General features: G+C 38.0%; 3 protein-coding genes, 1 long non-coding RNA gene and 1 pseudogene across 17 annotated transcripts; 3 read left to right on the forward strand and 2 right to left on the reverse strand.

The window, feature by feature from the left end:
• The first annotated feature begins 4,006 nt into the window (after positions 1-4,006).
• On the forward strand, positions 4,007-28,846 carry ZNF382 (zinc finger protein 382). Of its 5 annotated transcripts, none has more exons than XM_046681218.1 (5): positions 4,007-6,346; positions 8,581-8,654; positions 11,157-11,283; positions 11,556-11,651; positions 26,675-28,813. In XM_046681218.1, the coding sequence occupies exons 2-5, from the start codon at positions 8,646-8,648 to the stop codon at positions 28,093-28,095; spliced, it is 1,653 nt and encodes a 550-aa protein (XP_046537174.1). In that variant the 5' UTR covers positions 4,007-6,346; positions 8,581-8,645; the 3' UTR covers positions 28,096-28,813. The 5 variants fall into 5 exon arrangements, with proteins under 5 accessions (XP_046537174.1, XP_046537175.1, XP_046537173.1 ...); XM_046681219.1 differs by having other exon boundaries at positions 6,342-6,433; positions 11,199-11,283; positions 26,675-28,814; XM_046681217.1 differs by having other exon boundaries at positions 6,342-6,433.
• Positions 28,847-49,460: 20,614 nt separating this feature from the next.
• On the reverse strand, positions 49,461-73,411 carry ZNF461 (zinc finger protein 461). Of its 3 annotated transcripts, XM_046681224.1 has the most exons (6): positions 71,842-73,411; positions 70,201-70,292; positions 62,393-62,434; positions 61,112-61,238; positions 60,214-60,309; positions 49,461-51,131 (listed from the first exon to the last, which is right to left on the reverse strand). In XM_046681224.1, exons 4-6 carry the CDS (start codon positions 61,227-61,229, stop codon positions 49,741-49,743), a joined length of 1,605 nt encoding a protein of 534 aa, XP_046537180.1. In that variant the 5' UTR covers positions 61,230-61,238; positions 62,393-62,434; positions 70,201-70,292; positions 71,842-73,411; the 3' UTR covers positions 49,461-49,740. The 3 variants fall into 3 exon arrangements, with proteins under 3 accessions (XP_046537180.1, XP_046537177.1, XP_046537179.1); XM_046681221.1 differs by lacking the exon at positions 62,393-62,434; XM_046681223.1 differs by lacking the exons at positions 62,393-62,434; positions 70,201-70,292.
• Positions 73,412-73,510: 99 nt separating this feature from the next.
• Positions 73,511-79,078, forward strand: LOC124249808 (uncharacterized; annotated as a pseudogene).
• A 4,181-nt stretch (positions 79,079-83,259) lies between these two features.
• Positions 83,260-87,346, reverse strand: LOC124249870 (uncharacterized). Its single transcript, XR_006891478.1, has 2 exons — positions 87,211-87,346; positions 83,260-86,104 (listed from the first exon to the last, which is right to left on the reverse strand). It is a non-coding gene; the product is annotated as an uncharacterized LOC124249870 (long non-coding RNA).
• On the forward strand, positions 87,347-110,439 carry ZNF567 (zinc finger protein 567). 8 transcript variants are annotated; one of them, XM_046681126.1, is made up of 7 exons: positions 87,347-87,468; positions 88,530-88,849; positions 90,484-90,557; positions 98,166-98,218; positions 103,890-104,016; positions 104,287-104,373; positions 108,067-110,439. In XM_046681126.1, exons 2-7 carry the CDS (start codon positions 88,743-88,745, stop codon positions 109,785-109,787), a joined length of 2,169 nt encoding a protein of 722 aa, XP_046537082.1. In that variant the 5' UTR covers positions 87,347-87,468; positions 88,530-88,742; the 3' UTR covers positions 109,788-110,439. The 8 variants fall into 8 exon arrangements, with proteins under 8 accessions (XP_046537082.1, XP_046537085.1, XP_046537083.1 ...); XM_046681127.1 differs by lacking the exon at positions 87,347-87,468 and adding an exon at positions 87,492-87,844; XM_046681128.1 differs by lacking the exon at positions 87,347-87,468 and adding an exon at positions 87,492-87,793.
• The last annotated feature ends 19,926 nt before the right edge of the window (positions 110,440-130,365 follow it).

The raw sequence follows: 130,365 nt of genomic DNA on the forward strand, positions 1-130,365 counted from the left end.
ATGTTATAAAGCTTTCTTTAATTTTCTCCTGCTATTTTGTCTCATATGAATTTAATTCGTTCTCCGGCCAGACGAACCCACATTTGGGAAGAGGAAAAGTCTTCCTCCCTACAACAGTATATAACTACTTGTACACCCCAGTTCTTTGGTACCCTTCAGGCTATAGTCCTAAAACCTGGCTCATGATAAACTCACGCCAATTTTGATTTATAGATTGATTATGGATTATTTGCATCAACATTATGTACAGTTGTAAATAAGAACAAGCTCTGTGGTTAAAGTTCCAGTATGTCAATTTTAGCTCTGAAAGTGTCTTAGTAAGTATTATATCTGCACTGCCTAGATTTCCTTAGCAATAAAAGGAGAAAAACAATAGTTTTTCAAAGAACTGTTGTCAGGATTAAGTGAAAAAACAACAAAATATTATCTATTTTTTATTGATGATGAAGAGACTATTTCATGTCCTGTAATCCATTACTATTAAAGGAAATTCTCTTCTGTTCTTACCATTTTTTCTGAGAGTGAAATTTGAGCTTCTTAGATCTGCTCTTCCTTGTAATGCTAATATATTACAGAGCACAGCTTGTGAATGTTAATTAGTCTTTACTAACAACATTACCCACAAAGAGTTTCAGAAAGAAAACGAGGACAGCAGCTGTGCAGAGCGAGGGACACCGTTCTGCTTCATAAAACTAGTTCAGAGAATCAGACCCATTTAGGTAAGAAAATGAAAATATTAACAAAATTCAATCTTGCTTCCTGTCTAACTCATTTATGCATATTTATAACTACTAACATCGAATTCTATTATCTCAAATTATAAACCCACATTGTCAGCATGACTTGTATAATGGAATCTCCTAAGATACCTGGTCTTGAGATATTAGTGCTGTCTTGTTAAAGTTATCTAAATCTGTAAAAAAAAAAAAAAAAAAGAAAGAAAAACAAAAAATTAAATACTTAATTGTGAGTAGCCTTACTTGATAATTTGTTCTCCCGGAATTATGCATAAATTGATATCTACAATTCCAAAAGGTGTGAATACTCAGAAGGTTTGTCAAATCAGTTGGGCAGCATTGTCACTTCCTTCTTATCCCTACTGATAAAATTAATTCATATGTCAGGACCCACAAAATGGAGGCCACCCCAGTGGACCAGCCCAGTCACAAATCTAAACCTAAACCAACCTACACTTAGGGGAGATGCCTCACTGTCAAGGAAAGCTCACATACACCAATCCCAATCCTCCAACTCAGCTTTAGCTAGCTTATCTTACCCCAGAAAATAGGACCTGCTATCTTATAAGGAAATCCCCAACCTCCTAGAGAACCATGCCCTGTTCTAGAGCTGCCTCTTCTAACATTCTATAAAACTGTCTCTTGCCCAAAATCCCTCTGGAAGAATGATCCACTGTTTGTGAGGCCTGCACTCCCCCCATGCACAGATTGCTTTCCCTTGAATAAAGGACATCAAAATTGTTTTAGTTTTGTCATTTGACACTACATACATGGAAGTACAACAAAACAACAAATGATTGGGTTGGACTCCTTTTTCTAACTAAGAGTTAGGTCTTTTCTCATTTAAATGACCAATTTGTGTCAATTTTTCTGAAAAAACAAAATCACATAAACATAAGCACAGGGAAAAACTTATAAGAACGTACACCAAAATGTTCATAATGATTATTTCTGTATGCTAAAACTGAGAACTTTAACTTTCTATTTCATAAGTTCAACTTAGATTACTAATTTTTTTCCAACAAGATTGTGTTAATTCCATCATCAGGAATATACAACAATACCTGTTCCTATTTAAAGCTTTCTTCTAAAAAGAGCTGGAGGGAGGGCTATCTCCTACTTATTATGAAAACTGAGCAAACAGGCTGGCAAAATGACAGGTGACGGCACTGAAACCAGCATGAATGAAACAAATAAACCTACCAAGTCTTGTATCTTCTTTTACCTGTGTTTCATCAATATAACAAGACACTTTCCATGTTAAGATTCTCCTGTGAATAAGCACAACTCAATTAAGTGACACTTTCAGACTAAACAGTTTTTGGTCCATAGAAAAGGCTTAGCAAATGTGGCTTTATCATTGCCTTTTTCCACTGAATGACCAGTTAATGTATCATATTGGATATAATCCTTGAAAAATTGCTAAGAAATGCCTATAATAAAGTGATTTATAATTTAGCAACTTCTTGAGTACTTTTGTTCAATAACATGAATATTGTGCAGCATTGCATTTTATATTTTTTATGTTAGAATATCTTCATTATCTATATAATGTTAATCACCTAGATGTAATGTGATTAACATTTACATAATACAGGAAATTACACTTGCAGATGTAAGCTATTGATGATTCTAGGTCAGTGGTTCAGACCTGTTTGGGTCATGTATACCTTTCATAGTCTCATAAAATTATAGAGTTTTTCCCCAGGAAAAATATGCGTTCATAAAATAAACATACAATAATTTGGTTTACAATTTCAAGGCAAATATTTTAATGTGAAGTGCCGGAGTCCAGCTCCAGCAGAGGGAGAGACCGAGTCGGCGCTATATACAAGAAGGAGACCTGAGGCTTGAGTCGGTGCAATCAAGTCTGACTTTACTGTGCACAAGTGTCGTTTTTATATTTTTCAGGATTAGTACAGAAATAGCTCTACAAATATTCTCAGAGAGATAAGGAAGTACAAAGCAAGTCTGTCTTTACTGGTTTATACAGTGTTTTTATATCTTTTTTAGCAGGGGATAAATATAGCAGTTACAGATGTTCTTGCAGAGTAAACCACAAAGCATTCATTGATTAAGTGTATACTTACAGGGAACAGAGTTAACTTTTAGGGAGGCAGAGGTTAACTATCTTTTCCTGCACAAAAGCGACTTCAGCAATTAAGAAAAGACTTCTATAATAGTTTGCCAAACACATGCAGGGGAATAATATATTTTTCAATAACTAACATATGGAGGAAAATTCTACTTAACTACAGAGGAAGAAGTATATCTATGCTTATCAGGGAAACTGGAGGAAGAGCAAAACATCAACCAGAAGGAGGCAGCTGCTTTGATCCAAATACTCTCTTCAGTACGAACCCCTCATTAGGGAGAAAAGTTCTTCCACTATCTATGTGCGTCAGGGGGAGCTTGCCCCTTGCGATATTCTGAAGGCTCATGCGGTGGTCACAGTCTCTTACTATATTTAATTCTCTTGGGAGGTAGTGCCTCCCAAGCAGCCACCCAAAGGAGTGAAAACTGGAGGTTAAGAAAGGACAAGGAATGAAGGGCAATTAGAAGCAGCACAGGTTTCAGAACTATGTGAGGGGCCGGCCGGTTATTCTTCACCAAGGGGCGACCCTGCACCCCTCGGCATTAATCGGCTGGACCCTGTCAAGCAGCCGATCAAATGATGTAGCCACGGCTCCCGGCAGTGAAGGATTCCTGTTCTAGACCATCTGAGCATGCGGCTCATTTTCTTCTTTACCAATGCTCATTACAATTAACTTCATAGTTTCACTGCTCCTTATCTATCAATGTGGAATGACTTAGAATTATCTACATAATAACAGGTTTTTAGGCACATTATTGTCAGCCACTCTTCTAGTGCTCTGTTAATATTAACTCTCCCAATCCTCATAGCAACTCTTTGAAATTGGTACTATTATTTGTATTTTACAAACAATAAACTATGGAACAGAAACATTGAATATATTGCCCAAACTCACAAATACTAAGCAGCAAAACCAAAATTTTAATTCAGATACTCTAGATTGGGGGTCAGCAAACTTTTCTGTAAAGGACCAGATAGTAAATATGTTAGGCTTTGTGGGCCAAAAGGCAAAATCAAGGATATTATATAGGTGCTTATCTAACATCCATGCCAATCTTCCTCTATGTTTTACTATGTGGGCTGCCAGCACAGCACGGCCGCTAACAGAGCAGTGTAGGTCTGTGCCCAGAACTGAACCTGGGCTGCCAAAGCGAAGCATGCTGAACTTAACCACTAGGCCACAGGGGCTGGCCCCACAAATTTTTTTATTGACAAAATTCAAAACTTTATTTATGGGCACTGAAATGTGAATTTCATATAATTTTCAAGTTATGAATTATTGTTCTCCTTTTGATATGTTGTCAATTATTGAAAAAATGTTAAAAACCAGTCTTAGTTCATGGGCCATACGAAAAATAGGCTACAAACTGGATTTGGCCTGCAGGGTCACAGTTTGCTGATCCCTGCCAACACTCAGAGACCATTATACCCTACTGTCTCTCAGTCGACACAATTATATGACTTGAAAAAAAACTGATGCTGCCAAATCTTATACAAGAATTCGTTGGTACCACATAAATCTCCCAATGGATTCTCTGGGGAAAAAATCCTGCCTTTCTTGACAGAGATCTCTCTGCATATACCCCCAATAATATTCTTACTCCTAAAAGCCTTCAAACAGAACTGTTACTTACTGAAATCAATCAAATCATCTCCTCCCTTGCCATTTTTCTGCTTACCTCTCTGAAGAATATCTAATGTATCTAATGTGTAATTCTACCAAAGCATTGGTCTCTGAACTAATCACAGTAAAAAGGACGATTATTTCTGCATCAGGAGACAAAAAGAGCACAAGGGGGAGGTGTTGCAAGTGGTCACAGGAAAATGAACTGTAGGAAGGGCATCTGATGAGGAACTGGGAAAGAAGGGGATCCATCCTCAGAGTACCCTCATGAACTGGGAAGAGAAGGCCTAGAGACCAGGTAAATGGTTAAGTCACTATTTGGCAGGGCATTTCAGATGAAGTTGTTCTCTATCCTGAAAAACAACAATGCATTTCATAAAGACAAAGTTCAAAATGACCTCTAGCTTAGCTTTGAGATGTGCAACTGCAATGCTTTTCTCCTCTCATGGCCCTTTTTTTGGAATAAAGCAAAACTTGGAAGGAAAAGGGAATTATGACATAGCAGGCCTTTCTTGGAGCCCAGACAGGGTAAATAAGAAGACATTCTTCATCACTAGCAAGCCTCCAGCATCCATATTAAACAGACCCAGATGAAGGGTGAGGAAGACTGGAATACTGTTGACTCTTCCCTGTATCATACAGAAAAGTTAGGTTCACTGAAGCCTGGGACTGGAATCTGTTTCTATGTTCACAGCAGTTTCCTGTCGACAGAGCTATGGAAATGCTGTGCATCTGCAATATGCAGCTTGCCCCCAAAGAGCTTCCAAAAGGAATCTTTGGGGGAAGGAATCCTACTCTTTGTCCCTCAATATCACGTCTTCCAAGGACCCTGCCCTGGGGGCAATTCCAGCCCTAAAATCACCATTAACAAACACAAGCTTGTGCTTTTTAAATTGGGACCTTCATTCTAGGTCCCAAATACTCAACTTCCCTTTGACAGCCATTTTGTGCAGCTAACATTTCTGTGCAGCCTGGTTATAAGGTGAAATGACAGAGGCAGTGAAAAAAAACCCACTGCAACAAATTGCAAGAAACCATGGAATTTAGGATTAGCTCCACAACAGGATCCACTTAATGTACTGCATGCCCACTGCGTATTAAGCACTAGGCTGGACAACGGATGCAGGGCAACAGAGGCCACGCTCTAGAACAGGAGGCCTCTGTGGTTAACAAGAGACTCAGAGTCTTTGATAGGCAGAGATCGAGTCACACAGGGATCTTGTCCACAGATTCCTCAGCCCCAGAACTGCAAAGATGAAGCCCCACTCTCCTAAAAGTAAAAAAAGCTACATTACGCCAATTTTGATCAGTCCCCAGTCGTCACAACAGCGCTGTCACAGGATCACACGGTCACACTATGACGCGCTCTACAGTCACAGTAGACCACGGGCATCCAAAGGCCCCGCCCCCACTCATGGTCCCAGGACCCTAATCGGGACCAGTCAGGGCCTCCCCACCACATAAACACACACACATACTCTCTCATCAGCATATTCCACACTGACGCCGTCATCCAATCGCACCTACACCCGCGATCACCTTCCTCAGCAGAGGCTGAGACTCCTGCCTCCACTTGCCCATCGGCACCTGGGAAACTCCGCCCGACCTGCGGTGAGCTAGCTCTTCCCGCACCCAGACCTGGGTCCCTTCAACTCGCCACACGGAAAACGATGACCGCAGGGCTAGCGGAAAACGAAGCAGAGGTCGAAGGTCCTTAACTCTCCCAGGGCTTGCGAGAAGCCTAGTCGCAGCCGCAGAAGCGGGGACGCTGACACAAACATAAAGCGCCGGCAGCCGGGACGGCGCCGCTCCTGGCCGGCCGCCCCGCAGACTCCTGGGAGCTCGGGCCTCGCGGGAGTGCGCAGGCGCAGACGACCGACCGTGGCCGGGGTGAGGCTGGCGGCTCCTCCGGGCTCGGAGGAGGAGGAGGGACCTGGGAGCTCCGGCCCGGGAAGGCGGGCTAGGGAAGGGGACCCGGTGAGGAGGCCAGGGAGGAACCCGGGAGTCCCAGCCGGGCCTGGTAATTCTGAGGAGGGGACCGGAACCGGGCCCGTGGTAACCAGACGCTCAGATGTGTGCGAGTGGGTCCTCGGGCGTGGTCCGTGGGCGTGACCCTGAGGGTGACAATCGAGTGTGACCTGGAGCGAGCTCCGCGAGGGGGGATTTTGTTTGTTTTGACCCCGGGGAGGCTGCATCGCACTGGAGCGGGGCCTCACACAGTGGGCGCTGAGTGTGTGTGTGTGTGTGTGTGTGTGTGTGTGTGGGCGCGCGTCCGGACGGAATGGAGGCGGCCCCCGTGCCCAACCTGCTGCCTTCGGGTGCGTGCTGCTGTGGGATGTGGCGGCCGATTGTGTGTGAAAAGTGGACGGAGTCGTGTTGCTGCCTGGCTCGTGTTTCCCCTGCATGGCTCTATTTTTAGATTATATGTGAGTAGTGTTCGAGACTAGACTAGGTGACTCTGGAGAAGCGAAAGTGATTTGTGATGTGATTTTTGACCTTGTCTAGAATTCTATAATGTGCTGTCTGAGGTTGTGAATGACCTGTGGGTGCTATGGGCTGGGGCTTTTCTGAAGTAAGTTTGATTGACTGTTACTATGCATGTGTTTGTAACCTGCTGTTATTATTTGTGATGGTTTTGTGATTGGGAAAATCTGTATGACCACTGTCTGGTTAGGTGTGTAAGATTTGATTATCCGAATGGTGGTCATTAAGCCTGCTTCCAAAATTGTAACTCACTAGCAATGTAGCATTACATTCATTCATCAGATTCACTCATTAGATCTAATTCATTCATTAGATTCATTACAGGGAAACCCTGTATGCACTAAAACCAGTGTGTTGAAATGAATAGTGTTATGAGTAGCGTGCGGGGGAAAAAACCATTTTTACCCATACCTAGCACTTTCAACACTGATATATGGGTGAGGTTTCCTGCTTTTGGTTGAAATCGATGGCAGGGTCAGTAGCTTCTTCAGGCATTCTAAGATAAGAAAAAGTATTTGGGGTACTTTTAATCACAAGGCCAGTCTCATTTTAGTAATTAAAATAGTTATTTCGCTAACTTAAATACTGTAGCAGTCAGTACTTCAGACTTCATTTATCAAAATATTATCCTCTCTGCCTGGAAGCCTATAGTGTGGAGAGAGCAATTTCTTTTCTATTTCCATACCTGCACTACTAAAAAGTGTTGTTCAATAGTTAATACTTAAATTAGCTGTTAGTTAAATTAATAATAAGTAATAGTTAATTTTCAATAACTATGCTATTAAGTAGTGTGATACAGGTGAATTAATAAAGAGATGAAGTAGAGAAACTAAATAGAAAGTCCAGATATTCTCAAGTATATATAGGGATATGTAATATATGATAGAGATGGCATTTCACATCAATTGAGAAAATATGGATTATATAATATGTAGTGTTGCTAAACAGCAAAACATACAGGGAAAAAATCTTCACAAGGCAAAAATGCTTTAATAGTCATATGAGTAACTAAGAAAAATTATTTGCAACTTAAAATAGACAAAGGGTTAATGTACTAAATTTAAAAAGGAGATAATGTCAACCAATTAGGAAATAAAAACTCATAAGAAAACTAGACATACTATAAGAAGATACCATCACAGAAAAGAAATAAAAGGTGCTTATTCTCACTCGTAATAAACATGTAAATTAGAACTACAGAACATATCTGATAGGCAGAGATTAAAAATTGTCACCTGCATTCATCAGGATTTGGGGAGGTATTCTCACATACTGCTGGTAACAGTGTAAATGGGTAGAAAGTCCACGAAGCACAATTTAGAAATACATAATAAACCTATATTCCATGGGAGATGGAAGGTAGAGCTGCAGAGGGCAAAGCACAATATTCCCTATTTCCAAACTACAGCACATTCCCAGAATCCCGTCTATCTCACCAAGGGACTAGGTTTCTGGTGTTGGTGAGGGAGCAGGATTTGTCCATTTTCCCACTAATCTCCATCCTGAATGTGTGTGCGTACACAGAGTGGGCAAGTGCTGAAAGGGTGAAAATTGATGCGGGTAACTGAGCTATTCTGGGAGATCTAGGTCAAATGTGGTTTCATGTGGCTCTTTGTATCCTCCCATCTCTGCCATCTCAGGATTCTTCCCTGTTCCAAAAGAAGAGCTCAAAAGAGAAGGTTCATCTCTTGTAAATCTCAAAGCCATGCCTCAGGTGAGATGATGTTTCTTCTCTTTCTGAAATAACTTGTTTTCAGGTTCTATGAACATTTGCTCCTCTATCCTTAAATTTCTCGGATATTGAGATTTGCTTCCATGAAACTGAGAGAGGCAAGCAAGTGGCATAAGTGCAAAATTTAAAGACTACTCTCAGCGCTGTATGTCCTTAAAATTTGCAGCCTAGGTGCCTCACCTCCCTCACGCTGGTTGCACCTCTTTCCCAATTTCTCTTATTCCAACTAGATAAATTTAAGCCTTCCCCAAGTGCACCTTTAGTTGTAGCCAATGTTCACACATTGATTGGGCATATCATTCAGCATCTCCTTTCTTAGTCTTAGCACAAAAGTACTGCTGGAACAGAAATGTATTATCTTGATTTAAATGGGAATATGTTACTTGAATGAATCTATCTTGTTGAGACACTGATTTGCATTCTAAGTTGTGAGGAGTCAAGGAGCAGGCTTGGAAAAACCTTGATCATTTCCATTGACTAGGTTTTGCAGTGGTATGATGAGGGGTAGAATTGGTAGATCATGTTATTAATTTGTGGTAAGATGTCCTGTTTTGTGAGGTTTTCAGGATAGAGATTTGTTTGCAAGGTCATACAGAAAATTAAGATTTTGCATTCCTCCTCTGTGATCCTCCTATCTATTTTATCCATGTCTACCATCAATTCCTATAAACCGTGGCCTGCCAGTATTTCAATGCTCTTATAGATTTATTCTTATCTTTTTAGTTTCTTCTAGTTTTTTATACGTGGGTGCAGGAGAAGGAAATGCATATGCCAGTCCACTCTTGAAGTATTCTTTTGAATCAAAGGTGATACTTTGACCTGTTTTCATATCTTTTTTTCAGAAAATTCTTCGTCATCTAACAGTCTTTTTCATGTTGATTTTTCCCAGACGCTAATTGGTTCTTTTCTCTACACCATCTCTTTTTCTGTATGTACAATCCGGTTCACTCTAAAGGTTATATTGATCTTATTCCAGTGACTCTCAAATACCTCTCTCCATCCCAGCCTCTCTCCAGAGTGGCGGAACCACATATCCAACCTCCAGCAGCTATCGCTACCTGTGTGTTCTGTAGACACTTCAAGTACATTTCCAAGGTTTACCTCATTACCTCCTTTGGTCCAGAGTATTCTTTCTTCAGTTTCCTATTTCCATTTTCTAGTCCCAGCTCCTACCCACTTGCCTATGCAGATAACCCAAGAGCTATGCACTTCACATATTTCTGCCATTGCATCTGTAATATCTATTGAGTGTATGTATTTACATGTATGCCTTTCTCAGCCTGTAACTGCTCCTGAGCAAGGTCAAGGTTTTATTCATTTTGGTTCACAAGGCAACCAATCGCGTTCAAGGCACATAGTATGATCTTGTATATTTTTAGCATGAGATAGTAAATACAGATGAATCTGTTTTCAAAGAGAATGTTCTACTATATAAATTCACTCTACAATGAATTTATGACCAATTCTTTTGCAACTCATCATAGCAACCAGTTATCCCCTGTCTAGACCACTAATATTACCTTAATCTAGGAGACATCCCTAAGAGTGGTTACTTGTCTTTTCCACCTAACATACCTCAAGCCCTCTCTAGTCTTCAAGAGTATTGCCTCTAAAGTACAAATTTTATCACATAATATATGTGCTGACTTAACATTTCTTCATGTTCTTTATACTCCAAAAGAAACAGACCCAAAGTGGGGTATGCATTACAATGGAATGTACAAGACAGTGTATTGAAAGGGAGGAAAATACTAACAGTTTACATTCAAGAGCAGTAATCATTAACAATATGAATCGCCATTAACGCCTACTGATTTATAAATAAATACAAATACGTTGGGAGTGTGCTCAGTACATTTTTGAGACCACTGTCTATAGGAAAAAATCCAGTTATTATTTCATAAATGTGCCCATTGCCTACCTCCATATCCCTTTTTCTTCTTAGAGCTCAAAGACTCTTTCCTAACATACTGTGCCTTTTACTATTTTGCTGAATTTACTGGTTTTCCTTTCCCCATGAATTTTAAAAGCCGATGTTCTGTATTCCTACAAAACAAAATCATTCTGAGTACAAAATTTTTATGTCCTCTATGAAGCCTTGGAATACAAAATGAAATTTTTCTTCACTTTGTAGCACTTTCCCTTGGACATATTTCTGCCATTGCATCTGTAATATCTATTGAGTGTATGTATTTACATGTATGCCTTTCTCAGCCTGTAACTGCTCCTGAGCAAGGTCAAGGTTTTATTCATTTTGGTTCATAAGGCAACCAATCGCGTTCAAGGCACATAGTATGATCTTGTATATTTTTAGCATGAGATAGTAAATACAGATGAATCTGTTTTCAAAGAGAATGTTCTACTATATAAAACACAAAATAAGAAAACTAGTCTGACCACTGAACATGGTCAGAACTAGGTCTCACGTGTCTAGTTCTCACTAGTTGCAATCACTGTAGGATGAACTAGAGTATACTCTTACAGGGATCAGTGTCGTTCAAGGATGTGACTGTGGACTTCTCCCAGGAGGAGTGGCAGCAACTGGACCCTGCTCAGAAGACCCTCTACAGGGATGTCATGTTGGAAAACTATTGCCACCTCATCTCTGTGGGTAATGAAAACTCCTTTAATCTTTCAATGTTGTGCATCTCCTTTCAAGAATTTCTGAAACATATGGAACTTTGAATTTCAGGGATCAGAGGTGGTGAATCCCTTTCTGGTAATGGAAAGTATGGTTCTGTCCTTACTTGCCTTAGTGCAGGTATTAACTTTGGTAAGACGTTAATGTGTACCTCGTCTGCTGCCTTGAAGCTGTATCGTTCTCTTCCTTAAGTAGTTTTGAAACCCAAGCAGCTTAGTCCAAGTCTCATTTTTTATTATCAGGGTTTCACATGAGTAAGCCCGATATGATCCGCAAGTTGGAACAAGGAGAAGAACTATGGACAACAGAGAGAATTTTTCCAAGTCAGAGCTACCTAGGTGAGTCTGTACAGATAAAGTCAGTCCAGTGGACTCAGGTAGTTGACACCTTTGAATGTTTTTAGGGATCTATTTTTTTTTTAATTGTGGTAAAATACACATAACATAAAATTTACCGTCTTAACCATTTTTAAGCATATAGTTCAGTGGCATTAGGTACATTTACATTATTGTGCAACTATCACCACCATTCATCTCCGGAACTCTTTCATCTTGCAGAACTGAAACCCTGTACCTATAAACAATAAACTCCCAATTATCCCCTCCCAGTAGCCCCTGGCAACTACCATTCTACTTTCTGTCTCTATGAATTTGACTAATCATAGGTACCTCATATAGATGGAAGCATATGGTATTTGTCCTTTTTGTGACTGGCTTATTTCACTTAACATAATGTCCCCAGTGTTCACCCATGGTGTAGTAAGTATCAGAATTTCCTTCCTTTTTAAGGCTGAATAATATTTCTTTGTATGTATATACCACATGTTGCTTATCCATTCATCTGTCAGAGGACACTTGGGTTGCTTCCACCTTTTGGCTACTGTGAATAATGCTGTTATGAACATGGGTGTACAAATATCTATCTGAGTCATTGCTTTCAATTCCTTTGGGTATGTAGTAGGATTAGAAGTACGTAGTAGAAGTAGAATTGCTGTATCATATGGTAATTTTATGTTTAATTTTTTGAGGAACTGCCGTACTGTTTTCTATAGTGGCTGCGCCATTTTACATTCCCACCAACAGTGCACAAGGATTCCAGTTTCTCCCTATCCTCAGCAACACCTGTTATTTTCTGTGTTGTGTTTTTTATAGTAGTCATCTTATTAGGGATCTATTTGTAAAGGCCTGAGGTCTTTGAGGTGCCTATACATGTCTGACTTCCATGCCTCTAAAATCTAAATTTTAATTTTGAATATCACTCCCATGTAAGTGCTTTCCTTGTTTGCCTTAGGTTTATAGAGACACTGACTGCTATTACCCTACCACAAATCCACTCCATGCTAGGTATAATGTACATAGAGATCGTAAGTGTAAAGTTCTTTGAGTTCTGATAGAAGTATAAACCCATGTATCTCACTGCCTAATCAAGATGAAGGACACTTCCATTAACCCATTAAGTTCCATCAGGCCTCTTCCAAGTTATTGCCTGCCACTAAGACGATCAAAGTTGTGATTTCTGTTGGCATAAGTTAGTTTTGGCTATTCTAGACCTTTTTTCATGTCTACTTTCTTTTACTCAGCTAAATGTCTGAGAGATTTATACTTGTTTTTACATATATAAGTGTTTTATTTTAATTACAGAGTAGTATTCACTGTATGAATATACCAGTTTGTCTATGCATCTCCTGTTAATAGAAAAAAGATTTGAAATGTTCCAGTTTGGAGCTATTATGAATAAAGCTACTGTGAAGATTCTTGTCAAACTCTTTTTGTGGACATATGTATTTATTTCTCCTCAGTAAACACCTAGCAGGTGGTATTGCTCATTCATAAGGCAGGTATATATTTCACTTTTTTAAGAAACTATCAGTTTTTAAAAGTTACTGTACCATTTTAAATTTTTACCAGCAATGTATGAGAATTTTGATTGCCCCACATTCTCTTCTCCATTTGATGTTATCAGTATTTTCATTTTGGTCATTCTAAAGAGTGTGGTAATGTATCTTTGCAGTTTTAATTTAGGTTTATCTTATGGCTGATAATGTTGAGCACTTTTTCAAGTGCTTTTTATATCTTCTTAAGAGGTGCCTTTTCAAATATTTTACCCATTTTTCATTGAGTAGTATATTTTTTTCCTTGAGTAGTAAGAATTCTTTACATATTCTGGATAGAAGTCTTATGTTTGACATAGGTGTTGCAAATATTTCCTCTAGTGTATGGCTTGCCTAATTCGTTTTAATGGTGTCTTTCAAAGAGCACAAGTTTTTAACTTTGACGAAGTTCAGTTTATCATTTTTTTCTTTCGTAATTATTTCTTTGACCTCTCAAATATTTGCCTTCTCCTTGGTTGTAAAGATAGTTCCTTGTATTTTCTTCTAAAAATGTTATGTATATTTTGCTTTTTTTATTAGTTTTTTGGCCCATCTCATATTAAATTTTGTTTATGATGTGAGGTAAGGCTTCAGGGTCTGTTTTCTTCCATATGGATGTCAATTTGTCACATCACTTGTTGAATTGGATTAAATTGGTCTGGCAATCTTACCAAATGTTGTTTGATCATGTTAGTGTCAGTCTATTTTTAGACTGTTCTTTCCTTTGATATGTTTTAAGTTCTATTTCCAGGACCACCTGGTCTTTGATTATTGTAGCTTTCTAATAAGTCCTGAAGTCAGAGTAAATCCTCTTTCTTCTTTTTAAAAATCATTTTGGCTATTCTAGGTTATTTTCTTTTTCAAATACATTTTAGAATCAACTTCTTGATTTCTTTAAATAAGTGTGCTGGGATTTTAATTGGTGAGAACTAACTTCTTAGCAATATTTAGTCTTCTGGTCCATGACTATGTTATATTTTTCCATTTTAGTTAGCTTCTCTACTTCCTGTAAGCAGTGTTTTGTTATTTTTAGCATAGGGGTCTTATACATCTTTCATTAAGTTTATCTCTAAGCTTTTAATATTTTTGATGCTATTGTAAATAGTAGAATTTTTAAAATTTCTTTTTCCAGTTTGTTGTTAATATACATGGCCACAATTGACTTTTATATATTGGCTTTGCATACTTATACTGATGGTATTAAAATTTATTGTTGTTGCTGCTGTTCTTTGTTTGTTTGCTTTGGTATATTCTTTTAGATTTTATACATATAAAACATGCCTTCCTGAAATAAAACATTTTGCTTCTATATTTGCATACTTTATTGCTTTCATTTGTTTTTCTTTCCCTGTTGTACTGACCAGGACCTACAGTACAATGTTGAATGGAAGCGGTGAGAATGAACATTCTTAGCAGTTCACTCAGTTTGGAGGGAAGACATTTAATATTTCATCCTTAAGCCTAATATTAACTGTAGGCTTTTTGTAAGGGCTCTTTCTTAGATTCTGGAAGTTCTCTTCCTTTCCAAGTTTTCTGATGGCTTTAATTTTGAATGAGTGTTGATTATAACAAATGCTTTTTCTGCATCTTTTGAGATGGTCATATGACATTTCTTCTTTAATGTGTTACTATATGTATTACATTGATTAATTCAAATTTTAAACCAACCTTGGACTCTTGAAATGAACCCCAGTTGGACAAGATGTGTTATCCTTCTTATAGATTGCTGAAATTGGTTTACTAATAGTTTAGTAAGGTTTTACACAGTTTTACCAAGAATAGTGGTCTGTGGTTTTTCTGTAATGTCTGTGAAAATTTTTGTATGAGAATTGTGTCAGCCGTATCAAACAAATTGGGGGTGTTTCTTCTTCATCTATTTTCTTATAGAATTTGTGTAAGATTGGTATTATTGCTTCCTTACACGTTTGATGAAAATGATTATTAAGTCATCTGGGCCTGCATGTTTATAATTCAAAACTTCTGATTCCAGTCCTGAGGAAGTAACAGAGTCTGGGATTATATTCCTATGGGAAACAACTAGAAAACTAGACAAAACTATTTTCAGATATCGAACAACAGCAGCACAGGCCTGGATTCCTGAGAGAAGAGAAACAAGTGAGATGAGCCCTACCTCATTCCAGGCTTTCATCTGAAGGCAACTTCCATACTGCAGTGCAGAGAGAGGAATCCAAAAAGAACCTGGCAATTTTACTGACTTGAGGGGACTGACATTAACATTCAAGGAGATTGAAGTGGCTAGAATTTGTAGGACACACTTCTCAAAAAGAGGGAGCTATGCAGAGAAAGAGTTCCCCAAATCTGGAAAATCTTCTCCTTGAGTCTTTGGCTAAATATAAGTCTGCATGTGTGTAGGTAAAACCCCATGAGACTTACAACTAGAATATACAACTAAGTATTGCGGGGCTTTGGGGAGAAGAAGGAAAAAAAACCAAAACCATGAGACTAGACAAGGACATGTTCTAAGGAAAATACAATTACCATGGTATTGTAAGATGAAAAATTCTCATAGCCTACTCCACCAGGAATCTCTTTATTTCCCTCCAGCCAGAGTGAAAAGAACTTGTTAATACATAGGACATTAGATAGACACCCGGGAAAGGACACACCTAATAAACGGGGCTAGATTAGCCATAGATTAAAGACTTAGCAAGATTTGTCATAAAAGAGCTTAAGCAAAATCATCAAAAGGATTAAACTGATCAAAAATAACTCTTGTGTGTTTGTCAGATCCTCCAGGATGGAGATGTTGAGATTGAGTTAGGAGTATAATAGATTTCTTAGAGGTGATATCTATGAAATATAAAAGAAGAAGAAAGTAATATCAGACATAGAAAGCCATCAGACCATGATACAGGTGTGATACCTGTGGAAGAAAAGGGAGAAGGTAACAAGATTGGGCAGAGAGAGCCTCAGACCATTATGCAGATCTCACAGTCTCAACCAACCTAACAGGGCAGTGTGAAACAAAGACTGTCCATCAGAGGAGTACCCCATGGGCAGAAATGGCCAGCCTCTAGTGCCCTCTCAGTGTTCAGTCACTGGATGGGGACTCCCTTTGGAGACCCTGGTTTGGTTCAAAATGTGAAGAGCATCTTGATAATGCTAACAATTGGAGGCTGTCAGTAACTACACTTCTTGCACGTGGATGGCAAGTTTGGTTTTGAAGGGAGATCCTAGTGGTGCAACTCTGTAGCTGCCACATAATGCCAGAAAAAGACCAGTACTCTTTATGAAAATACAACCTTATCTTAAACTCAACAATGTTAACTTGATAATATCTGATGTCCAGTCAGAAGTTATTAAACATATGAAGAAGCAGGAAAATATGACTCATAAACAGGAAAAAATTCAGTCAGTAGGGAAAAAACTCAGTCAATAAAAACAGACCTAAAAAAGATAGATGTAGTAGACTCTGCAGACAACGATATTAAAACAACTATTGTAAGTGACCTCAATAGCTCCAAGGATGCAAAGCAAAAATGAACATAACATCTTAGCAAGATAGCAAAGATGGAAATAAGAACCAAATGAAACTTTTAAAGATGACTCTTCAATATCTGAAATGAAAAGAAGACCCAACTATGTGGTGTGTATTAAAATAACACATATTCAATGTAAAGACACAGGTGAAACATAAAAAGATGAAAAAATATATACCATACTGTCTTGTAGTTACCCCAGGTGAAGAAGAGATCAGCCCCCCTATTCAGTCAAAATTTGGTTCAGATAGCAAGACTGAAATCTGGCATGAGGCTTTCTAGGCAGAGCAGGGAAGACTCACAAGCAGGTCCTAAAATGTCTTGAGAGAGCAAGGATGGGTGTTTGGCTTTGGTGTTTATTGTGGCTAGGAGGTCAGTCAGGCGGGGGTTCTACATGTGGGCTAGGACATGAATGGTTTGAACTAACCACCAGCACAAACAGAGAGAGCATGCAAGCTTTCCAATTGGCTTTCCTAGGGGTGGGGTAAGAGGGGAAAAAAGAGGGGTGGTGGGTCTAGGAAGTTGTCAACAGTAAGACATCAAAAATGGAATTAGACTCTATTACACATACAAATGCTAAGCAGAAGAAAATGGGAGTGGTTATATATCAAAGTGTATTTCAGAACACAGAATATTACAGTGATAAAGAGGGATACTTCATCACAAGTCATCACAGTCCTAACAGAGCTTCAAACCATTGTAATATCTGTTTTGTTTTTCATTTTCCCCAGAACAAATTTTGCTTCCTTGGAAACAATATCACCTTCACTGAGAATGCATGGAATACATGAAGGAAAACTGATAGACCTGAAAGGAGCAGAATTATTATAGCTTGACATATAACACGCCTCCCTCAGCAATTGAGAGAACAAAAGAAAGAAAATCAGTAAGGCTATGGAAGGCTTAAAAACACTGTCAATCAATTGTACATAGTTAATTTGTATAGAATATTTTACATGGACCATTCACCAAGATAGACCCTGTATGTTGGGCCATAAAACAAGTATCACAAATTAAAAAGAACTGAAATCATGAGTATGGTCTCTGACCACAACAGAATTAATTTAGAAATCAAAAACAGAGATCTCTAAATTCCCCAACTATTTGGAAATTAATCACAACATTTCCAAATAACCCATGAATCAAAGAAGAAATCCTAAAGTAAATTGGAGGATATTTTGAACTGAATGATAATTAAAACAACAAATCACAATTTATGGGATGCAACTAACGCAGCATTTTAAAAAATTTTATCCCTTTAAATCAGGGTCTAAAATCAGGGATCTAAGCTGTCAACTTAAGTAATTAGAAAAAGAAAAGTAAATTAAACTCAAAAGTTGGTAAACAAAAAAATAAAGACTAAAGCTGAAACCAATCAAATACATAACAGAAGAACAGTAGAGAAAATGAGAAAAACCAAAAGCTGATTCATTAAAGTAATCACTAAAATTAATAAACCATAGTTATATGTTCTAATCAAGAAATAGAGAAGACACAAATCCCCAATATCAAAAATTAAAGAGATGACATCACTACAGATCCTACAGATATTAAAAGGATAATTAGGGAATATACAAACAATTTTATGCCAATAATAGAGTAGAACACTTCTCAACTCATTTTATAAGATCAGCATTATGTACAACCAAAGGCACTATAAGGATAGAAAACTACACATCACATACCTCATGAAACTAGATATGAACATCCTTAACAAAATATTATAAAACTGAATCTAGCAATATTTGAAAAGGATAATACCTCATAACCAAAAAGAGTTTACCCCAGGAAGGCAAAGTTGATTTGGTATTCAAAAATCAATCTATGTAGGGGCCGGCCCGGTGGCGCAGCGGTTAAGTTCGCACGTTCGGCTTCTCGGCGGCCCGGGGTTCGCTGGTTCGGATCCCGGGTGCGGACATGGCACTGCTTGGCAGCCATGCTGTGGTAGGCGTCCCACGTATAAACTAGAGGAAGATGGGCACGGATGTTAGCTCAGAGCCAGGCTTCCTCAGCAAAAAGAGGAGGACTGGCAGTAGTTAGCTGAGGGCTAATCTTCCTCCAAAAAAAAAAAAAATCAATCTATGTAATTCACCATTTAAAGGTGAAAAGGGATCTAAAATCAAGGATCTAAGCTGCTACTTAACTAGGAAAAAAAAAGAAAAACCACATAATCATCTCAGTAGACAGAGGAAAATAAATTCAATTTTTATTTGTTACAAACCTTAGAACAGATTAGCAATCAAAGGGAATTCCTCAGCTTCGTAAAGGATATCTTTGAAAAACAGCTACTATTACATTCAATGATGCAAGGCTGAATACTTTTCCTCTAAGATCAAAAACAAAGAAAGGATGCTCACTCTCACCACTTCTATTAAACATTGTGCTGGACACAAGTCAATACAATAAGGTGAGAAAAAGACGTTAAAAAGCTACCAATTAGGAAGAGAACTGTGTTTATTTGTATGTGGCATGATTGTGTACATAGTAAACCCTAAGGAATCTAAAAGAAAAGTGAATTTAGCAACGTCACAGGGTTCTTGTTTTAGATCAAATTTGGGAAAATTTTGGCCAGTATTTCTACAACTAATTTTTCTGTTCTATTCTCAATTATATTTTAAATCATTTCATCCTATCTTCTGGTTCACTGAGGATTTTATTTTTTTTCTTTTAGTTTGGGTAATTTCTGTTAACCAGACTTCCAGACTTTAGCTTGCTGTTAAATCCATATAATGAATTTCATGTTTCAGATACTGGGGTTTTTTGATTTTGCATTTCCTGATCTCTCCTGAATACTCCGTCTCTTCCACCATATTTCTATCTTTTCTTGTAGCTTTGTAAACATATTCATCATAGTTATTTTAAATTCCTTATCTTCTAATTTCAACACAGGACCTGAATCAGTCTGTTTCTGTTGACTGCTTTTCATCTTTTTTATTGGTCACATTTTCCTGTTTCTTCTCATGAAAACCTTGTGGATAACTTGTGCAGATGCTGGATCCTTTTTCTTCCTCTGAAGATTGCTGAGCTTTAATCTAGTAGGCAGTTAACTTACTGGAGGCTCATGTTGATTCCTTTGTCAGATTGCTTTAAGCTTTTTAGGTTATTTCTATTTCAGTTTCAGTTTTACCTTTGTTTTTATGGTGTTGCTTTGAGTCCTGGGATGCAGCCTTTACTCGGAATACATGGCTGTTCTAGGGTTTCAATAGAAAGACCAAAGTTTTAACCAGGTTCCTCTAACTTGGTACAGGACTAGAATTAAAAACTATGTTTTTCCAGAGCTAAGTAACTGCTGAAATTTTTGCTCACTTCTCTCAGAGCTCCAGCTTTCTTTTCCCTTTGTTCTCACTGCAGCCTTGCCCTGCGGAAAGGCAGTTAACCAAGATTTTGAGGAGGGGTTTATGCTAACTTTGGGGCTGTCCTTCTATGACTTCATTCTCGGATATTGTCCTAAATTTATAGCCACTCTGGCAGTCCTGAACTCCAATCTCTGATTCTTCTGCACAGGATGACTCCTGCTTTCTCCTTGAGATCTAACCGCTGTGTGCTGTTTAAATTACCAGGACACACGTTAAAAAACCTGGAAAAATATAGATCTTATGCAGTGTGGTTTCTTTTTTTCAAAGGTTGTATCCACTCCAGTTTCTGCCTGCTTTAGTGCCTTCAAACAAGTTAGTTTTTTCCACTTAGTCCATAGTTTATCATTGTTATCAGCTGGAAGGTTGTTTTGATACAGACTTCTTTGCCGTTAGCAGAATCTGGATGTCTAGATTAGCATTTCTTAAACTTTTTAGTCTTAGGACTTGTTTATACTCTTAACACTATTAAGGATGAAAAGAACTGTGTGTGTGTGTTACCAGACCAAAGTGAGTCCACTCCTTGGTGAGTTAAAATCAAAACCTACACCAGTAGTAGTTGTCACACAAAACATAATTTTATTTGCAGCATGCAGCAAACAAAAGGAGACCATAGGGAATAAATTCACAAAGCTATGGCTCCCCAATGGGGAAGTGGGTATGTTTATTTGGGGTGGGGAATGAATATTGAAAAGGGAAAGTTTCATGATTGCGTGTAGAGGTGGGTTTGGTTTGAAAACATGCCTTTACGTACATTGCGTGATCTAAAAATGGCTGCTTTGATCCTCCCAGAAGAGGAGAAGATAGGATGTTAATGAGGTCAGCTTACTTTAGTACAGCTCTCTGCCTGTTTGTGCAGGTGTCACTCTTGCAGTTGTGGTCTGGACTGGTCTCGTCCGGTTCAGAGCAGTTTGTGTCCAGGGCAGTTGGCTTTAGATCTTCTTGCTGGAACATAGCTGAAATTGACAACCTTGAGACCCTAAGCAGTTAGAGAAAGGAACTTCTGCACCCTTTCAACAAGGCAAGAAAAATAGGTCAGACAAGAGAAGAAAAAAGTAGGTTAGAGTCCATGGCTGGTGACATAAGTACCCTGTTAAAAATTAAAACAAGATTTTAAAATATTCACTTATTAATTCATTTTAAAACAATGTGAAAATAATAAACTCATTACCTATTGACATAAAAATGATATTTTTACAAAAAATAACTATTTTCCAAAAGAAAAAATAGTGAGAAAGTGGCATTGTTACATGATTGAAATTTATTTAATGTCTTGCTTAATAGAATTCAGCTGATTTTCACATCTGATTCTACCTTCAGTTTGTTGCAATATGTTGTTTTAATTGAAATATATGAAGAAAATCTTCATGCATATGTGTATTTTGAAAGAGAAATATTTTAAAATCCATTTTAGATTGTCATGGACATTGTTCATTAATACTACACCCAAACTTAACAATTCGTAGTTCCTAAACAGTTAGTTGCAATATAGAATCTGAAACCATAACAATGAACTTTTGTACATTGTTACATAAAATCCAGTGGTCTATTTAAATAGATATTTTACCCATACATTTTTTTGGTAATATCATGTGTTGGTCATTTGGAAAGTAACAGTTTGCTAAGGTATATAGATCTTCCAAATTTTGACACATTTCCATATACAATATAAAAAAAATCCACATTTGTTAATATCACTGGCAGTCTCATCAGAGAATTCTTTAAGTTTTGGGAAACTGACAGGTTCACAGTAGCAAATATAAGCTTTCCAACATAATGACCTTAACTTGAAAGCTTAAATTTTATCATCAGTAACAAATATTGCCAGACATTTTCTTTGAATTGACAGGCTCACATTGTTCATGAAAATGTCTACCAGATAGCATGTCTGAATAATAGCTGTACTTTCAAGTAAAAATGCTGTTCCACAAAAGGTAGATATTTGGTCCTCACCTCAAATAATTACACCAGCACTTTTCTTCACAAAATACATTATACTCTAGTGTAACAGAAGTGCTTTATGTGTACTTCTTTAATCATCACACAGAGTATTGAAAACATGTGTGCTCAAGGGTGGAGCTCTAACAAAATTAACGGGTTTTTTTCCCTGCTCTATCAAGAACATTCTTAAGTGAAATTTATTTTCCTGAGAGTATTCGGCAGTTGGAAATGCAGTGATTACTATTATAGATTAGTGCCAGTGCTTTGACTTGTTGATAATATGCCAGCATTTTACCCACTGTGTTAATTATATTTTTTACTCTCTATATTTTATAATGTGTCGACATCTTTGGGGGCCCTTGCTGGCTAGGGAGAGACTGCCCCTCCCAGAGCTAGCTAATTCCTAGAGACAGTAAACAACTTGTTGGTGAGCACACCTTTCATATACAAACAAGCCAATCCCAAGACCATACCCTCAACCATCTCCTTTATCTAACTCGCACACGCCAAGCCAATATGTCCCCTTCCCTGAGTCACCCAGGGCCAGGTACCAGACAACTGGAAACCACCCCTGAAACCCATAGGCTGCCAACACTATTCAAACTAGCCAATCTTACCGTTTCCTCTGCCCTTTCCCTGAAAGCAAGCCCCAGTAAAGGCTCTGGCCTAGGCTTTCTCCTCACTCCGAAATTTCTGCCTCCTGTTTTTCATCTCTTTCTTTAAGATTTCAGTCCTCAATCTTTCTTCTTTTGTTATAGCCTCCAATTTATGGGCATTTTAAAAAATTTCAGATGTACATCATTCTATTTTGATTTCTGTATAGATTGCATCATGTTCACCACCCAAAGACTAATTACCATCCATCACCACACACATGTCCCTAATCACCCTTTTTGCCCTCCTCTCTCCTCCCTTCCCCTCTGGTAACCACTAATCCAATCTCTGTCTCTATGTGTTTGTTTGTTGTTTTTACCTTCTCTTTATGAGTGAGATCTGTAGGTATTCTTAAAGCCATCCAAAAAATAAAAGGGAAATCATTGTCTAATTGCTATGTTCCTGTTAGTTCTCATTTTCTTTCTTTCCCTGTGCAATGCCTTATACTTGCTCCCTGCACTCAGTCTCATATCCCATTCTCTGAGACTTGCCATCAGATTTCAAAATCCATACGCCTTGGACCAAAGTGATCATTTCAGTATTGCCATTTCTTTCCAATAAATCTCTATGTTTCATATCATAGTGCTCAGATTCCTGCTATCTACCTGCCTTGATTTAGGTCAAAAACACAAACTCCTCCTCATCCTGTTTCCCTGAGTGCCTTTTCACATCTTGGTTGCTTTTCTTCCCTTTTGCCTGGGAAAATAAATATTTGTTGAATAAATGGATTTTATTTCAGTAGGCTGTCCTCAATGCCCTTAAAAAACCTTTCTTCATTCTCAGTCCTTGTCTTTATAAAAGTCCTGTAAGCTATAATAATCTGATCCATTCTCAAGTTGTGATTTTCTTGTTATATTTCAAATAGACACTTTCAGCCCATTTCTCACTTGAACTCTAGTGGTTTATTTTAATCTGCCTACAGCAATACAACAATCAGTTGTCTCAGCCTTTTGGTTATTGATATATCAGAAATAACAGTCATTATCTTTTCTTTATCCTTACTTGTTTCTATATCCTTTTGTTCCCATAATCAGCCCCTTGTAGTATCAGATTGATTCCATCATCTGTTATACTTTTGTAATGATTTCTCCACAATTTGTGTTATTTTGTTTCACTCTGCGAAAATCTTTACATGCTCTCATATTCTCATTTGCCACTGACATCTTCCAAAATGAAAGCCATGTTATTTCAGGTGTGGACTGCTGTAATTACTATTTGGATTTGCTGTGATTTTTCACTAGTTCTTTTAGTTTATATTGTCAATATGCTAAAAAGATATCACTTATTATATGAAATTAAATCCCTTCTTTTTCAAGGGCTGACAGAATAATATCCCATCTGGTCATTCCAAATGTATCTCTCTCTGTGACTGAGAATTCTTGCTAATCTCTGTTTGTTCTAGTCTCCCAAATGTACTCCATACAATTGATTTTATTCCTTACAACTAGACCTTTCATTAAATACAGTGGCTATATGCCCATAAGGATACTTGGAAAGTTAGCCAACTACAAAGTTAGATGGTACAGTGGTACACACAAGACCACCCTCATTTCTGATGCCAACTGTAAGTTCAGGGGTCCCAAGACTACTGTTGGGATCAGTAATTTACCAGAAGGACTCACAGAACTTACTGAAAGCTGTATTACTCACAGCTTTAGAGAGGAAGAATACAGGTCAAAATCAAGCCAAGCATGAAGGGCAGAGTCCAGGAAACTACCAAACACAGAGCTTCTAGTAGTCCTCTCTCTGTGGAGTCATGGATAGCACTACTTTGCTGGCATGACAATATGTACAGAATATTGACAACCAGGGAGGCTTCACTTGAGCCTAGTGTCCAGAGTTTATAATGGGGCTCTATCACATAAACATGATTGGCTGCCCATGTGGCTGATCTCAGTTTCCAGCCCTGTAAGCCGGGGGGGTGGGGGGTGGGGGGGAAGTATCGAGCTGATACTGTATAGCCCCCACACTAAATCACATTGTTACTTTCTGGCTGCCCAAAGGCTCCCAGGCAAACAAAGACACTGTCAGGCATGACATTCCAAAGACTTAGAGCTTATCTCCCAGAAGCCAAAAGCAAATGTCAGACTTTAGTGGGCAAGGTTGTATTCTTTACCACACAATACTACATATCCTTTAGTTACAAGATCAAGTTTCACTTCCTCCATGAAATGTTCCTTAACTACTCCAGACCACATAAATTCCTTTTTTTCTGCATTCACTTTCTACTTATTGTCTATAACATGCAAACAGACATATCCTCTGATGTGAGCTAATAATTTGATACCTAATTCAACATTGTTTTATCTGAGACTTCTTTCCCTATCTGATTAGCAATTCCTCCAAAATAAGTTCCTCTCTTTTACTTTTCCTAATTGTAGCTTGTAAGAGTCTAGATATTCAATAGTTACCTGACTGTGGTACCATGAAAGCTAAACATCTTTCACATCCAGTCAGAAATCATGTAATGGTAAATTCTTTTTAGATATACATGCCAAAATCACATCCCTTCACCTCAGATAACAGTGTGTTAATGTATACTCAGAAGGTTTCAAAAAAGATAATCAATACAGTATTGACTTCTAAGAGCATAAGTTTTAGTTGAGAAGGCAATATTTTCAAATTGAACATTTTGCATAGAATATTCATATTAAAATAGCAGGTTATTGAAAGATTTCTTGAAATGAATGGTCCAGACTTCTAATTTCAGACAAATTAGACATTGAAGTGTAGAAAGAATATGTAAAGGCTTTTGGATAAATTGGAGCATGTTCCTGAAGATGGTTGAGATTCTCAGGAAGGCAGTGTAACTCCAATTACCAATACAGATTAGTTTCACATGTTCTAGAACTGCACATAAGTGTAATTGTATAATATGTACTCTTTTGCATAAAGCCTCCCTCTGAAAAATGTTTGCAATTCATCCCTTTTGTCATTGTATATCAGTACGTTTTTTCCTTTTTATTGATGAGTGGTGTTCCATTGTATAAATACATGACCCAATATTACCTGCTTACCTTTTGACAGATAATTGGGCCATTTCCAGTTTAGGGCTACTGTAAATAAGATGCAAGTCAAGAGTAAGATGAATTCATCTTTAAAATTGCCCCACCAGATATGGGGTGGTAGTAAGGTAACAATAGTAAGATATAGCCAAGAATTTATAGGAAAAATAATAGTTAAATTCAATCATTACTATACACATACATTGAAGAATCCAGTCCTTCACAGCTTTGATAGGGAATCGCAGAGTTAAGTTACCTTACTACATTCAGAGGAAGACTTGAACCCATCCTTCCCTAAAACTGAAAAGAGAATTTAGTTATTGACCTTCTCTGGAAGAATAAATTGATGGTAGCAGCACTCAGAATACAATAGTGATTATATTCATGTTGTAAGTATGCTTTGTCCTCTGGTTTATTTTACAATTCTGAATGGAAATGTTTTCCTAATTCTTCCCTTTCAAGAGAAAATAAATCATAGTTATGTGGAGAGTGAGGGCCTACATTATAGACCAGTGTTTCTGTCAACACTAGGAAATGAGGGCTTGAGAAAGTTCATTTGCCATGGATGGGCTAAATGCAAATGAGGAAGAAACAAATGGAAGCATTTTATAACATTTATTTAGGCATGAGGGAATAAACATTTAGGCTTTCATCTCTACCTGAACAGTTTTCCTTGCTTACTATTTAGTACCCTTGATAGGCTTATTCCATTATTTCTGAATCTACCCATTCCAAAAACAATCCTACTTTCATCATCCTTTGCTTACTTCTCCTTGTGTTTATCACACCTCTCGATGTAGCTTATATTTACAACATGCCAAAGATATGAGTGTTGTTTGCTTATGCCAATTTTTCTTCATTTTAACAGTGTAGCAGGATTTGTGTTTATGTTCTGTGCATTTTCCCTACCGAGAGGTAATTTATTTTGGCTTTTATATAGATGACAATAGTGAGACAGACAGTCCCACCATGGGTGGTTTGTAAATCCATAACATATTTGTGAAGATTTACAGTGTTGTTAATTGTATTCTTTTCTAGAAGAAGATGGGAAAGCTGAAGATGTTTTAGTGAAGTTCAGAGAATACCAAGACAGGCATTCTAGATCAGTTTTCATCAACCACAAAAGACTAATAAAGGAAAGAAGTAATATTTTTGGGAAAACACTTACTGTAGGCAAGAACCATATTATTTCCAAAACAACACTACGTGAATACAAACCTGATGGAAAGGTTTTGAAAAATATTTCAGAATTAGTCTATAGAAATATAAGCCCTGTAAGAGAGAAGTTTGGTGACAGTAATGGATGGGAGAAGTCACTCCTCAATGCTAAGCATGAGAAAATTCATACTGCAGTGAATATCTATAAACAAACAGAAAGAAGTCTGAGTAGTAAACAAGAGCTTATTCAGCATCAGAAGCTTCAAACTCCAGAGCAGTCATTTGAACATAATGACTATGAAAAATCCTTCTTTATGAAAGGAATGTTATTTACACATACTAGAGCTCACAGAGGAGAAAAACCCTTTGAATACAATAAAGATGGAATAGCCTTCATTGAAAAGTCAAACCTCAGTGTCCATCCACAAAATCTTATGGAGAAGAAGCCCCATGCATATAGCAAATATGGGAAATTCCTCTGCAGGAAGTCAATTTTTATTATGCATCAGAAATCTCAAACAGAAGAGAAACCATTTCAGTGTCCTTACTGTGGGAATAGCTTTAGAAGGAAGTCATATCTCATTGAACATCAGCGAATTCACACAGGTGAAAAACCTTATGTTTGCAATCAATGTGGAAAAGCCTTCCGTCAAAAGACAGCCCTCACTCTTCATGAGAAAACACATATAGAAGGGAAACCCTACATTTGTATGGATTGTGGGAAGTCCTTCCGCCAGAAGGCAACCCTTACTAGACATCACAAAACACATACAGGGGAGAAAGCCTATGAATGTACTCAGTGTGGAAGTGCTTTTAGAAAGAAGTCATACCTCATTGATCATCAGAGAACTCACACAGGAGAGAAACCATATCAATGTAATGAATGTGGGAAGGCATTTATCCAGAAGACAACCCTCACCGTACATCAGAGAACTCACACAGGAGAGAAACCCTATATTTGTAATGAATGTGGGAAGTCCTTCTGCCAAAAGACAACCCTCACTCTCCATCAAAGAATTCATACAGGGGAAAAACCTTATATTTGTAATGAATGTGGGAAGTCCTTCCGCCAGAAGGCAATCCTCACTGTTCATCAGAGAATACATACAGGAGAAAAATCCAATGGATGTTCTCAGTGTGGGAAAGCCTTTAGTAGGAAATCAAACCTCATTCGCCATCAGAAAACTCACACAGGAGAGAAACCATATGAATGCAAAAACTGTGGGAAGTTCTTCAGTTGTAAGTCAAACCTCATTGTCCATCAGAAAATTCACAAGGTAGAAACCATGGGAATTCAGTAAAGGATGTGACTTTTTTTGTAAAAACTTTTAAAGTCATAGTAAACCCTGTACATGATGTTGCTTGCAAGTCTAATAGTATTCAACAGTTTAAGGTACTATACCACATATTTACCTACTGTTTGCTAGCCTATAAAACACACACGAAAATTTACTAGACAAATGAAATGACAAGAGTCATTGAAAATACAAGCTCCAATTTTTTATTAGATTCAGCAGACATAAACTTCCTCTGTCAAGTTGCTACAAACATTTAAAATTGCTTATTTTCATTTTCAATGCCTACCTTCTTGTGAACCAGTAATAAACAGTTGGCTGACTGGCATTAGTCCAGGGACCACACTGTGAGAAGTGCTTTAAAAGAAAGGAGGTGTGAACTGTATTTCTTATTGCAAATATGGAATAAAAATTAGTTGTTACCTCCTCAAAGTTAACCACAGGTCTGACTTCTAACATTATAAATTAGTTTTTGCATATTATAAACCTTTATATAAATTGGATTATACATCAGATATTCTTTCATATATGGCTTGTTTCATTCATAATTATGTCTCCAAAACTCATCATTAGTGCATGTGGTGGAAGTTAATTTATTTTCATTCTGTATAGAATTCCGTTATATGATTATATCACAATTTATCCAATTTACTATTAATGGACTTTTTCATTGTTTACAGCTTAGGGTCATAATAAATAATGCTTCTGTGAACATATTTGTTTTTTGATGTACATATGTTCATTTCTCTTGTGTATATACTTTCTGGAATTGCTGGTTCTGGGGTATATGTGTGTTCAGTCAGTTTAGGTAGATACTGCCAAACAACTCAGAACTTTCACAGCATGAGATAATTCACTCTGAAGGGAAACAACTGAATATTATCAATATGGTGATGGTTCAAACCAGAGAATTCATGATAGAGGGAAATTCTATGCATGTGAAAACTGGGAATCCAAATACAATGCATGTACAAAGGCTTTTAGCCACAGCCCAAATCTTAATATAATACCAGACAAATGTAATAATTATGAGATTGCCTCTAGCTGCAGTAATGCCTTGTTTGAAATCAAAAAGTCATAGTAGAGAAAGGGAGGCATCCAGCATCTTCCTTCCTCAACATTAGAGAATTCTAACTAGAGAAAAACCCTATGAGTATAATAAAGGGGGCAGGAGATAACATTTACCCATGGCCTATATCTTACTGGTCATATAAAAATGATGAATATGGAAAAGCTTATAGCCATAGCTCAAATCTTACACAACACAAGGGAATTAACATTGGATGGGAACTCTTCAAATGAAATAACTGTAAGGATGACTTTAGCCATAACTCACTCCTTATGCAACATCAAAAAATTCATACTAAAGGAAGATTAAAAAGGGAACAGATGAGGCTTGGAACTCTAACTGTGGGGAAAGCTGCTTCCATGAAAGGAGTCCAGTCATACTGAGATCATAATGCTAGAAAGTCTGTGTGTAGGCATCCTGGTCAATAGCCCTAGCTAAGCTCCCAGCCATCATCTGTATCCCAGTATCATCTGCTAATATATGAATGAGCCATCTTGGACATCCAGTCAAGTCTTCAGATGACTGTAGCTGACTGACATCCAACTGGAACCACATCAGAGACCCCAAGCAGGAACTCAGCTGAGGCCTTCTCAAATTCCTGACCCCCAAAATGGTTACATTTTTAAAGTTAAATTTGATTGATTAAAAGAAAGGGAAAATAATGTTAGTATCTATTTATATTATAAAAATAAAGGTATGAACATTTGGATTCCAGAGTTGAGCAAAAGTGTGGTGACTACTAGGTGATTTTTGCATGAACAAAAACTGGCCCTGAAATACAGCTGAAGATTTGGCTGTATTTTTGGTTTACAATTACATACCTTAATAACTGCTCAATGAGTGTTCCATATACATCTATTCTTTCTCATTTTCTGGCTCTAAATTATACTGATCAACTTGGTTAGCTTACCTATGCAAATGTATACTTCACAATTTTGCAAAAATGAAAGTAGCCCCAAAGACCTGCTGTAGATAATGCAGAGGGAAGCAAGTCTGTCCTTGAAAGATCCCATGCACAGTCATTTCTATGAGGTTCCATGAACTGAGGTGCAGACAGAAATCAAGATACAGAATCCAATGAAGAAAAGTACAACCATGTCCTTGTAGGAGGTACTTTTGAATCCTTTGAAGAAAGTCTAAGTGAATTTTTTCTTCCTAACAGCTGTCCATGTAGAAGCTGCTTCTCACGAAAATTAGGTCCAAAAGTTTGTATTTTGGTATGAAAGAGGATTGGGCTATATTCCAGACTCCTGTATGAAGATTTCTTTTGAAGAAGTTGGGAATGTTTCTTTTCATTAGTTTTTATGGATCTTTATTTTATGGATTGATAAATATATGAAATGAGGACTTTTATCTCATTGATCTATTGGTCAATGACATTTGGGCAGCTCTGAAGAGTGAACATGGTTTTGGAATCCAAGTCCATTTATTCCTAAATATATACAAGAGTATAGGAATTGTGTTCCTATGCAATTTTTATTTTGTATATGAATATGCAAATTCATATTTTTTTAGACCTAACTGCAAGGTCATAAACAAAAGGGAGTTAAAAAGTGCAAAGATTTCATCAGTTCAAAAGGACTCACAAGACTCCACAGAGCATATTCTTGTAATGCTTTTATTTGAAAGCAAAGACTGTGGCTCACTGAGAAAAAGAAAGGGTAGGTAAGCATTGGGGGGTCTGAGAATCATCCAGATGCAAGCTCCTGTCCTTACTGACACACAGACTGCACTCTGTCTCCAAACTAAACCACTGAAATCTGTGTGAATCTTGGCTTTGGGAGAGCTCAAGGCAGAAGTTCCCTGCAAGGACCTTTATGCCACTCCATTCACTGGTGGCATAGTCCATCTCTGCTATCTTATCATTTATGTGAGTAAACAGATTGGCTCTTGGGGTCTCCAGGGAAGTTTTGGATTTTAAACAGCACCTGATAGATCCCCCTGCCCTTATCTCAATCATGAGTCAATGCCAGATATCCAAGCATCATGGAGATAATGTTAGAGCTTTTCCATTCCAATTGTAACCCAACTCCATCCTACAAACTTGGTTCCTACATCTCCTATGAACTTTCTGATAATGTGTGTATGTAAACAAGCATGATGCCTCACTTCCTAGCTCCCCAGTATCAGATTGTACACAGTAAATCTCAAAACTGAAACTTTCTTGCCAGGTAATGCTTGACTCTCTTCACTCAATTTGTGGTCCAGCAGTAGAGCCAGCTTGCCATGCTCTGCCTCATAAACAATATGCAACAGCAAAAAACACAGGCATCAACCTTGGTCTCTAGCATTCACCTGGGATATTCTACGATTTGAGATGTTCATCACTTTATAATCTAGGGCTTTTAAAAACCCTAAATGTAGTGTCATACCAAGCACTGATGAGGATGTGGAACAACTGGAACTCTCATACATTGCTAATGGGAATGCAAAATGGTAAAGCCACTCTGGAAAACAATTTGACAGTTTCTTAAAAAGTTAAACATACACTTCCCATATGACCCAGCAATCCCAATTCTAGACATTTCTCCTAGAGAAATGAAAACTTATGTTCACACAGAAAAACTATATATGGGTGTCTATAGTATCATTATTTATAACCACTAAAAACTGGAAACAACCCAAATGTTCTTCAGTGGATGAATGGATACACCATGGTACATCCACACAATGGAATAATCAACAGTAAAAATAATGAACTATTTATACATACAACAATATGGATGAACCTCAAATACATTATGCTAAGGGAAAGAAACCAGTGTCAAAAAGTCACATACTGTATGATACCACTTATATGACATTCTGGAAAAGGGAAAAATAAAGGACAGAGAACAAATCAGTTACCCCAGGGGTTAGGGGTAGAGGAAGTGTCTGAATAGAAAGGGGATGCATGAGGGAATTCTTTGAGGTGTTGAAATTGTTTTGTATACTGTTTGTGGTCATAAATACAAAAATCTATGCATGTGTAAAAAGATCATAGAACTGGACACACAAAAAAGTGAATTGGAGTAGTGACATCAGCAAGAATAGGAGGGATAGGAGTTTGCAGCACTCATCCTTTCATAAAAACATCAATTTAAATAACCATCTACACATGAAAATTTCTACACATGTAAATTACCTTTACAAGAGCTACTAAATCCAAGCGAGAGGTCACAGCACTTGGGTGGAGCTCAGAAATAAAAGTCACATTGAAGAGGATAAAAAGGACAATTTCACACTGCCTGCATCACCCCTTCCCCAAGCCCATGCAGTGAACCATGGAGAGACATACACTGTGTGAAGGAAGGAGAGTGAAGTAAGTACCCAACTTTGCTATGGACCCCAGTACCAGGCTCCCCCAGTGAACCAAGGCTCCAGGCCTGCCCCAGTGCCAGGCCAGCCCCTGGGACCCAGGCTCAAGGTCCACCACTGTGACTCAGGATCCAGGCCTGCCCCTGTGGACCTAAACACCTGGCTTCAGGCTGGCCACCACCAACACAGGCTTCAGGCCCACCCCAGCACCATGCCGGCCTCTGAAAACCCAGGTACTAGGCTGGCACCCATGGACCCAGGCTCTAAGCCTGCTCCAGAGCCAGGCCAGCCTCCACAACCCCAGGCTCCAGGCCCACTCCTGAAGAACTAGGCTCCAGGCCTACCTTCACGGGTCTAGGCACCAGTCTTGCCCCAATGGACCTCAGCACCAGGCTGGCCTCCATGGACTCGTGACCAGGTCCATCCTCATGGACCCAGACAAGGCCAATCCAGCACCAAGGCTGGCTCCTGCAGACTCAGGTTTAAGCCCTGCCTCTTCAGCCCCAGGCACAAGGCCCCACCCACCTGCTGATCCAGGCACCAGGTCAGCCTGCCTGAGGGCTCCAGGAGCAAGCCCACTTCTGGACCCCACCAGCTGATCTGCCCAGAATCCCTGGACAGGCTAACTTGTGAAGGGCTTTCACTACTGAAGAAGAGGTTCCTCTTCCTCAAATGTTCAGATACCAACACAAGGCCAAAAGGATCATAAATAATCAGGAAAACATGACACCACCAGAGGAACAAAATGAACACCAGTAACGAACTCAAAAGAAATAGAGATCTGCAAACTGCCTAAGAATTCAAAATAATCGTCTTAAAGAAAGTCAGTGAGCTACAAGAAAACACAGATAACTAAACAAAGTCATGAAACCATACATGAACAAAATGAAATAGAATGAAGAGCTAGAAAACCATAAAAAAGAACCAAACAGAAATTCTGGAGCTGAAAAACACTATGACTAAATTGAAAATTTCCATACAGTGCTTCAATAGGAGACTTGATCAAGCAGAAGAAAGAATCACTGAACTGTAAAACTTGTCATTCATTTGAAATTAGTCAGAGGACGAAATGATAAAGAGTGAAGAAAGCCTACAGGAATTATGTGGCAGCATGAAGGGTATCAATATATGCATTGTGGGAGTCCCAAAAGAAGCAGAGAAAGAAAAAGGGGCAGAAAGATTATTTAAAGAAATAATGACAGAAAATTCCCTAATCTGAAGAGAGAAGTGAACATCAACATTCATGCAGCCCAAATAACCCAAAATAGATAAAACATAAGGAGATCTTCACTGAAGCACATTATAATCAGGTTTTCAAAGGCCAAAGACAGAGAATTTTGAAAGCAGCAATGGAAAAGCGACTTGTCAGGGGCTGGCCCCATGGCCTAGTGGTTAATTTTGGTGTGCTCTGCTTTGGCGGCCCAAGTTCAGTTCCCAAGAGTGAACTTACACCACTCATTGCCAGCCATGCTGTGGCAGCAGTCCACATACAAAATAGAGGAAGATTGGCACAGATGTTAGCTCAAGGTGAGTCTTCCTCAAGCAAAGAGAGGAAGATTGGCAACAGATGTTAGCTTAGGGCAAATCTTACTCAGCAACAACAAGAAAAAGTGACTCATCACATACAAGGAAACCACCATAAGACAGTCAGTGGATTTTTCAGCAGAAACCTTGCAGGCCAGGAGAAAGTGGCATGATATATTCAAAGTACTGAAAGAAAAAAATGCTAACTAAGAATACCACACACGGCAAAGCTGTCCTTCAGAAATGAAGGAGAGAAAGGACATTCCCATACAAACATAAGCTGAGGGAGTTCATCACGACTGGATCACCTTACAAGAAATACTAAAGGGAGTTCTTCAAGTTGAAATGAAAGGATGCTAAGTAACAACATGAAAATATATGAAAGTATAAAACTCAATGGTAAAAGTAAATATGTAGTCAAATTCAAAATACTCTAATACTGTAATATGGTGATGTGTTAATAACTCTAGTATAAAAGTCAAAGGACAAAAGTATTAAAAATAACTATAACTACAATAATGTGTTAATAGATACACCATATATAAAAGATGTAAATTGTGGCATCAATAGCAAAAATGTGAGTGAAGGAGAAGTTAAAGTGTAGAGATTTTGAATGTAGTCAAACGTTAGGTGTTGTCAGCTTAAAATAAACTTATATCTATAAGGTGTTTTATGTAAGCCTCACAGAACCACAAAGCAAAAGCCTACAGTAGATACACAAAAGATAAAGAGAAAGGAATAAAAGCATACCGCTTAAAACTCACTGGTAAAGGCGTTGCCAAATTCAGAATACTCACATACTGTAATGGTGGTAAATCACTTTTAACTCCAGTATAAAAGATAAAGGACAAAAGTATTAAAAATAACTACAATAACTTGTAGTTATTGATACACAATATAAATAGATGTAAACTGTGATGTCAATAACATAAAAGTGGGAAGGAGAATTAAAGTGTAGAATTTTTGTATACAGTTGAAATTTAGTTCTTCTTAACTTAAAATACACAATTATGTATATGTTTTATATAAGCCTTATGGTAACTACAAAGAAAAAATCTGCAGTAGATACACAAAAGATAAAGAGAAACAGATCAATGCATATCAGTAAAAAAAAAAAATCAAATCACAAAGGAAGACAGTCAGAGAGGAAGAAAGGAACAAAGGGACCACAAAGAGGTCAGAAAATTTAAAAAATGGCAATAGAAAGACCTTACCTATCACTAATTACTTTAAATGTAAGTGGAATAAATTTTCAATCAAAATTGTAGAGCAGCCAAAGGGGTTGAAAAATAAAGCCCAACTATATGATACCTATAAGAGACTGACGTTAGGGACATATATAGGCTGAAATTGAAAGAATGGAAAAAGATATTCCATGCAAATGGTAATTAAAAGAGAGCTGGAGTGGCTATACTTAGATAAGAAAAAATAGACTTTCAGTGGAAATCTGTCACAAGAGACCAAAAGGTCACTATATAATGATAAAGTGGCCAATTTATGAAGAGGATGTAACAATTGTAAATGTATACACAGCCAACATCAGAGCACCTACATGTATATAAGGCAAATATTAACAAAACTGAAGGGAGAAATAGAAGAAATGAAGAAGAAATGAAGAAATAGAGAAATGAAGAGAGCAATGCAATAATAGTAGGGAAATCAGTACCCCACCTTCAACAATAGATAGCTCATCCAGACAGAAAATCAATAAGAGAAGGGTGGACTTGAAGAACACTACAGACCAAATGGACCTAATAGACTTATACAGAACATTCCGTCAAACAGCAGCAGAATACACACTCTTCTCAAGCACACATGGGACAGTCTCCAAGATAGATCATATATTAGGCCACAAAACAAGTCTTAACACATTTAAATGATTGAAATAATATCAAGTATCTTTTTTGACCACAGTCATATGAAACTAGAAGTCAATAACAGGAGGAAAACTGGAAAATTCACAAATATGTGGAAATTAACACACCCCTGAACAACCAATAGATCAAAGAAGAAATCAAAAGGGAAATAAAAAAGTGTCTTAAGACAAATGAAAATGGAAATACAACATACCAACACTTATGGTATGCAGCAAAAGCAGTTCTTTGAGGGAAGTTTATAGTGATGAACACCTTCATTAAGAAAAAAGAAAGATCTCAAACAACCTAACTTTACATCCCAGAAAACTAGAAAAAGAAGAACAAAGTAGGCCCAAAGTTAGCAGAAGGAAGGAAATGATAAACATTAGAGCAGATATAAATGAAATCAAAACTAGAAAGACAATAGAAAAGATAAATAAAACTAAGGATTGGTCTTTTGAAAGGATAAAAAAATTGAAAAACCTGTAGCTAAACTAAAAAAAGGAAAGAAGACTGAAAAATCATAAATGAAAGATGAGACATTACAACTGATACCACAGATACTCAAAGGACCATAAGAGACTAGCATGCATAATTATATGCCAACAAATTGAATAACAGAGTAAATAGATACATTTCTAGAAACACAGAACCTACCAAACTTAATCATGAAGAAATAGAACATTTGTACAGACCAATAACAAGTAAGGAGATTGAATGAGTAATGAAAAATCTCTCAACAAAGAAAATCCCAGAACCAAATGGTTTCACTGGTGAATTATAACAAAGATTTAATACAAATCCTTCTCAAACTCTTCCAACATATTGAAGAGAAGGAAACACTTCCAAACTCATTTTACAAAGCCAGAATTACCCTCATACCAAAACCAGACAAAGACTACAAGAAATTTACAGGCCAATATTCCTGATGAACATATATGCAAAAATCTTCAACAAAATACTAGCAAAGCACATTCAACAGATCATTAAAAGAATCATACACCATGATCAAGTGGAATTTATCCCTGAGATGCAAGGATGGTTCAATATATGCAAATCAATAAACATGATACATCACATTAATAGAATGAGATAAAAATCAAATGATGATGTCAAAAGATGCAAAAAATCATCTGGGAATAAAACAAAAAAACATGCTTTGGTTAAAAAGACTCTCAATAAATTGGTTCTACAGTGAATGTGCCTCAACATAATAAAGTCTATATATGACTAGCCCACAGCTAATGTACTCAATGGTGAAAAGCTGGAACTTTTTCCTCTAAGATCAGGAACAAAAAACAAGGATGCCCACTCTCACCATGTCTATTCAGTATAGTACTAGAAGTCCTAGCCAGAGCAATTAGGTAAGAAAAAGAGAATAAAGGCATCCAAATTGGAAAGGAAGAAGTAAAATTGTCTCTGCTGATGACATAATCTTATATAGAGAGAAACCCTAAAGACTCCACCAAAAAACTTGTTAGAACTAGTAAACAGTAAAGTTACTGGATATATAACCCAACATACAAAAATCAATTCATGTCTATGCACTAACAACAAATTATTCAAAAAAGAAATGAAGAAAACATTCCCATTTACAATAGCATCAAAAAGAGCAAAATACTTAGGAATAAATTTAACCAAGGAAGTGCAAGATCTTTACACTGATAACTATAACAGATTAATGAAAGAAATTGAAGAGGATACAAATAAATGGAAGGATATCCTGTGTTCATGGATTGGAAGAAATAATATTGTTAAAATGACCATACTGCCCAAAGCAATCTACAAATTCAATGCAATCCCTATTAAAATTCCAATGGCATATTTCATAGAAACAGAAAAAATAACCCTAAAATTCTTATGGAACCATCAAAGACCCTGAACAGCCAAATGAATCTTGAGAAAGAACAAAGCTGGAGGCATCACACTACCTGAGTTCAAAATATGCTCCAAAGCTGTAGTAATCAAAACAGTATGGTACTGGCATAAAAACGGACACATAGACCAATGTAACAGAATTGGAAGACCAGAAATAAGCCCACACATGTGGTCATATAGTCTTTGAAAAGTACACGAAAAATACACAATGGGGAAAGGATAGTCTCCTCAATAAATGGTGTTGGGAAAATTGGATATCTCCATGCAAAGGAATGAAATTTGACCCTTATTTCACACCGTATTAAAAAATCAACTGAAAATGGATTAAAGGTTTAAACGTAAGACCAGAAACTATAAAACTACCAGAAGAAAACATAGGGAAAAAGCTTCTTGACATTGATATGGGTGATGATATTTTGGATATGACACTAAAACTGCAGGGAACAAAAGTAGATAAATGAGATTGCATCAAACTAAAAAGCTTCTGCACAGCACAGGAAACCATCAACAGAGTGAAGAGTAAATCCACAGAAAAGGATAAAATATTTGCAGGCCATGCATCTGATAAGGGATTAATATCCAAAATATATGAGTAACTCATTCAACTCAATGGCAAGAAAACAACCCAATGAAAAAATGGGCAAAGGACTAGAATAGACATTTCTCAAAGAAGATATACAAATGGCCAGCAGGTGTATGAAAAAAAATGCTCAACATCAGTAATCATCAAGGAAATGCAAATCAAAACCATATTGAGTATCACCTCACTCCTGTTAGAATGGCTATGATCAAAAAGACAAGAGACAACAGGTGTTGGTGAGGGTGTGGCGATAAAGGGACATTTATACAGTGTTGGTGGGAATGTAACTGATACAGCCATTATGGAAAATGGTATGGAGTTTCCTGAAAAAGTTAAAAATAGAACTACCATAGGATCCACCAATTCCAGTTCTGGGTATATATCCAAAGGAAATGAAATCAGCATCTCAGATATCTGCACCCCCATATTCACTGTGGCATTATTCACAATAGCCAAGATGTGGAATCAACCTAAGTGTCTGTCAGCGGATGAATGGATAAAGAAAATGTGGTATATAAATACACTATGGAACATTATTCAGCCTTAAAAATAATGAAAGAAATCCTGTCATTTGCATTGGATGAACCTTGAGGACATTATGCTAAGTGAAACAAGCCCAGGCACAGAAAGAGAAATAATGCTTGATCTCCCTTATGTGTGGAATCTGAAAAAAATCGAACTCATAGACGCAGAGAGTAGAATAGTGGTTCTCAGGGGCTGGGGGAAATGGTGAGTTGTTGCTGTAAGCATACAAACTTTAAGTTTTGTAGAATGAGTAAATTCTGGAGATCTAATGTAAAGCATGGTGACTATAGTTAATAATACTGTTCTGTAAACCTGAAATTTGCTGAGTAGATCTTAAGTGTTCTCACCACGAAAAAAAAAAGGTAATTTTGAGGTTAGGATATGTTAATTGGCTTGATTGTAGTAATCATTTCACAATGTATATGTACACCAAAACATCACATTGTATACTTTAAACATATACAATTTTTGTCAATTATACCTCAATAAAGATAGAAAAATAGTGAATTGTACTCTTTGTAAATTTTAAAAAATAAATAAAAACTCTAGATCTGTTCTCCAACTCCGTCAGCAGCAGGACCTCCTGGTTAGTGAGGGGAAAAAAAAAGTCTTTAGACTAACTTGTGAATTTTATGTCCACTGGTCTGCAGACAAGCACACAGTGGCCTTGCCCACCTGGACTCATAAATACTTGCTCCCCGGGTCAACTCATCCACAACACAAGGGACACACTGTAGTTGGCCCATCCAGATGTGTAACCCCCATCCAGATGATCAGCTCTGACTGGAGTGGCAGGATTCATGTCTGGTGGGGCGGGAGGGGGTGTTGGAGAGCGCACCCATGGAATATGTAATACACGCTATGTGTTCTATGGGGCTTTGTTCAACAGGGCTAACAATGGATGACCAACCAGCCAATGCATATACATCAGTGCACACACAATGATTGGGAATGACGGTAAGTAGGGTCGATCCTGCTTCTACTCCTTGGTTCTCGGGGGTTATCTTCTTATTTGGAACACAGTATATATATATATATATATATATATATATATATTTGGAACCATATAAAAGTCTCTATATGTGTATTCAGCATCCTGGAGGATGGTACTCCATCCTTGCAGAATATGTCCTTTGAGCCTTCAGGTTGGCTGTACCTTTGGAAGGCCATTCCAGTGCTTTATCGGGAAGCTTCTAGATGGTACAGTATGCTATATGACCAGCTCTTACCATTGTTATGTAAGATACTTGATGAAAGTAAGGGAGATCATCCTAGATAACCTGGGTGGGCCTGATTCAATCAGTTGAAAGTCCTTAAGAGCAGAGCTGAGGGTTCCATGAAGAAGGCATTCCACCTATGGATAGCAGCTTCAGCTCATGCTCAGGAATTCCACCCTGCCTTCCTGATGGTCTGCCTTACAAATTCCAGACATCTAGCAAGCCCCTACAATCATTTAAGTCAATTCATTAAAATAACTTTCTTAGTATATATATCACACTTGTTATGTTTCGCTGGTTGAACACTGACTGATTCAGATTTTGATACCAGAAATGTTCTAGAGAAAGAAAATCTTAAGGATGACTTTTCTAAATTGGTTTTGGGTTTTCTGGAATTGATTTTCTAAATCTGATTAGATTGAAACATATTAATGATTCTATTTCTAGTGGTAAAGATTCTATTTCCATGGTAGCCCATGGAATTAAGTAGCTATAAATATAAGCAAAATATTGCCATTGGATATTCCAAACCAAATACCTACAGAAGATGAGGTCTGAGTGACCATGTGTTTGCTACCTTAGAACATTTTAGTGAAACTAAGGAGTATAATGGGATTGGCTGTTGTGATAGGCTGAAATAATGGCCCCCCAAAACATCTATTTCCTACATTTGGAAGCTGTGACTGTTACCCTGTATGACAAGGAGGACTTTGCTGATACGATTAAATTAAGGCTCTTGAGACAAGGAGATTATCCTGTATTATCTTTATGGGCAATAAATGCAATAAGTATCCTTATCGTAGTAAGGTGGAGGGAGATTCTACTCCAGAAGAAAGAAGGTGATGTTACAACCTCAAGCAGAGAGAGAGATTTGAAGATGCTCTGCTGTTGGCTTTTATGGTGGAGGAAGGGGCAATGAGTCAAGAAGTGCAACTAATGCAGCTCTCCAAAACTAGAAAAGACAAGAAAACAGATCTCCCCTCAAGCCTGTTTAGGGAGCAAGACCCTACTGACCTGCTTTGGTTTTAGCTCAATGAAACTGATTTTGGACTTCTGGCATCCAGAACTGTAAGAGAATGAATTTGTGTTGTTTTAAACCACCGAATCTGTGGCAATTTGTTAGAGCAGCCATAGGAAATGACTGCAGCTGGTTGCTTTTAACTGTGCTGGAGAATGTGGGGAAAGAAAAAGATGAGTTCCCAGTTCAATCTCCGCATAAATGACCTAAAAGCTTCTATATCTTCGCTGGAAGAAAACCTTCTCTCTTGTAGCCTCAGGGCCAAGATTTCTGAAAACAAACCCAGATCCTTATCCAGCCAGTGGCTGAATTATTCTGCAAATTGAATTCCTAAACTTGCAGGATACCTTCTCTTAAAGCGAGAGCATTGATTGGAAAGGGTTGGGATCCTGAAAATCGGAGTGGGAATACATGGGCAAATTCCAACGAAGCTGGGGACATTTAACCCTTAAATTCTTTTGAGTCTTCTTTGCCAGTAGAAGCAACCTGACCACCCCTGCCTGAGGTTAGCTTTCTTTTGCCTAAAGAACATGTAATGACTTTCCCAGAGCTAGTTGCCTTGCAAGGCACTCCTGATTCTCCTCAAGACCTACTCCTTCCACCCCTCTTTGCTTTAGACCTAGAACCAGACTCAAGTCCCAGCAAGCCCAGAAGTTAGGTACAAAGTGCGACCCAAAAGGAGTTGTGCTATACACTAAGAGAACTGCATGATTTTTCTAATTTGTGCAAACATAAATCTGTGGTATATGTTTGGAAATGGATCTTAAGGTGTGGGATTATGATGGAAGGAATATAAAGTTGGATCAGGCAGACTTTATTGATATGGGGCCACTAAGCAGAGATTCTGGACTCAGTGTTTTGGCTTAAGGAGTTAGAAAAGGCTCTAATTGGTTGGTTCGTTTGTTGGTTGGCTAAAACGTGAACCAAAAGGTGGCCTACACTAAATGAAGTTGAAAGACTAGAACTGCCTTGGTATATTGTAGAGTAAGGTATCCAAAGGCATAGGGAGATTGGAGGATTAGATAGATTTATCCTGTAAGACCTATTAACCTACCCCAGAGTCCAGAGGACAAACTTTTCACTACAATTGTGGGGAGGAGCCTCAGCATACCCAAGAACTCTGTCTTTTCTCTGTAGGTCCGAAATTACAGCGGGAACTGTTACCATTGAACTGGAATCTCAAAATACTATTGGGATAATGGGATCTTGGGGTAGCAGGGGCAAGCTGGTGGCACTTCATCAGAAAAGACAAGGTGTCTGGTTACCTAATGGACAGCAGAGCCAAAGCAGTAAACAAAATAGCATAACTCACAGAGACCTATGGTGTTGGCTAATCATGGTATACCTAGAGAAGACGTAGATGATCAGATTACTAAATTCTTCATTGATCTATATAAGTGGGAGAGTTCTAGGTTGAGTGAACAGAAGTCTAACTTGAATTACCAAAACAGTGACTCATGACCCCTCAATCAATTCCAAGACCTGAGCCAGTTTACAGACCCAGAGCCCCTTGAATAAAGGGGGAGGCACAGGTCCCCTTGAGAAAAAACACCCCCACTCTGCCAAAAATTTATATTGTTAATCTTTCTCCCATCCTTCCTCAAAGGGAAGTATGGCCATTTACCAAGGTGACTGCATTGGAGAAGGAGAAATATTCGGACTCATCAGGAATTACTGGACATTAAGTTGAACTAACACAAATTCTTGGAAACCCAAAATGTCACTGTGGTCCACAGTTAGAGTAGGGGTTTATGGAGGTCAGGTGATCAATGGAGGTTTAGCTCAGATCTGTCTCACAGTGAGCCCATTGCTTCCCCAACCCATCCTGTGGTTATTTTCCCAGTTGCAAATGTATAATTGGAGTAAACATCTCAGCAACTGGCAGAACCCCCCATATTAGTTCTCTGACCTATGAGGTGAGGGTTTTTATGGTAGGGAAGTCAACTGGAAGCCTTTGTAAGGCAGTGCTGCCTCTCCCCACAAAAATAGTAAAACAAAAGCAATACTACAGTCCTAGAGGGATTGCAGGGATTTGTCCCACCATAAAGGACTTGAAAGATGTAGGGGTGATAGTGATTTCCAACATATCTCATTCAAGTTGCCTGTTTGGCTTGTGCAGGAAACAGATGGATCTTGAAGAATGACAACAGAGTGTCATAAATTTAATCAGTTGGTGACCTTAATTGCAGCTGTTGTTCCAGATGTGGTTTTGTTGCTTGAGCAAATTAACACATCCTCTGGTATCTGGTATACAGCTATTCACCTGGAAAATGCTTTTCTTTCTTGATATCTGGTAGTAAAGACCACCAGAAGTAGTGTGCTTTCAGGCCAGTAACACACCTAAGTCAGGGACTTAGAGGGAACACAATTGGACAATTTGTGATAAGGAGGTCTGAGGAAGTGGAATGTGGATAGACCTCTCTGAATGGGCAAACAATGTGAAGATATTGGTGTCCCATGTGTATGCTCACCAAAGGGTGACCTCAGCAGAGGAGGTTCTTAATAATCAAGTGTATAGGATGACCAATTCTATGGGTATCAGTCAGCTTCTTTCTTCAGCCAGTCCTGTCATTGCCCAATGAGCTCATAAACAAAGTGGCCATGGTAGCAGTGATGGAGGTTATGCATGGGCTCAGCCATATGGACTTCTACTCACCAAGACTGACCTGGTTACAGCTACTGCTGAGTGCCCAGTCTGCCAGTAGCAGAGACCAATACTGAGTTCCCAATGTGGCATCATTCCCTGGGGTGAAATGGCTTTGTTTCCCCTGCATGTGGTGCTTCTGCCCAAACTACTATCTGTGGAATGCCTTATGCCTCATTGTGGTATTCCAGATAACATTTGCTTCTGATTGTAAGACTCTTTTCATAGGAAATGAATTGTGACAATGAGCCCATGCTCATGCTATTCATGTGATCTTACCGTGTTCTCCATCCTGAAGCAGTTGTCTTGATAGAATGTTAGAATGGCCTTTTGAAGCCTCAGTTACAGTGTCAGTGAGGTGGCAATACCTTGTAGGTTTGGGGCAGTGTCTTCCAGGATGCTGTATATGCTCTAAATCAGCATCCAATATATGGTGCTAATTCTTCCAGAGTCTAGAAATCAAGGGGTGGAAATGGGAGTGCTTCCATTCATTACCCCTAGTGATCCGTTAGCAAAATTCTTCCTTTTCACTCCTGCAACTTTAGGCTCTGCTGGACTAGAGGGCTTAGTTCCAAAAAAGGAATGCTTACACCAAAAGACACAACAATGATTCCATTAAAGTGGAAGTTGACACTGCCACCTGGCCACTTTGGCCTTCTCATGATTCTGAATTGACAAGCCAAGAAGAGGGTTACTGTACTGAATGAGTGATTGGCCCTGATTACCAAGAGGAAATTGGGTTGCTACTACACAATGGACATAAGGAAGATTATCTGTGAAATACAGGAGATCCCTTAGGGTGTCTCAGTCCTACCATGTCCTGTGATTAATGTTAATGGAAAACTACAACCTAGTTCAGGTAAGACTGCTAATGGCTCAGATGTGTCAGGACTATTTGAGTCATCCCGCCAGACAAGCACTACAACCAGCTAAAGTGTTTGCTAAGGGCAAAGTGGATATGAAATGTGCAGTGGAAGAAGGTAGTTATAAATACCAGCAATGATCACATGGCCAGTTGTAGGAATGTGGACAGTAATAGTATGAGTAATTCTTCCTTATTTGGTTATGAACATTTGTAGATATATAACCAAATATTATTTCCTTTCCTCTCTTATCCCCTATTGTCTAACTTTAGATGTATTAATAATAGTTAACTTCATATCACAGTGTTTGAATTACAGAATACAAAGGAAGAGTGAACCTCACCCAAAGACTCTATATCCTTTCCTGGGGAAAGAGCATATTTTCCGTTGTACGCGGGTTAATGTTTCATGTCAGGTGGAAGTATGACTTTGTTATTGTCTTTATTTGAAGAGTAAGTGTGATTTAAGGAACTGTGTGTGGGTGCCAAGTTGATAAGGGGTGACCTGTTATGGTCAGTTTTATGCATCAACTTGGCTGGACTACAGTTACTTAATCAAACACTAGGTGTTGCTGTGAAGATATTTTGTAGATGCAACCAAAATCCATATCAGTTAACTTTAAGTAAGGGAGATTAGCCTAGTTAATCTGGATGGGCCTGATTTAATCAGTTGAAAGGTCTTAAGAGTGGAGCTGAGGTTTCCCTGAAGAAGAAAAAATTCTGCCTGTAGATGGCAGTTTCAGCTCATGCCCGAGAATTCTAGCCTGCCCTTCCTGATTTCAGATTATCTGGACAGTCCACAATCACGTAAGTGATTCACTTCAGTGAATCTTTATATGTATTACTGTTTCTGTCCTCTGGTTAAACACTGACTGATGTAACAATCTTCAGCCTTTCCCCTTCCAGGCCTCTGACTAGACCAGTTACCCCAGGAGTATGATTATTCTTCTGTTCAACAACTTCTCCTTCCACATGAAGTGGATGACCAAATGCAATGCCTGAAGTCCCACCCATTAAGAAAAATGTCCCTTGCCAGTGCCTTTCAAAGCCAGCCCTGTGCGAAGCTGCTGTGTAACGCTGCTGCTTTCCATTTCAGTTTGCACCCACATAGAGAGCCAACAAACTGTAAGCCAAGCTCCGCCTTTTTCTCTCTCTCTCAGCTGGTTATATGGGGCTACCATATGTCCCTATGAGTGATCTGAGAGAGGGACACTGGTGGAATTGTGATGGGTGACAAGCTCATGTAGATTGTGTGTGCCCTCTAGTACTTCTGTGTTCAATCCTGAGTGTATTATTCTCATTTTTTTTGAACATTGAAGTGAGATATCTGACGTTATCACTTTGTGGTTCTGACAGGACCTAGTTCACAATAAGCAACCGAGGATGCACGGTGACTTGATTTCACATGGCCGAGGATTCTATCTCCACAGGACCCAGCAGCATGCCAGGAGCTTATTTTCAAAAGGTGTGTAATTATCTGCTCTAGATGACATGTCCTTGCTCATTCTGTATTGGTTTCTCTGATTGGGGCTTGCCATGAGCTCCACACTCTATCGTTTTCCATCCGTCATATCTTCGACAGTATACAGAATTTCAGATCATATAGCTCAAGTGGCAGGGGTACTTCACCTCAGCCAGGACCTGCCTCACAGCCCTTTTCTGCACTAGGCTCTACTCAAACCTGGCAGCATTCTTTGTCACTCAGTATATGGGTATTCTAAGGTGTTGAATGTGTGGCTTTCAGATCACAAAGAAGTCTACCTGTGTACTTTCTTCTTAATACTAGAGGATTCATAATACAGCAATTTGTCTTTTGCTTTACTGAAGTGGCAAGTCTTTGAATCTTTGTAGGTTTTTCTTATCCTCTGGGGAACATCCTTTCCCCATGCTCTCTCATCAGATTAATGTCATTGATGTAATTAATTACTGTGATGGTCTGCAGGGTGTTTAGATGGTCCAGATCTCCTCATGCTATATTTTGACAGAGGTAGTAAAATCATGAACACATGTTTTGTCTCTCCTTTGCAAACTCTTTCTGATTCTCTTTCCTCACTGAGATAGAAAATAATCGTCATTAAAATCAATGACTGTATACTATATACTGGGATCCATATTAATCTACTATAGTAAAAATACCACTTCCAGAGGCTACTACTAATTGGTAGAGCTTGCAGTAGTCTACAGCCGTCCTCCAGTTACATTCACAGACTGGTGTATGAAACAGGCATATGATAGTGAGATATAATAGTGACCGCCAACTGTACGTCCTTTTGATCTTTAGGGTGGCACTATCTCTCCCATTTCCCTGGGACGTGATACAGTTTTTTATCACCGTTGTAGTTTGAGGGGACAGTGGGTAATCTCAGAGATTTTGACTTGGTCTTTTTCACTATGATAGCTCTTATACTACAGGCCAAGGACACAATATGTGGACTAACTCCAACTCCAAAGGAGGTCAATACTATAAATTCAGAGACCCATAAAATGACCGTCAGATGGTCTGTGGACCCAATAGACACACTGTAAGCTAGACTTTGGCCCAGAATCCATTTATTACCTGCCCTCACATATGCCTGTTCTAACACGTGGACCATGACAATGCTTTAAGGCTCTGGGTGTCATTGTCAACTCAGACCTTCTGTTTGGTAGTTTTTAGGATGTCTGGGTATTCTCCTTTCCAATGTACAGTTGATCAAGTAAATGGTCATAGGTGCCTGTGGCAGAAAGACTAAGATGTCCCTCAATGATCCCTGACTCCTGTTATTCATGCCCTTGTGTTATCCCCTTCCCTTGAGTGTGGGCTGACTTAGCAACTTATTTCTATGCAATGGAATATTGCAAAGGTCATAGGAAGTCACTTCCCTAACTTACAAAAGATTGTGACTTTTTTCTTTCTAGAAGCTTTTTTATTAACTCGCTTTTGCTGGCTTTGGTGTAGCAAGATGCCATATTGGAGAAGCTCAAACAGCAATGAACTGAGGGCGGCCCCTGGCCAACAACCAGCATGACACTGATGTCCTCAGTCTAATAGCCTGTAAGGGAGTAAATCCTTCAAATAATCATGTGAGCTTGAAAGTGATCCTTCTCCAGTTGTGCCTTCAGGTAAATCCTGGCCCAAACCTTGATAGGCAGCCTTATGAGAGACCTTGAAGTAAGAGGACCCATCAAGGCTATGCTTAGATCCTGAACCTCAGAAGCTGTGAGATAATGACTGTATGTTGCTCTAAGCTGCTAAGTTTGTGGTAGTTACACTGCAACAGATAATACAGTGTAATAAAGCGTCTGATACCATTTTTGATGTTTGCCTGATTGTCCCCTCTTTTGGTGCAGGTGAGAAGTTCAAACCACACAAATCCCAGCCTGTGCATGGGAACCCTTACATAACCGATCCCCTAAGCACAATAAAAACCCAAGTCAGTCTCCCCTCCCTGATCTCTCATTTTGAGACCAGCGTGGACTACAGCCTTGCTCTCCCCAGAAAGTCTCATTATGTGGGTAATAAACCTTTCCATACCCTCTTGGTGGCTCAGTTTTGGCACTCAAACCAAATTTTGGGTTGGGGGTCTATCCCACATCTCTAGGGCAGCTGCAAACTGGAGCAGTGAGCATAGCATCTAGGCAATGACCATTACTACCGGGGGTTTTTCTTCTCATGCTTTGGCTTGCTAACTAGCTGTGCTGCTTTTTGACAACTGTCCATTTTTAGTTGCTGCTGGCTAGAAAGCATGCTGTTTGACCTGTGCTGCTGTGTGCTGGAGAGTTTATGCTTTGAGCTTTGCGGATTTATGGCGTAGCTGCTGAGTCCTACAATCCTGTTATAGATTTAACTGACCTAAGTCACAATTTTTGATAATTGGCATTTACAGGAATGAGACTGAGGCCCTCCTTAAGTACCCCTGGGTCATGTGTCTTGCCCAAACCTATCTCAGATTCAATCAGATGTCTCAATTCCAGCATAAGTAATTACTGATGCTAGGCTCAGGGGAATGACTTGTACCCTGAGACCATTAATTTTGTTTCAACCACACATTGGCCCCCATTCTGAAGTTCACTCAAGAGAAAGACTGATACGCTGTGCAAGATTCAGGCCCACTGGTGATTGCTTCTGTAAAGGAAGAGCAGTCACCATGTGGCATGCTAAAGTCTACACTCCAAAACCAGATGGCTCACTAAGACCCTGCAAAATACCTTTGCTGGTGCTGCTGCCTATGCCTCTGTCAGCAAAACAGATTCTGATCCTCAGGTTATAGGCAAAAAACACCCATGGAACCCTGTGGCAAAGTTCCTTATGAAAAGTGGCCCTGAAAGCTTTATCCTCACCCCTTTTAAAGGGCTGTAAGACAATATCACTCTACTAGAAAACCGTAAAATAAAACAAGAAAGACTCTGGGTTTGATTGAGGGCCACAGATTATCAACACTTAGAAAGGAGGGTGGGGAGATCAGTATCCAGAGTTGCTAAAACATGTTACCTAAGGTGTCTTTTTGCGTGTGTGTGTAAGGAAGATTGTCCCTGAGCTAACATCTATGCCAATCTGCCTCTATCTTGTATGTGGGACGCCGCCACAGGATGGCTTGGTGAGCGGTGTATAGGTCTGCACCTGGGATCTGAACCTGCAAACCCCAGGCCGCTGAAGTGGAGCACACAAACTTAACCACTACACCACCGGGCCAGCCCCCTAAAGTGTCCATTTTAAACAAAAAACTATGAGACATACAAAGAAATAGGCCCCTCCATGACTATTTACTAAGTGACAAAGGCAAATTGCCATGAAGTATGTCACTATAGGAGGTAAAACCTCTTCCACACACATGCAGTAAACCTTCATATGTGCAGGTACGTCAGAGCACGAAGAAAGGAGCAACATACACATATTGGATATCTCAGGCATTTGTGGGATGGGGAGAAATTGTTTTCATTTTATTTTTGCCACACTTCACTGGTTTCCACAAAAACAAACAATTTTATAAAATTTATTTCCAATAGTGGTCACTACAATAACTCGGAAACAACATTGAAGATAGCAATTTTTATCTTTTAATAACTTTTCCATTTTCCCACTTGAAAAAATAAATTTGACCTTCAAGGTTTACTGAAATAAATCAATACTAATGAAATTCAGTATTTTACCAAGCTTTCCCTTAAAAAAAAAAAAGAAAATGTGTAATTCCAAAAATCATTTCAGGATGCTAGACTAGCATGGGGGGAGAAGAGAGGAAACCTTACTGGCGTCTCAACAGTATGAAGTGTCTGATGTAGATTAAATTGTAAGCTATGATTAAAGGCCTTCCCACACTCATAAGGTCTCTTCCCAGAATGAATTCTCTGATGGTGTGAGAAGCTTGAATGATAGCTAAAGGCCTTCCCACATTCCTTACATTCATAGGGCTTCTCACCGGTATGAATTCTCTGATGTTGAATAAGGTGTGAATGAAGTCTAAAGGCCTTTCCACATATCATACATTCATGAGGTTTCTCACCAGTATGAATTCTCTGATGTCTTTTGAGGTGTGAGCACTGTCTAAAAGTCTTCCCACACTCCTTACACTCATAGGGTTTCTCACCAGTATGAATCCTCTGATGCAGGGTAAGCTGTAAGCCATCGCAAAAGGCCTTCCCACATTCACTACACTCATAAGGTTTTTTGCCAGAATGAATTTTCTGATGGTGAGAGAAACTTGAGTGATAGCTAAAGGTCTTTCCACATTCTCTACATTCATAGGGTTTCTCACCAGTATGAATTCTCTGATGTATGGTAAGGTGGGAGCGATGCCTAAAGGTCTTTCCACATTCTTTACATTCGTAGGGTTTCTCTCCAGTATGGAGCCGCAGATGTTCAGTAAGTTGAAAGCCACGAATAAAAGCCTTCCCACATTGCTTACATTCATAGGGTTTTTCACCAGTATGAAGTCTCTGATGTTGAGTAAGTTGTGATCGCTGCCTAAAGGCCTTCCCACATTCCTTACATTCATAGGGTTTCTCACCAGTGTGAATTCTCTGATGGAGAATAAGTTCTGAGCCATAATTAAAGGCCTTCCCACATTCTTTACATTCATAGCGTTTTCCACCATTATGAATTTTCAGATGTTTAAATTGTGAGCAATGAATAAAAGCCTTCCAGCATTCCTTACATTCACTGCACTTGTTACTATTTTGAATTCTCTGTTGTTCAGTAAGGTATGATGTATTAACAGTTTCTGCACATTCCTTACATTCAGAAAGTTTTTCTTTAGAATGAGTTCTTTTGTGATGACTAAAGAATAAATGGTAACTGAAGTTTCTTCTACATTCTGTACATTCAAAGATTTTCTGTCTATTATAAAATTCCTGAGTGAGTAAAGTATGTTGGCTAAATATGGGCACGTGTTCACGGTTGATAATAAACTGCCTGAAATAGCCCTCCTGTTGTCCCTGTTGTCTCTCAAACTGAATTTTGCATTCCCAAATATCTCTGAAAATGTACTTCTCAGGATTATGGCTTTTAAATTGTTCCATGATTGCCCACTGGGATGATTCTGTCTCATAAATTCTTTTTGGAGATAACTTCTTGGGCTTACACCTGGACACCAAGTCTGAAAGATAAGAAAGACAATTTAATTGTTGGTTTTGTGTTACAAGAGAAATAAAATATCTATGGTACAAAAGAGAGATAACTGAAAATAATTCACATAAGAAATGAAAGGTTTGGAGAGCTCTTAAATATCGTAATGCAATCGAATGAAAAAATGGTAAGGAGGACACAGAGAAATGAGAGCTCATGATAAAAGTGAGGGAGTTAGTTAACAAGTCAAGGCAATTATTCTGAAATTTTGATCTGCCTCAGAATCACCTTGGGAACTTGTTGCAAGTATGGATATTAAGGAAACATTCTAGATCAACTGAATCAGAATTGACCAGAGTCAGTTTTGGAATGAGATCAACTCACTCAGAATCTACAAGAGGCAGCCGGCCCCGTGGCCCAATGGCTAAGTTCGAGTGCTCCATTTTGGCAGCCCAGAGTTTCACCAGTTCGGATCCTGGGCACGGACATGGTACTGCTCATCAGGCCATGCTGAGGTGGCGTCCCACATGCCACAACCAGAAGGACCCACAACTAAAATATGCAACTATGTACTGAGGGGATTTGGGGAGAAAAATAAAAAGCGGGGGAAAAAAAGAAGATTGGCAACAGTTGTTAGCTCAGGTGCCAATCTTTAAAAAAACAAACATACATATGTATATATATACATGTGTGTGTGTGTGTGTGTATATATGGAATAGCCAAAACATTCCTGAAGAAAAACAAAGTCAGAGAACTTCTCTGACCTATGATAAAGAATTATCATCAAGACTTGTAAATTAAGACAGTGTGGTATTCACATAGGGCTTGACCCATGCAAAGACCAGATACAGACCCACATAGGATACACAGCAGAAGGGTGAGAAGAAAAAATAAATTATTTAATGAATGATATTAGAACAACTAGCTATAGATATGAAAAAACAATTACCTCTGATCCCTACCATACACCATAAATACATAAAGATAAACTCTAAATGGATTAAAGACTTAGAGAAGTTAAAGGAAAAACTGTAAAGCTTATGGGAAAAAATAAGGATATAAATATGAAAAACACCTCAAGGTAGAATGGATATCTTAAAGACAAAAAGGCTAACTAGAAAAGAGATAAACTAAAAGAAAAATGGGAATAAAATCTGAATAGGCATTTCACAGAAGAGGAAACACCAATGTTAAATAATCATACGCAAAAATGCTCAAACTCAGGAAGCAAAGGAATTCAAATTAAAATATAATGAAATACAATTTCATATTCATTACAGTGGTAAAAATTAAAATGTCTACGAATTTCATCTGTTGTTAAGATGAACCACCAGAATTATCACACACAGCCAGCAGTAACATAAATTAGTACCAACACTGAGGAAAAGAATTTAGTGTAATATAACGTTGAAGATGTACATGTTCTATGATGTGGCAATTCTAATTCTAGTAAATAGCCTGAAGAAAATCTTGTAGGGAGACATGTGTAAGAATAGTCATAGCACCATTGTATATATTAGCAAAATTTACAAACAATCCAAATTATAACAGCCAGAAAATTGTGGGATGGAATATTAAACAGCTGTGAAAATGAACTCAGGCATAAAACAGTATGGGAAAATTATTAGAAACCATGTGGTACGAAATAACCAAATCACAGAAGAGACATAAGCATTATCATTTTTAAAAACTCAAAAACAAGCAAAACACAATAAGATAGTGTTTAAGGGCATACACAAGTGTGGTAAACTATTAAAAAACAGAATAGTCATAACAAAATTCAAGATTATGGTTATCTCTGGAGATGTAGCAGGGGATGGGATCAAGGAGAAGCATGCAGGTAGCTTCCTGGCACTGATAACACTCAGCTCTTAACAACTCACCAGACAGATAAGATACCTCAGATTAAATGAAACATTCCATTCTCTCTGGAAAACACCATGACAAGACGCAGAAAGCTCCGTGGTACCAGCTAGTGGGCTACACGCATTCCAAGCTGATCTTAATAGCCAAGTTGCGTGTCTGCCAGAAGTCAGTTGTATTTGTTCCCCTCCTTGTTTATACCACTAGATGAAATGAGTGTGAAAACCAGCTGTTTCACTAAGCTTACTTCTTTGGAAAGACCGGATAATGGCAATTACTTAAGAAAAAGCAAAAATAAAAACTGCTACAAGAAAAAGACTGGCTTTGGGAGGAACAAAAATGAAGTGCTGTGCACTTACATTGTCTATATGATCTTCCTCTTTAGAGAAATCAAAGCAAATCAAAGCAAATATCACAGAAAATGCATATTCTAAGGTTCATTTTATTTATTATTTTACTGAGGTCATATTGGCCTATAGCATTGTGTAAATTTCAGGTGTACATTATTATATTTCAGCTTCTCTATAGACTGCGTCACGTTCACCACCAATTGTCTAGTTTTCATCCGTGACCATACATATGTGCCCCTTTACCCCTTTCTTCCTTCTGCCTCCCCCTTCCCCGCTGGTAACCAACAATCTGTTTCTCCTTATCTATGTGTTTGTTTATCTTCCACTTGTGAGTGAAATCATACAGTATTTGTTTTTCTCTGACTGATCTAAGGGTAATTTAAAAAAGATTTAAAATCTCAACCACACAGATTGTGTAGACTCACATTCCCCTGCTTCTTCCCCTAAATATAACTAAAAATCCTAGAAATTACCTACCAGACAAGAACAAAGGAACTTTAAAAGATGGAATGAAGAAGGTAGACTGGTTAGGATTCTCTGGACTTGAGGAATTACCACATGATAAGTTCCGTGGGATTTCTTTTTATCTCCCATATACCCCTATAACAGGCACTGAAGAGGCCTACACACACACACACACACACACACACACACACACACAAATCAAGATATAAGTCTGTTCTCTTCAGCCAAATGACCAGGAACATGCAAGCCCTACAGACCTAGTAGGATCCCCGGCCCCTCTGCACAACCTGGGCCCCAGCAACAGTTTCATCAGCCAGCTGCAGGAGCAGCAAGAAGTCCCAGTGCCTGATCCACCAGTAGCAGCAGCAAGAGGAAGTCTCTCGCTGTCCCAGCCCCCACTTCACAACCAGGGCATTGGCTGACAGATCAATCCACTCAGAAGGGCAGCATTAGCAGAGTCTTGCATCTCCCCACTCGCCACTCAGTGGCATAAGGAAATCCATGCCCAGTGGTGTCTATATCTGCCTCTCCCATTCTGCAGAAAGTGGCCCAGCTACAGTGGGTGTCTGTGGAAGCTTTCTGTCCTTGCAGACAACACCATCAGGGATTGAGTAGGAGCTCCAGCAGTACCAGAGGTATGAAGATCAGAATAACATTGCAAGGGCTCTGAAAACTAAGCTGCCATTAGAACTAAAACCTGCAAAAGTAGGCCAGATCTATACACTAAGCCTAACAGGGTGACCACCTGCTAAAATAGAAGATTTAAATAAAATCAAGACTCTCTGAACATGGTAACTAAAATGTCCAGACACACTGAAAATCATACCGAAAGCCAGGAAAACCAAAGTCTGAAGGAGAAAAGATAATCAACTGATACCAATACCAAGATGAATCAGATGTTGGAATTATCTGAAGGATTTTAAAGCAGTCTTCATAAAAAGGCATTGACATTCCAAATTCTCTTGAAACAAATGAAAAAACAGAATATCTCAGAAAAAATAGTGGTTATAAAAGGAACTAAATGGAATGAAAAATATAATAACCATTATAAAAGACACACTGAATGATCTTAAGAGCAGAGCAGAGATGACAGAGGCTAAATTCAGTGAACTTAAAGACAGAATTCACTTAATCTGAACAACAATTTAAAAAACACACTTAAAGAAAAAGAACAGAACCTCAATCCCTGTGGGACAATAACATATCATATGATTACCAGAAAGAGAAGAGAAAAACTGTGGGACTGAAAAAGTATTCAAAGAAATAATGGTTAAAAACTTCTCAAATTTTGTACAAGACACATATCTACAGATTTAAGAAAGTGAGTAAATTCCTAATAAGAAAAATCCAAAGAAACCAAAACCAAGATATACATTTCTGAAAGCTGGACAAAGAAAAAATCTTAAAAAATAGAGAGAAACATACATTATATATTGATAAGAAAGAAACATCAATTTGAAAGACTATGGATTTCTCATGTGAAACCATGGAGACCAAAAGGAAGTGACACAATACTTTCTTAAGTGCTGAAAGAAAAGAACTGTCAATCTCAAATTTCACACCCAGTGAAACTATCCTTAAGGAATGAAGAAGAAACAAAAGGCATTCTCAGACAGAGGAAAACTAAGAGAATTTGTTTTTGCAGACTTGCCCTTAAAGAGTGGCTAAAGGAAGCTCCCCAACACAAAGAAAATGATAATAGAAGAAGGTTGAGACCTTCAGATAGAAAAGAACAATAAGGGCTGGCCTGGTGGTGCAACAGTTAAGTGCGCACGTTCCACTTCTCGGCGGCCTGGGGTTCTCTGGTTTGGATCCCGGGTGCGGACACGGCACTGCTTGGCAAAAGCCATGCTGTGGCAGGCGTCCCATGTATAAAGTAGAGGAAGATGGGCATGGATATTAGCTCAGGGCCAGTCTTCCTCAGCAAAAAGAGGAAGATTGGCAGTAGTTAGCTCAGGGGTAATCTTCCTCAAATAAAAGAAAAGAAAAGAAAAGAACAATCGAATAGGCAGAAATAGAAGTAAACATAATAGACTATCCTTCATCCCATGAGTTTCTTTAATCCTATTTTATAATTGAAACAAAAATTATAACACTATCTCATGTGGTGATCAATGTCTGTAGAAGAAATACTTAAAACAATTATACTAAAATTGGGCAGGGTAAAGAGACCTAATGGATGTAAGGTTTCTGCACTTCACTTGAAGTGGTAAAATGTCAACACCAGCAGATTATGATTAAGTATGTATACATATGGTAATACCTAGAACAGACACTAAAAACAACAAAAAAAAAAACCCCAAAGCAATATATTAAAAACATTATAAATACATAAAAATGGAACTCTAAAAATATTTGAGTAATTCATAGGTAGGAAAAAAAAAAAAAGAAACAGAAGAACAGGAAATAGAAGGAACCAGTAGAAAACAACAAAAAGGCAGACTTAAGCCCTAACATATCAATAATTACTTTAAATGCAGATGGTCTAAATCACCAATTAAAAGACAAATTGGCAAAATGGACAAAAACCATGGTGACTACAAGAAACTCCTTTCAAACATAATGATACAGTGAAGTTGAAAGTAAAAGGATGGAAAAATATACATCATGTAAACATTACTCAAAAGAAAGTAGAAATAGCTATATTAATATCAGATAAAGTAGACTTTGGAGTAAAGAAAACTAATAACCACCACCAACAGAGCTTCAAAATACATGAAGCAAAAACTGATACAGCTGAAAGAAGAAATACACAAATTACAGTTATAGCTGGGGACTCAAGTATCCTACTCTCAGCAATTGACAGAACTACTACACAGAAAATCCACAAGGATACAGAAGAGCTGAACAAGACCATCAACCAATAGGATGTAATTAACATTTATGGAACGTGCTGCCCAACAGCAGAATACACAGTGTTTTTAAGCACACACTGAACATTCCCCAAGACAGACCATGTTCTGGGTCATGAAGCAAACCTTAAATTTAAAAGAATCAAAATCATATTGAGTATGTTCTGCAATGTATATAGTAAAGAATTTAACCTTACTTAAAGAGAGGTCTGGGTTTTGTCTTCATCTCCAGGGAAGTAATCTCTACAAAGAGTGTCTTTGTTTATGTGGAGCCATGGCCACCAGACATTCTAATAATGGGATTTATGTTGGAGGCTTTGAGCCATGTGGCAGGAATTCTCCTCTGGAGAGACTGAGACTAAAGGTATCAGCTCTACCTCCTCAAGGGCTGGAAATTATAAGTCAGCTACATGGACAGCCAACAAGGAGCCCTAGTAAAAATTCTAGATATCAAGGCTCAGGTGAGCTTCCCTATTTGGCAATACTCCATGCATACTATCACACACAGTTGATGGGAAAAGTCAGCACTGTCCATGACCCCACTGGGAGAGGACAACTGGAAGCTCTGCATTCAGAACTCTCGCAGGCTCAGCCCTATGTACTTCTTCCCTTGGCTGATTATAATCTGTATCCTTTTGCTGTAATAAACTGTAACTGTGAGGATGACAACTTTCTCTGAGTTCTATGAATCCTTCTAGTGAATTATCAAAGCTGAAGACGGTCTTGGGAACACCTGAAATTGCAATTGGTGTCAGAAGTGAAAGACTCTTGTGGAAAGCTCCCTCTAACCTTCACATGAGACCATAATGGAATCAAACTATAAATCAATAAAAGAAAGACAACAGGAAAATTTCCAAACACATCCAAATAACATTTCTACATAATCCATGGGTGAAAGAGAAAATCTCAAAGAAAAAAATTGTTAAAGGATTATAATGACATATATATATCCTCTATATGCAGGGATATATATATATCTATCTAGAGAACCTAAAGAACTCTGAAAATTCAACAGTAAAAAACCAATCAGATTTGAAAATGGGCAAAAGATATGAATAGACATTTCAGTGAAGAGGATATACAGATGGCAAATAAACACATGAAAAGATGTTCAACATAATTTTCCATTAAGGAAATTCAAATTAAAACCACAATGAAATATCACTATCCGCCTATAGTATGGCTAAAATGAGAAACAGATATAACATGAAATGCTGGCTAGGATTCAGTGCAACTTGGGACCACTCACACATTGCTGATGGGAATGTAAAATGGTACAACCATTGTGGAAAACAGTGTGGCAGCTTACCATACCACCCAGCAATTACATGCTTGAGCTTTATCCCAGACTTATTTACACACACAAACTTTTACATGAATGTAAGGAACATATATATATATATGTGTATGTTTATGTTCATATATACGTGTGTGTGTTCATTACATTCATGTACTATATATAAACATGAGACAGAGAAAAAAAGTCAATCTCAAAAGGACACATTCTGCAGGATTCCATTTGTGTAACATTCATGAAATAACATAATAATATAGATGTAGAACAGATTAGTGGCTGCCAAGGGCTAAGAATAAGGGAGGATGGGTGTAGCTATAAAGAGGTAACACGAGGGAGTCACGTGGTGATGGTACTGTCTAGCATTTTGACTACTGCAGTGGTGATACAAATCTCTATGTGATAAAACTGCACAGAGCTATACACACACACAGACACATACACAACTGAGTGCATGTATAACTAGTGAATTCTGAATAAGTTTCTATGGATTGTACCAATGTCAGTTTCTCAGTATGATATTGTATTGTAGTGTGTAAGATGTTAACATTGTGGGAGGCCAGAGGAAGGGCACATGGGACGTCCCTGTTCATTTCTTTGCAATCTCCTCTGAATCTAAAATTATTTCAAAATAAAAGTTTTAAAAAAGAAATCATCACACCTATGCAAAAGGAAAGGCCTGGCCAGGCATCAAAAATTGATAAAGGAATGACATCTTTAAATGAAAACAAAACACTTAGGAGAGTATGTATCAGTTTTCCATGACTCTGTATTCATTTCTTAGCACTGCCATAACAAAGTACCACAAACTGCTGGCTTAAAACAATAGAAATATACTCTCTCACAGTTCTGGAGTACTACAACGAGTCACAGACGTCATCAAAGACCTCTAAACTGTAGAATGAACCTGCTCTTGGCCTCCAGGACCCTACATCTTCCTAGATGAACTCCTTCCTTCTGAATCATCCCTCTGCCATCTCTACCTCCTCAATGTAGTAATTTTCTTTGACTTTCCCAATTTCCAATCAATCTTAGTTTTCATAAGTATTCCATTAGAACATCTATTCACATGTTCTTGATCCATTGAAAATGTCTTTATAACACTTTAAAAAAATGTATTCCCATCACCTAGCAAAGCAAAACTTGCATGATTTTTTTTTAAAAAGATAAGAGGGCTGGCCCGGTGGTGTAGTGGTTAAATTTGTATGTTCCACTTTGGATACCCAGGGTTCCCGGGTTCAGATCCTGGGCACAAACCTACACACTGCTCATCAAGCCATGCTGTGGTGGTGTCCCACATACAAAACAGAGGAAGACTGGCACAGATGTTAGCTCAGTGACAATCTTCCTCAAGTAAAAAGAGGAAGATTGGCAACAGATATTAGTTCAGGGCCAATCTTCCTCACCAAAAAAAAGAGAGAGAGAGAGCGAGCGAGAGAAAGAAAAGAAAAATTAAACATTCTGTTGATTGCATCCTTTGATGAACAGAAGTGTTTAATTTTTTTTAAAGATTGGCACCTGAGCTAACATCTGTTGCCAATCTTTTTTTTCCTTTCCTTCTTCTTCTCCCCAAAGACCCCCAGTACATAGTTGTATATTCTAGTTGTGAGTGCCTCTGGTGGTGTTATATGGGATGCTGCCTCAGCATGGCCTGATGAGTGGTGCCATGTCCACACCCAGGATCCAAACCAGTGAAACCCCGGGCCGCCAAAGTGGAGTGTGTGAACTTAACCACTCGGCCATGGGGCCAGCCCCCAGAAGTTCTTAAATGTGAGGTACTCTCATTTGTCTATTTTGCTCTGGTTACCTGTGTCTTGGTGTCATATCCTAGAAATCAGTGCCAAATCCAACGTCATGAAGCTTTCCATTTTCTTCTAGGTGTTTTATAGTTTTGAGTCTTACATTTAGTTCTTGATCCATTTTGAGTTAATTTTTATGTATAGCATAAGGTAAGGATCCAACTTTATTCCTTTGCATGTGGATATCCAGTTTTCTCAACAGTGTTTATTAAAGATAGTTGTTTCCCCCATTGAATGGTCTTGGCACTCTTGTCTAAAATCATTTGGTGATATATCTGAGTTTATTTCTGGGCTCTCTAGTCTATCTCACTGATCTATATGTCTCTCTGTATGCCAGTACCACACTGTTTGATTACTACAGCTTTGTAATTAAGTTTTAAAATCAGGTTTTCCCTCCTAATCCGTCTAAAATAACCTTACCAGCCCAACATTCTGAGCAGCTGGCCTACTCCTTGAACAGCTTCCTGCTTCCTGATCAATGCTCACTCACCTGGGCACCGTCCTCCTGTCACTTCCCTCACAACCATCCAGGGCTCCTTCCCTTGCTCCAAGGAGGAGATCACAGCTGGCTTACAAACAGAAAGTCCTGGTTATAAGAAAAGAAATGGAGATCAGGTGGAAATGGAAATACCCCAATACTGTGATTTAAAATTGATTTTAAAAAATAAACTATAGGTCAAAATGGTACTTGATAAGGTCTACAGAAGAAAGGAGAAAGGATGAAATATTCATATCAGGTAAACTCAGAATCATAAGAAACAAAGCAAACGAATAGGTAAGAAATGTTATTTAAATTTATTTAAGCTTTCTCTCTTTATTTTGCTATGAGGAAAAAAGAAACTTCCTGAGATACTTATTCTCAGATATTTTTCAATGTTAAATATTTTCCAAGTCACAAAGTTCTTAGAATGTAACTTTCAAATGCAAACTGTTTAAAAGAGAGTACATTTGTTGTAGGAAATGGAAGTGTTCATTTGAGCTGTAACTAGTGACACTTCTTCATCCAGCCCATCATGACATTAATTGGGAAAACTAAAGAGGTTCACATCCAGGACCCATATGATTAGTTTTAACTAGGCTAGTACACCTGCAGCTTTAGGGGCAGTGAAACAAAAGAGAAAGCCTGGTTTCTTTGACCACATCGTGCTTTAATGGTACAGAATTCCAATTCTGCTCCTGAATCATCTGGAAGAAAGTCAGTTATAAGAAAGGACCAGAGGAAGGTGTGAGGATGAGGAAAATGAAGGTGCACATCCATTTAGCTGTGCTCATTTCTACACAAAGAGAAAATTCATCTAGTTATTTGAAAGGTAGCCCTAAAATCTATAGGGGAGAAAGCAGAAATTCCAAGAAACAGCTTCTGAATTATTAGAGGCAGCTAACTTTACCCAGTGAAACCAAGTTGCTGTAGTTCTCCAACATCACGTCTTTGTACAAATTCCTCTGTGCGGGGTTCAGGCACTCCCACTCCTCCTGAGACACATCTATAGCCACATCTTGGAACATCACCAACCCCTGAAATGGCAAATCGCAGTCATGTTTTTGAAATTATAAGAAACATTTTACAAAAGGAAGAAGAGGTGCTAAAGGAGGCAGTGCAGGAAAGCACGGGATAGTGAGTGTTATACACTAAGGCTGGGTGACACGGGCGAAAGAGGAACTTAAGGAGACTGAAGCAGAGTGCCTACGTGCTCTTAAACAATTAAGACACATCCTCTTGCACAGAGTGGAAAACTTCTGTTTATCAGTCATCTAGAAATTAAGAAAATAAGCAGAGATTTCCAACTAAGTTAAATAGTTGGAAAATTTGAATCTTTCCAGAATATCTTACAAAAATATCCATATTGAGAAAAAGGACTTGAAGATTTTTTTTTCATCATTATGACTATCATGTCAAAACCATTTTTACTTTTCATGCAAATTCTTACGTAAACATCTGGTGCAGATTGTATTTTCCAAAAACAGACAGAGCAACATCTCCCACCCCATATGCTCTTCTTCAATGTAATCTTGTCCTGCCCCCTACCCACCCACCATTGGTGTGGGGTCGATGTCCTCTGCCCTCGAACCTGAACCTGGGAGAACACTTGTGACTTACTGAACTTGTAGAGTATAGCAGAAGTGACTATGTGACTTGTGACGCTAGATTACAAAAATGTCTCATACTTCTGTCTTACTCTCTTGGGACGCTTGTTCTTGAAGCCCAGTCACCATGTTCCTAGGAAGCCCAAGCAGCCCATGGAATAGCTCATGTGAAAAGGAAGGACAGCCCCCAAACCGCAGCCCTGACTGAGCTCCTAGCTCACATGCAGCAACAACTTGCAAGCAGGTGAGGGAGCCAGCTTGAAAGTGGATCATCCAGCTCCCAGTCAGGCCATCACAGCTGATCCCATGTCAGAACAGCAGTGAGCCATCCCTACTCAGTCCTGTTCAGACTGCAGATTTGAGAGCCAAACTATGATTATTGTTATTTTAATCTACTAAGTTTTGGGGTGGTGATGTAGCAAAAATAGTAGCTTAACATCTTTTTTCCTTAATTGGTAGCATAACATTTGATCTTATAAATAAAGATCTCATAAACTTGGACTTGTACGGTGGACAAAATCTCTCAGGTCTTTTCTAAGGCATATATCATTCCACTTTTTGCAATTACACCTGGGAGAGCTTACCTGTTATCAGCCAGCACTCTTCCTTGTACACTTTCCGTGTTCCTAAGTTAGAGAATACTGATGTAGAATGATCCAGACTCACACAGACGTGACCTAAGACTAGCATATCCAGTTCAATATAAAATTTGGTTTTGTAACTGGTGCTCATTTATTTCCTGGAAAGACCTTCAATCTTTCTATATGGAAGCACCAATCATATCTCCACCAAATCCTAATGCCTCACAAAGCAAAAAGTCTCTCCACCCATGAGATCAACCTACACCAATTCTCATAATGTCTAATTGAAAAACTCAAAATTGTGGAGAAGTTCAAAGTTTCCCATGTGTAACTGATTAATCATTTTCCCCTGAGGACACCATTTCCTGGGAGGACATCTCAGGTGTGTGGCTGTTTTTCCTCCTACAATCTTCATACCACTGTCCTCCCTGCCCCTTTGCTTGTATCAGACAACTGTCCCTCAGTCTCTAAAATCTAATGTCATCACTGCATCAGACTATACTATGCATTCTCTCTCCCTGTTGCAGTGATTTGTTGACATCCAGATTTCTGCCCCTCAGGAATTTTAGCTCCTGGCTCAGTGTCCCTATCTCCAACACTACTGCTACCTTAATTCTCAGTGATTCAAATATCCACATACCTATTCCTTCTAGTATCCTGGCCTCCCAGTTCCCTGACTTCCTCTCTACTTCAATGATCTTGTCTTCCACCATAGTTCACTCACTTCTTATGTCACTACTCTAGACCTCATCATTAGTAGTAACTGCAACATCTGCAAAATATCGAGTAATCCTTCTCTCTGGTCACCTTTATGCTGTCACTCACCACTCTCATACCTCTTCTCCCCTTAAATTCTGTGTTCAGCTAATCACCCAACTTTACAATCACTCCCAATGTGAACTCTCCCTCTAGAGGGCCCAGAAATAAACCCACACATATATGGTCAACTAATTTACAACAAAGGAGCCAAGAATATACAATGAGAAAGGACAATCTCTTCAATAAATGGTATTGGGAAAACTGGACAGCCACATGCCAAAGAATGAAACTTCACCACTGTCTTACATCATACACAAAAATCAACTCAAAATGGATTAAAGACTTGAAAATAAAACCTGAAGCCACAAAACTCCTAGAAGAAAATATAGGTAGTAAGCTCCTTGACATTTGTCTTGGTGATCATTTTTTTGCGTGTGTGAGGAAGACTGGCCCTGAGCTAACATCTGTTGCCAATCCTCTTTTTGCTGGAGGAAGACTGTCGCTGAGCTAACATCTGTGTCAGTCTTCCTCTATTTTGTATGTGGGATGCTGCCACAGCATGGCTTGATGAGCATGTGTAGGTCTGCCCCCAGGAACTGAACCTGGGCCACCGAAGTGGAGCACACGAACTCAACCACTACACCACCAGGCCGGCTCCCAATGATGATCTTTTTGAATTTGACACCAAGAGCAAAAATAAATAAGTGGGACTACATCAAACTAAAAAGATTTTTCACAGCAAAGGAAACCACCAAGAAAATGAAAAGGCAACCTACAGAATGGGAGAAAAATTTGCAAAACATGTATCTGATAAGGAGCTAACATCCAAAATATGTAACTCATACAACTCAATAGGAAAAAAAAAAATCTGATTAAAAAATGGATAGAGAATCAAATAGACATTTTTCCAAAGAAGCCATACAGATGACCCACAGGTACACGAAAAGGTGCTCAACGTCACTAATCACCAGGGAAATGGAAACCAAAACCACAGTGAGATATCACCTCACGCCTGTTAGAACAGCTGTTATCAAAAAGACAAGACATAACAAGTGTTGGTAAGGATGTGGAGAAAAGGGAACCCCTGTGCACCATTGGTGGGAATGTAAATTGGTCCAGCCACTATGGAAAACAGAATAGAGGTTTTTCAAAAAATTAAAAATAGAACTACCATGTGATCCAGCAGTTCCACTTCTGAGTATTTATCTGAAGAAAATGAAAACAATAACTCAAAAGATATCTGCACTCCATGTTCACTGCAGCATTATTTACAACAGCCAAGACGTGGAAACAAGCTAAGTATAATCCTGCCATTTGCAACAACATGGATGGACCTTGAGGCCACTATGCTAGGTGAAATAATTCAGAAAGAAAAAGACAAATACCATATGATCTCACTTATATGGGGAATCTAAAAACAGAAAACAAAAAGTCAAACTTATAGATACAGAGAATAGATTGGTGGTTGCCAGAACTGGGAGGAGGTGGGTGGGTGAAATGGATGAAGGTGGTCAAAAAGTATAAACTTCCAGCTATAAAATTAATAAGCCCTGAGGATACAATGTACAGCATGGTGACTATAGTTATTAATACTGTACAGTATATTCGAAAGTTGCTAAAAGAGTAGATCTTAAAAGTTCTCATCACAAGAAAAAATAATTTTAAGTATGTGTGGTGATGGATGTTAACTAGACTTACTGTGGTGATCACTTCATAAGTGACAATATGTATATTAAAGCATTATGTTGCATACCTGAAACTAACATAATGTTATGTGTCAATTATATCTCAGTTAAAAAAAATCCCTATCTTTAGCTTACTGATTTGAAATGTCACTTTTATCACAGGTTAAATTACCGTATTTCTGGATGTTCTATTCTGTTCCCTTGATCTATTTATGCTCCAGTGCCATAATGCTTTAAGTATTATGCTTTACATTATGTATAATTATAAGTAATTATCTGATAAAGCTAATTTCTTTTCTTCAGAAGAGATTAACAGAATCCAGAGTCAACAATATACAATGTTTAGTATATAATAAAAGATTAATAGAAATGATTACTAGTAAAGATTACTAGAAATGAAAAAAAGGAAATGTGACCCATACTCAAGCAAAAATCACTTGGGCCAGCCCTGGTTGCTTAGTGGTTAAGTTTGGTGTGCTCTGCTTTGGCAGCACGGGTTCGGTTCCTGGGTGCAGACCTACACCACTCATCTGTCAGTGGCCACATGTTAGCTCAGGGTGAATCTTCCTCAGCAAAAAGTAAAGAAAAGAAAAGAAAAGAAATCACTTAATATAAAATATCCACAAATGATTCAGACGCTGAAATTAGCAGACAAAGACTTGTGAAATTTAGGTATTTTAAAAAAGAACCAAAGGCAAATCCTGAAATTGATAAATGAACTATCTGAAATAAAAAATTAGTTTGATGGGATCTATAGCAGATTAAACACAGTAAAAGAAAAGATCACTAAACTTCAGGACAGGTCTCTAGGAATCACCCACTGAAGCCCAGAGAAAAAAGATTCAAAAAAGAAGTGAACAGAGCCATAATGACCTATGACCCAAGTTACATAAATACAAAGAAACTACACCTATGCTCATTATAATAAAACTTCTGAACACCAAGGATAAGGAAAAAAATCTTAAAAGCAGCCAGACCTTCTCCCCCAAAAAAGATACATCACACAGAGGGGAACAACAATACAAATCAAAGATTAATTCTCATTAATAACAATGGGGGCAAGAAGACAACAAAACACTATCTATAAAATGCTGAAAAAAAGCTGTCAACCTATAATTCTATAGCCAACTAAAATCCTTTAAAATGAAAGTGAAATAAAGTTTGGGGTATTTTGGTTTGTTTTTGAGACCAAAAAAATAGCTGAGAGGATTCTTCACCAGAAGCTATGTCCTACAAAAAATGTTAAAGGAAGTTCTTTGGGTGGAAAAAAAATTGATACTAGGTAAACATTTCCATCCACAGGGAATGAAGAGTGCCAGAAATGGTAAATTTGGATGTAAATAAAGATATTATTTTCATTTCATGATTTATTTAAAAGATAACTGACTATGTAAAGGAGAAAAAGCATGTGTGGTTTAAACATATTTATAAATACAATATACAACAATAATAGCAAAGAAGATGGGAGCGGGAAATAGAAGTATTCAGCTGTAAGATTTCTGCGTTATATGTGAAATTGTATAAAATTACTGGAAGACTCTAGTAAGATTGTTTCTTTAAAGGCACACTGGATACTTTAGAACAAGCCCTAAAACAGTAAAAACAGTACAGCTAATAATGCTATGATGGAGATAAATGAAATACTAAAAAATACAAGACTAATCTAAGAGAAAGCAGGAAAATAGAAAAAAAAGGAAGAAAGAAGGGATGACAAGATGATCGATTAAAACCTAATAATTACATTCAATTTAAAGTCAATCTAGAGGTCAGCAAACTTTTTCTGAAGAGTCAGACAATAAATATTTTAGGCTCTGTGAGTCACATACAGTCCCTATCACATATTTTTCTGTTGGTTTATCTATTTATAACCCTTCAGAAATGCCAAACCATTTTTAGCTTGAGGGCGATACAGAAACAGGCTGTGGACTGGCTGTGGCTGGCATGCTATAGTTTGCCAGCCCCTGGTCTAGATACTTGAAGGCAGAGAGTGTCTGACTGGATAAAAAAGTAGAATCAAACTATATGGTCTTACTTGAGATATAGTTAAAGCAGGTTAAAATAACAGGATGAAAAAAAAGATATGCCATGAAACAACAGTAAAAGGAAGCTGAAGCAGTTACACTAATGAAGAGAGTAGAATTCAAGAAAAATAATATCACCAAAAGGAATATTTCATGATAAAGGGGTCAAATCATCAAGAAGACAGCAATCCTAAATATGCATGTACCTAATAACAGAGCTTCAAAATACATAAAGCAAAAACTGACAGAACTGTAACAGACGAATTCACAATGTTTCAACAGTTCTCTCTCAGTAATTCATACGCCAAGTGATAAAAAATCAGTGAAGACACAGAATAGTGTATCATCACTACAAACAACTTGACCTAACTGATAAAAAGTCTACCCAAAAACAGTATAATACCAACTTTTTTTTCAAGTGCACATGGAATATTCACCAAGATAGTCCACATTTTGGGCCATAAAACAAGTCGCAATAAATTTAGAAGAATTGAAATTACACAATATGTTTTCTAACCACAAAAGAAATAAGTTAAAAATGAATTATCAGAAAAATCTGATAAAGTCCCCAAATATTCGGAAGTTAAAGAACACTCTTCTAAATAACCTATGGGGAAAAGAGGAAAGGGAATTTTAAGCTGGAAAGAGAAGGGAAAATTAACCCAAAGTATGCAGAAGGAAAGAATAAATAAGGTCAGTAATCAATGAAATAGCAAGGGCAAACTAGAAAGAAAAATCAGTAAAACTAAAAGTTAGTTCTTTGAGAAGATCAATAAAATTGATAAAGTGTTAGTGTACTGATCAAGAAAAAAAGACAAATTATCAATATCAGGAATTAAAAAGAGTACCTCACTACATTATATGACAGGCATTTTAAGGATAATAAAGGAATATTATGAACTTTATGCCAATAAATTTGACATCTAAGTTGAAGTAAACTAATTCCTTGAAAGACAAATTACTAAACTGATTCAAGAAGAAATAAAAATCCCCAAAACCCTATATCTATTAAAGAAATTAAAATATCCCCATGAAGAAAACTCCAAACTCAGATGGTAGACTAGTTTTCTACTGCTGCTGCAACAAATCACTACAAATGTTGTAGCTTAAAACAACAAATTTATTACTTTACGGTTCTATAAGTTAGAGGTGCAACAAGGGTTTCAGTGGACTATATCAAGGCGCGCGCCTTTCTGGCATTTCCTGGGAGAGTCCATTTCCTTGCCTTTTCTACCTTCCAGAGGCCACTTATATTCCCTGGCTTGTGGCCCCCTTCTTCCATCTTCAAAGCCAGTAAGGTTGCATTTCTCTAACAGAAGTATGCGTATTCCATCCTCACATCTCCCTCTGACACTGGCTCTTCAGATAATCCAAGATAATCTCCCTACCTCAAAACTCTTAACCACATTTGTGAAGTCTCTTTTGCCATGTAAGGTAACATATTCACAGGTTCCAGGATTAGCATGTAGACATCTTTGGGGGGTCATTATTGCCTACCACAGATGCCTTTACTGGTGAATTCTATCAGACAATAAAGGAAGAAATTATACTAATTCTACAAAAAACTCTTCCATAAAATAGAGGAAGAAAGCCCGTTTTCAGATTTATTTTCTAAATTAAGGTAGGATAAAGACATTTTCACATAAAGACAGCTGAGAAGCTTTGTCACTAGATGATATAAACTATAGGGAATGCTAAGGGAATATCTTCAGGCTAAAGAGAAATGACAACAAACAGAAATTCAGATCTCAAAAAGAGAGAGCAATTGAAAATGGTATATTTGTGCTTTCTCCCATTTCTTTCCTGATTCAAGGGTTAGTGATTTATCTTATAGATTTATCTTATTAGTTATAATTATTTCCTATTCTCTAAAGCCTATAATTTTTATCTTTGTAAATCCCTTCCATATTTCCTAACATATATTTTCATTATTTTTTGTTGGAAGAATTTAAAGCTATAACTTTCCTTTAGAGTCTTGCTTTCACTAAATCCCATGGCTTCCAATATGTATTGCTATCACTGATTACTAGAAATTCTTTACTTTTAGATTCTATTTCTTCTTTGATCTAGGAGTTATTAAAACAGATTTTATAAATTGTTGGCAAGAGTAACTTTATTTTTTCTGATTTTGTTATTAAATTCTAGTTGTATTTCACCGTGTTCAGAGGATACTGTTTATCATTTCTACTTTTTAGACTTTACTGTGGCTTAATATTTTGTCATTTTTTTCCAAATGATTCATGGACACTTGACAAGAATGCACAGTCACTATTATTAGGATACAGAATTTTCTATATTATCAATAAGGTACATTTCATGGAGTATATTATTTAGTACTTCTATATCCTTACTAAATTTTGTCCACTTGGCTTGACTTTGACTGAGAGAGTAAATTAATGTCCCCTACTGCTGGCAAGTGTCAATTTCTTCTTCTATCTGCTCTTCTATTTGCTTTAGGAAGGTTGCTGCTATAATATTTGATGCAAGTGTATTCATAACTATTACATCTTCATTTTGAAATTTACACCTTAGAATTATATAGTGCCCTTCTTTGCCATGTTTAATGGTGTGACAGAGCCTGAATTTTAGTCTGTTTTCTTTTAGTTTCCATTTACCTGATGTAATTTGTCCATTTTTTTATTATCCTTTCTGAATCACGTAAATGTCGGATGTAGAGAGTTAAGTTTTTCTTTATGACTCAATCTGAAAGCCTTTTTCTTTTAATAGGTGAGCTAAAGCTTATATACATTTATTGATAAGACATATATTTGCTCTTTGGTCTTAGTTTTATCATATAATTATTTTGTGTTCATAAGTATACATATATCTATCTATGTAAGTATATATATATCAGTGTGTCTTAAGTCTTGCACTATATAAGTTAGTTATTTTGTGACTCTCTCTCTACAAGTTAAGTTCCACTAGGGATGATTTGTATGTGTCTGATTTTTTTTCCCCACTGATTTATTCCTAGTTACCCAGAAGAGTGCCTATCACATAGTAGGTACTCAATAAATATGTTAATATTTCAAACCAAAGTTCTGACAAGAGAAACATTAATATTTCCCTCAAAAGAAGTATTTCTGTTCTCTCCTTGTGCCTGGCAGAAGACAGCATATGAGAAATGAGGAATGATTAATTGACTAAGTAGATGAACGGTGGTTAGAAAAGAAAGGAGCAAAACAAGGAAAAACCTGAATTTCTGGCACCATCACTTACTCACTCACTAGTAAGTTATTGTAGAAGATCCAGTTAGGTAACAACATCAGGATAAAAAATGCAAATATTCATATGAACTACAGAAAAAAAGAATACTTCAGTTAGGAACAAGAAAATACCAACTTACATGGTCCATGGCTTTTTTTAGAATTCAATGTATTTATTAGTTCTCTTCTTGGTTCCACTTTAGAAGAAAATCAGAGTCCAAAGAAAGTGTTGCTGGATGAGAGCAGTTTAAAAAAAAAAACATAAGATGGTTTTGTCTCTGAGTTCCCAAAGTGCTAATTTAGACTGGCAGTTTTCTTGCCCCTTCATGTCTCCTATTCCTGGTCCCTATACACACATATGTAATAAATCAGAGAGAAGTTGGACAAATCCCAACTTTACTCCAAACAAGGAGGGAACCCAGCTACAGCAGGATGGATTCAGGGAAGACCGGGCCCAAGCTCTTTAGCAGGAGGGATTTAGAGAGGCAGACCAGGGTCCCCACACTACGATGAAATGGACCCAAGTGACCTGCTCAGACCTATCCTGACCAGATCCTCACAGAATTAGGAGGAAAAAGAAAAGGAAATGGATATTATGAAAATATCAGGGAAACAGGAAATGACCCAAAATACCTAATATACCTGTAACAGGAATTTAAAAAATAGAGACTAAAACAACAAAGAAGGAAAAGAAGAAATAAATAGAACAAAAATTTCCGGAGCAAAATAAATAGTGAGTTTTTAGTTTGAAGTACCAGTGAGAATTAAAGAATCAGACCTGGAAGCATCCTGGAAAATCTTTGGCAGTTTAATCCCTGAACACAGACAAAAAGATCTAAATATCTTCTAATAAAAATTACAAAACAATTTGTATTGTAGTCTAATCTTTGGGGAAAAAATTCCTATGTACATAAGCATATATATGCATGTTAAAGAGGGTGAAAGCATTTGCAGTAAAATGTTCAGAGTGGTTGAGAACTATAGATAACTTCTACTTTAAATAATGTAACAAAGGAATGTTAAAACTTAATATGAACATTTCAGATAAGCAGCACCTGATCATTTTAGACACTGTTTTTGAATGTGCAACAGTGCCATTCTTTACTCCTGTTCTAGGCGTTTCTAAGAGGAACGGCAGAAGTAGTGACTTAGAGAATTATGAGACACGAGGCCTTTCTAGGAGCTCAAACTTTGTGTGACCTTGAGTGTGGTGTCGAGCAGACGTTGTCTGTGACCACGGTAACAATGTTTCTATGATTCCTGGTGATATGTGTAAGATCTTCGGGTAACTATTGGGGATGAGTACTAAGTGGGTAGTTTTTTTACCGTATATGTGGCTTTGTCTGGGGCTGTGAGATGATGATACACATGGGATGGATTTTGAGATTTTGGCTTTGTGTCGTGTGTATGAATCTACAGGTGCTACTGGAATGTCTCCCTAACTGCCTGATTGCGTGAGCCTGGGGGTAACGTTTGTGTAAATGCGCTTTTCTTTTATGTAAGTAAATGGGGCTTACACAAATAACCACCCGCAGTCGTGGTCACAATCACATACGAACTCCATTCACACAAACGGTCACGCACACAATTATAGTCACAAAAGCACGATCACGAATCCAGGCGCTGTCACAACAAACACACGAACACTTAGTGCGGACACAAACTCGAGTTTCTCACGCACTCACAGCAACTCAGTCCACCTCCCCCGGGCTGCCCCCGCACTTAGAGGCCTAATAGTCCACACTCCTCCTGCCCGGCCCTGGGGCTCCCGGATTCCTCACCTTCAGCATCCCCAGGAAGGGCTCTGGGCTGAGTCCTGATTCGACTCCAGGTGAGGCTGCAGGCCGAGCCCTGCCTACGAGACAGGACCAGGGTAGCACCTGCCTCTGCAGACCACTCCGCCGCCGGCCCCACCGGAAGTAGGTGCACAGCTGCGGCCTCTGGGAAACGTAGTCCAGGGGAAGGAGGCGGGAGCGAGCGACGTAGGTCCTCTGCCGCTCTTCGGACTGCACCTCAGCAGTTTCACTCCGGTCTGGGTGACGCCGCGACCTCCCCGTCTCCGCGGCTTAGGTCCTGGTTTTCCGTCTCACCTGGGGACCTCGGATCTCTCTGAGGACAGATTTCAGGCTTGGCACAATGGCTGTCCCAGCACCTCAAAGGGGACGCGCGCGTGCGCTGGCTCGGAGTTGTCTGCTGCGGAAGGATCCGGCTCAGGGCGCGCGGTTGCCCTAGATTTGTTTTCTAAGTCCACACGTGTTTTCTAAGTGTGGCCGAGGGTGAGTCTGCTCGAGAGGGAGAGGATGTGTGTCACCGACTGTGCAGGTGGGCAAGCGTGAGGAAATCCGTATGTTAAACGGGTTTGAGACCGTTAGGGATAGCGGATGCGCGGTATGGCCGGGCGGGTTCAGGCGGTGGGCTCGGCCGCCTCGGTGACTGTGACGTGGTGTGACGTGACGAGCCCGTGAGGCCGGGGGGCTGAGGACGCGTGCTTGCCGGCGGCGCCACGCGGCGGCGACCTTGAAACCTCCAGTGGGAGACTGCGCTGGGGCTGCCTGTGACTGGCCGACGGGTTTAGCTGTGGCGTGTGTCCGTAAGTTCCATGGGAGAAGGGGGGCAGCTGGTCTTTCGGGACCGGGAGGGGCCCAGGTGGATGAATCACAGATCCCTGGGGAAGGGCCAGCTGGTCCTGAGCCTTACACGTGTGCTCGGGAGAGGTGTGCGGTGACATTGTGTGCCTGTGTCGGGGAGAGAGAGACCAGTATTGACTGAGAGGGGTGGAAGCTAGTCCAGATTATCTGCCAGAAGGGACAAGTCTATGGGAAAGATTTTTAACCTCGTTGAGAGGCCAGGAACTGCACCTCTAAGTACGATGGGAGCAAATGTATCTGTGAGAACAAGTGGTCGTGTTTGTGTGTGTGAGTCTTGGTCACCTGTGTGAGGTGGTTTGCACCTGAGACTACTGTCCCTGGAAGAGGGCGTTGAGTGAAACAGGTGCAGTATGTGACAGTGGTTTGTGACTGTACCCAAGTCTCCGGATGAACTGTATGACAGTGAAAGAGCAGGTGATTATAACGTTATGACTTTGAAGTTGATATGTGAGGTTTAACTGAGTGTGATTGAGTGGGAGATCATGTGAGAGATTTGGTGTGTTTTTGTGTGTTTGCAACTTAGGCAAGTTAAAATCTCGATGGAAGATTGTGATTGTGATCTGAATGTAGTAACTATATGAGACTGAAATATTATGAATGTGTGAGGTTGAGGATGAGGAGATACCTACTCTAAACCTCACTTTACTTACCTCTAAAAAGATAAGGGTTAAGCTTCTTTTTTTTTTTTTTTTTTTTTAAAGATTTTATTTTTTCCTTTTTCTCCCCAAAGCCCCCCGGTACATAGTTGTGTATTCTTCATTGTGGGTTCTTCTAGTTGTGGCATGTGGGACGCTGCCTCAGCGTGGTCTGATGAGCAGTGCCATGTCCGCGCCCAGGATTCGAACTAAGGAAACACTGGGCCGCCTGCAGCGGAGCGCGCGAACTTAACCACTCGGCCACGGGGCCAGCCCCAAGGGGTTAAGCTTCTTGAAGTATCAGTTTTACTTGAAAATTAAATTTTCAGCGGAAATTTTAAAAAATCTAAGACTAAAACATGATTTTTAAAATATGAAATAGTAATTTATTGTGATAAAGAATGCAAAATGACCATGAAAGAAGGTTTCAAAAAAAAAAATCTCTGTTATAGGGTAACTGGGAATATGGTTGGTATTCTTTGGTGGAGGTGAAATAGATGGGCAATTTACTAAATTCTTACTCCATCTGTGTAAGCAGAAGAGTTCTAGGTCAAGTGAACAAAAACCTAACATGAATAATAAAAACAGAGTGTCATGGCCCCTCAGTCAGCTCCCAGACTTGACCCTGTGTACAGACCCAGAACCCCTTAAATGAAAGACCCTGCTACTTTGCCAAAAATTAATTTAATTTTTCCCCAAGCCTTCCCAAAGGAACCTATCCCCTTTACCAGGGTGACTGTACATTGAGGAAAAGGAAATAATCTGAACTTTCAGGTACTGAAAGGACGCTGGCTCTGAACTGACACTAATTGCAGGAGACCCAGAACATCACTGTGGCCTACCAGTCAGAGTAGGGGCTTATGGAGGTCAGATGATCAATGGAAGTTTAGCTCAGGTCCATCTACTGGTGGGCCCAATGGTGCTCCAACCCATCCTGTGTTTTTTCCCCCTAGTTCTAGAATGGATAATGGAATAGGCATACTCGGCAACTGTCAGAATCCCCACATTAGTTCTCTCACCTGTTGAGTGAGGGCTGTTATGGTGGAAAAAGACACATGGAAGCTACTAGAACTGCCTCTATCTAGAACACTAGTAAAGTAAAAGAAATACTGCATTCCTGGAGGGACTGCAGAGATTGCTGCCACCATTAAGCACTTAAAAGATGCAGAGAGGTGATTCCCACCACATCCCCATGCAACTTGCCTGTCTGGCTTGTGCAGAAGACAGATGGCTCTTGGAGAATGAAGATGGATTATCGTACCAGGTGGTGACTCCAATTGCAGCTGCTGTAACACATATGACTTCATTGCTTGAGCAAATTAACACATCCTCTGGTACCTGGTATGCAACTGTTGGTCTGGGAAATGTTTTTTTCCCTCCATCTCTGTTAATAAAGACAACCAGAAGCAGTTTGCTTTCAGCTGGCAAGGTGAAGTACAGCACTACACCTTTAATGTCCTGCCTCAGGGGTACATCAGCTCTCCAGCTATATGTCACAAATTAGTTCACAGGGATCTTGATTACCTTTCTCTTCCAGATGTCACACTGGTCCATTACACTGATGGCATTATGCTGATTGGACCTATCAAACCTAGGGGACCTTTGCTCGTGTAGTGAGCAAAAAGTAGCCACTACTCTAGACTTATTGGTAAGACATTTGTGTGTCAGAGGGTGAGAAATAAATCCAAGAAAAACTCGGGCCTTCTACCTCTGAAATCTCTAGGGATCCAGTGGTGTAGGGTATGTCAAGATATCCTTTCTGAGGTGAGGGATAAGTTGTTGTTGCATCTCGCCCCCCCACAACTAAAAAAAAAAGGCGCAAAGTTTCGTGGGCCTTTTGGAGGCAACATATTCCTCATTTGGGTGTGTTACTCTGGCCTAATTACTGAGTGACCTGAAAAGCTGCTAGTTTTAAGTAGGGCCCAGAACAAGAGAAGGCTCTGCAACTCTGCAACAGGTCGAGACTACTGTACGTGCTGCTTTGCCACTTGGCCATATGGCCCAGCAGATCTATTGGTGCTTGAAGTATCAGTGGCAGATAGGGATGCTGTCTGGAGCCTTTGGCAGGCCCCTATAGGTGAATCACACAGAGCAGGCCCTTAGGCTTTTGAAGCAAAGCCCTGCCAAAAGAAACAGATTTTGATGTGCTACTGGGCCTTAGTAGAGACTGAACACTTAACCATGCGCCGCCAAGTTACCATGTGACTTGAGCTGCCCATCATGAACTGGAGGTTATCTGACCCAAGAAGCCATTAAGTTGGGTGCACATAGCATCACTCCACCCTTAAATGGAAGTAGTATAAACGTGATCAGGCTGAGAAGGCCCTGAAAGCACAAGCAGTTCTCTTGTTGGGCGGAACTTGAAGGAATGCACCTGGTTGTTTATTTTGCTTGGAAGGAGAAATGGCCAAATTTGTGATTATATAGCTGTTCATGGGCTGTGGCCAGTGGTTTGGCTGGATGGCCAGGGAGTTGGAAGGAACATGATTGGAAAATCGGTGTCAAGGAAGTCTGGGAAAGAGGTATGGACCTCTCTGGGTAAAAGTGAAGATATTTGAAAAAAAAAAAGTGAAGATATTTGTGTCCCATGTATGCTCACCAAAGGAGGATTTTTATAAAGTGGATAGGATGACCCATTCTGTGAATACCACTCAAATTCTTTCCTCAGCCACCCGTCATCACCCAGGGGGCTCATGAACAAAGTGGCTGTGGTGGCAGTAATGGAGGACACATATGGGTTCAGCAACATAGGCTTCCATTCACCAAGGCTGACATCCCTACGGCCACTGTTGAATGCCCAGTCTGCCAGCAGCAGAGACCAACACTGAGTCCCTGATACGGCATCATTCCCTGGTGGCAGGTTGATTACATTGGACTGCTTCATCATGGAAGGGGCAGCATTTTGTTCTTGCTGGAATAGACACTCTAGATACAAATTTGTCTTTACTGCACATAATGCTTCTGCCCAAACTACTATCCGTGAACCTGCAGAATGGCTTATCCATTATCCTGGTATTCCCTGCAGCTTTGCTTCTGATCAAGGAACTCCTGTCACAGAAAATGAAGTGCAGCAATGGGCCCATCCTCATGGAATTCACTAGTCTTACTATGTTCCCCACCATCCTAAAGCAGCTGACTTGATGGAAGAGTGGAATGATCTTTAGAAGACTCAGTTACAATGCCAGCTAGATGCCAGTACCTTGCAGGGCTGGGGCAAGGTTCTCCAGAAAGCTGTATATGCTCTGGATCAGTGTCCAATATCTGGAGCTGTTTCTCACATTGCCACGATTCATGAGGCCAGGAATCAAGGGGTAGAAATGGGAGTGACAGCACTCATTATTACCCCTAGTGACCCAGCAGCAAAATTTTGCTACCTGTCCCCACAGCCTATGCTCTGCTGCCCCAGAGCTGTTGGTTCCAAAGGGAGAGATGCTTCTCCCAGGAGATAGAATGATTCCATTGAACTGGAAGTTAAGACTGCTGCCCGGCCACTCTGGGCTCCTCGTCCCTCTGAATCAATAGGCAAAGAAGGGAGTTACTCTGCTGACTGGAGTTACTGATCCTACTAACAAGGGAAGTTGGACTGCTGCTCCACGGGGAGGTAAGGAAGAGTATGCCTGGAGTACAGGAGATTCTTTGGGCATCTCTTAGTATTACTGTGCCCTTGATAACAGTGAATGGAAAACTACAACTCTATTCAGGCAGGATTACTGATGGGCCAGATCCTTCAAGAATGAATGTTTGGGTCATCTCACCAAGTAAGAAGCACAGCCAGCTGAGGCGCTTGCTGAGGGCAAAGGGAATACGGAATGGGTCGTGGAAGAAGGTAGCTATAAATGCCAACTATTACCATGTGACCAGCTTCAGAAGTAAGGACTGTAACTGTCATGAATTTTTTCCCTTATTTTCTTGTGTGTGTATATATATATATATCAAATATCTCTGTTTTCTTCCCTTTTTATCCATTTATCATGTAACATAAAATGTACTTACCTTATATCATAGTATTTAAGTATTGTTAACTTTACAGCATGATACTTAAGTTATGGGATATCAAGGAGAAGAGTAAACATCACCCAAGGACTCTGCATCCTCTTCTGGGGATAGGGTTCGTGTGTTTTTTGGTTGCATGCAGGACAGTTGTATCATGTTAGGTCATGGAAGTATGACCTTGTTACTGTCTTTATTTGGAGATAAAATAAGGTTTAAGGAGATGCGTATAGGTGCCAAGTTGACAAGGAGTGGACCTATGATGATTAATTTTATGTGTCAACTTGGCTGGGCCACAACGTCCAGATACTTGGTCAAACATCATTCTGGATGCTTCTGTGAAGGTGTTTTTGGATGAAATTAAGTCAGTAGACTCTAAGTAGAGTTTACCCTCCATAATTTGAGTGGGCCTCATCCAATCAGTTGAAGACCTTAATAAAACAAAGACTGACCTCTCCCAGAGCAAGAAGGAACTCTGCTAGCAGACAACTTTTGGACTGGAACTGCACCTGTTCAACCTGCTGACCTGCCCTGCAGATTTTGGACTCACCAAGTCTCCAAAGTCTCATGAGCTGATTCCTTAAAATCCCTCTCTCTCTGTCTAGATTTATAGATAGATATAGACATATACATACACATGTGCACACACCCACGTCCTGTTGGTTCTGTTTCTCTGGAGAACACTAATACTCTATTCTAAGTATTTTATGTATTGTCTCATTTAATCCTCATGCGAACCCTCTGTTTTCCCAGTAAACTGATTAGGTAAGTGAGGCACCAGGACCTGAAATAACTTGTGAAATGTCACAGAGGTCCTGAGAGATGGAACCAGAATTCCAAAGCCCTCAGTCTTTACTTAACTACTAGATTATATCATTTTCCAACTCTGTACCTTCTGCTGTGCATCCTGTCTGCTTCACTAAGCCATTCCTGATGAGTATCTCTCTTTGACAATTAATTTGGAACCAAAATCATGATTATAATGTGGTCTATTTTTTAACACATTGTTTATTCCTATCTTTTTTTTTTTTAACTAATTATTGATTATCAGGAATTCCTCTTCGGTGAACATCTTTGTGATACTTTTTTGTTCATTTTTATAATTTCTTCCTAAGACAAACTGTCCTAGAAGTGTGATTTGTCTGTAAGACGTTGGACATGTCCACAATTTGCAAGAAGCTATGCCTATGTACTTGGAAGAAACACAGACTAATAAGATATAATTGCTACGTTAATTGTTCATAATTCAACAGGGGTATAAAAGTAAGTCAAAGGCAGAGCATGACAAAGACCTGGAGAAGTACAATGATAAACCATGGGAGTTGATAGGAAAGAATTCTAACTACAGCAACTTGTCCAGTTATTGCGAATTCACAGCAACTGTGGGTGTGAATGAATTTTCTCTGGGCAAGTTTACGCCCTACAGTTTTGATTCTCTTGATGTTGGGTCCAAAGAGAAACTAATGGAGCAAGGTGCTTCTCTCACTGGTTGCAGGGCCTGATGGCTAATATTTCAGAAGTGAAATAAATCCTTCTGTCAAGAAGACATAAAACAAAGCGGCAAGACCAACGTTTGAGCCTCTTAGCTCTTCTTTTCTAGTCAGAAAAGCACGTCACAGGCATGCTTGGAACTAACAGTTTGCTGTAAGGGAACATAAGAGAAATCATTCATAGCCAACTGTATTTAGAATATTCTGAGCAGTAAATCTAACCTAAAGACTTATAACAGTTTCTTTTACCTATTTGTTGAAGAACTTCCATTTAATAAAATTCCTTAAAACATATATTCTAAAATCAATATGTGGTTTTTGTAAAGAAAACAGGAAGCATACTTAACTTTAAATTTATGTAAGTTATGGAAGTATACTTAAACAAAAAATCAGTATCACAGCCTACAAATCACCAATGTTAACATTTACAGTATAAATCTAGCTATTTGTTTTTCTATTGCTGATGTCTGACATTCCATCTGTAATGGCGTATGTGTACATTTTGATAAATGGAATAGTTGTACATATTGTGTAGTAACCTGCTTTAGCCACTGTCAGTATATTTTGAGTTTTTATATATTTTTTGGTTATTCTACAACTTAATTTTTAATGACCACTTAAAATCTCATTGTGAGGCAGTTCTGGAATTTATTAAACTAGTATATTCTTGCTGGATTCAGAAAACTGAACCATGCCAGAAAAATTCCTTCTATATGCTGCCTAGCTCCCATGTCTGCCCCACCTTCCCCTTTCCCACAGGGTCATATGGGACTAGACTTTGTAGAGTTGGAGTGTTTTTGTCATTTGCAGGACTGTCATTTCCAAGGATGTCCATCAAGTTCTCCCAGGTGGAGGGTGAGTGCCTGAACCCTGCTCAGAGGGACGTAATTACAAGGATGTGATGTTGGAGCCTGGTCTTGCCAGTTAAGAACATTTTCCCTCGTTATTTATAATCTGCTTGCTGGAAGTATCTTCCTTCATTATGAATCTCTGGAGAGCCTTTGAAGAACTGATTTGACGTTTGTATAATTGGAAACAAACAACTGTATTTTATCATTACTGAGACTTCATTTTCTCGACACCTAAGGTGACCTTATCTTCCTTTGGCCCTTCTGTTCCTCTTCCCTGATTACATCACTACAGCAGACCTAAGTCCCATTTCTTTTCCTATATGTAGGATTTTATATCTCTAAGCCAGATGTGATTTCCCCATTGCAGGAAAGGAGACAGCCCTGAGTGATGGAGAGAGCAGTGAGTAAATGGGCTCCAGGAAGAGGCAAGCCATTGCAGGTAAAGCTCAGCTAGTGTGAACAGTCAGAACATTTAAGATGTTTGAGAAGCTTCTTTCTCAGAGGCCAGAGGAGACAACTGAGGTCGCCTCAGCCTGAATTCCCAAAGACTGCTTAATCCCTTGCATATTAGTTTTCTGTGGCTGATGTAACAAATTATCACAAACTGTGTAGCTTAAAACAATAGATATTTATTCTCTGTCACAGTTCTGGGGCCAGTAGTCTAAAATCAAGGTGTCAGCAGGGCCATTTTTTTTCTGTCAAGTTTTTTCATCTTTCCTTCAATTTTAAGAGGTATTTTTAAATTGAGGTATAATTGACATAGAACATTATATTAGAATCATGCATTGCTTAATGACGGGGATACAATCTGACAAATGCATTGTTAGGCAATGTCCTCGTTGTGCAAACATCATACAGTGTACTTACACAAACCTAGATGGTATAGCCAGTACACACCTAGGCTATATGGTACTAATCTTATGGGACCACCATCATGTATGCGGTCCATTGTTGACTGAAACATCATTATGCAGTGCATGACTGTACAGTGCAACAGCAAAGAACAAGACTTGAGGCATGTGACTGTAGTTTCAGATGTACAACATAATGAGTCGATACTTGTATATATTGTGAAACAAAGAGTTTTTCTGTTTTTTGTTCTTGTGTTTTTTTTGGTGAGGGAGACTGGCCCTGAGCTAACATCCGATGCCAGTTTCCCTCTATTTTGTATATGGGATGCTGCCACAGCATGGCTTGATGAGTGGTGTGTAGGTCCACACCCCAGATCCAAACCCGCAAACCCTGGTCCGCTGAAGTGGAGCACACGAACTTAACCACTACACCACCAGGCTGGTCCCAAGAGTCTTTTTCAATGTTAGTAAGTCTTATGGACTGATTTATGTCCTCCTCCTGCAGATTCATATGTTGAAGCCCTAACGTGGTTGTATTTGGAGACAGGGCCTTTAAAGAGGTAATGGAGTTAAAATGAAGCTCTTGGGGTGCGCCCTCATCCAGTCTAACCAGTGTCCTTAAAACAGGAGATAAGGACATAGAGAGAGAGAAACACAAGAAAGATGTGTGCATACAGAGAAAAGGCCATCTGCAAGCTTGACCTTCCAGTCTCCGGAATTATGAGAAAATTAATTTCTGTTGCTTAAACCACCCAGTCTGTGGTACTTTGTTATGGCAGCTCTAGCAGAGTAACACAGCAATGTTAGCCCTTTATCTGTGATCCATCTTGCAAATATTTTTTTCCCAATTTGTAAGTTGTCTTTTGATTTGTTTTTTTGATGTAGTCAAATCTTTGAATATTTCAAATTCATCAATATTTTATTGCATCTGTTTTCTGAGTCATAGCCAGAAAGTTCTTTCTTAAACTGAAATTAAAGACGAATTTACCAATGCTTTCTTCTAGGACCTGTATAGTTTCTCTTTTTTTTTTTTTTGAGGAAGATTAGCCCTGAGCTAACTACTGCCAATCCTCCTCTTTTTGCTGAGGAAGACTGGCCCTGAGCTAACATCCATGCCCATCTTCCTCTACTTTATATGTGGAATGCCTACCACAGCATGGCTTTTGCCAAGTGGTGCCATGTCCGCACCCGGGATCTGAACCAGTGAACCCCTGGCCGCTGAGAAGCAGAACGTGTGCACTTAACCGCTGCACCACCAGGCCGGCCCGTAGAGTTTCATTTTTTATGTTTACATCCCTGATCTATTTGGAGTTTATTCTTGTGGTATGATGTGAGGTATAGATATAATTTTATTTTTTCCAAATGGCAAACTGCTTATCCCAGCTATGTGCTTATATTTTAACTTTTTATTTTGAGATCACTATAAATTTATATGCAGTTGTAAGAAATAATATAGAGAGATCCCACATAACCTTCACCCAGTTTCCCTCAATGGCAACTTCTTGTAAAACTACAGTACAATATCATGGCCAGGACATCAATATTGCTACAACCCACAGACCTTATTCACATTTTGCCAGTTTTACATGCACCCATTTATGTATGTATCTCTGTGTATATTTAGTTCTGTGCAATTTTATCACATGTAGAGTCATGTGACCACCACCACCATCACGATTCAGAACAGTTCTATCAAAGGATCCCTTGTGCTTCCCTTTCATGGCCACCGCCACCTCCTCTCCACCCCCCAATCCCTGGCAGCCTCTCTGATCTGTCCTCCATCTCTCTAGTTTTGTCATTTTAAAAATGTTATATAAATGGAATCACACAGTTTGTAACTTTGAGATTGGCTCTTTTTCACTCAGCATAATTGCCTTGAGATCCATCCAAGTTGTTGTATGTTTCAATGGTTCATTCCTTTTTATTGCCGAGTGTTTTTCCATGGTATAGATATACCCTAGTTTGTTTAACCATTTACCTATTGAAGGACATTTGGGTTATTTCCAGTTTTTGGTTACTACAAATAAAGCTGCTATGAACATTCACGTACAGGTGTTTGTGTAAATATAAGTTTTCATTTTTCTGGGATAAATGGCCAAGGGTGCGGTTGCTGGGTTGTATGGTAAGCTATGCACTTACTTTTTATTGTGAAACTTCACTTATTTCAATTTTGTTCATTCCCAGCTCTGTGGATAATAGGATTTTTCCATTGTCCATAGGAACTGATGGTTGCAACATCATTAGTCATAAGGGGAATGCAAATTAAATCCAAATGTACCACTGCATACTCACTAGAATGGCTAAAATTCAAAAGGCTGACAATAATAATCCCAATAACGTGGAGCAACTAGAATTCTCAAACATTGCAAGTGGGAGTGTAAAATGGAACAACCACTTTCAAACACTATTTTGCAATATTTGTTAAAGCTAAATATATGTGTAATTTCTAACCCAGCAGTTCTATTTTGTGGTACACAACACAAACAGAACTGATTTCATATGTACACCAAAAGACTGGTACAAGAATATTCATAACAGCTTGACTCATAATAGCCAAAAATTGGAAAAACCACCCAAATATTCCATCAACAGGAGAATGGATACATAAATTATGGTACATTCAGACAATATAATACTATACAACAATGTTTAATTACAAAATACTGCTATGGACAACAACATGGATGATTCATAGATACAACATTGAGTAAAAGGAGCCAGACACAAAAGTACATACTGTATGATTCCATTTATAGAAGATTCAAAGTCAGACAAAATTAATCTATTGTGATAGAGGTCAAAATAATGATTAACTTTTGGGTATAATGATTGGGAAGAGACATGAGGGAGCTTTCTGGGATGTTGAAAAGTTTATCAAATGGTGGTTGTACGGGTTTATAAAACAAATCATCAAGTTATGATTTTAAGATCTTTGCTCTATATTGTACAAAAGTCTTATTAAAAATGAAAGAAAAGAAATCACACATGCTCAAAGTAAATGGCAGATCTTAAGTTTTGTTTGTTTGTTTTGCTGAGAAAGATTAGGCCTGAGCTGACACCTGTGCCAATCTTCCCTCACTTTGTATGTGGGTCACCACCACAGCATGGCTGACAGTGGTGCAGGTCCGAGCCCGGGATCTGAACCTGTGAACCTGGGCTGCTGAAGGGGTGTTGAAGTCAAGCACTACACAAAGGGGCTGGCCCCAGCAGATCTATGTTTTGAATCCACATTTCTCTAACTACAAAACCAATTCTCTTTCAATTCTGGTTTTTGCCTCAGAAGCCTAGATTTTATTCCACTGAGTGAAAACTGAGCATGGATAATTCATTTAAACAAACACAACTTCCACTAGAAATTGCGACATTTAAAAGACTGATGATAGCCTATATTAGTAGAATTGACACTTTCATTGTATGTTGAATATTGGTGAAAATTTAAGCAGGGCAACTGATAAAGATGTACAATCAGGTTTTAACTATGAAAGCCTCATTCTCAACAATATTTCTGAGACTTTGTCCAAAAGATGTAACTATACATGTACACAAAAAGGAGTGTGCAGTAAAACACTGCATAATAATGAGGAAAAGCCAGAAAGAACTTAAATATTCTACAATAGGGAAATGGTTAAATAAATTATAGTATATCCAGACAATGTAGTTAAAAAATTATAACACAGTTTGTAATTTGATGACATGAAAATCTATATGCACCTATATTTTGTTAGATGAAGAAGGCAGATTACAAGGCAGTATGATTTTGTTTTGAATGAAAGAATCCTATTTACCTATATCCATGTGCTAATTCACAGAGAAACAGGTGAAATGATTTGGAATAACATGTTCAAAAAAGCTGTTTCTAGGTGAGCTTTACTTTAAGCTTTTCCGTATTCACTAAATTTCTGAATTAAGAAGCTACTAATTTTACAATCAGAAAATATAACAGAGCTAATTCTTCCATCTTTGAAGGCAGAAGACATAATAGGAGATGTGTATATGATACGTGATGTACAGTGTTGTGGTTTGAATTCTGGCTGAAGAGGCCTCAGCTTTCTTCATAGACATGAAATCTGTCAGATGAGTAACACGAGTACTACCTTAAAGTAGTACCAATACTACATTGAGTCCTAAGGTTTTATACACAAGGATTCCCTCTTACTGCTTGCCCCTCACCTACCTAGGCTCAGCTCTCTCACTGTCAACCTCTCCACCAGCCATTGTTCCAACAAGGAAATCAAATCTGCCTCGGAAATTAATTAATTAATAATAAATCCTACACAGAGGAGAAGAAATGGGACTTAGGCCTGATGTGGCTATGCAGAAATCCAGACCATTCCCTTGATCATCAGGCAGAAAAGGAAGTAAAAAGTAATCTGAAGGATCAGGATGATGACACTTCAGAAATAACACAGCACAGAGGCCCATTTCCACCTCTAGGAATCTTAAAGCAATCCTTCAGAAAATTAGCTAAGCACCCTAAAGAGTCACATTCCCCAGTGAGTCATGGTGAAGAAAGTAAGATGGCTCCAGAATGCAGATTTTGAATTGGAAAAGGAAAAAGAGATATTGTAATCAGGGAGACCCAGTTGATTAAATAAATGTGTAAATGTATATAGGTCCTATATCACACACTTGAATAAATTCCTCTGAGTGGGGGGAGTCACCTATACTCCACTCAGCAGAAGTCAATGCCACATTCCTGAGTCTACATGCTCCTGAAATGACATGAACCCATGTCCCTATAAGGTCCTGGAATGGAATGTAAAGTTGGTGAAGACATGGGAAGTTGGACAGCAAAGATGAGTTGCTCAGGAAAGTTATTAGTTAAATAAATTACAAAATATCCATGTTATAGAATACTAAGACAAATGCAAAATTGCAGAAAATAATTAAGGATATGGAATATTTTCAAGCTATAATAGCAGAGAAATCACTTTACAAAACAAGTTGACCAATACAATTACATCAATATAGAGTGACAGAAAAGTCTAGAAAGTCTTATACCTGTTTCAGTTATCTATTACTATGTAACTACACCAAAAGTGTGTGGCTTAAAACAAAAAACAGTAATTAGCTCATTATTCTGGGGGTCGGCAATTTGCACTTGGCTTGGCTAAACGGTTCTTCTGCTGATCTCCCTTAAGTTATAGCAGCCTGCTGGTGGCTTGGTGGGGGCTGGATGGTCCAAGATGGTCTCACTGAAATAGCTGGCAGTTGTTGATGACTGTCAGCTGGGCCACTGTCTCCAAGTGACGTTTCATCTTCAAGCAAGCTAGTCTTAGCCTTCAGCACATGGTGTTCTCAGGGCAGGAGGAGGGAAAGGACAAAAGCTGCAAGCCGTCCTAAGGCTTTGTCTGGGAAGTTTCACAGTGTCACTTCCACCACATTCTGTTAGTCAAAGTACATCTCAAGGCCCTGCCTGATAGTTACCTAACCATTTCAATAGAAGGAGAGCAAAAACTTCCTGTTCTGAAAAACAAAAACAACAAGTACAACAACAAAATCCCTGACCTTGAGCTTAGTTTTCAGATATGCTCAGTAATGTTTTCCTTTCCTCGGGGTTCTTCATCCAGAGAACTGCACTGTAAGGGGAGGGAGGGGGGAAGGGTAAGAAATCATGAGACATCAGACCTTTCTTGGAGCACAGAATGGCTAAATTGGAAGAAATTCTTCAACACCACACAAGCTCCCATTATCTACCACATACATGCTCAGATGGAAATAAAAGGGAGATGGAAGGTCTGCTAACCTTCTTAATAACAAAGGGAAAGGCCAGGGTCACTGATATCCAGGGCTGAAACTTTAAGTTCACAGCAAGTTTCCTAGGGAGACAGCTTTGGGAATGATGTGGTTCTGAAATATGGAACTTGACCTCAGCTCCCAAGGGAGATGCTCTGAGGAATGAATCCTACTCCTGGGCTCTCCCCATGTCTTCCTAGGACTCTGCCCTAAGGGACACTACCAACCCTGAAATTCATTCCAAAAACAGCTTTGTGCTTTTTTGCTTGCAAGTACCCTTTATCCTACCACTCAAATATCTGACTCCCGATTTGGTGACCATTTCTCTGCAGCTAGCGTCCACGGCTATAAAGCAGGAGAAAAGACGCAGCAGCAGGGAGCCCACGGATACAGATCCTAAGAAAGGAAAGACCCTAAAATTGGCCCTTAGGCGGGCAGCACGCTACTCATACCCCTCTGTGTTAAGCACCAGGCTGGGCGCTGGAGGTGGCGGTGCCCTAACAAGGAGCCCAGGCCAGGCTTCAGTGCAGGGCGACCCTGGTCAACACAGGCATCGTAGTCTTTACAGGCACAGATACACTTTTAGGGGAGATATTTAAAAAGCGCCTCATGCCAACGTTAAACCCAGAACTGCAAAAATGAAGCTCTACTCGGTAATACAACCCTACGCGGTCACAGAATTAAAAGCCTCTCCCATCACATTAGGTAACAACAGCAATGTCGTCTCAAACCCCACAGTGTCACATAGCCCGCATCAGAGCCGACCACAGTCACCCCAAAGGTCCCGCATCCGAGCAGGGACACACAGCACAATCACGCACCTGTCATGGCCTCATCACAGCGCACACAGCCGTCTCGTCCCCGCCACAAACGCTCACACTTAAACACGCATACATACGCCTGAGCTCCGCACGCCCGTCTGCGCCATGGGGGCTCGGGGATTCCTCACCTGAGCGCCCGCCGCGCCCAGACTCCCTTGCCCACTTGGAGCGCGACGACTTTTGAGGGTTTCGCAGGAGAACCAGACAGGCAAAGTTGTTTCCAAAAGCGGCCGAGGGGCTGTGGGAAATGTAGTTCAAGGCCGGAAAAACCCGGATGTCGAGAAGGCGCGCCGAGGCCGCGGCCGCGAAGACGGAGCCGCGGAGACACTTGGGAGGTGCAGCCAGCGCCGAGTACGCAGGCGCAAGCGGCTGGCCAGTGGTCCAAGGTGAGGCTGGTCGGCCGGGTGGGCTCTGAGGAGGCGGGTGGTGGCGGGACCCGCGGGGATGCTGAGGAGGGACCGTGGGCTGGAGAAAACGACGAGGAAGGAAGAGGGAACCTGGGCGGAGAAGGACGAGGAGGAAAGCGAGAGTCTGGGCCCTAGAGAAAGCGAGGAGTGAAGCTAGAACCCAGGCAGGGCAGGGAACCGGGAGCCAGGGCCGGGGAGCGCCCGAGAGGGAACGGGAGTCCAGGCTGGGGAGCGCCGAGGAGGGACCTGGAAGTCCGAGGCGGGTGGGAGCTCGCCGGGCAGGAATTTTGTCTGATTTTTCCCGGTGAGGAATCCCAGCTCTCGGAGGGCGGCCTGGCACGCACAAGCACACACAGTTCGTATAGCTTTTTGTGCCTGTGCTTGTGTGTGTTTGGGCATGTGATGCTCCGTGTAACGTTGTGGAACCGATTGTTTATGAAAGTAGTAGGTCTCTGCCTGTGTCTGATTTTTAAATTAGGTGCCAGTCGATTTGTGTTTGAGACTGCAGCTTTGGAGAAGCGACGATAAGGGCTTTATAAGTAAAACTTTGTTACTTTGTGTAGAAGTATGTATGGGCTGTGTGAGATTATGCGTGACATGCGTGCCTGTGGGATTGTGATTGTGTAGTGGATGATATAACTGAATATGTCTAATTTTTGAAGTATTTTGTGTGCACAATCCAAAGTGACTATGATTGTGGCTCCTTGTGTGGGATGAAGTGCTTGAGAAATTGGATGTGTGACTAGTTAAGTATGTATTGTTTAGATTATCTAAACATGAGCCATTTTATATGCTTCAGAATTTTACTCTGTGGCAATTAGACAAGTAGAATAAATAGAGATTTTAAAAATGGAGGGGATGAGATAAAATTAAAATGATTTTCAGATGGCAGGATAGTATATTGGGAAACCCCATATGGACTATCCAGAATGTTCACTGTAGTAATCAGTACTTCAAACTCTCTCTCCTCCTGGAAGCTTGCAGTGCTTCCAGTTTCTTCTCTAATTTCTCAACCTCTATTTTGTCTCTACTTCCTCTAGGTGGGTAGTCTCCAGCTGGAATGGATTGAGAACTGGAAAAGGGAAGAGACGTCAGGGACAAGAAGAGGCTAACATGACTGGTACTATTATAATTTAGTGTAAGTCGTCTTTTACCTTCTGAAAGAACCTCCTGCTGGGAACTTCCGGAGATACACTGCCCTTCTCCTGGGCACAGACACTTCTCCAGCTGCCTCTTCAGTGCTTCCTCTGGGCATGCAGTGGCCCACCTGGCTGGTCTGGTCTCTCCAGTTAGTCCTCTTGGACAGGATCCAAGCCAGCCTAGGCAGGCTTCATCCATGGGTTCCGCATCCAGAGCTCAGGTGAGAATTCACCACCTCAGCCACTTTGCCCTCCCAAATCCTGGAAGCATGTACTTTTCCCCCACAATTCTCCCACCACTTTGGTTCCTACTGGCATGAGGGTCTGAAAGGCCTCTTATTTATTATAAGGAAGGGAGAAGCACTCACTTTTCTTCCCTCTGTAAAGCTATGTTCTAAAAACCATTTACTCCTTTACTGAGATATTCCCTTCTCTCAGCCTCTCCAGCCTCTTGAAGTAGGAGTGAAACTAATGGTAGCAAAACTTTATAGTTTAGTTAGCTGCTCTACAAGACTTCATTTTCAAATGAGGAACACTTAGAAACTTGTTTTGCTCACCATCTTTGGGACATCTGCTGAAACAGGCCGAAAGATTTCTATGTTACCATTCTGTTAAAAACAAACGATGCTAGCAATTAGAAAACTCAGTTTTGCTGGAAAAAAAAAAGTTAAATCAGTAGGCTTCACAGATATGTGTTTGTGCATATGTGTATATATATGTATCAGAAAACTATGGCAAGTGGCCAGTGGCCATCAAAAATATGAGATACAAAGGATGTATAAAAAAATTTGTTTTAATTAATCCTAAGGGACTCAAAAATCAAGACTTTGATAAAAGAACAGGAAGACACAATATAATAAAATGTCAAAACTCCCTAACGTTTCATGCAGTTCCAGTAAAATTTTTGAACTTTCTAAAGTTCTTAGGAGAAAGTGAACAAGCCAGAAATTCTGAGAGAAAAATAATGGAGGGAGAAGTAGGCCTAGTTGATATTAAAATTGTTTGAAAACTGTAATAACTACAGAGTAATCTTGGCAATTAAATGCACAGATCAGTGGAACTAAATATGAAGTCCAGATCTACTCAAATGTATAAAGGAAATAAAGTATATGATAAAGATGGCAGTTTTGATGAGTGGAGGAAATATAGATTACTGAATACCGGATGGTACTAAACCAGATGGCCCAATAATCTTTTTTTTAAGTTATTTTTGCATGGGAAGAATGCAAATTCAAATGAGAAACTATAAAAAATTAAGTAAATACATGATTAATCTCCTTCTTTTAAATAAGATCAATCCAGAAAATAAAAATAACCTAACAGAAAAGTGAAAGAATTAGACCTTTCACAGATAAGAAACTAAAGATGTTTTGTGACTTATGAAAAGCAGCCTGTCTTCTTCCATAATAAAAGAAATAAAAATTAGAACCACAATTTATACCTAGTAGATAGGCAGGCATCAAGAAGTTTGTATCATAGTATATATTAGCATATAGAGTGACAGGTATTCCGATATATTGCAGATGGTGGTATAAATGGTAGAGTCTTAATGGAGAGCAGGTTGGAGGTAGTTAATAACAGTAGTCTGCTTAGGAGAGAAAAGATGGTGCTGGAGAGGAGGGGAGCTTGCCCAGAACCTAACCTGTTGCCCCAAGAGCCTGTATCTCTGGCTTTGGGGATAAAATAAGATTTGCCTGGCTCATTCTCCCCACTGTATTTATGTGGGATGTGCAGAGTGGACGAGGGCCAAAGCAAGGGAAACGGAGGCAATTTTAATTGAGTCGTAAATCATAAGAGAGCTATAAGGCATGTGGGGTGCATGTGGCTTGTTTTCATCTTGGCTTTGCCTTCTTAGGAACTGCCCCTTTTCTAAAGAGGAGCCCAAAGGAAGACTGGTCATCTTTTGCAAATCTCAAAACCATGGCTCAGGTGAGGTGATGGTTCCTCTCTCTTTTCTTTTTTTTTTTTTAAAGGACATTTGAGCATTTGCCTTTCTTGTTCTGAAATCCTCCTGGCCTATCTTCCCCTTCAGGCACGTGGTCCCATTTCTTCCCATATTGGCCAAATAAGCCTTTACCTTCCACAAGTGCTCCTTCTAATTTTAATCAGCGTTCACACATTAAGTGGGTGTATCATTCAACATCTTTCTCAATCTTCTCCCGGAAGCAATGCTGGGACAAAAGTGCATTTCCTCAAATTTAATGAGAATGTATTACCACATGACCTTGTCTAGATAAAAACAGTCAAGATGGAGAGGGAATTGATAGACTGCTATTAAGAAGTGGCGAGAAGTCCTATCTTGAGGCTTCGAGAATAGAGCTATGCTTGGCAGATTGTACAAAGAACTGAGAATTCTGTATTTCTCCTGTCTGCTCCTTCAGTTTTGCTCATAGCTGCCAACAATTCCTAAAAATCTGTGGCCTGCCGGTAACACTCCCCCAGTATGCTAATTGTGTTAAGATTTATTCCTATTTTTAAATTTCCTCTAATTTTTTTATTTGGATGCATGGGAAGTAAATATATATGCTTAAATCACCATACTTAAGTAGGAGTGTAACTCCTGAAATATTCTGCTCTTGGTTCATACTCTCTCCTGGTTCTTTCTTTCAGAAAATTTATCTTTATATCTGGACCTCTTAAATACTGGTGTTCTTATTCTGTATTGGTTCTCTTCTCTTTACAGTCTCGTCTTCCTATTCACAATCTACCACTATTATTCTAATGATGCTCAAGTAATTTTAATCCTAAACCTCTGGCCTGAGTGTCAAAATCATGTCCATCTTCCAACGAAATATCCCCACCTGATGTTCCACAGGTACTTCAGGCACATGGTCAAGATTTACCTCATTATGTCCTGCCCATCCTATTTTATTTTTGTTTTTTTCCCAACCTGCTTATGTCCCCAGCCCCTACCCACCTGCTAGTACAGCTAACTTGAGTTAAATGTCTCCTCTTTCACCACACAATCATTTAGTGGAGAATCTTATTCCTATACCACAGGTCCCTTCATCCCCACTGATACCATCTTTATTTGGGTGCCTCGCTCATAGTGGTCATTCATCTTCTCATTTAACACCTTTGCCCCTTTTCCAGTCCTCCACGTGCTCACCCCAGTGCTCACTTACAGATCTTTGTGTTTCTTGTGCTTTTCTGTTTAACTTTTGTGTGTGTGGTAAAATATACATAACAAAATTTTACCATTTTAACCATTTTTAAGTGTGTACTTCAGTGCTACTAGGTATAGTCACAGTGTTGTGTAGCAGTCACCACTGTCTAGTTTCCAAACTTTTTCAGCATCCCAAACAGAAACTCTGTACCAATAACATTAAATAATTACTCTTACGGTTTTTATAGCATGAGACCCAAAGCACATTAAAGGAATGTATAAAAACAATCCATTACGGGAGAAGAAAATGTTAAAATGCTCAAGTTTAAATTCAAGAATAGGAATTATTAATAATAGTTTTCCAGGGGCTGGCCCTGTGGCCGAGTGGTTAAGTTCATGCCCTCTGCTGCAGGTGGCCCAGTGTTTCATTGGTTTGAATCCTGGGCGCGGACATGGCACTGCTCATCAAACCACGCTGAGGCAGCGTCCCACATGCCACAACTAGAAGGACCCACAACGAAGAATATACAACTATGTACCGGGGGTCTTTGGGGAGAAAAAGGAAAAAAATAAAATGAATAAATAAATAAATAAATAATAGTTTTCCAACTCGCATCTCCTTTTATTTAGATCTTTAAATTCTCTTAGTAATATTTTGTTGTTTCACTGTAAGAGTGTTGCAAATATTTTGTTATTTTAAGGTTTTTTTTATGCTATTGCAAATGCTACTCATTTTTATCTCAAAGTTCCATCATTTATTGCTAGTATATGAAAATGCAATTGATTTTTGTATATTGATCAGTCTTTCTAAATTCACGTAATAGTTTTAGTAATTTTTTTATAGATGCTTTAGGATTTTCTACATAGACAATCATGTCATATGTGAATAATGACTATTTTCCTTCTTGCTTTTGAATCCATATTCCTTTTATTTCTGTCTTGCTTTACTACATTGTTTAGAACCAGTGCAATGTTGAGTAGAAGTGTGAGAACAGACGTTTTTGCCGTGTTGCTGACTTAGGGGAAAAGCATTCAGTCTTTCACTATTAAGTATGATATTAGCAAAAGGTTTTACATAGATGCTCTTTATCAGGTAAAAGAAGTGCTAGTTTGCTGATAGTTTTTATCACAAATGGGTGCTGAATTTTGTCAGACGTTTTTCTACATGTATTGGTTTTTCTGCATGATATATGGCTTTTTTCTTTTTTCTAATAACATGATGAATTATATTGATTGATTTTGAAGTGTTAAACCAACTTAGTAGCCCTAGTATTATTTTTTTATACATTGTTTGAGGAATTTGTTAGTACGTTGTTAAGGATTCTTTTGTCTGTTGTTGGTAAAGAATTTGGTCTGTAGTTTTTCTTTTAATATCTTTGTTTAGTTTTGGTATCAGCGTAATGCTGTCTTATAAAATGAGTTGGAAAGTATTCTCTCATCTTATTTTCTGAAAGAATTTGTGCAGAAGTGGTATTATTTCTTCATTAAATGTTTGTTAGAATTCACCGGTGAAGTCGTCTGAGCCTGGAGATTTCTTCGTGAGAAGGTGTTTAACTAGCAGTTCAATTTCCTTAATAGAATTAGGGCTATTCAGGTTATCAATTTTTTTATTCAGTGAGCTTTTATAATTTGTGTCTTTCAAAGAATTTGTCCATTTCATCTAAGTTATAAATTTATTGGCATAAAGTTGTTCAAAATATATTCTTTTTACCCTTTTGATGTTTGTAAAAATAGGTAGCAATGCCCCTCTTTCGTTCCTGTTATTGACAGTTTGTGTCTCTTACCTTTTTCATTGGTCAGTTGGCTAGAGGTTTATCAATTTCATTGATCTTTTCAAAGTACCAGCTTTTGGTTTCATTGATTCCCTCCATTGTGTTCCTGTTTCCTGTTTCTTCCCTCCTGCTGTTACATTTTTTATTTCCTTTCCTTTTCGCCACTTTGGGTTTAATTAACTCTTTTTCTAGTTTTGTGAATAGAAGCTTATATCATTGATATAAGATCTTTATTTTTTTCTAATAGAACATTTAATGTTATAAATTTCCCTCTAAGCACTATTTAAGTAGCCTTCAACAAATTTTGACGTGTTGTATTTTCATTTTCTTTTAGTTGAAAATATCTTCTAATTTCTCATGATTTCTTTCTTGACCCATTGGTTTTTTAGAAGTTATATTTAATTTCCAGATATTTGAGGATTTTCCAAATATCTGTCTGTTACTGATTTCTAGTTTAATTCTGTTGCGATCGGACAACATACCCTATATAAATCTTCTTAAATTTGTGGAGACTTCTTTTGTAACACAGATTATGGTTTAACTTGAATGTTCTGTGTGCACTTATAAAAAATGTATTCTAGTATTATTAGGTGGAGTATTTTCTAAATAATCAAGTCAAATTGGTTGATTCTGATGGTCTTCTATCTCCTTATTGATTTTCAGTCTATTTGTTATAGCAATGAGTGAGAGAGGAAAGTTGAAATCTTCAATTATAATCGTGGCTTTGTTTATTTTTCCTTTTCAATCTATCAGTTTTTACTTACCGTATTTTGAAGTTCTGTTTCTTTCCTATTTTCCCAATTTTTTTTATTGTTGTTCCTTTTTTCTCTTTTCTTGTTTTCTTTTGGATTGAGAAACTTTTTTATGATTCCATTTTTTCTCTATTATTCACTTATTAGAAGTATATCTTTGTTTTATTTTTTTAGTGGTTGCCCTAGGCCTAGGGGTTGGCAAGCTATCATCTGAGGGCTCAATCAGGCATGCCACTTGGTTTTGTAACTAAAGTTTCATTGGGACGCAGCCAGTTGCCAAAGCATTTTGGATAGCTTATGTTGCTCTCTTTCAAGTACCCTGCTCTTTCCTTCTTCAATGGCTAATGTGTTGTTGCTCCCATCTATTGGATTTTTCATATCTCATATTTTTCTTCTCTACAAGTTCTATATGATCCTTTTTCATATCTTCAGTTTCTCTCGTCATGTTCATCTTTTCCTCTACATTCTTGAGCTTATGGAGCAAGACCCAGTTTAACATCTTTATTTGCTAAATCCATCACCTCTGTTATTTCTGGTTTTGTTTTTGTTTGTTTTTTTCTTCCTCCTGAATATAGATCCCATTTTCCTGCTTCTTTGCTTGCCTGGAAATTTTTTACTTGAATTTTAAATTGCTGCATGCTGTATTTTGTTGTGTTCCTTTAAAGAGTTCAGTTACCTCATATCGTTTTGACCCTTTTAAGGCTTGCATTTAAGCTTTTGTTGGTGTAGAGCAGCATTTGGTCTAAGGCTAATTTAGTCCCATTACTGAGGTCAGCAACCTATACCCCATGCGCCAGATCCAGCCTGCTGCCTGTTTTTTAAATAAAAGTTATATTGGAACATAGTCACACTTACTTGCTTATATATTGTTCATGACTGCTTTTGCCCTACAGTTACAGAGTGGTTGTAGCAGAGACGATATGGCCCAGAAAGCCTGGAATATTTGCTATCTGGCCCTTTACATGAATAGTTTGCCAACCCCTGCTCTGCCAAAGCCTGTGTAGTATCAGGTCCCTCTACTCTGGCTGGTGGGAGAACAAACTGTTCCCACGCCTGTTTGAGCTCTGGGAATTGTTCGCCCTATTACTTTCCTCTGATTCTTTCCCCCGCTTCATGGAGTTTCACTCCCTGTCGTTGCAGGTCAGTCTTCAGCCGTAGATTCATGGGGATCACTCTGCAGCTGTCTAAAGTGGTCTCTCTCTGCTGCTTCCTCCTCTTCAGTATTTTGCCTGGCAGTTCTTGCCATCTTGGACTCTTCAAATTCTCATTTATGTTTCTTTAACTCAGGGTGACTGCCGGGCTCTGTTTCTGGTTCCCCTCCCGGGCCTGGGACCCAGAAACTACTTTTAGGCAGGAAGCTGGGGCAGTCATAGAACCTACTTTGTTTCCCTTCTTTCAGGGGTCACCATTCTATGCTGTCAGCTGGCCAGTACTTGAAAACAGATGTTTAATCTATTTTATACAGTTCTTTAGTTGTTTATGGCAAAAGAGAATCTCTTTAGCAGTTAAATTCCATAGAAATGGAAGTGAGTATTGATTTGTTTTGTTTTATTGGATAGTAAAATTGGCTGAAAGCAAACCTCAAACTGTAGACTGTCAGATTTGTAGCAGCTTGAATCCCTGCTCTGTTTCTTTCACGTTGAGTCAGGGTGCTTGGATTCTGGCCCGTGCGTGCCTGACTGACATATCAGCCAAAGGTGTGAACAAAGTCTATTCCAAGTCCTTGGGGCCCCTCTCTGGCTTCCGTTTCTGTGGGATTTCCCTACTTCCTTTCCAGCTGCTCCTGTTGCGCTAAACTCGGTCTTTTGGTTCTTCAAGCCTGTAAGACCATGGATTGATTTCCACCTGAATTTTATTTGCCACACAGGGTGTCTCCTTGGGACCTGCCCTCAGGCTACAAGTGGTGTGAATTGACAGTTCTCCTGTTGCTCTTCTGTTCTCCCAAGTGTAAACCCTCCTCTCCAGTTTCTGTCTGTTTGGGTCACTTTGCAGTGCTTTCAGATTGTTGCTTTTTATATTTTATCTGGAGTTTATAGGTGTTATCTGCAGTAACAGTCAAGTAAGAGCTACTCTGCCATTCTCGAGGCAGAACCCCAAACTCACCCATATTTTTTAATCAACTTTATTGAGGTATAATTTACATACAATAAAAAGCACCCACATTAAGTGCAGAGTTCATGAACTTTGAAAAGTGTATAGATCTGTGTAATCACCACAACGGTCAAGATTACAAAATTTCCAGTACTCCCAAAAGTTCCCACATGCCCCCAGTTGCTCCATTGCCACACCCAGCCTTCAGTAATTATGTGTCTTTCTTCTTCTAAAGTTCATATAAATGGGATAATAGAATATGTACTTTTTGGGGGATTGGCCTATTTAACTCAACATAATGTTTTTGAAATTCATTTATGTTATTGTGTATATTAAAACATTCCTTGTATTGCTGAGGAGTATTCCAGTATGTGAATATCCCACAACTTCTTTACTCACTTTTTGATAGATTTTTTTTCCTACTTTTAGACTATTTAAATGATACTACTGTGAGCATTTGCATAGAAATCTTTGGGTGGACTATATTTTCATTTCTTGTGGGTAAATACCTAGGTGTGGAATCAGTGGGTTGTATAAAAAAATGTGTGTTTAACTTTACAAGAAAGTGCCAAACTGTTATGCAAAGTGGTTGTGCCATTTTACATTCCCACTGGCAATGTATGAAAGTTACAGCAGCTTTGTATCCTCACCAATATTTGGTATGGTCATTTTTTAATTTCATTTATTCTAGTGGGTGTGTAATGGTATTTCATTATTGTTTTAATTTTCATTTCCCTGGTATGATTTAAAATGGTGAGCATTTTTTATTTTGCTTATTTGTCATTTATATATCTTCTGAGTTTCTTCAGATCTTTTGCCAATTTTTAATTGGATTGGTTGTCTTGTGCTGTGAGAGTTCTTTATATTTTGTAGACGTAGGTCTTTTGTCAGATGAAAGTACTGTGAATGTATTTTCCCAGTCTATGACTCGATTTTTTATTTTCTTAATGGTGTCTTTCAGAGCTGAAGTTTTAAATTTTGACAAAAATCCAGTTCATCAGGTTTTTGAATTTTATGATCCATGCTTTTTGTGTTCTACCTCAGAAATCTTTGCATACTCCATGGTGGACATATTTTAATCTTTGTTTATAAGAATGCTTAAAAGAATATAAGTATTATGGTTTTAGGTTTCCTTTTAAGTGGTGAATGATCCATTTCAACATAATTCTTTTGTATACTATAAGGTAAGAGTTGAGGTTCCTTGTTTTTGTTTTAATGGATATCCAGTTTTTCCAGAGTCATTTGTGAAAAGACATCCTTTCTCTACTGAATTATCCTAGAGCCTTTGTTGACAGTCATTTGACCATATATCCATAGTTGTATTTCTGTAGTATGTTTCATTGATTTGTATATTTTTGCTTTCCCTAGTATAACACAGTTTTGATTAGTGTATTAAGTCCTGATATTCGGTAATGTGAATCTTCCAACTCTGTCTTTTTTGGACTGGTTTTAGATTTGCTAGGTGTTTTATATTTCCATGTAAATTTTAGAATCAACTTGTTGATTTCTGTAAAACAAGCTACTTGGATTCCGATTGGTTTTCAAAGACTTTATAGATTGGTTGGAGATAATTGATGTGTTAATGGTAGTAAATCTTCCAGTCTGTAAACCTGGTGTATCTCCATGTTTATTTAGGTCTTTCTCTATTTTTCTCAGCGGTGTTTTGTAGTTTTCAGTGTACAGGTCTTGCAAATATTCGTTAATTTTATTCTTTAATTTCATTTTCAATTGTTTATTGTTAGTATATAAAAAAATTGATTTTTGTATTTTGATGTAAGTATTCTATGACCTTGCTAAATTCACTTATTGTTTCCAGTACTCTTTGCTGTATATTCCTTGGGACTTTCTACATATCTGGTCATGTTATCTGTAAGTACAGTTTGCCTTCTCCCCTTCCAGTCTGTAGCCTTCTATTTCTTTTTCATTCTTTATGTATTGTCTACAGTGTTGAATAGAATTGGTGAGACACCCTTTTCTTGATCCAGATTTTAGGGGGAAAACAGTCGTTCACCATTAAGTACAATGTTAGCTGTAAGTGTTTTGTAGTTGCATTTCATCAGGTTGAAGAAATTCTTTTTTTTTTTTAATTTATTTTATTTAATATTTAAAAAAAAATTTTTGTGAGGCAGATTGTCCCTGAGCTAACGTCTGTGCCAATATTCCTCTATTTTGTATGTGGGACACTTCCACAGCATGGCCCAGTGAGCACTGTGTAGGTCTGTGCCTGGGATCTGAACCCACAAACCCCAGGCTGCAAAAGCAGAGCGTACGAACTTAACCACTATACCACCAGGCCAGCCCTGTTTCCATTTTTACTTTTGGGAGTTTTTGATATAAATAGATGTTAAATTTTATCTAATGCTTTTTCTTCATTTGAAATGATTATATAGTTTTTCTCCTGCTTTATTCTAATATTATGATGATTACATTATTGATTTTCAGATGTTATACCAACTGTGCATTCCAGGGATAAGCACCAGTTGGTCATAATGTGTTGTGCTTTTTATATATCACCTTACTCAATTTGCTAATATTTTATGGTTTTTTATCAGTATTCTTCAAGGATACTGGTCTATAATTTTCTTTGAATGTCTTTTCCTGGTTTTGGTAACAGTGTAACATTCCCCTCATAAAATGAATTGGAAAGTGCTACCCAGTCTACTGTTTGTTTTTTTTCCCCCCCACTGTTTTTTTTAAGAGTTAGTGTAATATTCTCATTACCTCTTAAATGTTTGATAGAATTTACCTTGAAGTCTTTTGAGCCTGGAAAATCTTTGTGGGAACTTTTTAAATTGCAAATTCAATATCTTTAATAGTTGAGTTTTCAGGTTTTTTTCTTCTGGTGTAACATGTTTTTTAAGTGAATATTTGTCTGTTTCATCTACATTGTATAATTTATTGCCTTTAATTTGTTTATAATCTTGTTATCTATTTAATATCTGTAGGATCTCAGAGTGGGCATATATGACATCCTTCTTAATTTCTTAATCCATCTAACTAGAGGTTTTTAAATTTTATTCATACTTTCAAGGATTTGGCTTCAGGTTTCATTGATTTTTCCCTTTTTCTTATTCATTTCCTATTTCACTGATTTTTGCTTTTATCTTTACTATTTCCTTCTACTTGCTTTAGGTTTAATTTACTCTTTTTTAAAGCTCAAGATAAAAGTTTAAATTATTGATGTTAGATGTTTCTTGTTTTCTAATATAAGCATTTAAACCTACAAGTTTCTCTCTTAGCCTGTTTTAATTGCATCTTCAAATTTTGATCTATTTTTATTTAGTTGAAAATAGTTCATGAAAATTTTCTTTTCAATTATTCTTTGGCCCAAGATTGGTTACTTGGAAAAGGATAGTTTAATGTCCAAACGTTTGGGGCTTGTCTAGATGTGTTATTTTTATTGATATCTAATTTAGTTCAGTTGTGGTCAGAGAACATACTTTGTATGATTTGTCTTTAATCCATCAAGATTTGTTTACTTTCTGTCTTGGTGTATAGTCCATTTGCTCTTGAAAAATGTATGTGTTATGAAATTATTGAAAATTTTGGTCTATAAATATCAAATGAGTTAGGTGGTTGTCAGTATTCTAGAGTTTCTAAATCTTTACAGATTTTTTTTCCCATTTTGGTCTAGTTCTTTCAGTTCCTGACAAACATTAACTGTGATTTTGGACTTTAAAATCTTATTCCAACTTTTGCCAATTTTTGCTTCATGTGTTTTGAAACTCTCTTATTTAAGTACATATACATTTGTAATTGTTAGATTTTCCTGATGTATTTACTCTTTTATCATTATGAAGTGTCCCTTTCTTGTCTGTAGTAGTAATACTCATCAACTTGAAATCTGTTTTGTCTACTTTTACTATAGCCACATCAGCTGTTCCATATTTAGTGTTTGAATATCTTTTTCCATCCTTTTACTTTCAGCATATTTGTGTCTATGGTATTTAAAATATGTCTCTTGTAGATAGAATATATTTGTCTTGCTTTTTTATACATTCTAATAATCTTGGCCTTTTTACTGGAGTGTTTAGTCCATTTATATTAATACAGTTAAAGGTATAGTTAGATTTAGGGCAGCCATTTTGTTATTTGTTTTCTGATTGCCTAACCTGTTGTGTTTGTGTGTTTATTTTTATCCTTTTACTTATATTTTAGGGAAATTTTAGGTTCACAGCAAAATTGACTAGAAAGTACAGAGTGTTTCCATTTACCCCCTACTCCTACATATTCGTAGCCTCTCCCATACCAACATCTCGCCTCAGAGTGGTACATTTCTTACAATCAATAAATCTACATTGACACATCATTATCACCCAAAGTCTGTAGTTTTCATTAGGGTTCACTTTTGATATTGTTTATTCTGTGGATTTTGACAAATATGACATGTATCCACCATTATAGAATTACACAGAATAGTTGCACTGCCCTAAAAATCCTCCCTACTCCACCTTTCATCCCTCCCTCTCCCCTAATCTTTGGCAGTGGCAACCACTGATCTTTTTACTATCTCTATAGTTTTGCCTTTTCCAGAATGTCGTATAGTTGAGATCATACAGTCTGTAGCCTTTTCAGATTGGTTTCTTATAGTTAGAAATATGCATTTAAGGTTCCTCCTAACCTGTTTATGTTCATCTGTTCCTACATCTTCTTGTATTTTATGTCAGTCAAATATATTTTAATAATTCACTTTGATTCCTGTGTTGCCTTTTTAGTTATATCTGTTTGCATTTTTTTTTTTTTTTGGTTGCTTTAGGGATTGCAATATGCATCTTTAACTTATTGTGATTTATTTAGAGATGATACTGAATTACTTAAGGTAAAATACCTCAATCTTGCAACATTATATTTCTAATTACTGACCTCTCCATCTTCTGTTCTTTTGTTTGCCATGTGTGTGATATTTATGCTTGTAATAAATGGTGCTAGAATGCTTATTCTAAGCGAAGAGTCTACAACTCACAGGCCAAATCCAACCTGCTGCCTGCTTTTGTACAGATTATGAGTTAGGAATGGTTTTTATAGTTCAAATGTTTGAAAAAAATGCAAAAGCAAAATATTTCTGACCTATGAAAGTTTTATGAAATTCACATTTTAGTGTCCATGCATGCAGTTTTATAGAAACAGAACTTTGGTCATTCATTTTGCATACTACTGTGGTTGCTTTCGTGCTAAAACAACATAAAATGTTGAGCAACCCCTGCCTGAAACAGTGGTGTCTTTTAAAGAAGGAAGGAAATGAGTATTTATGGTCTTTTATATGTAACTTTTCTCATCCTCTTCATTCCTTCCTAAAGACCTTAGTTATCATCTGATGTCATTTGTACATTCAGCCTGAAGCAATTCCTTTACTGTTTTTGATGGTACAGTTTGATAGTGGTGAATTCTCTCAGATTTTATCTGAAAATAGCTTTATGTTGCCTTTGTTTGTAATAGATAATTTTGTTGAATATACAATTCTTGGTTGACGTTATCTTTGGCTTTTAGCTATTTGATTAGGATTTTCTAAGTGTGGTTTCTTTGGTTTTTATCCTTTTGGGGTTCATTAAGCTTTTTCAGTATGTAACTTAAAGTTTTTAGTAACTGTAAATGTGTTGGGCCATTATTTTCTTAAAAGTTTTTCAGACCCTTTCTTTTTCTCTCTTTCAGGGATTCCAATTACATCTGTATTGGATTACTTTGAAATTGACCCACAGATCTGTGGGTGAATAGATCTGCGTAATTCTATTAGTTTTTTCTTATTCTTTTTTCTTTCTGTTCAGATTGCGTAATTTCTGTAGATTTACAAAGTTACTGGTTCTTCCTTTTTCTATTTCTGGTCTGCTGTTGAGCCTATTTAGTGAATTTTCCATTGCAGTTCTTGTACTTTTCAGGTCTAGAATTTTCATTTGGTGCTATGTGCATAGTTTACATTTTGAGGTCCCATGCCAAGTTTTCTGTTACTTTTTTGAACACATTTAGAATATTTGAAGGCTTTTCTGACAAAATCCAACATCAGGACCCACTAGGATTTAGTTTCCATGATTGACATTTTCTTATTATGGGTCATATTCCCTCTCCTTTTTTGTTTTGTTTGTAGGCCTAGTAATTTTTGCTAGAAACCTAGACATCATGAATAATATATTATAGTAATCTGAATTCTTTTATGTCTGTTTTTCAGAGGATTATTGTTTTTTTTTGTTCTAGTAGGCAATTAACTTGCTTGGAATCAAACTTCACACTCTGCCCTCTGTCCCCCCTCCTCAAGTGTGAGGCAGCTGACATATCTGCTTGGTTTTTTAAGCTTCCAGCTGCTGCTTTTTGCCCTGGCCCCCAAGGGGAGGTGGGTTTTCCTTGTCTTTAAGTACCTTAACTCTCAGTCAAGGAATTGGTGCGTGTTTATACTTGATTTTGGGGGCTAATTTTCTTTAGTTCTCTTTCATCCAGGACTTCATCCCTTATACTTCCTGCTGCTTTTTCAGCCCCAACTTCTAACACGTTGATCCAGTAAGCCTTCAATTTTCTTCTGCTTGAGCTGTGAGAAGGTTGTGGAATGCTGTTAATCAAAAATGCAGACATCTCAGAATCTCACTAGGTGCACTTTTGTTTTTCAAGACTCTTCTGGTATCTTTCTGTCTGCTTTTTGCTAAGCCCTCTGTGATCTCACCAACAGTTGCTTAGTTTAACTATCAACCTGGAGTTCTGGCAGAGTTTATACTCAGATCCTTTCTGTAGTTCTCTCACTTCCAGAATTTATCCCTGAATCTCCAGCTCATCTGCCAGTCCTAAATTCTGTCCACCACCACCTTTGAGGAAGTAATCCATGGGGTTTTGGGTACCTTCATGCAAAAAAAGCCACAAACTTAACAATTCTTACCCATTGCAGTTTCTGTCCCTTAAGGATAAACTCTCTTCCAGTTTCTGCTTGCTTTGATTGCTTTCCAGTGTCTTCTGTTAGTTGTTTGTTATATATTGTGTTCAGATTTCATATTATCTGAGGGATTATCTGAGGGATTGTTTTCCTGACCAGTTCACTCTATTTTTGCTGGATGCCGAAACTCTCTCCCATGCATTTTATAGTCTTCCTGTATAAACACATTGATCTCAAAGGGGAAAAATTTGCCTCCTCAGTGAAGCCTGAGAAATTTTTCTGCCCTGTGACACACTGCATCCTGTAAATACTTGTGTTGTACCTGTAACACCTTCTTGCAGGTTTGTGTTTACACATACTTTCTTGAAGGTATGTATTAACATGCTTTGAGGCTGTAGCTACTCATGAGCAGGGACAGTGTTTTGTATGTCTTGGCACCCCAGTAAACGAATACAGTTTTGGGTACAAAGTGACTTCACAGTAAATACTTTTAGAATATGAGTTATTAAGTAAATTTGTTGTTCCGTACATCTACCTTGATTTTTGTTTTCCTTGCAATGTAAATCACAAAACAAGAAAAATGATAGGTTTTCTTTACAACTTTTCATATGACTGCCACAAAGGAATAGGATTAAAACTAGTCTCCAGTATCTCATCACCTTGTTCTGATCACAGTCCAATCCATTTCAGGGATCCGTGTCATTCAAGGATGTGACTGTGGACTTCTCTCGGGAGGAGTGGCAGCACCTGGATCCTGCTCAGAAGACTCTATACATGGATGTGATGTTGGAAAACTATTGCCACCTTGTTTCTGTGGGTGAGAAAACTCTCTGTGAAACTTTAGTAGCATGCATTTCCTTTCAAAGTGCCTAAAGAATGTGTGATCTTGAATTTTAGGGATAAGAGGTGATGAATTCTTTTTGGTTATCAGGAAGGATGAATATGTCTTCACTTGCCCACTGCTAGGTGTTAAGTTTACTGTTACACAAAGGAGGAGTATCTTAAATTGTATTACTGAACATGCACCTTACTAATTTTTCAAATGTACTGAAGCCTAAGCAACTTAATCCAAATCTTCCCTTATCAGGGTGTCACATGACCAAGCCTGAGGTGATCCTCAAGTTGGAACGAGGAGAAGAGCCATGGACATCATTTACAGGTCATACCTGCTTAGGTGAGTTTCTGGCTCTCAGGCATGTGAAATCTAGTGGAAAATAACTTTTAACTTTTAAAGTGGTCATGTGGTGAATGGCACCTTTGAGATATTTTGGGAGTATTTTTTAAAACCTTTGAAAAGACCTTCGTGCCTGCAAAACTTAAGTCAAACTTTCAAATATTACCCTTCCCATGTAATGCTTTTTTCCTGGGGCTGGCCCCGTGGCCAAGTGGTTAAGTTCGTGCACTCCACTGCAGGCGGCCCAGTGTTTCATTGGTTCGAATCCTGGGCGCGGACATGGCACTGCTCATCAAACCACGCTGAGGCAGCGTCCCACATGCCACAACTAGAAGCACCCACAACGAAGAATATACAACTATGTACCAGGGGGCTTTGGGGAGAAAAAGGAAAAAAATAAAGTAAAATCTTATTTTTTTTCCTGAGTTTTCTTAATGTTATCAAAGGTAGTTCCCACTCTTAACTTAATCAAAATGTACTATAAGCCTTCCTTCTTTTAGATCTTTTTTCTTGATTTGTGTCTTTTTCTAGCATTCTCAGTCCTTTATCTCCTTGGATAGATTTCTTTCAGGCATTCTTAAGTCTGTCTTTAAAAAAGAGAAAATTTTTGGTTAATGTTTCTCTCCTTAGTTGCTTTCTATTTTCTTTCTTTCTCTTTGTTTTATGTTACCTCAGATTTGTTTTCTGTACTAAGTCTAAGTTCCCATTCTTAACTACACATCTAGTCATTAATTTTAAAACTTGCTTGTCTTGGCCCAGACTGATAATTCCACAGTTACCATTTTCTTCCATTAAACTTTCATGGTTCATTTTGTATGGCTGATCATTCCTGAAATCAGCTGTTGGTTTGGGTAAAACACTAACTCACTCTTTTCCTGATTCCCTGAGTGATTACTGTTTCCAGCTTGGTCTGTTTTCTTCAGCACTGTGGCCATATTGCCTGGAACAAAGCCTGCACATAATAGTCAACACATTTTTTTTTTAATGAATATTGTTTCACTGGACTCTCACTCTTATTTCTCTGATTTGTCCTCAAGGGATCTGCTCTTAAATTATAGTAATCTCATCCATTCTCAGCACGTAAGGTCTTTGTTTTATGTAGATGCCTCTGACACTGGCATATTCAGCCCATTTTCCCCACCTTTAATCCTTTAGGAATTCTACACTCTAATGTCTCACCTATTTTGTGACAATATGTTGAAAATGAAAATTACTAACTTTCCTAGCTCTTAAATTCTTTCCCATTATCTATTTCCAAATTATTTTTTCTTGCCATGATATCAGCTTGATTCTTCTGTCTCTGTCGTCATCTCATGTGGATCTCTTCACAATTTGTATTGTTTATCAGCCTGTGAAACATATTTTACATCCTCTCATATTTTTATTTCTCACATCATACAAAATGACAGTTATCTTATTTCATATCTTGACTTCTGTAATAACAATTTGGCTTTGCTAGAATTTGTCCTAATTCTTTCTCTTTATATTGTTACTTTCCTGACATGATATATCATCATTTGTTCCCTAATATATGAAATTGAAATTCTTCTTCATTCAAGGACTACCATAATAAGCCCTCATCTGGGCTTTTTGAGTTTATTTCTCTCTCTCTTTGGAAAACTCTTGCTAATTTCCACTTTGTATAGTCTCCTAATGTTCTCCATACATGTAGGATTTGTCATGATATCTATATTTGTCATTGTGTTGTGTTCTGACTGCCATATACTGTATATCTTTTAAGTTAAGTCTTGAGATTTCTTCTCCATGAACTATTCTTTGACTATTCCACATCATATCCACCTTTTCTTTTTCTGAATTCCCATGCTGCTTGCTAATTACAGCACATACAATTCTTGGATATGATTATATAATTTGATACATGATTATGCATGGTTTATGCTTAAGGATTCTTTCTTCCAAAGACAAGAGACAAGATCCTCTGTTTGAATCTTCTTTGCTTATTATATAATATGTTAGATATTCAGTAGTTGCTTCATTAACTGTTTGTGGGGCTAAGGGAGATATCTTTTTCCTCCATTCAGAAAGCATATACTGGTAAGTTCCTTTCAGATGTACCTGCTCAGGCCATGGCCCTATACATTGTGATGGAATGGGTGAATTCTACCAAATACTACCTATCTGTGATACATGGTGTTAATGTAAACTCAGAAGTGTTCAAAGGAGATAACCGATAAAGTATTCCTTTCAATGAGAAAGGATTACTATCAAAGTCTGCATTTTCACAAAATATTTATGACACAGTGTAAGCTTGTAAAAAGATTTGTCAAAATGATTTTTCTAGACCACAGTTATTTTCATGTTATAAAGAAATAGTGCTTAAGGTGATGGGAAATATGTGAAGGGCTTTTGAGATCATAAAACGGTAGCATTTTCTTGAAGATTCTCTAAATATGAGTAGAAATAAGACTGGAAGACAAGCCAACTGACTAAAAGAACATGAGCAAAAAGCATGTGATTAGGAATAAGTGAGGTATTTATAGGGCAATCAATCAATCAGTCAAACTTGTTACAGGTGAGATTTGTCAGATATGTGGACAACCCTGAAAACTTGTTTGAAGACAAAAAGTGAATCTAGGTGATGTAAAGTTTTGTTTACAAGAGAAATTCCTTGTATGTTAATATTGGAGGCAATGGAGTCAAGAAAAATATCAATTTTTGAGCCTAGATTTAACATTGTTCCACTAGATGTGGGTGATTACAAAGTAAGAGAAGTCAGATATAGTTAAAAATTTATAAGAGAAATGAAGGTCAAGGTTAATGATGATTTAGAACTAGAATGAACAGTCTGCTCTTTCTAGTCCACCATATAGAAAACTGGAGTTAAGAAATGTTATCATATTGGGGTAAGACTTGAACCAGTTTTTCTTTAAACCTAAACAAATAAGCCAGCAATTAAAACAAGGAACAGTTATAGTTGATGGTCATGAGAGTTTTGTTATTGAACAATTCTGAAAGAATTGATAGTAACAGCGATCTGAATACACCAGTGAATATACCCCTAGTCAGTTTTAAAGTTCCTGTTGGAGATGTTTTCCTAGTTCTTCCCTCACAAGAGAAAATGATTCCCAGCCATATGGAGGATTAGAACCCAGACTGTTGGATTGTTTTTCTTAACACTAGGAAATTAATTGAATCATAGAAAGATTAATTAGCCATTGATGGCTACATAGTAGGGAGTGGTGAAACAACTGGAAGTGTTTCACCTCGCAATCAAGGGATATAAGTGTATATAAGTATAGGCACTGATCTGTGTGCTCCAAAAGTAGTCGTTCCTCTAACATTTCCCCTGAACAAGCTTTTTTACTAATCTTTCTTGTCTCTCCTACTTAAAGCTTAATGCCCTGGATAGGTTCACTTCGTCACCTCTGAATCCACCTATCCAGGCATCAGTCCCTCTGCCACCAGTCTTTGTCTTCTCACTGCTTCTTTTTCATTTTGCTTTCTGCATGAAGTTCTGGTGCAAAGTGCAAAAGTTACTAGCATCCATTGCTTATTTTTTCATCCTTTTCCGCACTGAAGCATAGTTTTTATTTAGGTTCTTTGTCTTTTCCCAGGCTTGGAGGCATTTGTCTTGGGTCTTTTTTGGCCTCATATGCTAGACCCTAGTACAATTACTTTCCATAGCAAATGTGTGCAGATTCACAAATTGTTATTAATTATATTCTTTTCTAGAAGAAAATTGGAAAGCTGAAGACTTTTTAGTGAAATTCAAGGAACATCAAGATAAGTATTCTAGATCAGTTGTATTCATCAACCAGAAAAAGCTGATTAAGGAAAACAGTAATGCACATGAGAAGACATTTACTATAAGCAAAAACTCTGTTAATTCAAAAAATCTACCTCCTGAATATGATACTCATGGGAAGATTTTTAAAAATGTTTCAGAATTAATCATCAGTAATCTAAGTCCTTCAAGAAAGAGACTTAGTGAGTATAATGGATATGGGAAATCACTCCTCAGTAGTAAGCCAGAGACAGCTCACCCTGGAGTCAGATCCCATAATCAGTATGGCAGGGTTGTCAGTCATAATGAAGTACTTATGCAGTATCATAAGATGGAAACTCCAGCACAGTCATTTGGGTGTAATGACTGTGAGAAATCTTTCCTTAAAAAAGGAGACTTAATTACACCTAATAGAGCTTACAGAAGGGAAAACCCATCTGAATATAATAAAAGGAGAAGAGCAACAAATATTGAAAAAAAACATACATGCACTGAATGTGGGAAGTCCTTCTGCAGGAAGTCAGTATTGATTCTACATCAGGGAATTCACACAGAAGAAAAACCCTATCAATGTCATCAATGTGGAAATTCATTTAGAAGAAAGTCATATCTCATTGATCATCAGAGAACTCACACAGGAGAGAAACCCTTTGTTTGTAATGAATGTGGTAAGTCCTTCCGCCTAAAGACAGCCCTCACTGATCATCAGAGAACACATACAGGGGAGAAATCATACGAATGTCCACAATGTAGGAATGCCTTCAGATTGAAGTCACACCTGATTCGTCATCAGAGAACTCATACAGGAGAGAAACCATATGAGTGTAATGACTGTGGGAAGTCCTTCCGCCAGAAGACAACACTCTCTCTCCATCAGAGAATTCATACAGGAGAGAAACCCTATATTTGTAAAGAATGTGGGAAGTCCTTTCACCAGAAGGCAAACCTTACTGTACATCAGAGAACTCATACAGGGGAAAAGCCCTATATTTGTAATGAATGTGGGAAATCCTTCTCCCAGAAGACAACCCTTGCTCTTCATGAGAAAACTCATAATGAAGAGAAACCCTACATTTGTAATGAATGTGGGAAGTCCTTCCGCCAGAAGACAACCCTCGTAGCACACCAGAGAACACATACAGGAGAAAAATCTTATGAATGTCCTCACTGTGGGAAGGCCTTTAGAATGAAGTCATACCTCATTGACCACCACAGAACTCACACAGGAGAGAAACCCTATGAATGTAATGAATGTGGGAAATCCTTCAGTCAGAAGACAAATCTCAATCTACATCAGAGAATTCATACAGGGGAGAAACCCTATATTTGTAATGAATGTGGGAAGTCCTTTCGCCAGAAAGCAACCCTCACTGTACATGAGAAAATACATACAGGGCAGAAATCCTATGAATGTCCTCAGTGTGGGAAAGCCTTTAGCAGGAAGTCATATCTTATTCATCATCAAAGAACTCATACAGGAGAGAAACCATATAAGTGTAATGAATGTGGGAAGTGCTTTCGCCAGAAGACAAATCTCATTGTACATCAGAGAACTCACACAGGGGAGAAACCCTATATTTGTAATGAGTGTGGTAAGTCCTTCAGTTATAAGAGAAACCTCATTGTCCATCAGAGAACTCACAAGGGAGAAAACATGGAAATGCAATAAATGGTGTGATTTCTTTGTGAAGCCTTTCCAAGTTATTATAACCCTTTAGTTTTTTTTTTAAAGCATGCTTAAACATGTTCATAAGGTAACTTTAATCACAAATGTAATGAGTTATTTATTTAAATTGCCATACCATGTAACTATCTGCTGTTTACTAGCATATAAAATGGGTATGATCATTGTTATTGAATGCTATCAGCAATGAAGCTAATTTTTTAAGTTTTCAAGTTCTGCTGACTCAGTTTATAAAAAAAATACTTCTATAATATATCCAGAGGCAAGATACAAAATGGTTATAATCATCAGTCTCCATAAGAGAAAGAAAATAGGAAGTATATTTCTCATTGCAGTCTGTAGAATAAAAAGTAGTTATTTCTTCCCCAAAGATTACCACTTCTCTGGCTTAAACATCATGAAGTAGTTTTTGCATGTCTTTAAACTTTATATATATTTTATCATACATCGTGAATTCTTTTGTGTCTTGTTTCACTCAACATTTTTAAGATTCAGACATTATTGCATGTGGCAGTAGTGTATTCATTTCCATTCTGTATACTATTCCATTTTAAGAATATAATGCTATTTATCTATCCTCTTGATGGATATTTGTATTTTTTATAATTTTGTGTTGTAATAAAAATACTACTATAAATATTCTTGTATGTGTCTTTGTGTGTGTGTATGTAATTCTGTTGAATTTATACTAAGACTGGAAATACTCAGTCCAAGGGTGTATTTAAGTTTTTTCAGCTATGGTAGAACCACCAAACCTCTCAGACCTTTCTTAGCATGAGATGATTCACTTTGGGAAGTAACAGCCCTGATTGTAATCAATGTAGAGAAAGGTCTTTAGGTCATTCAGCTGGAGAATTCCTACTGAAACAAAATCCTCATAATGTATAATCCTTATAATGTGAGAACGCTGTTAGTCATCAATACATGAATATAATAAACGTAGAAGGACCTTTAGCTGTGGCTTAAACCTTACACAAAACCAGAGAATTCATACTGGAGGGAATCCTATAGTTGTCATGATTACAGGGGTACTTCTAGCCATAGCTTACACCTTATTCAATATCAGAGAATTCATACTAAAGAAAGGGAGATTAAGAAGGGACATAGATAAGGAAAATTTGGGAGTATAGGAGTCACAGTAGACAGAATTATGAAATATATATATATAAGTAAGCCTATGTGTAAAATAAGCTTTTTATGACTTGATTTAATTCATAAGAAATGTGGGTCTGTGAAAATCCCAAATGAAAAGTCACTGGAGATATTTTGATGTTTGAGAATTAGAAATCTGCTAGAATAATAACATCTATAGCATCTTTTCTGTGAAAATAGTAAGCTCAGCTGCAAGTTGAACAGTTACTGAAGGCCCTTCTTGGGGAGGATAACTCATAACAAATATTCACTACATACATGAAGTCGTCATATGTAATAAACATATTTAAATAAGCTGAGTTTTTTACCAGTTGAGTAGAGCTGTAAACCGGTTCTAAGTAAGCAGGAAAATGGTTGGTGGTTCAAGTATCTGACAATTAAAAATGTTAAACAGGCCTTCTGGCCTATGGAAAGGGACAGTAATCACCAGTGGATCGTAAATGGAAACCTGCTCATCAGTCCTGGTCTTGCAGATAATTTCAGAGCAAAAAAAGAGCAGTGAGTGATGAGGAAAGTCAGACATGATAAATATTGAGACTTGAAAGTGGCATAATGTAAAAGATAGAATTCCTTATCTAACTGGACAGAACTTTGTGAAATTTAGCCTTAACTAATAATTACATCCATGCTTAGAGATTTTTCTTTTTTTTTTTCTTAGAGTGCAGGCAGGATGAGCATATTAGAATAAAATAACTACAACAGTAGGTAAGATTACATGATCAATATTCAGAACTATGAGAACCTAGGAATTATTTTATTTGAATAAATCTGTATTTGTAGGTGAGTAAATACTATTATATGCAAACAAAGGTGAGTAACAAAAGAATTGTACTCACGACCAAGGATGCAAGCCTACCTCTTTTTTCCTGGGTATGTAGTGCATGGAGAGGTGTGGCCTAGCTGAATCTGTTTCTTCCAATCTTGACCCACCAAACATGTTGGGACTGTGAGAGTCATTCTCTTGGATATTCTGCTCGCCCTTGTTTCTGCTCTCCTAGGCATTTCCATGGCCGTCACAAAAATATAAGTCATATGGCATCCCTATATGTGCTATCCTGCCTTCTGATTGTATTATGAAGTAGCCATGATTTGCTTGTGGTATAACATTGTACACATTTGCTTGTTTTAGTTCTACACAATAGGACATAATCGTGTTTTATAGGTCTTGTGTATGAGGTACTAGAAAGTATGGTGTACTAAAGGACAGTTTTTTAAATGGCTAAACTTAAAAGTCCAATTATGAACTCACAGATGGTTAGGCTGTTTTCTTACCTAAGAGAACTCACAGTATAGGAGGTTATATAAACAAGTCATAAAAGTATTTGTATAGTAATCACTGGCCATCTCTCCTTATTTGTGCTCTTAGCTATTTACCAAGATCTCCCCAATTTCCACTCTCCTATCATAATAGCTAGAGCCACAAAACTATATATCACTTACAGGAGATGGAATGGTGTGTTGCTAGAAGAGTCACATTGTTACTACATTCATTGTAACGAAAACTTTTAAACTCAAGTAGGCCAGTCCCAGACTCCTTTGGCATCCTAGGGCAAATGGCAAATATCTTAAACCTACATTTTACATTTTGTATTTCCATTATTTCCCAAATCCTATATTTAGCCCTCATGTAAATCTCTGGAATTTAACATATATATTTTATCTCAGTTGGCTGAAGGGGAAAAGAGCAATGAAAAGACAATATGCAAGTATTTGACCACAGAAAGTTACCCTACTTGAAGTGTCCCTGCAAAAATTCAAAGTGGCAGATGAAAAGTGTTCTGTATGATTTTTCCTTTTTAAAAAAAAAAAAAAAGTATTGAGTTAATGATAGGTTACAATCTTGTGAAATTTCAGATGTACAATATTGTTTGTCAGTCGTGTTGTAGGTGCAACCCTTCACCCTTTGTGCCCACCCCCCACCCCCACTTTCCCCTGGTAGCCGCTAATCTGTTCTCTTTGTCCACATGTTTACATTCCTCATATGAGTGGAGTCATACAAAGATTGTCCTTCTCTAACTGGCTTATTTCACTTAACATAATTCCCTCAAGTTCCATCCAAGTTGTTGCAAATGGGACGATTTTGTTCTTTTTTTACGGCTGAGTAGTATTCCATTGTATATATATCCAACATCTTCTTTATCCAATCCTGTGTTGATGGGCACTTAGGTTGCTTCCACGTCTTGGCTATTGTAAATAATGCTGCAATGAACATTGGGGTGCGTGGGACTTTTGGAATTGCTGACTTCAAGCTCTTTGGATAGATACCCAGTAGTGGGATAGCTGGATCGTATGGTAGTTCTATTTTTAATTTTTTGAGGAATCTCCATACTGTTTTCCATAGTTGCTGCACCAGTCCGCACTCTCACCATCAGTGTATGAGGGTTCCTTTTTCTCCACAACCTCTCCAACATTTGTTACTATTTGTTTTAGTTATTTTTGTCATTCTAATGGGTGTATGGTGATATCTTAGTGTAGTTTGATTTGCATTTCCCTGATGATCAGTGACGATGAACATCTTTTCATGTGCCTATTGGCCATCCATGTATCTTCTTTGGAGAAATGTCTGTTCATGTCTCCTGCCCATTTTTTTATCGGGTTGTTTAATTTTTTGTTGTTGAGTTGTGTGAGTTCTTTATATATTATGGATATTAAGCCTTTGTGGGATGTATTACTTGCAAATATTTTTTCCCAGTTAGTGGATTTTTTTTTGTTTCAATCCTGTTTTCATTTGCCTTGAAGAAGCTCTTTGGTCTGATGAAATCCCATTTGTTTATTCTTTCTATTGTTTCCCTTGTCTGAGAAGACGTGGTGTCTGAAAAGGTCCTTTGAATACAGATGTCAAAGAGTGTACTGCGTACATTTTCTTCTAGAAGCCTTATGGTTTCAGGTCTCAGCTTTAGGTCCTTGATCCATTTTGAGTTTATTTTGGTGAATGGTGAAAAGGAATGGTCAATTTTCATTCTCTTACATGTGGCTTTCCAGTTTTCCCAGCACCATTTGTTGAAAAGACTTTCTTTTCTCCATTGTATGCCCTCAGCTCTTTTGTCAAAGATTACCTGTCCATAGATGTGTGGTTTTACTTCTAGGCTTTCAATTCTGTTCCATTGATCAGTGCACCAGTTTTTGTACCAGTACCATGCTGTTTTGATTACTGTAGCTTTGTAGTATGTTTTGAAGTCAGGGATTGTGATGCCTACCAGCTGTGTTCTTTTTTCTCAGGATTGCTTTAGCAATTCAGAGTCTTTTGTTGCCCCATATGAATTTTAGGATTCTTTGTCCTATTTCTGTAAAGAATATCCTTGGGATTCTGATTGGGATGGGGTTGAATCTGTACATTGCTTTAGGTAGAATGGACATTTTAACTAGGTTTATTCTTCCAATCCATGTGCATGGAATGTCTTTCCATCTCTTTATGTCGTCATCCATTTCTTTCAGAAAAGCCTTGTAGTTTGCATTGTATAGGTCTTTCACTTCCTTAGTTAAATTCACCCCTTGGTATTTTATTCTTTTTGTTGCAATTGTGAATGTTATTGTGTTCTTGAGTTCTTTTTCTGTTAGTTCGTTATTAGAGTATAGAAATGCTATTGATTTATGTAAATTGATTTTATACCCTGCAACTTTGCTGTAGTTGTTGATTACTTCTAAAAGTTTTCCAATGGATTCTTTGGGGTTTTCTATATATAAGATCATGTCGTCTGCAAACAGCAAGAGTTTCACTTCTTCCCTCCCTATTTGGATTCCCTTTATTCCTTTTTCTTGCCTGATTGCTCTGGCCAGGACCTTCAGTACTATGTTAAATAAGAGTGGTGATAGAGGGCATCCTTGTCTCCTTCCTGTTCTCAGGGGGATGACGCTCAGTTTCTGCCCATTGAGTCTGATGTTGGCTGTGGGTTTGTCATATATGGCCTTTATTAGGTTGAGGTAGTTCCCTTCTATCCCCATTTTGTTCAGAGTTTTTATCATAAATGGCTGTTGGATCTTGTCAAATGCTTTCTCTTCATCTATTGAGATGATCATGTTGTTTTTATTCCTCAGTTTGTTGATGTGGTGTATCACGTTGATTGATTTGCAGATGTTGAACCATCCCTGTGTCCCTGGTATGAATCCCACTTGATCATGATGTATGATCCTTTTGATGAATTGCTGTATTCGGATTGCCAAAATTTTGTTGAGAATTTTTGCATCTATGTTCATCAGCAATATTGGCCTGTAGTTCTTTTTCATGCTGTCCGTGTCAGGCTTTGGTATCAGCGTGATGTTGGCCTCGTAGAATGTGTTAGGAAGTGTTCCATCCTCCCTAATTTTTTGGAATAGCTTGAAAAGGATAGGAATCCTCTCTGAAAGTTTGGTAGAATTCCCCAGGAAAGCCATCTGGTCCTGTGGTTTTATTCTTTGGGATGATTTTGATAGCTGTTTCAATCTCTCTCCTTGTGATTGGTCTGTTTAAATTGTCTGCTGCTTCTCGAGTGAGCTTTGGGAGATTGTAGGAGTCCAAGAATTTATCCATTTCCTCCAGGTTATCCATTTTGCTGGCATATAGTTTTTCATAGTATTCTCTTATAATCTGTAGTATTTCTGCAGAGTCTGTTGTTATTACTCTTCTTTCACTTCTGATTTTGTTTATTTGAGCTTTCTCTCTTTTTGTCTTTGTAAGTCTGGCTAGGGGTGTGTCAATTTTATTTATCTTCTCAAAGAACAAGCTCTTTGTTTCATTGATCCTTTCTACTGCCTTTTTCGTTTCGATAGCATTTATTTCTGCTCTGATTTTTATTATTTCTCTCCTTCTGCTGACTTTGGGCTTTGTTTGTTCTTCTTTCTCTAATTCGGTTAGGTGTAGTTTAAGATTGCTGATTTGGGATTTTTCTGGTTTGTTAAGATGTGCCTGAATTGTGATGAATTTTCCTCTTAATACTGCTTTTGCTGCATCCCATATGAGTTGATATGGCATGTTATCATTTTCATTTGTCTCCAGGTAGTTTTTGATTTCTTCTTTAATTTATTCAATGAGCCATTGCTTGTTCAATAGCATATTGTTTAGTCTCCACATCCTTGTGCCTTTCTCAGCTTTTTTCTTGTAATTAATTTCTAGCTTTACAGCATTATGATCGGAGAAGATGCTTGTTATTATTTCCATATTTTTTTAATTTGTAGAGGCTTTCCTTGTTTCCCAACATATGGTCTATCCTTGAGAATGTTCCATGTGCGCTTGAGAAGAATGTGTATTCTGCTGTTTTTGGATGGAGTGTTCTATACATGTCTATTAAGTCCAACTGTTTTAGCTTTTTGTTTAGCTCCACTGTTTCTTTGTTGATTTTCTGTCTGGATGATCTGTCAATTGATGTGAGTGGTGTGTTGAGGTCCCCTAGTATTATTGTGTTATTTTTGATATCTTATTTTAGGTTTGTTAATAGTTGCTTTGTGAACTTTGGTGCTCTTGTGTTGGGTGCATAAATATTTATAAGCGTTATTTCTTCCTGATGAAGTGTCCTTTTGATCATTATATATTGGTCCTCTATGTCTCTCTTTACCTGTCTTATCTTGAAGTCTGTTTTGTCTGATATAAGTATTGCGACACCTGCTTTCTTTTGTTTCCTATTAGCTTGGAGTATTGTCTTCCACCCATTCACTCTGAGCCTGTGTTTCTCCTTGGAGCTGAGGTGTGTTTCCTGGAGGCAACAAATTGTTGGATCTTGTTCTTTAATCCATTTTGCCACTCTGTGTCTTTTTATTGGAGAGTTCAATCCGTTTACATTGAGGGTGAGTATTGATGCATGAGGGCTTAATGCTGTCATTCTGTTGCTCGTTTTCCTCTGTTTCCTTTTTTTATCATCCCGTGTGTTTTAGCCTACCAATTGACTTCTGCAGTTTCTTACGCTGGGTTTCTTAGGTTTTTCCTTATTTATGTTTTGTGTCTCTGTTCTGTTTTTTAGTTTAGTGGCTACTCTGAAGTTTGTATTCAGAATCTCGTGTATAACATAATCCATTTTCTGGTGGTCTCTTACTTCCTTGGCCTAGACTGTTTCAGTCCCTTTCCTCCTCCCCTCCTAAATTACTATTTTCATCTCTTATTCCAACTTGTCTTGTGAGTTTGTGGTTAGAGTGATAAGATTGTCTTTGCTTTGGTGATTTCCTTCCCTTTATCCTAATGCTATAGTTGAATATTTGCTATCCTATTCAGATTCTATTTGTCTCCCTACTCTGTGTTTTGTGACCCCTTACTCCATTTTTTTCTTTTTTCAGGTATGAGAGCCTTCTTGAGGATTTCTTGTAGTGGAGGTCTTGTGACTACAAAGTCCCTTAGCTTTTGTTTGTCTGGAAAAGATTTAATTTCTCCCTCATATCTGAAGGGTATGTTTGTTGGATAGAGTATTCTTGGCTGAAGATTTTTATCCTTTAAAGTTTTGAATATGTCATTCCAATCTCTCCTAGCTTGTAAGGTTTCTGTAGAGAAATCTGCTGAAAGCCTGATGGGGTTTCCTTTGTAGGTTATTTTCTTCTGCCTTGCTGCCCTGAGTATTCTTTCTTTGTCATTCATTTTTGCCATTTTTACTACTATATGCCTTGCAGTAGGTCTTTTTATATTGACAAATCTAGGAGATTTGAAAGGTGCCTCCACACACATTTCTCTCTCAATCCCTAGATTTGGGAAGTTCTCTTCTATTATTTCATTGAGCACACTTTCTGCTCCATTTTCCTTTTCAACGCCCTCAGGAATTCCAATGATTCTTAAGTTGCATTTTCTCATGGAGTCAGCTATTTCTCTGAGATTTTCTTCAGTTTTTTTAATTCTTAGTTCTCTTTCTTCCTCTGTCTGGAGCTATTCAGCCTGTCTATCTTCTATTATGCTAATTTTCTCCTCTATGGTGTCTACACGGGCATTCAGGGAATCTATATTCTGTTTTATCTGATCCATTGTATTTTTCATCTCTAGTATTTCTAATTGATTCTTCTTTATAATTTCAATCTCTTTCATGAAGTAACTCCAGAACTCGTTGACTTGTTTCTCTATATTTCCCTTTACCTCATTGAATATTTTGATGATAGCTATTTTGAACTCATCTTCACTTAGTTTACCCATTTCCAAGCCCTCAGGACCTACTTCTGTATTTTTATTGTTTTCGTTTTGGACTGGAGCTTTTATAAATTGCTGGATGGTAGAGGAGCGGTTTCTGCGGATGATGCTATTATTCGGTTGCAGTTACAGCCTGTCACCACTAGATGGGGGTTGAGAGCCACACATTCTGAGCCCTCTGCCTTGAGCCCCGATGGGGGCACCCAGCGTGGGTTGAGGGACGAGGGGCACTTTCACTCACCCTGACCTGGATTGGATCAGCTCTCACTTTCTGGTCTCCCGGGGCCCTGGCTTTATGGAGTCCCCCCACGCAAAACCTTTCCCCCATTAGAGGGTTTCCGCTGCACTCGCGGTGGGAGCCCTGCACGATTCCCAGACATGCGGCCCCTCCCTGACTCCTTCTGGCACCCACAGCAGCGATCCCAATCTCTAGGGGCGGGAGGAAGTTCTTTCCTACTCTGTTCCAGCTCCTTGGAGGGTGGTTCCAGCCTCTCCACCTTCCGTCATTTGGCTGCTGTGGGTCTCTGATGATTTCTGTTATTAGGATTTTTTTTTTAGTTGGAAAGCAGTTGCTCTTTTTGGTTGTAATTTGGAGGGGAGAGTTCCAGGTGAGCTCACACTGCCATGCTGCTGATGTCACCTCTCGGAAGAAAGTTTTTAATACAAATGGATATTAAACTTTGTCACAGTCTTTTTTAAATGATCATAATCGGTTTTCTCATTCATTCTGTAATATGATGGGTTACATTGATTGATTTTCAAATATTAAGCCAGTATTTCATTCCTGGATAAACCCTGCTTGGCATTGATATATTATCCTTTTTATATATTGGTGGATTCCATTTGCTAATATTTGGCTAAAGATTTTTGCATCTTCATTCGTGGGGGATATCAGTCTACAATTTGGGGAGGAGGGACTAAGCACTGCTTTAGCTGCATCCCATGCATTTTGGTATGATGTACTTTCATTTTCATTCAGTTTAAAATATTTTCTAATTTTCTATGTGACTTCTTTGACTCATGGGTTATTTGAAAGTATATATTTTATTTCTGGGTATTTAGAGTTTTCCTAGATATATTATACTTATTTATTTCTAATTTAACTCTCTTGTGGTCAGAAAACATATTCTGTATTTCAGTCATTTTAACTTGATTGATACTTCTCTTATGGCCCAGCATATGTACTATTTTCGTGAATGTTTCACAGACACTTGAAAATGAGTATCCTGCAATTGTAGGGTACAGTGTGCTGTAAGCATCAGTAGGTCAAAGTGGCTGACAGTTTAGTTCAGGTCAGATTGTATATGTCTCTTCTGATTTTTTTGTTGTTGTTGTTTAGTTGTTCTATCAGTTGTTGAGAGAGGGGTGTTAAAATCTCCAACTCTAAATGTGAAATTGTTTTTCTCCTTTTAATTCTGTCTGTTTTTGTTTCATGTATTTTGAAGCTCTGTTAAGCATATAAATATTTATGATTGTTATGTCTTCCTGATGAATTGACCCTTTTATCACTATGACATGTCCCTCCTTATTTCTCATAATACTCTTTGTCTTGAAGTCTATTTTGTCTAATATTAATATAGCCACTTTGACCTACCTCATAGTTAGTTACATGGCATATATTTTGTAGTCTATATACTTTCAACCTGTGTCTTTATATTTGAGATAAACCTTTTATAGACAGCATAGAGTAGGATCTTGATTTTTTATTCTTTCTGACAATTTCTACCTTTTATTGAGAGTACTTACTAACATAAAGTAATTATTGATATGGTTGGATTTATATCTACCATTTGTTATTTGTTTTCTGTTTGTTACATCTGACTTTTCTACCTCTGAACCCCCCCATCTTTTACAATAATTGAATGTTTTAGAATTCCATTGTAATTTATCTAATTGCTATATAATGCTATAGTTGCCAGATGTGTTATATCTACATACATTATAAGACACAAGACAGTGTTAGAACTTTTCTTTAAGTGGTCTGATATATTTTAAATAAAGAGACAAAATGTATATTCACCCAGATATTTACTAATTCCAGTGTTTTTCATTCCTATGTAACTATTGAGTTTCCATCTTCTACAATTTCCCTGCAGCATGAAGGACTTTTATAACTTTACTTGTAGAACAGGTTGGCTGGTGTGAATTCTCTTCATTTTTTTAAAAATCTGGAAATAAGTTGATTTTATCTTCATTTTTGAAAAATATTTTCACTGGACATAAAATTTTTGTTAACTTATTTTTTCTTTCAGCACTTTAAAGATATTGGGCCACTATATTCTGACCTCCATAGTTCCTGCTGAGAAGTCAGTGGGCGTTTGAAATGTTGTTCGGTATATCATTTTTCTCTGGCTGCTTTTAAGTGTTTCTCTAGATATTCGATTTTCAGCAGTTTGACTGTGATATGTGTAGGCATGGTTTCTTCCTGTTTATCCTGTGTGGGATTTGCTGTGCTTCCTGAATCAGTACATTTTCATCTTTTGCCAAAGTGAGCAAGTGTTCAGCCATTATTTCTTTAAATGTTTTTCTGCCCCCACCTATCTCTCCTCTCTGTCAAGGGCTCTAATTAAATATACTTTAGATCTTTTGATATCACACTACAAGTCCCTGGAGCTCTGTTCATTTCCTTTTCAGTCATTTGTTTCTCAGCTTCACATTGCATAATTTCTATTTGATGTATCTTCACATTTACTCTTTCGAATGTCATCCATATTTGGTCTTTAAATAAATGCATTGAGTTTTAGCTTAGATACTGTATTTTTTAATTCTAGAATTTCTACTTGGATAGTTTATATAGTTTCTATTTCCCTGCTGACATCTATCTTTTCATTCACAGTGAGCATATTTTCCCTTACTTTCATGAACAATGTTAAAATAGATGCCTTAAAATCTTTGTCTCCTAACTCTAAATCTTAATCATCTTGTGGTTTCTTTTTTCTTGAAAATGGGTCATATTTTCCTATTCTTTTTTCTATAATTAATTTATTTTATAACTTGTTATGTGTATGTATATGTGTGTCTGTGTATATGTGTATGTGTATATATATATATCTATATCTTCCCATATGTGAGTTCTCATAATGTATGTGGCATTATACATAAATGTGATGCATATGTTATTATGTATATATGTAACATGAATAAAGCACAAAAGAAGTAAAATTAGATTATGCATCTTTTCTTTATTTACATAAAATGACTATGCTGTTTTATGCCCAGGTCAATAGAGTTTCCTATTTGTTATTGCATTATTCCATTAACTCTTAGTGCTTCTTGAGGTACTCTTTAATCATTTCTTAAATGACTCCTCACTTTTAAATAAAAATTGTTTTCATAAATGTTGTTTATTACTATGTGTTTTACAGTGTTGCCCATAAATGTTTCTTATTCTCAGATGCTTAGGACTTATATTGCCTACTCTACCAAATACTATTGATTTTTCCTTTACTTGATTTATTTTATTGTTGTAAGAACACATAACATGAGATCTAAATCCTAACAAATTTATAAGTGCACAATACCATATTGTTAACTACAGGCACAGTGTTGTAGAGCAGATCCTTAGAATTTATTCATCTTGTATAACTGAAAATTTATACCTGTTGAACATCAACTCCCCATTTCCCTCTGTCTTCAGCCCCCGCCAACCACCATTCTACTCTCTGTTTCTATTAGTTTGACTATTTTAGATACCTCATCTAAATGAAATCATGCATATTTGTCCTTCTGTAACTGGCTTATTTCACTTAGCACAATGTCCTCCAGGTTCATTCATGTTGTCACATATGGCAGGGTCTCCTTCTTTTTTGAGGCTGAATAATATTCATTTGTGTGTATCTGCCACATTTTTTTAATCCATTCATCTGTCAAGGGACATTTGGGTTGCTTCCATGTCTTGGCTATTATGAATAATGCTGCATTGAACATGAGAGTGCAGATATCTCTTCCAGATCCTTATTTCAAATCTTTTAGATAGACAAAAGTAGGATATACAGAAGTAGGATTGCTGGACCGTGTAATAATTCTATTTTTAATTTTTCAGGAACTGCCATACTGTTTTCCATAGCAGATGCACCATTTTACATTCCTAATAACAATTGTTATCTTTTGGTATTCTGATAATAGCAATCCTAACAGTGTGAGGTGATCCCTCATTGTGGTTTTGATTTGCATTTCCCTGATGATCAGTTATGTTGACCACCTTTTCATCTATGTGTTGGCCATCTTTATATCTTCTTTGGAAAAATGTCTATTCAGACCCTCTGCCTGTTTTTAAATCAGATTTTGTAGGGGGTTTTTGCTATTGAGTTGTATGAGTTCTTTATATATTTTGGACATCAACCCCTTTTCAGATATATGATTTGCATATGTTTTCTCCCATTTGGTAAGATGCCTCTTCATTTTGTTGATGGTTTCCTTTGCTGTGCAAAAGCTTTTTAGTTTGATGTAGTCCCATTTGTTTATTTTTGCTTTTGTTGCCTTTGCTTTTGTTGTCAAAACCAAAAATCATTGCCAGACCAATGTCAAGGAGCTTACCGCTTATGTTTTCTTCTGGAAGTTTTACGGTTTCAGGTCTTACATTCAAGTCTTTAATCCATTTTGAGTTAATTTTCATGTATGGTGTAAGATAGTGGTCCAGTTTCATTCTTTGGCTGTCTAGTGTCTGTGTGTCTGTCTAGTACTCCTAGTACCAGTTACTGAAGAGACTGTCTTTCCCCCATTGTATGTTCTTGGATCCTTTGTTGTAGACTAATTGACTTGTGTGGGTTTATTTCTGAGCTCTCTATTCTGTTCCATTGATGTGTCTGTTTTTATGTCAGTACAATGCTGTTTTGATTACTACAGCTTTGTAAAATAGTTTGAAATCAGGAAGCATGATGCCTTAAACTTTGTTTTTTCTCAAGATTGCTTTGGCTATTAGGGATCTTTTGTGGTTCCATCCAAATTTTAGGACTGTTTGTTTTATTTCTGTGAAAATGCCATTGGAATTTTGATAAGGATTGCATTGAATCTGTAGATTGCTTTGGGTAGTGTTAACAATCTTAATTCTAGTCCATGAGCACAGAATATCTTCCCATTTATTTGTGTCTTCAATTTCTTTCATCAGTGTCTTCTAGTTTTCAGTGTAGAGGTCTTTCACCTACTTGGTTAAATTTATTCCTAGGTGGGTTTTTTTAAATAGGATGTTTTCATAATAACTCTTTCAGATAGTTCATTATTAGTGTATAGAAATGCAACAGATTTTTGTGTATTTATTTTGCATCCTGCAATTTGACTGAATTCAGTTGTTAGTTCTAACAGTTTTCTTATGGAGGCTTAAGAGTTTCTAAATATAATATCATGTCATCTGCCAATACTGAGTTTTACTTCTTCCTTTCCAATTTGGATGCCTTTTATTTCTTTGTCTTTCCTAATTACTCTGGCTAGGATTTCCACTACTATGTTTAATAAAAGTGGCAAGAGTGGGCATCCTTGTCTTCTTCCTGATCTTAGAGGAAAACCTTTCAACTTTTTACCAGTGAGCATGATGTTAGCTTTGGGCTTGTCATGTATGGCTTTTATTATGTTCTCTCTGTTCCCACTGCATTGGCAGTTTTTATCATAAATGGATATTGAACTTTGTCAAATGCTTTTTCTGCATCTATGTAGATCATCTATATGACTTTTATCCTTTATTTTATTAATGTAGTATATCACACTGACTGATTTGTGGATGTTGAATTATCCTTGCATCCCTGGAATATATCCAACTTAATCATGGTGTATGATCCTTTTAATGTATTGTTGAATTCAGTTTTCTAATATTTTATTGAGGATTTTTGTATCTATGTTTATCAGGGATATTGGCCTGTAATTTCTTTATCTTGTGGCATCCTAATGGATAATGTGTCATCCATTATCAGGGTAATGCTGGCCTCGTAAAATGAGTTTGGAAGTGTTCCCTCCTCTTCTCTTTTTTGGAAGAGTTTCAGAAGGATTGGTATTAATTCTTCTTTGAATGTTTGGTGGAATTCACCAGTGAAGCCACCTGGTCCTGGACTTTTGTTTGTTGAGCAGTTTTTGATTACTGATTCAATCTCCTTACTAGTAATTAGTCTGTTCAGATTTCCATGATTCAGTCTTGGTAGATTGTATGTTTCTAGGAATTTATCCATTTCTTCTAGGTTGTGCATTTTTGTTAGTGCATAATGGTTCATAGTAGTCTCTAATGATCCTTTGTATCAGCTGTAACATCTCCTCTTTCATTTCTGATTTTATTTGAGTCCTCTTCTTTTTAGGTGTCAGTTTTGTTTATCTTTTCAAATAACCAGCTCTTAGTTTCATCTTTCCTTAAGTTTCTTAAGTTTCTAAGTTTCATCTTAGTTTGATCTTTTCGGTTGTCATTTTAATCTCTATTTCGTTTATTTCTGCTCTAATCTTTGTTATTTTTTTCATTCTACTAACTTTGGGCTTCATTTATTCTTCTTTTCTAGTTCCTTGAGGTATGAAGATAGGTTGTTTATTTGAGACTTTTCTTGTTTCTTGAGGTGGGCATTTATCATTATCAACATCCCTCTTAGAACTACTTTTGCTGCATCCCGTAAATTTGGTATGTTACATTTCCATTTTCATTTGTCTCGAGGTGTTTTTTGATTTCTCATTTGACCCATTGGTTATTCAGTAGCATGTTGTTTAATCTCCGCCTATTTGTAAATTTTCCAGTTTTCTTCTTGTAATTGATTTCTAGTTTCATACCATTGTGGTTGGAAAAGATGCTTGATATGATCACAATCTTCTTAAATTTATTAAGACTTCTTTTGTGGCCCAATATATAATCTATCCTGGAGAATGTTACCTCTGTACTTGAGAAGAATGTGTATTCTGTTGCTTTTGAATGGAATGTTCTGTATTTGTCTGTTAAATCCATCTGGCCTAACATGTTGTTTAAGGCCAATGTTTCTTATCAATTTTCTGTCTGGATGATCTATTCATTGATGAAATTGGGATATTATAGTCCCCTGCTGCTATTGTATTGCTGTTTATTTCTCCCTATAGGTCTCTTAATATTTGCTTTATATATTTAGGTGCTCCTATGTAGGGTGCATAAATATTTACAAATGTTTATTCTCTTGTTGGATTGACCCCTTTATCATTATATAATGACCTTCTTTGTCTCTTATTACAATCTTTGTCTTAAAGTCTATTTTGTCTGGCAAAGTATAGCCAGCTCAGCTTTCTTTTGGTTTCCATTAGCATGGAGTATCTTTTCCCATCCCTTCACTTTCAGTGTGAGCATGTGCTTACATACAAAGTCAGTCTCTTGTAGGCAGTATACAGATGGGTCTTGTTTTTTTAATCCATTCAGCCACTCTGTGCTTTCTGATTGAAGAATTTAATCAATTTACATTTAAAGTAATTATTGATACATATGTACTTATTGCCATTTTGTTGTTTTCTATCTGTTTTGTGTATAGGTTTTTTACTTTGTGGTTACCATGAGGCTTACATAAAACTTCTTATAGCAATCTATTTTAAGCTGGGATAACTTAACTGTGAACATACAAAAACTCTACACTTTTATTTCCCCCACATATTTTGTTTTTGATGTCACAATTTACATCTTTTTATATTGTGTATCTTTTAACAAATTAGACCTTTTAACCTTCATACTAGAGTTAAGTGATTTACATACCACCATTACAGTATTAGAGTATTAGGAATTTAACAATTTAATTACCTTTACCAGTAAGCTTTATAGTTTCATATATTTTCATATTGTTATTTACTGTCCTTTTATTTCAGCTTGAAGAACTCCTTTTAGCATTTTTTGTAAGATTGGTATGATGGTAGTGAACTCTTTCAGCTTTTATTTGCAAAAGTCTTTCTCTCTCCTTCATTTCTGAATGACAGCTTTACCAGGTAAAAGATTCTTGGTTGGCAGTTTTTTTCTTTCAGCGCTTTGAATCTATCATCCCACTCTCTCCTGGCATGCAAGGTTTCTGCTTAGAAATCTGATAACTTTATGAGGGTCCCCTTATATGTGATGAGTTTCTTTTCTCTTGCTGCTTTCAAAATTCTCTCATTGCCATTGATTTTTTACAGTTTTATTATAATGTGTCTCAGTGAAGACCATTTTAGTTAAATCTGTTTGGGGATCTATGAGGTTCATGAAACTGGATATCCATGTATCTCTGTGGATTTTGGAAGTTTTTAACCATTATTTCTTTAAATGAGCTTTCTGCCCCTTTCCCTTCTCCTTCTGGGACTCTCATAACTCATAAATTGTTTCATTTGATGTGTTCCATAATTTACATAGGCTTTCTTCACTCTTTTAATTTTTTTCTTTTTTCTCCTCTAACTGGAGAATTTCCAATGACCTGTCTTCAAGGTCATAGATTCTTCTGCTTAATCAAGCCTACTGTTGTTGCTCTCTATTGTATTGTTCATTTCATTCATTGTATTCTTCAGCTTTAGAAATTGTTTGGTTATTTTTTATGATTTCTATTTCTCAGTTAAACTTCTTTATTTTTTGAGGAAGATTAGCACTGAGCTAACTACTGCCAGTCCTCCTCTTTTTTGGCTGAGGAAGCCTGGCCCTGAGCTAACATCCGTGCCCATCTTCCTCTACTTTATATGTGGGATGCCTACCACAGCATGGCATGTCAAGTGGTGCCATGTCTGCACCTGGGATTCAAACCAGTGAACTCTGAGCCACTGAGAAGCAGAACGTGCGAACTTAACTGCTGCGCCACTGGGCTGGCCCCATCTGTTAAACTTCTGATTTTGTTCATTTATTTCTTGATTTTTTTTCAGTTTCTATGTTCTCTTGTAGCTTACTGAGCTTCCTTAAAACAATGATTTTTAAATCTTTGTCAACAATTTGTAGACCTCCATTTCTCTGGGGTTTATTGCTGGAAAATTATTGTGTTCCTTTGGTGGTGTTACGTCTCGTTGATTTTTTGTGTTCTTTGAAGTCTTGTCTTGCTGTCTTCACATTTGAAGAAGATTCATCTTCTCCAGTGTTTACTGACTGGCTTGGGGAGAGAAATGCCTTCACCAGTCAGCCTGCCGAGGGATTTTGAAGCTTTCTTGGTCCTTTTCTATGGATGTGCCTGCTCCACACCTCTTGTTCCCTCTTGGGGGGAAATTTTTAGGACTATGTACCTTCTCTTGATCTGAAAACCCAGGAGAGGTGCTGAGAGCCTCCTGTTTTCTTTTCTGAGGCCAGTGCCCTGAAATTCTCAAGTTTCTATGCTTTCTCTAATTCCATGGAGTCAGGCTAGCTTTCTGCACATACTCACCAGCTATCTGAAAGGCTGACACTTGCTGTCTGCAGGGGCATGCAGGTAGCTGGCCGTATGTGTGTGTGTGAGGTATGTGGAGTATTTTGGGTGCCACTGGGCCAGTTGAGGGAATCTGCAGGTGAACTGTCCCCACTGGCTCATGAGCCAACCTCCTCATAGAGTCCACAAAGTGGTTAGTATGATCCATGTCCCTTTGATGCATTCTGAGCCCTGGCTGCTGTGCTCCCAGCTTCTCTTCACCCCTCAGTCATGCAGATCACCTCAGTATTCTGGGGTGGGGTGAGAAGGAAGTGGGCCTCTTTGGCAGCATCCCACACAGCTGGGGAATCCAGGCGCTCACTCGCTACACTCTCGCTTTCTCCTCTGGGAGAAACTGCATCCAAGGGAGTCTCTCTGGCCACTGAACTGTGCCTTCTTGGGGGATAGGTGATGCAGATAAAGTGAAACTGTTCTTTTTACCCTCTTCAATGAATCTATTCTGAGATTTTTTTTTTTGCTCCAAAAATGTGCTAGACTCCCAGACTCCCACAAATGTATTCTGATCTGTGGGTAACTGTCAAAACTGATGTTCTGTGGGAGATGATGGTAGAAAACTCTTAGTCTGTCATCTTATTATGTCACTTCCCAACTTATACATTATTTCTGTCACATATTTTCATTTTATCCAATTTTTAACCCAAGACACTTCTGTCATTGTTTCATAAGTCAGTAGTCATTAAATTACCCACATATTAACACCTTCTTTGCTCGTCATTCTTTTCTGCAGCTCAGAACTGTCATCTATGATATTTTCTTTTTTTCTGAAGGAAATTCTTTAGAATTTCTTATATTCCTAAAGTAATTACTTTAGTATTTCCTTCAGAATTTCCTTTAGTAAAGTTTTTCTGGCATAGATTTCTTTAAGTTTTTATTTGATGTTTAAAATTCTCCTTTTCCTCTTTTTTTTTCACTGAAGTATCCCTAGTGCCTAAAACAATGTATCACAGTAGTAGATTCAATAAATAGATTTTGAATGAATACATCCCTCCCCATCCTATAATTGTTTCTTAAACCACATCCTCCTCTAGCTTATGCATCACTTATCATTAATGAAATGTCTACAGTAACTAGGAAAATAATGGTTTTCCTTATGCTTTAAATTACCAAAATGGTTAAAGATCCCTACAGTTATGGTTGGCTCACCACTAGATTATGGTAGCAACTGAGTGATTATCAGGTTATGTTGGAAATAAAACTATTATAATAAATAGATTTTGATAAGGAGACATTAATGTTATATGCAATTTCTTATACTGGTGGACTAAGTAATTCAAAAGAATAATTCCATTGAAAATGACTAAAATGCTGAATATTTTGAAAAATCTGTTTGAAGACATTGGAGGGTTAACAAAGTAGTGAAGAATTGCATTGCCAAGATCTGGGAGATGAAGCAAATCCAGAATGATGAGTTGATATTGAGCTTCTTTTCCTCTAGCTGCAGATACCAAATCAGAATGTACAACAGAGAGGATATAAAAGTGAGCATAGTTTTCAACAGATTCATGGCCTTTATGGGACAAAAATTGTATTTTAAGACCTATAAAGAAGGAGAGATATCTGTTAAATCCTATAGGCTTTGGTTGAAACCTAAAGGTCTATATTGTATAAGTAATGGAAAACCAGGCATAGATCAGCTCATAGAATGAATGAAGCCCAGCTTCAAATCATCTCAATTGCTGTTTAGATTAAGATAATTTGCAATTGTCAGTGCACTAGCATAGCTACCTACTAGAGCAAATATAAATCCCCTGGAGGGAGTTAACATCATCAAGAGCTTCAAAATGATCCCTGCAATTTTTAATATATAATGCCTATCATGCAATTAAAAATAACTGGGCATATGAGAGATAACACAACATGTTGACAAACCAAGAGAAAGAACACTTAATAAAACAAGCTCACAAGATAATGGAAGTTACCAGACAAGGATTTAAAATTAACTGTGCCTATTATTTTCAAGAACATAAAATTTAAAATATTTAGAATACTTTCAAATAAAGTGAAATTATAAAAATGAACCAAATGGAATACAAAGCTTAGAAGTAATTGAAATTAAGAATTTAATGGATTACTTTATAGCATATTAGATACAATTGAATAGAGAATTAATTAACAGGAATATAGTTTGGAAAAAATATCTACACGAGCCACAAAGAGACAAAAGGATGGACAGTATAGAAAAGACCATAAAGAAACAAATGAGATTTGATGAGACTGTCTATTACTTACACATTTGAAGTCCCAGAAAGAGGACTGGGACAATAGGCAGGTGTAATATCTGAAAGGAAAGTAGCTGTTAATTTTCCAAAACTGATTAAAAAACATCAAGCCACAGATTCAAGAAGCACTACAAATCTCGAACAGGAAATATAAAATCACATCTATGCCAAAAAATGAAACAAAATCTTAAAAACACTCAGAGAAGAAAGAATATATTGCCTTCAAGGAGGCAAACATAACTGACTGCAGACTCTTCAACATAGTGGGAGTCAGAGAGGATAAGGGGATAATATCTGAAAAATGCTAAAAAAAAAAAATAAATAACTGCCTACCTGGGATTCAATATCCAGTGAAATTAAGAATCCTTCAGAAATTAAGGTGAAACGATGGTATTTTCATATAAAAATAGTGAAAGAATTTGTCACCAGTGCACCAACACTAAAGGATGTTCTTCAATAGATAGAAGGAAAATGCTCCCAGATTGCAGCTTGAAGATGCCGGAAGTAAGAAACAGCAACGGCAGTGTGTGACATGGTGATAAAGTGCCAAACTCCATAAAGAAAAGACAGACCTATTGGGTCAAATAAAATCATGAGGAAAAACAAAAAGTAAGTAAATGCTATGAATAACTTGTGGTAGGGAAAATTTTCATAAACAAGACATTAAAAGCACAAAACATAAAACAAATAATTGAAAATGCCACTAGATCAAAATCAAGAAATTTTATTTATCAAAAGACTTCACCAAAAATTTTAAAACCAGTCATAAACTAGAAAAATAATTACAACATATGTCA

This window comes from Equus quagga, chromosome 13 (genome assembly GCF_021613505.1).
Source record: "Equus quagga isolate Etosha38 chromosome 13, UCLA_HA_Equagga_1.0, whole genome shotgun sequence".
NCBI classification, from domain to species: domain Eukaryota; kingdom Metazoa; phylum Chordata; class Mammalia; order Perissodactyla; family Equidae; genus Equus; species Equus quagga.

Excerpts from the sequence above, each read along its gene's own strand:
- ZNF382 (XM_046681218.1), top strand. Across the intron at positions 11,284-11,555 it reads TTGCCACCTCATCTCTGTGG|GGTTTCACATGAGTAAGCCC; the intron begins GTAATGAAAACT and ends TTTTATTATCAG. Across the intron at positions 11,652-26,674 it reads TCCAAGTCAGAGCTACCTAG|AAGAAGATGGGAAAGCTGAA; the intron begins GTGAGTCTGTAC and ends ATTCTTTTCTAG.
- ZNF461 (XM_046681223.1), bottom strand. Across the intron at positions 60,310-61,111 it reads CAGCAACTTGGTTTCACTGG|GACTTTCTGTTTGTAAGCCA; the intron begins GTAAAGTTAGCT and ends TCTTATAACCAG. Across the intron at positions 51,132-60,213 it reads GACAGGAGGACGGTGCCCAG|ACTTGGTGTCCAGGTGTAAG; the intron begins GTGAGTGAGCAT and ends CTTATCTTTCAG.
- ZNF567 (XM_046681126.1), top strand. The coding sequence starts at position 88,743 with ATGCAGTGGCCCACCTGGCTGGTCTGGTCTCTCCAGTTAGTCCTCTTG. Across the intron at positions 88,850-90,483 it reads GTTCCGCATCCAGAGCTCAG|GAACTGCCCCTTTTCTAAAG; the intron begins GTGAGAATTCAC and ends TTGCCTTCTTAG. Across the intron at positions 90,558-98,165 it reads ATCTCAAAACCATGGCTCAG|TACTCTTTGCTGTATATTCC; the intron begins GTGAGGTGATGG and ends TATTGTTTCCAG.